General features: G+C 54.3%; 7 protein-coding genes across 11 annotated transcripts; 2 read left to right on the top strand and 5 right to left on the bottom strand.

Moving 5' to 3' along the window:
• The first annotated feature begins 13,435 nt into the window (after window positions 1–13,435).
• PHF24 (PHD finger protein 24) lies at window positions 13,436–23,862 on the top strand. The gene is made up of 8 exons (XM_059493170.1): window positions 13,436–13,833; window positions 18,768–19,140; window positions 20,226–20,411; window positions 20,869–20,947; window positions 21,054–21,256; window positions 21,550–21,716; window positions 21,938–22,039; window positions 22,145–23,862. Exons 2-8 carry the CDS (start codon window positions 18,772–18,774, stop codon window positions 22,239–22,241), a joined length of 1,203 nt encoding a protein of 400 aa, XP_059349153.1. The 5' UTR covers window positions 13,436–13,833; window positions 18,768–18,771; the 3' UTR covers window positions 22,242–23,862.
• A 17,524-nt stretch (window positions 23,863–41,386) lies between these two features.
• DNAJB5 (DnaJ heat shock protein family (Hsp40) member B5) lies at window positions 41,387–57,097 on the top strand. 4 transcript variants are annotated; one of them, XM_059493033.1, is made up of 4 exons: window positions 41,387–41,395; window positions 47,949–48,193; window positions 50,370–50,968; window positions 55,089–57,097. In XM_059493033.1, exons 2-4 carry the CDS (start codon window positions 47,983–47,985, stop codon window positions 55,320–55,322), a joined length of 1,044 nt encoding a protein of 347 aa, XP_059349016.1. In that variant the 5' UTR covers window positions 41,387–41,395; window positions 47,949–47,982; the 3' UTR covers window positions 55,323–57,097. The 4 variants fall into 4 exon arrangements, with proteins under 4 accessions (XP_059349016.1, XP_059349014.1, XP_059349013.1 ...); XM_059493031.1 differs by lacking the exon at window positions 41,387–41,395 and adding an exon at window positions 43,577–43,754; XM_059493030.1 differs by lacking the exon at window positions 41,387–41,395 and adding an exon at window positions 44,447–44,936.
• Window positions 57,098–63,532: 6,435 nt separating this feature from the next.
• VCP (valosin containing protein) lies at window positions 63,533–86,241 on the bottom strand. The gene is made up of 17 exons (XM_059491821.1): window positions 86,074–86,241; window positions 81,091–81,202; window positions 80,539–80,711; window positions 78,623–78,765; window positions 75,429–75,559; window positions 73,623–73,754; window positions 73,106–73,208; window positions 71,273–71,406; window positions 70,881–71,016; window positions 69,773–69,885; window positions 69,019–69,183; window positions 68,789–68,911; window positions 67,491–67,703; window positions 65,888–66,196; window positions 64,874–65,029; window positions 64,393–64,547; window positions 63,533–63,992 (listed from the first exon to the last, which is right to left on the bottom strand). Exons 1-17 carry the CDS (start codon window positions 86,088–86,090, stop codon window positions 63,887–63,889), a joined length of 2,421 nt encoding a protein of 806 aa, XP_059347804.1. The 5' UTR covers window positions 86,091–86,241; the 3' UTR covers window positions 63,533–63,886.
• A 1,638-nt stretch (window positions 86,242–87,879) lies between these two features.
• FANCG (FA complementation group G) lies at window positions 87,880–97,774 on the bottom strand. Its single transcript, XM_059492809.1, has 14 exons — window positions 97,652–97,774; window positions 97,461–97,542; window positions 95,842–95,973; window positions 94,901–95,094; window positions 94,147–94,300; window positions 92,948–93,078; window positions 92,445–92,591; window positions 91,503–91,663; window positions 91,208–91,274; window positions 90,367–90,704; window positions 90,153–90,208; window positions 89,426–89,563; window positions 88,396–88,528; window positions 87,880–88,123 (listed from the first exon to the last, which is right to left on the bottom strand). Exons 1-14 carry the CDS (start codon window positions 97,772–97,774, stop codon window positions 88,006–88,008), a joined length of 1,974 nt encoding a protein of 657 aa, XP_059348792.1. The 3' UTR covers window positions 87,880–88,005.
• Window positions 97,775–102,150: 4,376 nt separating this feature from the next.
• Window positions 102,151–114,840, bottom strand: PIGO (phosphatidylinositol glycan anchor biosynthesis class O). 2 transcript variants are annotated; one of them, XM_059492723.1, is made up of 10 exons: window positions 114,348–114,840; window positions 112,241–112,384; window positions 111,032–111,155; window positions 109,889–110,048; window positions 108,565–108,738; window positions 105,212–106,796; window positions 104,518–104,721; window positions 104,044–104,246; window positions 103,213–103,283; window positions 102,151–102,615 (listed from the first exon to the last, which is right to left on the bottom strand). In XM_059492723.1, the coding sequence occupies exons 1-10, from the start codon at window positions 114,838–114,840 to the stop codon at window positions 102,495–102,497; spliced, it is 3,279 nt and encodes a 1,092-aa protein (XP_059348706.1). In that variant the 3' UTR covers window positions 102,151–102,494. The 2 variants fall into 2 exon arrangements, with proteins under 2 accessions (XP_059348706.1, XP_059348705.1); XM_059492722.1 differs by having other exon boundaries at window positions 105,227–106,796.
• A 1,257-nt stretch (window positions 114,841–116,097) lies between these two features.
• STOML2 (stomatin like 2) lies at window positions 116,098–123,450 on the bottom strand. Its single transcript, XM_059492982.1, has 10 exons — window positions 123,326–123,450; window positions 121,475–121,627; window positions 121,099–121,198; window positions 120,073–120,131; window positions 119,718–119,819; window positions 118,993–119,127; window positions 117,725–117,869; window positions 117,349–117,428; window positions 117,010–117,138; window positions 116,098–116,367 (listed from the first exon to the last, which is right to left on the bottom strand). Exons 1-10 carry the CDS (start codon window positions 123,374–123,376, stop codon window positions 116,236–116,238), a joined length of 1,086 nt encoding a protein of 361 aa, XP_059348965.1. The 5' UTR covers window positions 123,377–123,450; the 3' UTR covers window positions 116,098–116,235.
• Window positions 123,451–124,146: 696 nt separating this feature from the next.
• On the bottom strand, window positions 124,147–137,089 carry ATOSB (atos homolog B). Its single transcript, XM_059492981.1, has 11 exons — window positions 136,991–137,089; window positions 135,442–135,590; window positions 133,196–133,288; window positions 132,411–132,597; window positions 129,588–130,839; window positions 127,774–127,832; window positions 127,362–127,458; window positions 126,775–126,933; window positions 126,342–126,410; window positions 125,674–125,879; window positions 124,147–125,378 (listed from the first exon to the last, which is right to left on the bottom strand). Exons 5-11 carry the CDS (start codon window positions 130,671–130,673, stop codon window positions 125,225–125,227), a joined length of 1,830 nt encoding a protein of 609 aa, XP_059348964.1. The 5' UTR covers window positions 130,674–130,839; window positions 132,411–132,597; window positions 133,196–133,288; window positions 135,442–135,590; window positions 136,991–137,089; the 3' UTR covers window positions 124,147–125,224.
• Window positions 137,090–138,206: the final 1,117 nt, after the last annotated feature.

The following is a 138,206-nucleotide window of genomic DNA, read 5'->3' as shown; positions in this document are numbered from 1 at the left end:
GGCCACCATCCTCCCAGCCACCCTCGGAAAGTTGCTGCCTCACCGTGCCCTAAACCCCTCCTTAAGCAGGACTTAAGAGGAGGCAGGAGCAGATCAGCACACTGACACCCATGGAACAGATGGATAGACGTGGTCTTAACCTGCAGACCAGGCCTGGCCTCAGGGTTTTCCCGTAGTGTCCCACCCTCCCTGAAATCCCACAGACCCAGTGAGGGCACAGAGTCTCAGGAATATGCTGCCAGCCCTACCAGAGCTTGCTATGGGACAGAAATAGGTTACTTTCTGCCACGCATAGAGATGATGTGATGCATATTCATCAGTTACAGTTGTGCCGAGATTACAACAGTCGCATAAATTGCAGGTTTAGGGATCATCAGCTGCACTCCATGACTTTTTCAGGGCTTCCTCCCTTGAAAAAGAGATGGAAATTGGAGTCATCTCATGAAAAATAAAGGTCAGAGCTTTAAGTGATGTCTTAGAAAAATACCGTTTACTGTGCAAGCTTTGCATCCCTCAGGTGAACAATTCAATGATCATAAGCCTCATCTTATATTTAAAATTATATTTATCAGCTATAATCACTGTCAATACATTTTTATTCTCAAAAATCAATTTACCAAACTATTCAGAGATATGATGGAAACAAATTGAATTTGAAGCCCTGCCTCACAGGATCGATGCTAAGCAGGTCGCTGCATCTGTTTACAAAGGGAAAATATTCTTTCATGCAGCTGCCTTTGAGCATAGTAAAGCCCGGGGAGCTTAAAAGCTTTGAAAAGTGGAGCGGATTTGAGGACTGATGCTCTGCAATCACCCATGAAGGCAGGAGCTTGGGGCAAAGCTGTCCCAGGGCATCCACTACTGCCCTCGATTCCCTGTTGAAGGAGGCTTGCCACCTCCAGAGCCACTTGTCACAAGCCTGCCTATGCCACTGGCTCGAAAGTCTGCCCCAGCCACTTGTCACCAGCCCACCCACGTCACTGTCTCTCTAGTGTGTGCCTCCCTGCCAGCCTCGCCACGTGATGCTGGATCACTCTGAAGTGTTGACAGCGTGGTAATGGCATCACCCAGCAGAGAAACCACTCCCACAAAACACAGCACCCAGTGCAGAGACACCTGTGATAACCCCCAAAATTATTCGGGTTCCTCTCGACCACAGGGTATTAAGTTGATCCCGTGGGGCAAATGTACCGATCCATGACAGATGGGTCTCATCTGAAACACGGAATTTTTGACACAGTCTGAAAGGAAAAAGGATTGAGAAAACACTGATGTGAGCACTCGCCGTGCAACACACTCTGGGCAGTCAGCCCCTGGCAAGTACTGATTCCTCAAAGAGGAATCTGCTGCCTGCTTCCTCAAAGAGCTCCAGCACTGTCAGCTGCATATAGCAATGGTCAGCCAAGCTGCTGACCACTCACTTTTTCACACTTTCAACTACAGCTGAAGCAGTTTTCAATCCTGAATGCAGTACAGCAGATGATGTATTGCTGTCTTTCAGCTGGAGAGTGCACAGCGACTCAGAGAGACTGGAAGCATTTCAGTATTCCTATGTTTTGAGGTATCTCTTATCACAGAAAAAACCTCCAGGTTCTTCACAGCCAAAATTTTCAATAATTTTTCATCCAAAAGACAAGTTAATATCCTAGCGTAAAGATCCTGTTTCCCCAAATGTGTCATTTGAACTATATGGAACTTAGGAAATTCCATGTATTTCCCAAGCGGGTGCTCCAAGTGCCTTGGGATAACACTGCAGCTTCTTTATTGCTCCTGCAGTAACCCCTATCTCATCGTCTGTATTTTCACCTCCTGATATCAACATAAGAAGCTGGGGGAGAGCCGCTGTTAGCAGCAATTGAAGAATAGCTTCTGACATCTGTGCATCCCCCCAGGGCCAAGGAGCAGGGATAATAACTTCCCTCAGTCTGCTGGACACTCTCCTCCTAATGTAGTCCAGGATGTGGTTTCCCTTTTCCACGACAAGAGTGCTCTCTTGGCTCTCGTTCAGCCCAGTGTCCACGATAACACACAGGTCCTTCCACCACCGCTGCCTCTCCATGCTCTGCTCCCTGACTGGGCTCACTGCACCTCAGGGCATCTTTGCATCCCCCTTGATGAATTTCAGGGTCTTGGTGGTCACATTTATCTAATCCCTTCGCACTGAGGCTGTGTCAGGTGTCAGCCCCCCTTGTCCAGTGGCACCTGGGGTTTGGCTGAAGGTTGATCCCTGTGGGTACCCCCTGATGGAAAGGCCTGTGTCAGCCTCCAGGTGCTTCAGTCATTACTGGCCACCCACCAGCCTTCGAGCAGTTGGTGGTGACCCTTGGAGGCCAGCACAGCTTTCCCTGGGGAAATCCTTGCTTGCCCTTTGCACACTGAGAAATGGTTTCTGAGATTTCTGCCCCACAATGGGTTTGCAGCAATTCCCACTTCCTGTACTGATCCTCATCAAGCCACATCTCTCTCTCCCCCAGAGAGCACAGAGCCCTTTTACTCCTGCATGGATAATCCCCAGCCCCCAGCCCTCCCCCTGCACCCATATTGCAGCAGAAATCACAGAAAGTGCGGGTCAGGGACCACACAATGTCTCTGTGCACCCTCTGCTCTGGCTGAGCCCAGGCAGCATGTCCCGGCAGACATCAACACCCTAAAATCTCCTTCAGGATGATCCATCTCCAGAACAGAATAAAGATTTGGGTGATCCAGCTGCGACATTTCCGCACAGGCTGGAGCTTTGCATCCCAAAAGCAGCCTCAGCTAGTTTTATACAAAGACGTTAACGAAATTCAGGATATCTTGGTTTTGAAAGCACTGCATAATTGCAAGCTGTTATTGTCTGAAACCGCATTTGCAAGATGCAGTCTCAACAGCCAGGCAGCTTGGGGAAAAGAAGCACTTGTTCAGTGTGGGAGAAGCTCCTGCAGAGGATACAATACCCTTGCCAAGCATTCACAGGCCTTCAGCTGCCCAAGCACCACAATTTTCAAGCAGAAACTTGTGGACAACATCCTACTCAAATTACCCCCAGCTCCTGCCCTAAACTCAGCTAACAGATTTTCTGTTCCATTCCACTGTGTGCTGTACAGAAGCCTTCATCACACCCTCAGCATCAGGTAGCAAAGCCAGTGTTTTTTTTGCAAAGGGGCAGGACCACAGGGCCCCCACTCTGAATCACAACACCAGAAAGCTCTGGCAGAGCCTTCGTGCACACATTTCAAACCCACCCATAGCACTGCTGCAGACTGAGCCACGCAAGAACTTGTGACTCCTTCTTGACTCCTTTCCCTCATCTGCCTTGAAAAGCAAAGACAAGACTGGGAAATGCTGGGTTTGATGGGCACTGGCAAAGCCACAAGGGTGAGCATTGCTTCAGGCATAGGATTCGGTGAGGGACTAGAGCACCCCAGGAAGAGTACGGCTGGGTTTTGGTTTTAGCTTTGTTGTTACATTTCATCCAGAAAGCTCAGCTACTTCAGGCAGGATCCTGAATCTGCTCAAGCTCTGATCAATGCCTCAGCAAAGGTTCAAGTGACAAGTTCAGTCTTTCCCTGCAGGACATCCTTCCGTCAGGAGAGGTGGCCACATGCACTCCCCATCACTGTCCTGTCAGAAATAGAAAATCCATGCATATCCCTTCCCTCATCCCAACTCTGGAGCACTTGTTAGGTCATACAAAACAGACTGTGCCCTCTTGATAGCACTTGGACTTGGGAGCCAGATTTTGCAGAGCATCCATTTTTTGCGATGCACAGGACAGTCCTGTTTGAAACCTGGCCACAGACAGATGGTCAGGTATTTGTGGCCAAAGAGCCTGACTTCAGTTGGGACATTCCTCCTGCAGCCTGTGGGTGAGTGTGGGCAGGACTTCCTGGAATGTCCCAGGCCCTCCAGGATCCCTGGGGGATGAGGATGGCTCAGAGTCAGACAAGATCCCTGCCAAATGAGGCAGTGGATGCTGTAAGTCCACTCGAGTTCAATGGGAGATCAGAGTATGGGGGAGAGACCCTCTGCTAAACACAGACAGCTGAAAATTCACACAGGGGCCAGCATCCCCTGACCCTGGCCAGCAATAACCACAGAGAAGGGTGTGTGTGCTGGTGGCCAGGTACAGCTTTGCATGGCCTGGCAGCATCAGTGTTAACTGGGCTCTGCCCTGGCCTGCTGAGAGCGCACATTTGCCTGCAGAGCTGTGTTTCCAGAACACTCCTTGCAATTACATGCCCTGCCACGGTTATTAATATTTATTAGGTTCAATTATTCATGGCCTCTTTAGGATCCTGTTGTTTAAGTCCAGCTTGAGATCTCCAGGCTAGCAATCACAAAAGTTGCTTTCCAGAGCAATCACAGTAAATCAAACTGTTGGAAATGTTGCAAGCAGATGTAAAACTCACAGGCAGAGCTGCCCAGAAAAGAACATCATGTCCAGCACTCAGAGGCCCATATGTGCTACATATGAGCTTCCTGGGGTGGGATGCAGGGTCGTGGGACACCACATTCCTTCTCCCTGCCACCTGCACATCGGTCACACTGACCAGCTCCTTCTGAGTCTGCAGGGGATTACAGCCCAAGAATAATGGCTTGGAGCCCTTCCCCTGTCAAAAGGGCACATGGTGAGGATGGAGAAAGCAGGATGTTTGTGACAAAGCAGGCAGCAGCTAGGAGGCTGCAGCCTGTCCTGGTGGCTGTGGCACAGCTGTGACCAGGGAAGTCCTTGTCCCAATTCCTGACTGGGCCATGGGTAGGGTGCAGGATCCAGGAGGGATTCACCAGGGTATCCTGCCCAGCAAGCATAATCCTTGGCATTATGGGCCAGGGCATCCCACTGAGATCTCCCAGACTGCTCCGTCCATGGAGCCAGCAGCACCCACACAGCCTGAGAGGGAGGATTTGCCCTGTTGATGTCCAGATTTGCCCTGTGGCCAGGCCTGGGTGAGCCCCAGCACCCAGCACTGAGCTCACCAGCCCCTGAGGGTATACGGGAGGAGGCAGGGGTCTGCCCACACAGCATCTCCAGCAGATGAGAGCTTCCAGGGCTGCACTCTGCCAGCAGAAAGCCATCTGGGGCACTCAGAGGTGCTCAGCAAGGCTGATAAGCTGACTGTGATGGCCGAGCTGTCTCAGGCTCTTGCAAAGCCCGAGGCAGCGCGGGCAATCCCAGAGCTTGCCCTGCAAAGCCTGGGCTGCACTCCTGCTGCTGACCTCTGCATCTGCTCCAGCCTCAGGCTCACAGGAGCCATCCACAAACCATGGCCACTTCAGTGGCTCTTCCTATCACAGAAATAACAGGTGGGACAGGGAATTTGCAGGGGATCCACAGGCCACAGGCAGGGTCCTCCAGGCCATTGGGCATGGCACAGGTCCCTGAAACCCTTGTGACCAGCATGAGGAGGCAGTTTCTGGTGGTGCTGTCTGTTGGGGCATGTGAAGATTGCATAAATGCCTGGGAGAGGAGGGAGAGAGCTCATTCCAGAGAAACAGACTTCTTCCTCACAGCTCCCTCCCTCCACAAGCACCGGTCTCTGGAGAGCTGGGGCCTCTGAGGAGCAAAGCATGGCAGGGAGGAGGTGCATGGCCAGGAGGGAGCAGGGGGCATGGGGTATGCTCCAGAGACCAAGAAACTCCTGAGGAGCAGCCTTGCCCACAGTGATTCACAGCTGAGCCACATGGCCAGCGTGAGGGGATGGAGTGACTTGCTCAGCAGAGAGGGGGAGGAACACAGGGGCTTCAAGGGAAGCAGTGCTATGTGTCAAAGCCTCAGCAATGAAAAGGGAAAGGGGACTGTCTGCCTCAGCTCCAGGCAGCCAGGGCCATAGCCCCATGCCACCAGACTCACATGACGCTCAGGGGGTGTCAGAGTCCAGCCAGGGGATGCTGGGGGGGAGAGGAACAGGACAGAGGCAACCAGATGCCAGAGCAAGGCCCATCCCGAGGAACAGGATGCCAAAAGAGCCACATGTCACCCTCAAAACCTTGGTTTCCTTTGGTCATCCTTTCTCTGACCTGCCCTGCCTCCTTACCATCTCCCCTGTGTACCTGCAGCAGATGATGTCTCCTGTTCATGCCATGCCTCTCCCCGGCCCAAGATCTGCAAGCAACTAAAATCTGCTCTGCTCTGGGCTCTAGCACGGCTCAGAGTATAAAATTTTGATCTGTTAAATGGGTTTTGAGAGGAAGCTGGATGTGTGAAGGAGCACACATCCGCCTCCATTTCCCCTCCTGGGGCAGTTCCCTTGCCTGCATCATGCAGGCCACTGCTGAGACACTGCAGCAGGGCTGGCAGGCAAACAAGGGCTCATGCCATACCAGTGCTGGCAGGGAAAAGCAGCCCAGAGCCTGCTTTGCAGGGATGGAGAAGCTGAAAGGGCTGATCCAGCTCACAGACAGATCAAGCAGGGCAAAGTTGTGGATTTGGAAGAAGAGAGGAGGGACAGGGTCACAGCCAGAGAGCAGGGGAGACAATCAACCCAGCTCCAGAAAGCAGGGCAGGCACATGCTAGCTGCTCCTGCTCTTTACCCTGGGATGAAAGGCTGGGGACAAAGAGGGCACAGACCCTCTGAGCTGTAAGATCTGCCCCACATCACAGCCCAAGCCACCTTTTTTAACCTCCTCCATCGAGCCATCCAACCAGCTGCCTGCACCCCCAGCCCAGCCGGCTTTGGGGGTGACAGGTCCCCAGAACCAGCGCCCACCACTCATACCCCCTTCTGCTCAGGGTCCTGGGCATCCTCATCTCCCAGCCCTCCCCTCACCCTGCTGAAGGAATCAATATGATCCCATCCCCAGTAGTGCCCCAGACAGTCTCCAGCAGGCTGGGGCATTTTTTGTTCCCCAAAAAGCCTCCGAGTCCCAGCAAGAGCTGTTTTAATCAGAGCTTTCTGCCCTGCAGGACTCAGCGTGGGGTAGTGGAAAAGGCACAGGCACAGCCCTTTTACTCTCTCCCTTCCCTTCAACCCTCTGTTTGGCTTCCTCTCCTCTTTTAATTCACACCCCCCACTCCCCCCTCCACATTTCAAGCCTGCTTGGTAAATGTTTGAAAGTGAAGCTGATGTGGTTGGTATGGCAACACCAGGCTGGGGCCCTTGCCTGAAACCCCAAACACACAATTAGCTGATTAAGAGGAGAGGCAGTGGCGTGCTGGGGCTCTGGTGCTCTGCAGGGCTGTTCCAAATTACCCCATCAGGGGTGCTTGGAGGTTCCCAAGAGGGAAGACAGGGAGCGTGCACAGCCCCTCACATGGGTAAAGGTTTTCCAGGCTTGGAGAGGGAGCTTTTTCAGGAAGCCAGTCTGTAGCATGCTGCAGTATGGGAACAGGGCTGACAGAGATGCCAAAAGCAATGTGGAGCCTACTGGACCAACTTGCAAGCACCATGTCCCTGCCCAGATTGCAGCATCCAGAAGTTTGGGATCACTGCAGGTCACACCAGGTCCCATCTGTGTGTTAGAACAGCACCCAGCTGTGCCCCAGGGGGAGTCAATGGCCAGATCCAGCACTCACAGCTCTCAGCTAAGAGGAGAACATAGGAAAGGAGCTGTGTGAGAGGAGAGGGAAAAAGAGAGGGAGAATCACTCTCCTCTGGAGCCAGATGGGCTCTGCCTCCAGCCCTGAGGGCTGCCTGCTTGTCCCCAGCTCCCTAAACATATCATGGTGCCCTTGCCAGCAGGGCAGAGGTATTTGGATTTACTCCTCTCCTCTCCTCTCCTCTCCTCTCCTCTCCTCTCCTCTCCTCTCCTCTCCTCTCCTCTCCTCTCCTCTCCTCTCCTCTCCTCTCCTCTCCTCTCCTCTCCTCTCCTCTCCTCTCCTCTCCTCTCCTCTCCTCTCCTCTCCTCTCCTCTCCTCTCCTCTCCTCTCCTCTCCTCTCCTCTCCTCTCCTCTCCTCTCCTCTCCTCTCCTCTCCTCTCCTCTCCTCTCCTCTCCTCTCCTCTCCTCTCCTCTCCTCTGACACAGCTTCATTGCTCACAGAGTGGCTCAGGAAGGCAGCAATCATCCCCCTGACAGCCCTGGTTAATGAAGTCGGCCTTCATTAGGCGTTTCCGTTCCACTTGAGAGCTCCTCTGTGAGGATGCTGCACAGGCCGTGGCAGAGATGGAGGATGTGGGGACGGCTGACGCTGCATGGTGACAGCCAGGGGGGCAGCAGGAAGGGCTGGCGTTCCCGTGGGGCTTGTGCACATCCTGCAGGGTGCTGTGGGGTTACAAACCCACACTCTGCACCAACCCACAGTCCAAACCCAGCACTCCCCCCACCAGTACAGCCTAGATCCTCCTCCCCATTCCTGGGGGCCATCCTGCTCTCCAGAGCCCATCAGTGTCCTGGGGGACAAGTCCCTGCACCAGTCTCCACTATTTGACTACACCCATGTCTCTGCTTAGGAAAGGAGGGTCCCTGGAGACTTGTGGGGCCAGACCCACATTTTCTGGGATTTACAGGTGGAGCAGAGGGATGAGCTGTGAGGGATGCCCAGTGTCTGGAGCTGGCTGGAGTGGTCCTGTGAAGAGGGTCATTTAGCTGATGCCTGCAAGAGTGCTCCTAGATGAGAGAGCTCTAAATTGCTCAGCTATTATCTGTCCAGCAGGAGCACCCTCATCTCATCAGGGCCATGCTTGGCGAGCCTCCAGCTGCAGAAGCAGGATCGAAAGACCAATGACTCCCTGCCCCAGCTGCTCTGCAGGGACCTGCCACTCCAAGGAAGGGCATCCCAGGATAAGCACAAGCTTGGGGAACACCTCCCTGCAGATCCAAGTCCTGGAATATGTCCTCTGGGCAAGATGGGCTGCTGCCTTTTTCCCCCAGCTTCCCCCACCCCTGAACCTTCTTCCCAGCTCTTCATGGGGCATTTTAGCACTCAGACATTGTCAGACCACATCTTTTCTCTCTACTCCCTCCCGAGGTCTGAACAGTTGCTTCCATCAGCTTTTCTCCCTTACTGTGGGGATGAAGGCAGCTTATGGAGGAGCAATGTGGGCAAGTGACTGCACAAGAGAACAGGGTACTTAGCACCTCATACTCTTCCTAAGGCTCCTCAGAGGCCTGTTCTATAGGGATAAGGGAACAGCCAAACTGTGACTGCAAGACTACCACATGGAGTAGAGAGTAGCATGTAGCTGTGGAAGAGGACAAGTGAAAAGATGGATGGGCTGGATCTAGGCTGGATCTTCTCCTTCCAGCAGCTGGAGAAGCTGGTAGGGTGCATTGCCTGCTCAGAGATGCATGTCCAGCAGACCTGGGGCTGCTGTGCCTCAGCCCAGCAGATGTGGAGATGTGGCAGTGAGGTAGGAATGGCAGCAGACACAGATGAGGATGAGATGGATGTAGCACTGAACTCTGTAACAGGTCAGGGCCCTGGAAGGAGCTAAAACCACCCTGGGAAGCACACTGTGCTCACGCTCCATGAGAGGTTGTTGGATTAGGCAGGAATAGGACCTCAGACAAAATCTGTGGCTGGACAAAGGAGGGGTTCCTCCTATCCACACAAAGTGGTGCCTGGCCATGACACAGCTGGAATTCTGCCATGAATCCAGACAAACCTCGACTGCAAACTCTCCTTCCCTGCTCCTGTGTGACTGACAATAGACAGGTTCTACTCCAGGGTTTTGTGCTGGGGGATTTTTGAGTACCACAAAAGCTGTTGGGAGCACTGGGGGGAGGCACAGCAAAACCAGCCCTTGCACCCTGCCCTGTAAACAGAGCTGCTCAGTGATGATGTCCAACAAGAGTTCTGCCTTGTGGGACGGGAGGGAAAAGCTCAGAGCACAAAAGCTCGGTGCCACAGCCACCAGGCACACAGCCAGCATCCACGGTGTCTTAACCTACTTTGGGTTTGCTACTGCCTGGTTGCTGATGGGGACCAAAGGAGGGGCTGCACCCATGGTGGGCACCATCTGGCAGCTCCTGCTTAGGGCACTCTGGCTACTGAGGGAGGGGACAAGCCAGGATGATTCCTGTCCCCATCACCATCCCAAAAACACAGCAGGATGAATGCAGGGAGCAGGGGCCATGGAGCAGTCCCCACCCCATCACCAATTTGGAGTGGCAATGGCACTGCAGCCTCACACACACACCTGGAAAGGGGGGACATTGGTGGGGACAGGTCTGGGAGAGGGAATGTATCAGAGCAGCCTAGGATTCTCCAGGATCAGTCTCCCCAAGGGAAGCAGGTTTAAACTTTCGGGGTAGGTGGCACAGGGCTACAGCTCCCCTCCACCCGCGGGTTTGAGCTGCAGGGAGCTGGAGGCTGTGGGGATGGATGGCTGAGCTGTCAGGGTGTGGCACCACCGAGGACAGCTGCATCAATGCACCGAGTGAAAGGCATGTCAGGGATCTGGCCTTGATGTGGGAACATGATGGCTGACAGCCATCAGCCTCCTGCACAGCCCCTGAGTGATGAACAGGAGAGTGACGGACGGCCATCAAGGAGCCTTTGTGTGAATGTCCAGGGGCAGGGATGGACAACTGTCAGTGGATGTGAAGGACAGCCATCAGCAGGTGGCCTTGAGAGGCGCTGTCTGCAGCCAGCACCAGGAGGTTTCCTGTTTGTTTGCCAGTGGAGAGCAGGATCATGTGTGCAACTGGGACCAGCTCCATGGGTAAAATCCTGAGCTCCTTTCCCTGCATGGACCCCACACACATGGGGGGCACAGGCTGTGCAGGGAGCCAGGCATGGTCTACCTTGCGCACCGTTTATTCCAGGTGATGGGCGATGCACTGCCTTTCTCTGCCTGCAGTCTGACACGGCAGCCCTTCAGGCAGCCAGTTTTTATCCAATTTCACGCTGATTTTGGTATCATCCTTCCCTCCTGAAACAGCTGCCATGAGGGGAGTCGATGCCTCTCCGAACCCTCCCCGCAGTGCATCAACACTATTATCTCCATCAGCCAAACTTGCAATCTCCTGAAAAAAGATATCTCGCTATTTTGACAAGTTCTCTCCTCCATCACCCCCCGCTGGCTGGCAGGAACGCCGGCTCGCGCAGGCGCGCCAAGGCTGCCGCTCCTGCCAAAACTTGGGGACCCCATCATTCCCTCCATCCATCCCTCCATCCCTCCATCCCTCCCCACGGCAGGGCGGACCCCGGCCCGTGTCCCCCGGGGGCCGGGGCAGCTGCGGGGCCGCGCTGGGCGCTCCGAGCCGCCGCAGATGGCGAGCCCACACGCCGCAGCAGCCAGTGACCTACACGCGGGCGTCATGCGAGATTCGGGAGCGGGGAGAGGAGCTGACGAAAATGCACATTCCCGCTGCAGCTCAGCTCTCACCTCCGCCCCTGCAGCCCTCCTCCGGCAGACCGGCGCTGCCGGCTCCCTCTCAGGAGCTTCCCCAGCCTGTTGCCGGCTGTGCCGCTCCTGCGAGCAGCCAACCAACCGCGCCGTGGCTTTTCGGAGAGGACAGGGGACGGTGTCCTCCTCCTCCTCCTCCCCAAAGGGTGCGAGACGATCCTTAATCTGGCACAGGGTGTCCTTGCAGAAGCGGATCTGGGCTGCAGCTCTCATTTTGGGGGGCAGCGCACCCGCGCGGGGCTGGAGCTCCTCCTTGCCTCTGCTTTTCCGGAACCACCGCACTCGGCCCCGGGACTGCCCTCCCCACAGAGACACTAAAAGCTTTTACAGCCTGCCCGCACACTCCTCTCCTGTCCTCTGGGGCCAAGGTTCGCCTGTGAAGATGTTTCTCGCTGGCCTCCCTGACAGCTGGCATCCACTTTCTCCACCCCACAGCCATCCCAACACCTTTCCACCATGCTCCCCGGGCTAAATAATGCAAAATGTGATTCACCATAAAGGAAAGCATTCCTGAGGAAGGATGAAGCACAGGGAGGCACCTTGGGCCAGGGCAGGGCACCCAGAGGCTGCATTAAGGATCCTACATTTTATGAAGTGAAGCAAGACAGGACCTGACAGCCACAAGCAGAAAACAGATAATAGTGTGTCCAGCCTGGCTCTGCGCATCCCCAGCCATGGGAAAGACAGCCATGGACTGGCTCAGATTGCAGCACAGCACCCAGATGCTGCCTTTCCCAGCCTCTGGATCTGTTTGCAGGTGACATGAGCTCAGCCAACTCCCAGGTGAGCCATGGGAAGGGTCCATATTGACAATATGGGTATTGTGGGGTCACTGTCCATGCCCATAAGTCTATAGAGGGCTGGCACAGGGTGTGGAATAGCAGCCAAGGGTCAAGAACCATTCTGGCACCAGCATGTGGCACAAGCATGTGGAACCTGGTCCCCCCAGGGCTGCCCTGTCCCAGCGACCTGCACCTGGGCATGCAGAGCACTCCAGGGGTGTTGCATACTGCATCCACCACAGTATGTTTTGGGGTGTAGAAGACCTCCGGGATGGTTCTTCCCATCTTCCAGAAGCCAGGAATCTTCAGTCATCAAATGGTTCTTAATGCCAGGTCTCCCACTCCACACTCCCCATGCTCTCTGTATGGGAGAGGTGACATCCCTTCCTGTCCCCTGCTGCTCACTGCTGTCCACTGTTCTGTGGGGCTGGCAGGGCTAGGATGCCAGGGAGGGATGAGGGCTCCCCCCAGGCAGTATCCTGGGAACAGGAACAGTGTAGTGGGGCTGAGCAAAGCTTCCCCATGTCCCAGTCAGAACAGCACCTGCTGTGCCCAGACTGGCCAAGGAGCTGGGCAGCCCTGCAGCATCCACATTGCCCAGAGCCCTCTGCTCTCACCTTCAGCATGCACCTCAAGCCTGGATGGAAGCTGCTCCTAGGAAGCTCAGAGTCTGTTTCACCCTAAATCATCCCCATGTAAACCTGTCTATTCCTGAAGGGGAAAGTGCAGCCCCTTACCAGCAGCACCCCCTTCCAGTGAGGTGTAAGGGGGCTGAGTGACCATCCCCAACAAGCTGATGTGGGGCAGCTGGGGATGCATGTGGACCAAATACTCTGCCTTCAAAGGTGCTGCATTGGAGCTGTGCCTTTTTCTCCCCACCAGCATCCTCTCCCCTGCCCCATCACCCCTTCCAGCCCCCTGTATGCCCCCAGCACTGCTGCAGCCCTGTGGTGTCCACCCAGGTGATATAACAAGTCCTGGGGACTAGAAGAACAAAAAAACCCTTGTTTTGCATTGAACTGGGCACACAGGGCTGCATATAGCCAGCAGCCACCGTGCCCCTGCTGCACCATAGTGTGGGAAGGACAGACTGCCTGCAGCACTGACCAGCAGACATTGGGTTAAAGCAGGTGCAGGTAGCCCGTGACTGAGGCACTGGTCTGGGGAAGACCCCGCAGCAGGGGCAGATGAGACCTTTTCTCATCCTTGGATGCAGTCCCACCTCTGTAATCCTTGAGGTTTTTTCTGAGAAAGGCGGTTCAACCCAGGGGGCCAAAGGAGATGCAGGGAAAGCTTTTATTGGTATCTTCCAGCACACGTCAGCCTGGTTAAAAAAAATCTCCGTTTCTCGGAGAGCTTTTTAACACGGCTCGGGCAGCAATTGGTACAGGGACAGCAAACCAGGCTGCATCTGCTCAGCCCCAGTCACAAGCTCCCTGCTTCCTCTGAGAGAGAGAGTGTGTGTGCGTGTGTGTGTGTGTGTGTGTGTGTGTGGTGTGTGTGTGATAGACACAGGCATCCGCTCCCAGCATCGCGCTGCCTCCTGCATCCTCCGGCAGCAAGTGCAGGGCTCTGGCTTCCCGGGTACCACCCTCGCTGCTCCATCCATCCCTCCATCCCTCCATCCCTCCATCCATCCCCTGACAGGGATTTGCACGCGGGGCACGGCATGCGGTGAGCACCCGCGGGCGCAGAGGGGCTCGTGGCCAGAGGCAGCGGCGATGGACATGGTGTGGACTGCTGTCTAGGGCTCCTGTTCCCAGAGCGACCCCGATCCTGGTAAGTGGGTTGGTTTTTTTTGCATTATAGGTGCTTTGCTGGGTGCGTAGCATGGGCTGTCCACACATTGTGTCACCCTTCGGTGGGTTCCCCCACTGCCCCCGGGATCCTGGGTCCAGAGCTCCTGGGACGGGATCCCTGGGAGTGGGGATGAGGATGGGGTGAGAGGGTCCTGCCCAGGCATCGGAGTCCTCATGTGGGTACTGGGGAGGGAGAAGAGAAGGAGAAGTGCAGAGCTGGGCAGGAGCTGTGTATGCTGCAGAGGAAGGGACTCTGCTGTCACGGCATTTTCATCCCCCTCTGGGAGATGAAAGAGTGCGACACACCTATAAAATCTGTCATAGCGCGGCAAGATGGGCAACCTGATCCGGCAGGGAGAACAGCCACTGGCTTGGTGTCCCCCAGGACTGGGACACAGCACCCCCCCACCCAACATCCCCGCTGGACTCCCACAGCCCTGCAGAGGGTGGGAGGGACCATCAGACCATCAGCCACGGACCTCTCTGCCCCATGGCAAATAGATCATCTCACAGCAGCAGTTCCAGCAGTGCCACAGTTCTGGCATGTGCTGTCTGTCCGGGAGAGGGGACAAGAGGATGCTGGCAGACCCCTGTGGCCATCTGCAGCCAGCTCAAGGAGCTGGAATGCAATGTCCCCTAAGCAGAGCCTTCTGCCTTCGCAGCCTGGTCCCCCTCACCCCAGGCAGGCGCCAATTGGCAGGGTGTGCAGAGATGTGCAAGAGCCATGGTAGAGCCGTGGCAGCTCCTCCCAGCCCTGTTACATGCCCTTCAGACCGAGACCTGGGACCAGGCTGCCATGGGCTCTGAGGTCCTAGGGTTCTCCTCCCTGTTGGTACCCCACCCCTCTGCCCCCAGGTTCCGTAATGCTGCTCTAAGTAAAGCACAGCACTGCAGGGCAAAAGACCCAGCAGCCTGGGGAGGGCAGGGAGGAGGCCTGGCCCCCTGGCAGCCTGTGGGGACCAGGCACATCCTTCCCCCTGGATCAGGGAGCCAGATCCTGCAACATGAGGGGGTTCTGGTCCACACACACCCCTGATGCATCCCCCTGGGAGTGGGTGCCTGCTCAAGGGTGCACCACCCCAAACACCCACTGACCCTTCATTTGCTGGGAGGGTCTTTCACCAAGGACACACTGTGGGGCAGGTAACAGTCAGTCCTACAGACCCTGTGGCCCCACACCCCCATGACCCTAGGCCATCACTGCACACCACAACAGCTTGCCCTGCACCCACAGCCCCTGAGAAGCACCCATCCCACACCCCCCAGCTACCACAGACACCACCCCTCTCCCACAGCTGCTGCAACACCCCTGCATCCAAAGCTACCACCCACCCCAGCAGCACCTCCGTGGGCCGTAACACTCGCCCCGCACTGCCAGCCACGCCGTGGCACGTTCACCCCAAAGCAGCACATCCACCCCTCGCACCTCATCCCCCTGTGACACATCCAGCCCTAACAAACACAGCCCCCCTGCGCTGCTCCTGACGCGTCCCTGCTGCGTTCCCAGCCGCCACACCGCCCCAGCTGCGCCGCACACCCACCCATGTGTCACCCCCACCCTGTGTCACCCCCACCCTGTGTCACCCGTGCCCCTGTGTCACCCCCACCCTGTGTCACCCACCGCCACCACCACTAACCGGGCACCCCCTAACCCCAGCACAAGCCACATGTGCTCTGCCATGGACAGAGATTTTGCAGCCATGCAGGCACTGCTGGCTCTGTTTGCATCTGGATGCTCTGCCCTGTTTCCTTCTCCCAGGGTGCCTCCGTGCTAGCCACCAGCTCTCTCCCCATTCGTACCTAACACAGGCTTAATTCTCACTCCAGCTGCACCAGCCTTGCTTCCATGCCTCAGTTTCCCCCATGTAGAGAGGAGCATGAAGCTGGGAAAGATGTGTCCATGGGCACTAAGAGGATGAAGTGCTTTCTGGCTCAGTGTTTTGCTGCAGGAATGAAGCAGTACAGAGCAAATCCAAAAGAGAAGAGTGAGGGGAACGGATGTCGCCCAAGGATCAGGGCAGGGGTGCAGGGGGAAGGGGTCAAGGGAATGGGTTGGGAAGTTTCCCACCACCCACTGTGACAGCCCCCGGTGCTGGCAGGGCTCTGTGGAGCCGGGTGTTTGCAGGCAGCTCCTGCCTGTGCCCAGATTTAGCTCCTCTGTGGGGGCGACCTAAAAATAGCCCCATGGTGCAGCCTGGCAGCAAGGTCGAGGCCCCCGCACCTCTTAGGTCACCGTGAGACAGGTGGTGGTTCTGTTTGCCTCGGGGGGTGGACACAAATAGCACCGGAGACACCTTCCCCCAAGGACAAGTGGGGACACAGGGGCTGCTCAGGTTTCTGGGCTGCTATGAGGCGAGACTGCCCCTGGTCCTCCCTCCCCAGGAGAAGGGGGACCCCCAAAGTCTGGCAGGGCCCCAAGTCATCCGAGGTTCTATGTGAAGGTGAAGTCCCACCCCACAAAGCCAGGTCAGGCAGGGCATGGGGCACAGGCAAAAAGGGGTCAGGACAATGCAGAACAAGTTTGGGGTATCTGGGGAGCAATGGGGCCTGTGGAAAGGGAGCAGAGTCTGGAGACTGAGTTCAGGGTGAAGCCATTCAGCCCTGGATGTGCAGGCAGGATCCAGCTGTGCAGCACTGACAGGGGCAGGGAGGCAAGCAGAGCTGAGAAGAGACACAAGTTGTGACAGAAGTGACACTGTCCATGCTCCAGGCACACAGTTGGCAGTGGGAGAAGGCACTCGGGGAAGGCTTGGGAGAGGACAGGGAACAGGGAGGCAGGCTGGGATCTTGCAGCAGCAGCGCAGTGCAGGTGGGTGACTATGAACGCACAGGAGAGACAGATTTGGGGAGGAATACAGCAAGTCCACACACCAGCCACCCTTCTATTGCACTGCAGGGTGGCTGGGGTTGGGGCACCCAGAGCTCAGCAGCATCGTGGGGAGAAGCTGCCAGCACGCTGAGATGAGGAACATGGGTGTGGGTACCAGGGAGACTGGGGGGCTGTGGGCCACACACCTCTTTTCACTCTGTGAGCCTAGCCCCTCTGGACTCTCTCCTCCCCACTTCTATCCAAACCTTGGGCAGGAGTAGGTCAGGATCTGCTCAACACTCGGTGCTGCAGGGACCGACAAAGGCAGATCTTGGGGGGATTTCCCTGTGACTTCTTCGACTCTCTCGCTCGCAGGCAGAGCTGCAATGCTGCCCAGCAGCAGAGCTGATCCTGACCACGGCAGACGTGATCCTGAGCCAGCCAGGCAGAGGGTGGTGGCACGGCGAGGAGGTAGAAAGACCCAGGTGTTTTCCTTCCCACTGGCACAGCCGCAGAGACGCTGTTGCTGTGGCTCGGACACGTGCCTCCAGCTCTGCCCCGCTCCCACCCTTGCAAAGCCCTGGGAGCCGAAGAAGGCCGGGCACCAGCTCCGAGCCAGGCACTGCGGCCAACAGGTGCCAACACCCCAGCCCACACCCATGCCCACTGCTGGGACCCCCACGCGCAGGACGGGGCCCACAGCACACGTGTTGCACCCCCGGCTCAGCGCGTGGGAATCTGCAGGCAGATGGTCCCGCGGCGGTGGCGAGAGGCTGGGGAATCACATGCGTGCGCACGCAGTGGTGTTTGCCGCCTGCCAGCATGCTCTGCTCCGCTCCGCTCGGCCCTGCTGCTGCGGGGTACCTGTAATTACCCTGACCAGGCTCCCTGCCACAGCAGTGCCCACGGAGTCGAGTCCTCCCGCAGGCAGCGAGATCCCGGCGACGTGCACGCGTGCTGCTAATTATCCCGCTACCTAGGGACTTCCCTGCCGGGGCTGGCGGGGAGGGAGATTGCTGCTCCAATCTCCCTGCTCTGCCTCCCGGTCCCTGGGCACCAGCTGGAAGTGCCTCTTTGCTGCAGCAAAGAATTAGAGAATAATTAAGGCTGGAAAAGACCTCCAAGATCATCGGCTCCAACCATTAACCCAACACTGCCAAGGCCACTACTAAACCACATCCCTAAGTGCCATGTCTACATGGTTTTTAAACACTTCCAGAGACGGTGATTCCACCACTGCTCCCAGGGCAGCCTCTTCCATGGTGGAACCTCAGGATGGCACAAGGGAAGCCCTTGGACCCATGTGAGATGATGCTGTGCCCCACAATGCTGGAGGCCAAATTCTGCTTCTCCCCAGCTTCAGCTCACACCCAGTGAGACAGAGTCCAACTTGTTATTGCTACTGCTGTTGGCCTCCCCATTTTATCCTGAGGTGATCTTCCCCTGGCACTGAAGCCAAACATCCTTCTTGGGTTCCATGTGCCCCTGTCCCATACATTGCTCTCCTTCCCTCTTGCACCCTCACAGTCCTCCTACGGCTGGCCCAGCCTCCCCACATGGCTCCTTGCAGGATGCCCAGTGATCACAGCAGCAGCACACACACAAACATGTGAGTGCAAGAAGAGGCAGCTGAGTGAAGAGGAATTTAAGAAGGTGAGGGGTCAGCACCAGACCTGCCATGACCTAGTCCTGGGCAGAGCTGCAGAGAGGATGTCTTTCACCCTTGAGTGGCCACAGAAATTGTCTTTAAGTCAGAAAGGAGATGCACGCTAGGAGAAGGGTTACAGCTGGTTCTAGTCCCTCTGGGTTTTACTGATCTGGCATGGAAAAGGCCTGGATGTGTTTCTTGTGAAGCTGGAGTCTATAGAGCAAGGTGGGGAGGCACCCCCAAACCATCTCCCTGCCTTCTGTCCCACTCCCCCACCCACTCAGACCCTCCATGGCCAGGAATCCACCTCCCCATGGCCACCACCATGATCCCACTGTCAATTTGTCACAAAGACCCCACTTTTCCCTGCCCTGAGCTGCTCCTCAGACAGCTGGGGGAAAACCACCAGGAGACCCTTTTGGGGGTCAGGGACATAGCACCTTCCTTCCCACCGCAGAGCCATGGGGGTGCTGATGTCCAGGAGGCAGACGGTGGAGAGGGTGCAGAAGGTCAGCTTGGCCGTGTCAGCCTTCAAGGACGGGCTGCGGGAGCAGCCATCGACACGGCGCCGGGCGGAGGCGGGGACCGCACGCCAGGGGACGCTGGAGCAGGAGGTGCAAGAGGGAGATGAGGAAGCGGTGGCAGGACCTTCCCAGCCGGAGGAGAGCAGTGCCGGCAAGGCGGCCTGGGAGCGGCTGCGGGATGGCCGCGGCGTGGAGCCAGAGGAGTTCGACCGGGCCAACAGGTTCACGCCACCAGCCTTCATCCGGCCCAAGAGGGAGCTCCACGATGATGAGCCCCCGGACATCAGTCTGGAGCAGAGGGAGCAGGTGAGCGGATGGAACCACAGAGACGGTGTGGAGGGATGGGGACAGGGCTGGAGGTGCACAAGCATCTGAGTGTCTGCCAGGCAGTGACAATCTCGCAAAGCCCTACGGGGTGGCTCGGTGGGGTACAGGGCCAGCAGCCAGGCTGGGCAGGTGGAGGTGCCACACTGGGAGGGGGTGCAACTGCTCAGATGTGCCCTGGAGGCACCCTGGGGTGTCTGGAAAAGGAGAAGTCACTGCTGGGCACAGGCAGTTCTAGGTATGGGGAAGAGAGGACAATTTGGTCTACATGTTCATCCACCTACAGTCAACCAGCTTGCAACTCACGCCATCCCTCCATACCTTCAGTCGCAACATTCCTGCCCATCTACAACCCAACAGCTTATCCACCCTCTCCTACAACCCACCCATCCACACCCACAACCCTACACATACAGCCACCCACCCAACAAGCCTACCCCCCAGCCCACCTACACCCTTATATGGCACCATAAACACATGGAATATCCTGAATTGAAAGGGACCCACAAGGAATATTGAAGTCCAACTCCTGGTCATGCACAGGACACCCCACAAATCACACCATGTGCCTGAGAGTATTATCCAGGCTTGGAGCTGTGACCACTACCCTGGGGGGCCCTATTCCAGTGTCTAACCACACCCTGAGCTAAATTACACAGGGTACCTAGATAATATACCCAGGTTAGCATCTGTTTGGAAGTGGAAATGGAAATGTGTGGAAAACCTTACAGCTTATCCATCGATAATTACAACCCTAAAGACTAGCCAATGTACAACCCTACAGTCCAGCTACCCACATGTAACACACTGCAAAGAACCTACGGCTTCACAGCCCCATCAACCCTATAGCCAGACCCATCCACCCACCAGTCTTCCCCACAAACACACCCACCCTCCTCTAACTTGACCAGCCAGGTTCTGTTACAACAACCTCTTCCCTATACCAGCCCCACACATTCCCATCTTCCCCTCTCAGCATCCACCCCCACCTGCAAAGCACCGCCCAGATGGAGAAGCCAAGCCCGTGCCCACACTGCTCTCCTGAGCCTGTGCCCATCCCTCCCCAGATCCTGAATGACGAGATGTGTGAGATCTGCGAGGTGTGGACAGCCGAGAGCCTCTTCCCCTGCCGCATCTGCCACCGGGTGTACCACGACGGCTGCCTGCGCCGCATGGGCTACCTGCAGAAGGACAGCGCCGTGGAGGTGACAGAGACCGCGCACACCGAGACCGGCTGGAGCTGCTACTACTGCGTGAGTGCCCAGACAGGGGGACACCAGGCTGCTGCTGGGTGGTGGGTGCTCCCCAGGGAACTGTGCCCCACATGGACACAATGAGGGTCCCACCTCACAGCCTGCTCTGGGGCAATAGGGTATGTGCTGCTCTCCAGTTCCCACCACCCACCGTGGCCTGATGGGGTCACCAGATGCAGGGGACAGTGGCCTTTTGCCACCTCCTCACCTCTGCAGGCAGCTCCTCAGAACCTTGGTGCAGGATGTGACACTGTGGGCACATGAGATGCTGTAGCAGAGCTGGAATGGCCAAAGCCCAGGGGCATGGAGCCATCCCACTGCAGCACCCTTGGGTGACACAGCACATCTCTCTGGTGTCCTCACCCACTCACCTTCAAGGGATCCCAGTGCTGGCATACAGAGCGGTGCTCCCTCACCCATGTCTTTTCCTCATGGCTCCTCTCTGCCCCCCACCCAGGACAACCTCAATCTGTTGCTGACAGAGGAAGAGATGTACAGCCTGATGGAGACCCTGAAGAACTGCAAGATCATTCCAGGTGTGTACCCTCCATGCGGTGGGTCCCAGATGGCTGCGGGAAGCAGGTGGGGACGTGGGTCCCCCCCTCCTTCCTGAGCACAGCACAGCCAATCTGTCCCCTGCAGAGAGCTGCCTGACCCTGGATGACTTCCTGCACTACAAACACCAAGTGCACAAGCAGCAGTTTGAGCGGACCATGCCCGAGGCACAGGAGGAGCAGGCAGCCCTGCAGTTCAACGCCTTGGACCCTGACAAGAAGGGGCACATTGAGTGGCAGGACTTCCTCTCCCACGAGTCCATCCAGCTGCTGCAGAAAATACGGCCACAGGTATGGTTGTGGCACCCAGGGCTTGCTCCCATGGCTGTCACACATGGTCACAGCACCCAGGGCTGGCTACCATGGCCAGCAGCTGTGGCACCTGGGTCCGGCATCCACAGTCACAGTATCCATGGTCACAGCTCCCAAAGCTGGCTCCTACAGCTGATACCCCTGGCTGTGGCACCTGAGGCTGACTCCCATGACCATGGCATTAGGGTGTAGACCCTTACAGCTTTGGGGATATAAGGAGGGAGGTTCCCACAGGATGAGTGCTCCACCTTCGCTTCTCTGACCCCCCCTAGAATGCCCTTCTGCGGCTGCTGACACCCAAGGAGCGGGAGCGGGCACGGACAGCCTTCCTGGCCCTGGACCAGGACAACGACGGCTTCATCGGGGAGGCTGAGTGCCGCCAGGCCCGGCACAGCTGGTTCCGCAAGCACCAGAAGGAGATGCTGTCCTGCAATGTCAGGTGAGGGGATGCCCACCCTGGTGTAGGGGTAATATCCCAGCTGGGGACTCCCAACACAGTCCCAACACCTATCAAAGGGGCTCAGCACACAAATGGTTGCCCTGCTTCCCGCCATCTCTCTCTGCATGGCCCCCCAGCCCTGTGCATCCTTTTCCCCCACCACCACCACCATTTGGGGTTCAATGGAGTGGGGATGAAGAGCATCTTCCTCCACGCCACAGCATCAGCCATGTGGGGCCCATATCAGAGGGCAGCCCCGCCAGCAGCAGGAACGGCAAGAGCCCGGAGAAGATCCTGCCAGCCACAAAGCAGGAGGAGACCAGGTGAGGCAGGGATGGTTGGGGGGGTGGTGGACACCCCCATTTTTTGGGAAGACCCTGGGGGAGCAGTGTTGCCCGGGTGTCCAGTGAGCCCACATGTGCCCGCAGGAGCATCGACTGGCCCGGATTCCTGCGGGAGAACGTCGCCTACATCCTGGCCGCGCGCCCCAACAGCGCCGCCCTGCACCTGCAGCCCCTCGCCTAGAGCCGGCCGCGCCTCGAGGGCGCGGTGCCACGCCGGCATGGGGACCTGCCACGCCCTCCCCGCGGGCACAGCCAGGCGCCCATTGGCTGGTGGGGAAGCGGCCATGCTGCCCTATGCCCCGCCTCCCCCTTGGATTGGCTGTGAAGGGGCGCCGGGCTCTGATTGGATGAGGGAGTGGGAGAGGCTCTTGGGTCTCTGATTGGTGGGGGGAAGCAGGGCGGGGCAGGGCGTGTCCCCACTGTTCCCTGCGCCCTGCAGGGACCACGGTGGGCAAGGGTCCTGTGCCCGGGGTCACCATGGGGCACAAGGGGCAGAGAACAGCCTACCCCCATAATCCCTGTCCCCACAGCACCCAGGGACCCGCAGAGAGATCAGGGGCTGCCCTGGGTGCTTGTGGGGTGACAGCAGAACCCAGAGTTTCCGTGTGTCCCCAGCCTCCCACAGCATCATGGGGCAGCACAGCTGAGCCTCTGCGTGCCACAGGCAGCACCCACGGGTCTGCGGCAAGCAGTGTCTCAGCTCATCAGCGTGGTGGATCCTCAGGGGATGTGGCTGACTCCCTTTGGGGTCTCTCACATCCCTGCCCTACTCCAACAGGGGTTGGAGCGCAGTAGGTCCATTTTTGCATGCACACCTAGTGGCTGGAAGAGACGGTTTCCTGGCATGGCTCAACCCTTCCCTGCTGGCAACCAACTATTTAATGCCAACAGCAATGGTGTAGGAAGGAGCACTGGTAACAGAAAGCATCAGAGGATAGGAAAGCAAGGTCAGATGTAGGGGACCCCCCTGTGCCTCTGATCTTGCCAGCAGCACTCCCCTGCATCCCTCATCCCCTCCTGTCCCCCTGGTTCCAAGGGATGCTCTTCATTTGCTTGCCATTCCAGTCCCACCCTAGCCCTGTTCAGTCTCGCTCTCTACCCTCCGCATCAAGTGGGCAGCCTTGCCTCGCTGGGAGCATTAGTGCTAGTGGTAAGGAGGAGGAGGAGGCAGAGCCCAGAGTCCCCCCAGGTGCCAGCTGCAGGGATGAGGCATTCACTGGGCCCCTTTGGCAGCCCACAGTGATAGATGCACTCAGCCCACAGATGAAGGAGCAGGGAGCCCGGAAGCCTTGCCCCAGACACACCAGGGTTGGGATGCCCAGGTCCTATGGCAGTCCCAGCAGCTGCTCCTGCCCCTCTAATCCCTTTCCCGCAGTGCCCTCAGCCTCTCCCTGCTGGTGTTCTGTGGCTCAGCCAGGAGGCCCTGGGGTGTACACAGGCCAGGGATGCACTTGCAGCAGCCTGGTCACTCCCTCACCTCCATCCCTGATGCCCTGTGGGCATCATCCCAGTCAGCCCCCTTCCCCCAGCCAGGGCACAGTTCCCCTCTCCAGGGTCTCCCCCACTGCAAGACCAGGAGGCGCACCAGTGCCACGACATCTTCCTCTACCACCCTGGCATGCCAGGCCAATGGGGATATTTTGGATGCCAGGTCCGAGATGTGGCCAGAGCGCCAATGGGGATATTTCGGATGCCAGGTCCGAGATGTGGCCAGAGCCATGGCGAGGAGGCGGCCGTGGGTGCGTGGGTTGCAACTCCCTATCCGTACTGAGATACATTCATTAAACAGCTGTGTCCAGCTAGCCTCTGTCTGGTGTGCTTACAGGGCTTCTGGCTTCTCTGCAGGCATTTCTGGGCACCCACAGCTTGCTGCTGTTTAAAATCCCACCCCAAACTCAGGTCACTGTCCCATCAGGCAAGCTGGGCCTCCTGTCCCCAGAGTGTCCCACAGCAGTGACAGGAGGCACTGCACGTGCACCCAGGACCCAGCAGACTCGGGGTGCTGCATGTCTCCCCAGGAAAGCATAGAGTAAGGAGAGTGCCTGGCTGATTGTGGAACCACCCCAAACACTGCAGTGAAAGGGACACACCTCCACTGGGATGAGTGTGCTCTCCACCCTTAGAGGCACTGGATGATGAGAACAGAGCGCTGGAGACAGCTGGATGCTGGGAACAGGCTGTCTGCAGCAAAATAACCCCGCAGAGACATCAAAATTCCCCAGGAGAGTGGTCCCCATGGCTGGAATGCTCCAGCTGATCACATCCACAGAGCTCCCAGGAAAAGCTGCAGCTATTGCTGGCAGCACATGGCCTGTGGGAACCCGGCTGCCACTAAAGGGGACCCTCCATCCTGTGGGGGACTTTCCTTGCAGTGCCCATGCAGCAGCTGGGAGGAGAATGGGATTTGAGAAGAGGATCTAGGAGGGAACTGGGAGGGGGTATGCTGCCCTGACAGCATCAGTTCAGTCTCTGGGGCCACAGAGCTTGCTGCTAAAAGCTTGACTTGGATCTTTGCGCTCACTCCCACGGTCACAGTGGATACCATTGCGTACAAACCACAGCAGGGGTATCCAGCTCACCCACAGAGAAAACCCAGCAAGCATTTCAGGCTCTGAGAGCCAGATAAGCCTTTAAATTATCTTTGTCACCTGGGAGACACACTCATCACCTTGGGGAAGAGGATGGACATCTGCAGGAAGAGGGAGGGACATTTTGTGCCTGGTCACGGATTGGTGATGATGTGGGCTCTGCCAGTGGAGGGAAGCCCTCGCATGGCGAGAGGGTGTTAAATCACTGTGTTACTGCTCCGTCTGCTGGAGATGAAGAGCAACCAAGCACAGAGCACATAGCACAGGCTTAACAACCCTGGGAATGGGGCACCCACTGCCAGCACCCCAAAGCTCTTCACCCAGGGAACAAGACACAACAGTTCTCCCAGGCCCAGCCCACCCTGTCGTGCCCTGCAGCAGCCTGGAACCCCTGCCAAGACACACAGCTGGCTGGTGTCCCCGGGAAGCTGGATAATAAGGGCCACAGGGTAGCCTGTGTTCTGCAGGGCTGTGCTGTCACCACTGCAGCACCAGCTTCACAGCTCTTCAGAGCTACAGATCCCCAGGGGTGACCACCATGCAGCACACTGTGCCCCAGCCACGTCTCCACAGAGGCAGCATTGAGGTCTGGGCAGAGGCAGGAGGATGTAGTGGCGGAATGGGCAAGGTGTTGCTGTGGTTCCTCTTTGATGTGACCTGGTCGTTCAAGGCTGCTGACCTCTGAGACACTGTCCCAAGAAAGAATCTGTTGCCTACAGACCACTCTCCCTAATGCTGGGGCAAGCCTGTCTGCAAATACTGGAGGACACCTTCTGCTGCATTTGGTACCAAAGCTCCCGAACACCCGAAAACTGGCACAAAGCTCTCTCTGGACACTTGTGCAATCTGCTCACCTCACATTGGTGCAAACCTCTCTCCAGATCTCACTGAATGCTGGTGCAAACTGAGTGCCATTGCAAACCTTTCCCTTAACAGCAGTGCAAACATCCCCATGGTGATCCCAGGCCCTAAACCAAAGGATGAGGATGCTCATGTGGGATTTTAGGCTGGGGCAAGAACCAGCTGTCCAGCCCAACCCTCCCAAGCCCTGCTGAAGTTACAGTGTGCAGCTCACACGCCTGTGGTCCCACATCTGTCACCCACCACAAAGTGCCATGCAGTGGATGCACCCCACTGATGGTTCCCAGCCCCAGGGCTCCAGTCCAGCATCATTCTGCTTGGAGCCAGGAACAGAGTCCCAGGGTCCTGGGGGGCAGCTCTGCCTCCTGTTTACAGCGGGCAGTGGTAAACGTATTGTCCACCCGTTACCCCAGTGGTCCTGCTGTCTGGGAGGGGACTGGCAAATCCTGCCTGGCTCAGGAGCAGCCCACAGATGATGGGTTACTGCCCCACAGGAGACCCAGGAGGTGGGGGATAGTAGTGCCTCACTCTGTATAGAGGTTGCCCCCTCTGCCAGGCTGCAGGGCTGTTGGACAGGGCTGCCACCCCCTAAAAAAAACTCTGTTAGTGGGGAGGACTTGGGTTTGCACCCCAGGGGGCAGGATAGCACCCTCCTCTGAGCCTGGACATCTCTGCACATCCCTGCAGCTCCCCTGGACTCAGCCAGATGCCCCCAGGTCTGGTGTGTCCCAGAGCAGGAGTGACCACGATGAGCCCAAGCCAGACAATCATCAGGAGAGCTGTGCTGGCATAGAGGGGAGAAAGATGACCAGAGGGACTCACTGGACAGCATCACTATGAGCCCTGGCACTGACTATCACCAGGGCAAGAGGTCAGAGCCTCATCCCACCACTGGACCAGTCAGAGACCACTGGCAAGAAAAGAGGATTCTCTGGGCAGCATGTGACAGCGACAGCAAAGCCACAGCCCGTGGAGGCAGTGACACCGTGGTGGCCCCAAATATCCTTCCCCTCCCAGGCCAGAGCAGGAGTGACCATGCAGAACAGGGATAAATGATGTCCCCATTTAGCAACATCACTGCAGATGCGAGCCAGAAAACAACATGGGGAAGCTGAGAGGATTTGGGAGAACAGAATTGTGATGAGGAAATTGGATTACCCATAAGTGATCCCCTTACCCCAAAACGGGGTCCCTAGGGACACCAGGGCCCTCTGGGGACAATTGAAGGAGGGCTGGGAGTGGGTGGGCTGCGGAGAGGTGCAAGGAGGGGCCGTAAGAAGCGTGCTTGTCCCCCCCCGCAGAGCGGTGACCACGCGGTGTCGCCCCTGCTCCACGCCGGGAGCCGGCGGTGCCACTTGGGAACCCGCAGGAAGCACACAGGGAGCAGGGATGCGGGGATGGAGGGAGGGGGGACGCAGGGACTCGTTTCAATACCCCGAAATAATTGTGTAGGCTGGCTTGTGACCCCCTTCCCCTCCTGCGCCAAACGCAGCTCTGACTCCTGCCTCTGCCTCATAGCACCTTACTCCTCCCTGGTTATGTGCCCGTGCTGGTGAATGGAGGGCCACACCTGCTTCCCGGGGAGCTGGGACGGAGCCAGGGCAGCCCCACGGTCCTGCAGGGACGGTCTCCATTCTCCGCAGCCCCCTGGAGCTCGGAGACCCTGGGCCTTGGAGAAGAGGGATTGACTCAGGGCTCCCTCGGGTCTAACAGCCCTTCCCCATGAATTGCACCACCTCCTTTGCACAGAGCCACTGCACTCCCCAAATAGCCAAATAGCACCCCCCAAATAGCCACTGCATCCCCCAAATAGCACCCCCCAAATAGCCACTGCACCCCCCAAATAGCCAAATAGCACCCCCTAAATAGCCACTGCATCCCCCAAATAGCACCCCCCAAATAGCCACTGCACCCCCCAAATAGCCAAATAGCACCCCCTAAATAGCCACTGCACCCCCCAAATAGCCAAATAGCATCCCCCAAATAGCCACTGCACCCCCCAAATAGCCAAATAGCACCCCCTAAATAGCTACCGCACCCACGAAATAGCCAAATAGCACCCCCTAAATAGCTACCGCACCCACGAAGCAGCCAAATAGCCGCAGGGCACTGCACCCGGCACTGCAACCTGGCTGGGAAGGCTGTTCAAGTGACGGAAATAAAGCCTAGCACTAGGTGTGGTGGCACGGGTAAGGACGGTGACACCCACCAGCGCCAGCTGGGACCAGTCACATCCTGCTCAGATCCACAGGGCAGTCTGGAGGGAGCCACAGGGCACCTGAGTGGGGAAATTACATCCCCTCCCCAGCACCTACCCATGTACCCAGCCCACTGCCAGCTGTTGGATGAGCTGCCCCAACAGGACACAACCCCACAGGCACTCCGACATGGGAACGGTGTGCTCCTCTCCGAGGAAATGCACATGACCTATCCCAGCCACAGGAGCCCACACAGGGCCTGTGCATGGTTTCCAAGCTGCACACTGTGCCACCAGCTCCCGCCACCCCCACACTGCTGGCTTGGTGGCCCTGGCAGAGTGCAGGGCTGCCAGACACTCCCTCCTGTTCCCCAGCATAGTCTCTCTCACTTTCCCCTGCACAGCGCGGCTGCGCGGGGGGGACAGGGGGGTCTGCGTGGTGCAAAGGGTTCAGAGGAGGCCCTGGGATGGGGGGGCACAGCGCAGAGCCGGGCATGGCAAGCATCTTGTTCCCACAGCAGCATTGCTGTGACTCATCCTGGCAACCCACACAGCACTCAGGCAGAGTGTCCAGGTCCTCTCCTGCCTCGGAGCAAGGCCATGCCGGAGCAATGCACTAACAGCACTGGCTGCCTGACTCCTCATCTCCCTGATCCTACTGCCCTGGCATTGCAGTGGCACTGGGAGTTGGCCCCAGCCCTGGGTTCCCATGTTCCTCTCTGTATCCCATAGTCCCCTAAACAGCTGCTACCAAACAACAGGGCTGGTGTGGTCGGGGCCATTGTGTACCAAATAAAGCAGACAGTGAAATTATTTGGGGTTCAGTGAAGGGCAGGACCTGCCTTCTCACAGTGCTGCACTTGACACTGGAGCAGCTGCTGATGGCCCCTCTGGATAGCACAGCAGGCAGTGCCATGCCTGTCCCTGTGTGCCCCAGCACTCCTCCTCACACCTTATGTGTGCTGTGCACCCCACTATCCCCTCTTCATGTAGGATGTGCCCCTGGACACATGAGACAGCACACATAGTTGTCTCAGCTTACCCTCAAGTCATGGAACACTGACATGAAAGCATCTAATGTGGGAGCTCAATGGGGCCAAGACATACCCTGCTGGCCAGGGAAAGAGGAAGTCAGCCAGAGTACCTGGAAAGCAGGGATTTGGATCTGAGCCACTCCAGAAAATGAGCACTGTGCTTGGCACTGGCAGAGGCACCCAGCCCTCAGACGACTGGGGACACAGAATTCCATCTGGGGTATCTGCCAACCTACACAGCATCAATTGGGCCATTCACTCTCCAGGAGTGGGGCCTGGGGCTCTGGCAGTAAGGATGGGAGTAATAAAGGGGGAGGTACCTTGTGTTCACCATGGAGAACCCCGTGACCCAGTGGGAAAATGATCCGGGGGCCGGAGTGACTGATCCGCGAGGAGCCGCACAAAACTATATCTGTCTTTCTTGGCAGAGTGATGACTAAGGGAAGGACAGGAGAGCAGTCTGCACACCGCCAGGCAGAGGAGGAATTATTTAGGCTGGAGCATGGGGGTGGAGGGATGGGGGCTGGGAGATGGGTGGAGGGAAGGTGGAAGCTAGGTGGGATGCTCTGGCAGTGCTCCCCCTCCCTGCCTGAGGGACACCAAGTACTGGTGAGAAACAGCACAAGAGCTGGGGAACGGGAAGCTGCTGGCTCACTTTTGTGGTGGAAATACTTTCAGCCAAGGGAGTGTCCTGCCCTGGCTCCAGCCCCGCAGCCAGGCCTGGAGACCAAGCATCAGCACTGCAGGACAGACAGCATCTCCCACACACAGGATAACATGCAGCTGCTGCCTGCACAGGGTGGGTCCCACAGGGTGGAGACATGGTCCCACTCCATGGCATCTGTTCTGAGCCCCAGCCCACAGCTGTGCTCTCATGTAACCACCTGGCACACAACAAAAATCAAAGGAAGGAGAAGAGGATGCAAAAAAAAGGGGGCTCATCATCCTCTGGGACCAATCCCTTCTCCCAGGAAGGAAGGGACCTCACCAAATAAGCTATTCCCAAAGCCAAAAGGTACCAAATCTATTTTGTGGGGTCATCTAGTGCTTGAGAGCTGGCATCAGGACCAAGAGCAACAACTAAAGCTGATACTTTGATTGGACCACCCTGCCTCATTCACCAGAAGGTTCCACCCTGCTACCCACTTGGAAAAGATTTTTGCAGCATAACTGTCATACAAACATCCCAACCTAGCTGGGACGTGAAGCTGTGGGAGCCTGCAGGCTGTGCCGTGCGTGGGGAACACACTCAAATGACATTTGTGCCCTCCAGACCATGCAGCCCAGGAGGATTTGCTAGGGAACATTATTTTTAGGTCAGAAAGTCCCCAACACAAGGAGTCCCATCAGCTGACCATAACAGGCTACAAGAGCGGGACCACACCCCAGAAATGGCACGGGAAATGAAATTAAGGAAGAGGCTATAACCCAGCATGACTTCATGTCCGTGTATTCAACAGGGCTTGTCAAATAATCCTTGCTTCTTTATTTGATGACTTTATAAATTTGGTGGCTAAAATACCATCATGCACATACCAGGCTGCTGTCAGGTCATGCCATCATGCCAGAGGGAGCACTGGGCAATGCCAGGGCAATGGGGCTCAGAACACTGGGCAATGCTGTGGGAGCACCAGGCAATACCAGGGAAGAAGCAGGCAATATCAAGGAGCAGAGAGCAATGCCAGGTTAGCAGAGAGCAATGCCAGGGGAGCACCAGGCAATGTCAGGTGAGCATCACAAGGTCAGTGACCTGTCAGAATCCAGCCCTAGGGACCTTCACCCATCACTCTAACTTCCACTGGCAGCAACAACTCTGTCACTGCCCAGCACCCTCTGAGATGGTCTATGTCCCTAGGCGGGCAGCAAGGTGGGATTCAGAAGCCATGGTATCACCCTGGTTTCATCTCTCATCTTCTCATCTTCAAAGCAACCTGATGTCCTCTTCCAACACCCTCGCTGTAGCCTGGCAACAGCAGTACCAGCATAGAAACAGCTGTACTGGCATGGAAATGATAGTACTGGCATGGCAACGCTGTGGTAGAGAGATAAAAATGTCAGGCAGATCCCCTTTTCTGCTTCCCAGAGCAACAAAGCCGCCCCGTTTCCCTTGGATACCTCAAAAGGGCTCTGGGCACCAGACATGAGGAGCCCTGCCAGCCTCATTTCCCTTGTCCATGTCCCCTCCCCGTTGCCCAGCACTGTATGAGATGAGTTGCTGGGTCTCAGCCGAGGTCTCACAGTCCCGGCACACAGGGAGCCACGGCAGCAGGCAGATGCCCTTCGTGGGTCCCTACGGGGGTAGAACCATGCCCCCCCCCCTTCTCACTTCCAGAGCAAACACTGGGTTTGAGGGGCACAAATCTGTAAGACCTGAGAAGAGGGCTCCCGTCTTTTGGCATTTCCCCTACAGACAGTCCCTCTTGCTGTTCAGGGACACCCCTGCGGTGGGGAGGAGAGGCGCATGGGACATTAGGACTGCCCTCCTCATCCCATTTGGATGAGGGGAAGTCTCCGCGGCGGCAGGCAGGGGGGGCAGCCCAAGCATCCCACTCTGCCGGGTAAGGAGATCCGGTGGGGCATCGGAAGTTACACAACCCTGCGCTATGCAGACAAGGCAGCGAGAGCTGCGGGGGCGCACGGCAGCCCCCGCCGTGAATTCCCTGACGTGGCAAACATCTCCCGAAGCCCCCTCCATGCCCACCTGCACACGCAGGCAGGAACCCACGCACATACGCAGGCAGGAGCCCACACGCCGGCACACGCCTGCCTCTAAAGGAAAAGCCTCGCCAGAGCCAGAGCTGAAATAGTGAATTGCCTCATTCATTCACCCTCTCCGGAAGCTTTGCCCGTACATGCAAACATACGCGCAGGCAGACATGTGTGGCAGACACGTGCGGCCATCCCTAAGCCCTCCAGGAATTCCGGCAACCCCCCCCCCCCCCCCCCCCCCGCCCCACCCCATCCCCACCCCCCGAGCCAACTTCTTCACCCCCCTCTCCAAACTGAAGTATATTCTGCACCTGTGCATGTCCTGCCAGAACCCCAGCTCTGCAGGAGGTCAACCCTTAGTGGGGCAGATTCATGGCATGATGGGGAGGGTCTCATATTCCCTGAAGGGGGGAAATGCCCCATATCAATATCATCAGTTTTTGGTCCCAAATCCAGAAACTCTCACACAGTACCTACCTACTTAGCACACATAAAAGCATTCCCAGCCACATTTGTCCCAACAGTTCAAGGGAGACAGGGATGCTACTGTAGCAAAAACCCTCACCATGGCCACACAGGTCACTCTACCCCAAAAAGCCTGAGATGGACCCAGCAGAAGCTGTACAGAGCCTGGCACATGCATGACATGGATGTTATACACGTGCAAGGTGGGTGTGTGAATGCCCACTGACACATCCACATAGGATGGGCATGGACAGAAACCTCCATTACTGAGCTGAAAGGTCAGACCTGGGGTTGTTCACACAGCACGCACTCCCCAGGATGCACAGGCTCACAGGTGCCACAGGAGTCACAGCACACACCAGTGTGCAACCCCTGGCACACGCAGTCTGTGCCCACACAAGTGTGCACACGCCTGACACACTCCATGATGCTCTGCTGACCCAGCACACACAGGGCACACACACAGGCCAGGCAGCAGTGGGGCACAGCCATGCCTGCCTGTGCCTCAGCACAACCCTGCTCTGCTGGCATGTCCTCACGTAACTCCAGATGAGTGTGGGACAAGCCACCGCACCAAGCTGGGAGTTGGAGCAGATTCAGCTCATTACTTTTCCTAGAATAACTTCGAGTTCCCTGAGGTGCCCAAGAAAACATCCCATCTCCACCTCCCTCGCACTCGCTCAGCAGCACCAACCTGCAGTGCAGCGGTGGCAGCCACCACAGTCTGTGTGGCTTCCGTAAGCACGTCACCATGCCCTGGAATGAGACCCTTTCCCACCCCAGAGCCAGGTCACAGATCCTGATGCTCAGTTGTCATGACACATCCCCAGTCCCCTTCTCCCTCTCACATACAGGAGTGATGGACACTTATGCACCCACAGGTGCCTCAGGACCTGCAGGACAGGTACCCAGCTCAGTTCCCCCCTCTAATTGCACAGACGTGTGCCAACATCTGTCCTGGACAGGGAACATTTCCTGCAGTGGGTACTGCTGCCCAACTCAGAGAGACACAGGGATTCAGACCCTGCATGCCCCAAGGAAGCACAAGCACCAGCACCTACTGCATGCCCTGTCCCTGCCCACTCCCTCAATGACTGCTCTTCCCATTTAACTTTGAGTATTCATATTTTTCCTCAAACTTATCTAGAATTTGAGACCAGACACAGGGACTTGTATGTGCTCAGACTGCTGGTTTGTCCTAACTTAGCCTGCTATGTCCCTTATTGAACCCTCCTCCTGCACAAACGCAGGTCATTCAGTGCCATGCCAGCTTCAGTGACACTTTATAAGAAGGTGGTTTGCCAAAGAAGAAACCTGCCACCATCACTGTATGGCAGCAATCCCGGCTCCCCTTGGTGCAGCTCAGCCCCTCTCCCCGGGCCAGTACATTGAACCTTCTGTGGTTTTGTTCCTTTCCAGCAGCAGCAATTTCTCCTCTCCACCTCCCTCCCACTCCCCATCCTCTGGGCTGTACTTTCAGTGCCACTGCCCTTACTGAAAGTTGAAACAAAGCAGGCAATCAGTTTGGGACTGATTTTCTGAAGCATTAATTCTTCTATCCTGTTCTCATGTGGAGACGCTGCTGCTCTCCTCATTTACTCCGTAATTACACAGCACTGTAACTTTTCCCTCTCCATTATTTCTCTCCCAGCAAATCAGAAATGAGGGGCTGCAAAGTCTCCCTTTCACTCACCACCATCCCTGGCCAGGCCTGGATGTATTTTCTCTGAATGTACTTGATTTTTGGATGCATTGGCTTTATCTTGGGGTCTGGCACCATGTGCCAGGCTGAATCCTCTCTGCAGTTCTCACCATGGGAAATAGGATATGGCATTGGGAAGAGAGCCCCAGTGTTTCACATGTGGGCCACGCACCTGGTCAGCTGTGCAGGGCTTCCAGACACCTTTGCATCCCCAGGGATTTGGCCTCCCTGGACTCTCTGGAGTCCCACTTCACAGGGCTTCTGGGAAGCACTGGTGGGTGCCGGGGAAGGGCCAAACCCCTGTCCTGTCCTTTGGCCTGGGCTGAGAGCAGAATGCAGGGCTTGCTCTGTTCTCAGGATGTCCTCTCACGTCTGTGTTCCAAAGGGGGACAAGCACAGCTCCAGGCTCTGCCACAAAACCTGAGTGATGGAGGTGATGAGCAGGAGCCCCATTCCAAGTTGGAGAAAGTGTAGAAGTTAGTGGACAGCTTCAAGGCCACCTGGACAGGACCAATCTCCTTTCCCCATGGGGCAGAGCAATGCATCGAGGAAAAATGCATGCAGAGAGCAGCAACTGCAGACATGTCTGCCAGGCAGGAGAGGATGACTGTGCTCAGATACCTCATGACAGGCACCCAGGGAGACCAGATCCAACTGAAACCCCAAAAGACTACCCTCTGAATCAGAGGGACATGAGAAAGCTACTTGACTTGCAGATGGTGACCTATAGCACATTGTTAACCACTCCCCACTTCATACACTGCCTCCACACCTTGCCCCACCTGCCCATCCTCTGTCTCCAAGCAAGAAACAGGCAGAGAGGAAAAGCCTCCTTAGTACAGCCTCCAGCCAGACCATTAGATGCTCAGCCAGCCCCTGCCAGGAGCATCAGCTCACTCACTACGGCATCCCCTCCCATTTCAGCATCAAGACTGGCTGCTGTATTGGGTTCCTGATGCAAAGCTCTAGGCAAGACTGTTCCTGCCAGGAGCAGACAGCGACCTGGAGATCTGCAGAGCCATCACATGACAAGCAAAATGCCACACAGGAAACCCAAGGACTGAGAGGCACAAAATCCCATGAGACCAAGTCAAGATGCCCAGAGTCAGGCAGCTCCACGTCTGCTTTTACTTTTGAAGATAAGACGGGGCCACCTCAGCATCCTCTAGCACTCCTAAATGTGGGGGGGTGCTTGGATATCTTAACCCTGTCCTTTCTCCTCTGCACAGGGTTAGAACTTGACCTGCCCACTATTGATAAGAAGATGGGATACTAAGGAAGCAGCAAAATCAGAGATTGTAGTTACGGGCCATGGGTAGACAGGGAACCAAACCACTTCAGCACCAGCAGAATCTTCTGCCCTCAAAAAACATTACCTGCATCCCTCTGAGCATCACCTGCCATGGGGCCAGGGCAGACACTCGGAAGGAGGTTTGGTGGGAAATGGAGAACAGCCAAGACCAAAATAAAGGCAACCTAGCTTGTTCTTTCAGGAAACTCTCCTTGCAGACAATCCCTGTTATATTTTTATTTTTATTCTGGAGGTCACACATTTGGTAGCCCCACAGAGATATGAAGATTGCTACAGCAGTCAGCGGGGCACCACTTGCTGTCCCAATGAACTCCTCACAGCTCATCTGGCATGTCACGAATTAGATGCCAGGCAGATCTGCAATGGGAAGGCATCAGATGGACACACTTCCAGTAGATGGAGCAGGGTTTGTCTCCAACCTGTGCTTCAGGCTGGAGAAGCTACCCACCTCCAGCTGTGACTTTCAGGGACAGCATCTCTGCTGGAAGCACCTGGGGACACCCCTGTCCTAGAAAGAATGTTTCAGGGCCAAAATTTCCAAAATGACAGAGTGGCTGAACAGATTAGAGCAGCTCAGTGCGCTTGACACCCAAACACAGCAGAAACAATTTGGTCAAAATGTAACTTGGAGAGAGAAAGACATTCCCAGGAGAAACCAAGTAAATAGCTGGGCCAAAATGTAACTTGGGAGAGACATGCCCAGGAGGAACAGAGCGCTGCAGGACAACTTTGCTGACGAAAGCAGGGCAAAGGCTGGAAGCTGAAACAGAGCCAACCCAAACTTCAGCAGGCGTCCTCCACGTGCAGATGGGTCCCCAGGGGTGACTGACGCTATTTGGGTTCCCTGGCACAGCTGGCCTTCCTCCCAGGGAGATGTGGAGGTCAGGGGTGAGTGGCAAGAAGGATGACGGGGCTGTGGGGCTGCTGCTGGCTCTCATTTACTATCATCCTGCCTTGCTGGGTAGCATCACAACCAGAGTCAGGACACTCCAGATTCTAGTCCCATGCCTGCTGATGATTCCCACAGCAACTTGGGACAAATTGCCACATTCCAGCATGCCAAGCTAGGGTGGGGACACTGCCTTCCCTCTTCCAACTGCTTGGATACATGGCTGGCAGGAACGGCTCCAGGGGGGGCTTTCCCTGCCCACACAATCTGCATGCCCAGTTTAGACCTTTGCGTTGGTGGTTCAGTGAGGGGGACAACAGGTTTGGTCAGGACAAACCAAGGTGTCCAAAGGCAGGATCTGCTGAGTGGAATCTTCCTTATTCCCAGGCTCGACCACAGAAAAAGCACTGCAGCATCCCCCATGCTGCCCTTTCCTCCCACTCACTCCTGCCTTCAGGATCTGGCCCCTCCAGCAGAGCATGAGCACAGGTGGGGACAGCAAGCGACTGGAGAAGACCCAGTCCTCCCACACGCTGCCACTCAGAGCCGCTCGCATCTCCCCCGCGCACCTAACGGGGGCGGCAGGAGAGCCCCGCTGCGCTCATGCGAGGGGGCTGGCAAAGGTCAGCCCGGGAGATGGTCTCCAGCAAGGGCTGCCTGCCAACCACCGGCTGGGAACCACTCAAGAATAGCGGTGGGAAGGCAAAAAAGAAAGGAGAAAAAAAGAAGAAGAAGAAAAAAAATTATGAAAAAGAAAAAATAACCCAGCTGGCAGCACAGACGCTGCCGGGAGAGGAAGCGGCAGGTTGAGACAAGGACATGGCTCATTATGCCGCCCCCGCAGGTGCGGAGTGCCGAGCGGAGCGGCCGGCTCGGCTGCCGCCGGCGGCGCTGGCAGGGGAGAGACAGCGGCCACCATCCTCATCCTCAGCCCAGCCGGGGAGGACGAACCGAACACCATCATTATGGCTGAGAGCAGCTCCCACCCCCTTCCTCTGCACGCCCTGGGAGGCCAGTCAGGCTCTGACACACAGCAGCACAAGGACATGGAAGGTGCCGCTGGAACAAGCTCTTCTAGTGCTGTAATGACTGTCCTTGGTGGTTTGCAATGTGAGCCTGGATAACGCCCCAAGCAGCACACGCTGACCTTGTGGCTGATCCTGCTTGCAGCACGAGACTGCTGGGGACCATTCCCATCTGTTTTACCCCATGCTCAGAGCTGGGCAGACACGAGCCCCACCACATGCTGAGGCTACCAACACAACCAGAGTGACTGGGAGCTGGTGAGAGCTGGTGGTTTCCTCAGAGGACAAGCCAGAGGCTGGATGAATCCCAAGGATGCCAGTTACCAGGTCTCCTGGACAGGGTTCCCCTGTATGGACAGCAGCTTCTGTAGGACATAAGAGCCCAGCCTGTCCTGGAGGGTGACCCACCAGCATCTCCTTAGAGATGCACCAAGCTCAGACCACAGCCAGAACAGCAGCAGGCACGGTATGGAGCATTAATCCCACCATTAAAAAAAAAAAAAAAAACATAAAACTGAGCATGGATTTTTTTCCCTAGCAGCCTTTTCCTCCTGCTGCAGCTCAGGGTGCTGGAAAAGGCGGGTGACACCTCTGAGGATGGGAACAGGCAAGAAGGAGAGACAGCACCAAATGCGTGGGCGCTGCTCTTGCCGAGGAGAACAGAGCGCAAACTCTGCTGCTGCCAAGCCCAGTGTCCTCAGATGCATCTCCCCAGCTCACCCAACCACAGACACTGGAGACTTCCCTGCGCTGCACTGAGCAGGGGATTCTGAGCAGGACAAGGGAGCAGTGCAGCAAGGAGCCAGTGCCTTGCTCCTGCCCCATCTGCTCAGCCATGGGGAGATCCAGATCCAGAAGGAGGTGGAAGCACCCTGGGAAAGGTCTTTCTTGCAGTGGCACGGCACTCGGATAGGCGGTTGCAGAGGTAAGTGGCCTTCTGCTCTGCTCCAACCTTCAGACATCAGGTAATGATGTTTTAACAGGTAAACAGCCCAGAGTGTGGTTTCCCACCTCCCCATCACCTCTGGAAGTGAGGCACAAAGTACCAGGAACAGCTGAAGCTCCAGGTGAACACAGCATGCTGCTCACGCCTCTAGGCTGGGGATTTCCTGTACCAGAACCAACATCAGTGGGCTCATCAGCCCTCGTGGATTTCTCTTTCCAGGAATTTGCTCAACTGCCTTTTCATCCCAAACAATTTTCCTACATCTTCCCTCTACCACTTCACCTAAGGCCACCATTTCCACAGGTTAATCCCAAACTGCTTCAGGAAATGTCTTCATGTCCTGAAATGTCACTGCATAATTTGACACAAGATGCCCAATTACAGGAACTCGAGCAACCCTTCCCTGCTCACCTTCCTTCCCCCCACCACACAGGATTTTATTATTCCCCATCATGCCTCCCTCAGTCATCTCTTCCCCCAGACGGAAGAGAGCCAGTTTATGTAATTGTTCCATCTATGGAAACGGCTTCGTACCTTTAATTATTCCTGCCACCCCTCCCTGCACTTTTCCCGGCGTGTCTTTAAAAGGGTGCGGATGCGCCAGCAAGGGAGACGGGCTGCGAAGGAGGCGCAGTTTTGGTTAAAACACCCTCTGCCCCCCAAGGAGGGGAGGCTGCGCTCTGCCCTGACCCCGCTCCTGCCCAGCGGGGCCGCAGCCAGCCCCTGGCCCGGAGCCCTTGTTTGTCCCCGGGCAGGCTGCACACCAAGCAGATCATTTGTGAGCACGGGGACGGCCAGCACCAGCTCCCCCAGCCCGGGGCCTCCAGCGCTGCCGGCGATGAAAAGCCAGAACAAAAAGCATTTGCAAGGCCAGGGCATGGGCACGGCGCGGGACACGCAGCCCCCCCGGCACGGGGACGGGGCCACCGAAGAGCACAGAGCGGAACAGGCGGGCCGCAGTAAGTGCTGGGTCAGTACCGCGATGACTCAGCCGCTCCACGGGCAGAGCGGAGCGAACTCCGGCTCTCCCAGCTCAGAGGGGCTCCACGGACAGGCCATGGTGGGAAATAGGAGCCCAGGGGGCTGCACACACTCTGCCAGGGACTCAGCAGAGCCAAGGAGCCCAGGCAGGACAGAGAGACCAATGCTGCGATCAAACCACAAGGACGAGATGAACTGAGCGCCTGTGAAGTGAGAGCGCCCATTCCAAACGCTCCATCAGTAAGGAGGCACACAGAGGTTACAAAAGGACAAACATCTTTACAGCCTCAGCCCTTCACAGCAGCGCTCAGCTCCACCCACGAGCTGCAGCACCTGCACAACCAGATGCTTCCCCCCTCAGTCTATGGACAGGTGTGCAGCCAGGATGCTGTCCCCATGTTCTGCACTAATTTGACAGCATCAAGATGTGGGTTTTCTCCTCAAGACAGGCAGATTTCTCAGGACAAGATCCAGGTCACTGGGTCCAGACAGCTCCTCCAACCAGGAGCCACCTTGTTACCAGTCTAACCCATACAGGGATGCTGGAAAGATCAAGGGGGAGACTCACAAGGCAAAAGCCCAAAGGCACCCCCACTTTGGAAGGAGACATGTGATAGCTGAGCCACACAGGGCATGTGTGGCTCAGCTATCCAGCTTCCCAGCTGGCTGGCCACAGACTCTGCGGAGGTGGGATGAACCGATGTCAGAGCAGAAGCTGTTTTAAACACAGACACTGAGCCTCCCAGTGGACCAGAGCTTTGGAGCCCAGTGGCTTTTCCATGACGAAAAGGCATAGCACAATGTCAGCCCTCACCATCTAAAGAGTCACAGCCACCCTTTGTTCCATAAGGACCCTGGCCCCATCGCACTGAGTGTTTGATCTGGCTATGGCATTGTTCCTGGGGAGGGGATGCTCACCCACCATCCTGTCAGACACCTCAGAGTGCCCCACAGAATCACAGAACCAATTAGGGAAAGACTTTTGAGCTAATTGAGTCCAGCCTATGACCAAACACCGCCCTGTAAAGCAGATCATGGACAAACTGCCACGTCCAATCTCTCCTTGAACACCTCCAGGGCAGTTGACTCCATCACCTGGAGTCCAGGAATGGAGAGTCCATTCCAATGTCTAATTACCTCTTCTACGAGGAAATGCTTCCTAATGTCCAACCTAAACCTCCTCTGGCACAGCTTGAGGCTTTGTCCTCCTCTCCAGTCCCTGGCTGCCTGGGAGAAGAGATCAACCCCCATCTGGCTATACCTCCTGGGAGTTGCAGAGAGTGATAAGGTGCCCCCTGAGCCTCCTTTTTCTCCAAACAGCCCCAGCTCCCTCAGCCAATTCTCACAGGACTTGTGCTCCAGACCCTTCACCTGCTCCACTGCCCTTCTCTGGACTCACTCCAGCACAGTAGTGTCCTTTTTAAGCTCCTCAGGGACTTGCTGTCCCTCCTGCCCCCACCAGTCCCACATGCAGCAGGGCACACCTCATGCAGGCAGGGCTCTTGAGATGCCTGCACTGCCCTGCATTCCCACTGCATGGCCCTGCTCCTCCAGTACCTTCCTGACACCTTCTCCTCACAATTCCCACCCTGGATTCAGCCCTCCCGGCCCTGCCAAGTGCTTGCAGGACCTTGAACCTCCTTCAGCAGAGAAGGGCAATGGAGCTGGGGATGAGAACCTGAGGGAGCTCAGGGTGTTCAGCCTGGAGGAGGCTCAAAGGGAGCCTTATCTTCTGTGACAGGAGGGTGTAGCCAGGTGGGAGGTCAGTCTCTCTTCCCTGGAAAAAAGTGACAGGACAAGAGGACAAAACCTCAACCTGCGCCAGGAGAGGTTTTCGTTGGACATTAGGAAGATTTTTGTCACAGAGTGACTGGGCTTTGGAATGGCTGCCCAGGGAGGTGTGGAGTGACCATCCCTGAAGGTGCTTCTAAGACAGGACCTGGCACTCAGTGCCCATGGTCTGGTTGATGGCGTGACGTCCACTCACAGGCTGGACTTGAGCTCAGGGGTCTTTTCCAACCTCATTCCCTCAGGGATCCTGCACCACCACAGCCCTCCTGCGCCGGGGTCCTGGGGCCCGTCAGGCCTGGGGGATGGGGCACGGGCCCTGCGCAGCCCCAGCCCCCGACAGCGTGCTGGGTGCCCCGGTGCCCTCAGAACCACCCACGGCCGCCGCGCAGCCCCGGCCGGGGTCACGACCCCCGCTCCCCGAGCCCCCGGAGCCGCGGGCGGCGGGGGAGGGGGCGCGCCCACGGACGGCCTGAGGCGCGGCTCCTCGGTGACGTAACGCCTTTCCAGAAGATTCCCCCCGGGGATCCCGCCGCTGCGAGCGAGCGCCTGGCCAATCAGAGAGCGCCGAAAGGGCGGTGCTGGCTTGAACTGACCAATGGAAGGCGGCGACTGCGCGGCAAGGGGGGGAGAGACGGGCAGGGGAGCGGCGGGGACCCGCCTTCGCCCCGCCTCCCTTTCAGAGAAGACCAATCAGCGCGGCGCGGTGCGGCGATGGACAGCCCCCCGGGCCAACGGGGGCGTGGCGCGCGCGGGCGGGACTCCCCTGACGTGGCGGCCGGGGGGCGGGGGCGGGGGCGGCCCAGCGAGCGCGCGGCGCCCCGGGACAGCGGGAGCGGTGAGTGCCGGGGGGGCTCCCCCGACCGCCCCCGCACCCCCACAGCGACCCCCGCAGCCCGGCCCGGCCCGGGGCCAGCCCGCCTGCCTGCGGGGTGCCAGGGCGGCACTGCGGGACTGCCAAGGGGTGACAAGTTGTTGCCGAGGGGCAGGGAGGGGTCAGCTCCAGTGCCCCACAGAGCGAAGCGGCTCGCTGTGGGTGGGGGGGATCATGTCACCCCGGTGTCACTGTGGGGTGGGGCCGTGGGGTGACAGGGTGTTGCCGTGGGGCTGGGCGGGGGTCAGTCTCCCTCAGCCCGGGTGACAGGGTGCCCCTGTGGGACCGGCGGGGGGTAACAAAGGGTCACCCTGGGGTGGGGGGCAGTGCCCCTGTCTGGGGTTAGCAGCGTGTCGCTGTGGGGTCAGTCCCCCTGCCCTGGGGGTGACAGGGGTTGCTGTGGGACTCAGCCGTCAGTGTCCTGCGCCGTGCGTGACAAGTTGTTGCCATGAAATTGGGGGGTCATCAGTCCCCCTGGCCTGTGGGGATGGTGGAATGTCACTGTGGGGCTGGGGAGGGTCAGTTCCCCCGCCCCGAGGAGTGGCAGGGTATCACTGCGGGGCTGATTGGCCCCTCTGCCCATGGGGTGACAGCATGTCCCTGTAGGGCTGGGAGGGGGTGCTTGCCCCACTCCACCCATGGGGTGACAGTCTGTCCTGCTCTGGGGGCCAAACCTCTGCTTTATGAAGTGGCAGGGTGTCCCCAGGGCCTGGCAGGATCAGCCTCTGCCCGAAGGGTTGATAGGGTTTGGCAGTGGGTCTGAGAGCTTAGCCCCTTTGCCCCTTCGTGGGTGGGGAGCAGAGGGTAGCCAGCCTGTTCTGCCACCATGGGGTGACACGGAGTCTCTATGGGGCTGAAGGTGGGGGAGGAAGGAGTTGGCATCTCTGGCTCCTGTGGGCTGTCAGGGTTTCTTGGTGGGGCTGTGGGTCAGGGTCAACTGGGTTAACTGCCCTACCTGGTGACCATGTGTCCCTGTGGGCCTGAAGAGTGTGTCAGGAAGGGGTTAATCCCCGTGCCCCCTAACAGAGATAGTGCATCCAAGTGGGGCAGGGAGAGAGAGGGTGACACCCCCTGCCACGGGGCTGCAGTACAGCCCTGTGGAGCTGGAGAGGCTGGTGAGGTTAGGGTTAATCCCTCTCTCCTGTTTCACTTTGGAGGGAATAATGTGCTCTGTTTGAGCTATGTGGTGTGGCCTGGAAGGGGTCAGCAGCCCTCCACCACCGCCCTGGGGGTACCTGTGTATCCCAGTGGGGCTGAACTGGCTGGTGAGAGAGTTGGTAACCTCCCACCCAGGTGACAGTAACACGGTGAGAGGGACCAGCATGGAAGGGGTTAACCCCTGTCCTCAGTCGAGGTGACAGTGTCTCCTGGGAGGGCTGACCAGGAGGAAAGGGTTAACCTGCTTTCCTCTTGAGGCAGACAGTGGGTCCCAGTGGGGCTTGATCATGACAGGGGGTCACCCCTGGACCCTGTGGGTCTGTGCTCTGGGGCACAAAGCATGAGTGAACCCCTGTGTGTGTGACAGCCCCTAAAAAGGATAGCGCCTCTGGGCTCGGGAGGGGGACAAACCCGATCCCCCTGAAGTTCTTAGCCCCACAGTGGGGCTGGGTGGGGGGCATGGGGTGGTGGTCCGTGCACTGGGGGGGTTCAAACCCATCCCCATGCCATTGTGAACATCCTGGTGACTCTGGAATTGGGGTGCCCTACACGGGGAGGCAGCATGGGGGGCTTGACCCTATCTCCACACAGCTGTGAGCAGCCGAGTGTGGCTGCAAAGAGAGGAACCTACTTGGGGAGACACTGTGAGGGGCTTGACCCCATCTCCAGCCAAGAGCCAGCACCAGATAGGTCTGGAAAATGGGGGACCTTGTCGGGGGTGATCTCAGGTGGTACTTGACACCATCCCCACGCAGGAGACAGCACTTGGTGGCTGTGGGGATCTGGGACCCTCTCTGGGGACATTCTGGGCGGGGGTCCTGCTCCGTGCCCATGCAGGAGGCGGCCGCCGGCGGGGCTGGCAGCGGGGGCTGTGCTGGCAGAGGCAGCGAGGGGAGGGTTAACCCCGTCCCCACGCAGGTGCCGGCACCCCAGTGGGGCTGTCGGTGGGGAGGGGGAGGCGGGCGGTGCGTGTGGGGGCTCGGGGAGGGGATGATTCATTGCGGGTAGTCATGACATTGCTGCCTGGTTGCCTGAGACTGCCATCCAGCACGGGCACGGGTGCCTCTGCTTGCCCCGGCGCGACAAGATCCCCAGCAGCTCTCTGACTGAGCCCGGGATACGCTACCATGCCGGCAATCCTGCTCTTCTGGAGCCGCGCCGAGAGGTATGCGCTGCCTCGGCACCCGCGCCGGGCCGGACCCCGCCGGCTCAGAGCCCGGCGGGACTGCAGCCCCTGGGGACACGGCGGGATGGGGCTGTCGCCCGCCCGGCTGCTTCGCTTGCCGCGGGTGGGATGCAGGAGCTGCCCTGGCGGTACCCCCGGTACGGCTGCCTAGTTTCGGTGTAGAGCTTCTGGAGAGGATGCTCTCCGTGGCCTGCGAGTGACGGTGACAGACGAGGGGACGCGGTGGCATTAGCTTTCTTTGGCGTGCCTGAAGGTGACTTCTCAGAAGTAGGTTTTGCGCCGTGGGCTCGGGGGACGCACCGTCCCCTTCCCGCTGCCCTGCCGCCACGGGGAGCCCGGGACGCCGGGCGGGAATGCGGCACTCAAATCCCTTCTGCCGGGGGACCGGTGCCGGCGGCCGGTGCGGGGGACACAGGGACCCCCATGCATCCGAACGGGAAAAGCTGGGGAGGTGCACATTGGTTAACGTGACTTTTTTCCATATCAACGCCGCCCTACTTTTCTCCCTACCCGATTCGCCTGGCGGGTGCTCAGCCCTGGGCGTCAGCAGAGTCGTTTCTGGGGACACCGGGGGGCTCCTGGCTGCGCTCCCTGCGCTCCTTGGAGGGGGCTGCGTGGGGGACGTGACGGTACCAGGCGGCCGGGTGCCTTGTGGCAGCGGAGAAGAGGAATGCTGCAACTGACGGATTAAGCAGAAGTGTCTTAATCTGTCCGTTTAACGAGAAAGCGTCAAGAAACCAATTAAAAGGAAAATCACGGCGCGGCGAGTGACTCCATTGAAGGGTCTCTCCGTGCGCGGCTGGGAAGCACACAAAGGACGGCAGCTCCCCGGCGGCACCGCGTCCACCGGAGGAGCCCTTTCAGAGCCATCCTGGGAGCGAGGTCAGAGCCAACCACGGCTGCCGGGCTGGCGAAGAGCTGCCCTTTGGGTGTGCCGGAGGAGCTGGAGGGGGGGACTCGCCAGCAGAGCATCCCTTGGCGGCGGCGGCATCCCCGGCACGAGCCAGCGCCTTTTGCCCCGCCACCCTCCTCCCGCCCTCCAGTGCCTCCCGGCCGGGCACACAGCACCTGCCGCCGCCTGCGGACAGCCGCGATGTTTAAAATAAAGCTAGAGCCTTTAAAAATGACAGCTTGGACTATGAATGTGTTCGTAAAGTTTCGGTAAGTGGGTTTCCGCCTCTCGACCTTGTGTCCTCGTTAAACCATCAGTGCCTGTCCCTGGCATCCCGCGGTGACCTTGCACCCCGAGATGAGGCAAAAAAAAAATCTTGTGCCGTTGCCAGGGTGGGTTAGTTCCCTTAGATGACTGCCGAGCAGAGGGATTATGTCAAACGATCGCTATTCAGCTGGCGCGCTAGCCCAGCGGTTGCTCGGGCTGATGTCATGTGCGGGGCCGGAACAAAGATTTATTCTTTATTTAATTTTTTTTTTTTTCTTTTGGTGTGGTTGCAAGAGGAGGATGGAGGTTAGGCTGGCTCGGCAGGGCAGGGGAATGCCTGTGGTTTTCACCAAGGCAGGGTGGCCGTGAATTATCTGGGGACATCTGATTTGCAAGGGTGGTACAGGAATGCCTTTGCCTGCCTGAAACCCCCCCCCAACCGCTCCCGAGGGGGTTAAATGGGAAGTCAGGAGAGGATGACTGAGCAGAAGGGGGAGAAGATCGGTGGCAAGGCGCAGCTGATCCCAGAGAGGTGGGAGGGAAGGAGGGAGGCTCTGCGGGGACAGAGTCGTGTTTTACCACAATTGTGCATGTGAGCTGAGCCTCGGGAGTGTGCCTTAACCCACCGGGTCACCCTCCGGCACCTGGTCCTCTCTGGCACGGTAAACGCGGCACCGGGATGCATTTCGGTACAGAAATTCCCTTCCCCATGCCCAGCCAGACGAAGGGGTCCTTGGTCAGGTCAGAGATCCTATCAGGCATCCCCACCCTGGCCAAAGACCTCTCGGTGGGCAAGACCAGAGATCTTGTGGGTAGCGACAGAATTTTGCATTTTTGGGATGTCTTTTCATGGGAAACACTTTGGGGTTTTGGCTGGATGAGGGTGTCCCAGTGGTGCTGTCAGGTTGGGCTCTGTGGGGTCAGAGCCAGACACTGAGATCCCTGGGCAGTGAGAGCTGAAGGTTTGTCTGCTCTGTGTTGCTGGAGCTAGGGTGTGATGGGTTATCTTTAGCGCTGCTTGGTTTGCTCTCGCTGTGGGAGGGTCAGCAACAGGGCGAGACAGGGCCAAATCATCATCCCAGTACCAGCCTCAGGGAGCCCGTGCCCTCCACTGGAGGTTGCTGTGGGGATGTGGGGTATTGGAGTGACCTTTGGTGTGGAGAATGGACAGGATAGCTCTTGGTTCTCCTGCTGGTTGCTCACACCAGGTCTCCTGCAGCTTCCCCAGCACTTAGGGAGGGTAAATGGGGAGGTGGATGTGGGCTGGGGGCAGAGCATCCCCCAGCACCTGTGTGGGCTGGGTGCTGCTGGCATCTCTGCATGCAGGAGCTGGTATAGAAATGTGCTGGCATCCGGGAGCTGCCACAGGAGACGCTGTCAGATGCTCTTTATGCCCCCAGGGACCTCCTCCCACCTCTTCTGTGCTGCCTGAGCTGTTGTACAGTGTTTGCAGATGCCCCCATCTCCCTTCACTGTGTCCTTCAGGGGTGCCTTAGCCCCCCTCCCCATCTGCAGCAAAGCTTCTCCTCCACAGCTGGAGCAAAAAAGAGCAGAAGTTGGTGGTTTGGATGGAGGTGGCCAAATGTGGGGCCAATTTCCAAGCTCCTGTAGGGGGTCATTACCCAGGGCATGGCCCAAGGCAAGTGTTGGATGCTTGATGTGGCTGCCCGATGCTTAGAGCAGCACCCAAGCATGGATCCTTGGGGAGCATGGCCACCCTTGATCGAGCTGTGGTGATTGGAAGATCCCTCTGTGACCTCCAATGGGACCTCATGGACAGAGAGTAAGGGTGGGGAGAACATCTGGTAGCTTGTATGATGGTGAAGGAAAGGGCCAAAACTCACACCCCATTCCATAATCCCTCTGCTGGAGGGGCACAGTGGATTGGGGTGGCTCAGGTGTCTTTGGAGCAAGTATAGGGTGAAACTGGACTGTAGCAGGGAGCAGGATGTGAGCAGTGGGAGTGCAAGGGCAGCACCTGGGAGAAGCAGGGTCAGCACTGAGTGTGAGAGGGGCCAGGCCAGACCCTGCAGTTCGGGGTGTCAAGTGTTTGCTGTCAGATAACCAAAAGTCGAGGAGCAGTGGGAAACATCTGGGGAGAGGCATGGGACCTGTTAGCTTCTGCCTGGAGGAGCAGCCCTGCCGTCCCCCTGGCTGCTCCCTGGGTGGCTGTGGCTCCAGTGGTGACTGGGGGATGAATTACGGCCACCGGGTTTTCCATGCCTTAGTATAGGCATGGGCACAGCCTCAGCCCCCGCGCGATGCAGCAAGTGAGCCCTGAGCTCCTGCCTTACTGCAAGATCCAGCTGGGGAGTGCAAGTCAGGCTAGAAAGTGTTGGGTTTTTTTTTAAAACAGAAAAAGAAAAAAGCCCTCCCACCATCACAAGATGTTTCTGTCTAACGGCTCCGTTCCCTCTCCGCTAAATACAAATTATGGCTCTGACAGCTGGAGGCGCTTATCTCCAGCTGAATGCCAATTGCTTTCAGGAACAAAATGTTTGAAGTTCCTCTAAGGTGAAGGCACAACATGGTCCCTGCCACTGCTTTCAGCCTCCAAAACCTGCTGTCATCACCCTGACTTGGGTCTCAGGTCCCCAGCTGGGAGAGAACCAGGCAAGGGGGTGGACACAGGCCGGCAGCTACATTTGGACATAGCTCAGCCCTCCTGACTCAGCCGGGGGGGATGGACAGGGACGTGGTCCTGGCCTGACGTTAGCAGTGGCGTGGCCCCTATAATAGCACCGTGCCCCGACTTGAGCTCTCTCTCCCTGTCAGCCTCAGAGATGAGTCTGCCCGTCCCGGCCAAGGGGCTCAGCAGGATAAAACCACAGCTGGGATACATTCTGGCACCGGGGCTCTGACCTCTGTTGGGAAGCGTGGACTTGATCCGGCTTTGGTGCTGCTGGCCCGTGGGACACAGGGAGCATCGTCTCCGCAATAAGTGTGTGCCAGTCCCGTCCCCAGCTGCCCCTATGTGATTTTCACCTCACGAAGAGCTGTCTTTCTCCTTTCAGGAATAAGTACTCGGCTCCCAGCAGCGTTGCCATCATGGGGAAGGACTACTACAAGATTTTGGGCATCCAGAGCGGTGCCAACGAAGATGAAATCAAGAAGGCCTATCGGAAAATGGCCCTCAAATATCACCCTGATAAGAATAAAGACCCCAACGCTGAGGAGAAGTTCAAGGAGATTGCGGAGGCTTATGACGTCCTGAGTGACCCCAAGAAACGAGCTGTGTACGACCAGTATGGGGAGGAAGGTAAGGGGATAGGCACTACCCACTGGGAGGCAGGGATGTGGGGTCCAAATCTGTTTTAGAGGTGAGGGAGGGTTTTCACAGAGAGATGTTTCAGTATTTCATGCCTGCTCCTAAAATGGGACTGGTTGCCAAAGAATCAGAGAGAGTGAAGGCTCCACAGGTGGCAGAAATCACCTCTCATCCCACTCTTCCCCAGGCTACTTTTACAGCAATTTGTCAGCTTGCTTCCTGGGGTGGCTGGGCTCCTCCTGCCCTCTGCCCCAGAACGTTGGGTGCCAGCTGAGAAATTGAAGGAGCTCACCTCCTGGGTTGTACCTAAGGTAATTTGTTAGCAGCTCTTTAAATGACCTAAATAACACAGCAGAGACGTACTGCTTCTGCCCACACTCCCCCTGCACTTGGGCACTGGTCCCACTGTCCTCCCTGGTACAGGCTGACCTAGAGGATTCAAAGCTTTTCCCAATTTAAGTAATAGGCCCTTGTTTTGAAACCAAGCGGCTGCTGTTGTCTGGTGGTTGGCATGGAGGAGGAGGAGGAGGAGGAGAGCCGCTCCAAGGCAGGCGGCCTTATTAGTCGATGATGGAAGAGTGCAGCCCCATTCGAGGAGAGTGCCGAATAGCATCTGCATTAATCAGCCCAGGGCCTGGGTGCTTAAAAGAGCAGGAGGTCTGGCAGGAGCAGGCTGCTGGGTGGAAGAGGCAGCTCCTCTCTCGGGCAGGTGCATCCCCTCACAAGCCACCGGCGGGATTAAGCAGCAGTGGGTTAATTGTTGACCCATTAGTTATGTCAGGGCTGTGATGGATGCACAGAGCACAGTGATTTGCTGCCCTGTAAAATGAGAAGAGACTCTCTCAAGTGGGAAACCAGCTTTTCCCGGGAGGCCTCAATGAAATCGGACCCCGCTCAGGCTGGCGTCATGGGATTAAAGGTGAAACCTCCTGGCTGTACAGTCTATTAGGAGTGGGGCTCACTGGAGATTTGGCAAATCCCTGTCGCCTGCAGGCATCTAAAATAAGAGTGAATTAAGGAAGAGGGTAAGAGCTCCCTTGCTGCCCCATCAAGTTAAAGACCAAGTTCCCCCATGTCCCATCTTTGTTTAACCTCTCATGTTCTATGACCTTCCCCACCTGTTTTGTTTCCCTTTTTTTTGGGCAATGAAGGTCAGCATTTTGAGGAGCTTCAGGGTCATACATGCTTTGTGGGCAAGGTGAAGTGGGAAAGCCCCTTCAGCCCAGCCAGAATACTTCAGCACTCAGAAGAGACCCCGAAACTTGTCCTGCTGTGGACAGAGCATGGGGGGTTGGGACAAAGGACTGCCTGTCAGAAATAGTCCTTCACTGTCACTGGTGTGCCCTGAAAATAGTCCCTGAGCTAGGCTTGGCTTAACCCTTCCCAACCCTGCTGATCAAAAATAGCCTTGCAGAGCATGTGTGACCTCTTTGGGGGGCATTTGTCATGTGCCTTGACTCTTTGGGACTTGGGATGAGTTGCTCTCACGTCAGGCTCAGCCTGGGACCTGGCAGTGGAGTTTCCCATGGGAAAGGTTGCTAAATGATTCAAACCTGGAGCTTACCTGGCATTTTATACAGCCAGTGTGCAGGGAGTTGCATGCCCACCTGGAGGTCTGCTCACCTGCACCTGCCTGTAGAGTCACTGAGCGTGGAGAAGATCTCTAAGATCATTTAATGAAGCAGTGCCATGTTCATCACTAAGCCACATCACACACCTTTTGAACACTTCCAAGAATGGTGGCTCTATCACTTCCCTAGGCAGCCTGTTCCTGACCAACTTTTCTGTGAAGCAATTTTTCCTAATATCCAGTCTCAGAGATAAGACAATTAAGGTAGGAAGGAGCCTGCTCATGGGGAACAATGGAGATGGACTGATCAGGATATTTTTTAAATTAAAATTAGATGAATAAGGTGGAGAGAATCAAAGAAGTTTCTTCAGTAGGGATAGAGGGAATGAAACCTGAATGGATTGTGAGTTTGTAGAGTGTAGGAATGAGACTGTGTGAGATGGTGCCTTCACAGTGGTTGGGCTGGAGGTGGTCTGCACACTCAGGAGAGGGTGGAAGGAGGTGGCAGAGGCCATTCTCCCACCTGGGCAGTGCAGTCCCTGCAGAGCATTTTCCCACAGGGAGCGTTCATGTCTCCTCTTCCCCCTTGTCTTCCAGGTCTCAAAACTGGAGGTGGCTCTTCAGGTGGCTCAGGGAACACCTTCCACTACACCTTCCATGGAGACCCCCATGCCACCTTCGCATCCTTCTTCGGAGGCTCCAACCCTTTCGACATCTTCTTCGCCAGCAGCCGCTCCCGGATGTTCAATGGCTTTGACCAGGAAGACATGGATATGGATGATGACGATGACCCTTTCAGTGCCTTTGGCCGGTTCGGCTTCAACGGCATTAATGGGGTTCACCGGCGGCACCAGGAGTCCCTGCACACGCGGAGGAAGGTCCAGGACCCACCTGTCATCCACGAACTCAAGGTGTCCCTGGAAGAGATCTACCACGGATCCACCAAGAGGATGAAGATCACTCGCAGAAGGCTCAACGCTGATGGCCGGACCATGCGGACTGAGGACAAGATCCTAAACATTGTCATCAAACGAGGTTGGAAGGAGGGAACCAAAATCACCTTCCCCAAAGAAGGGGATGCCACTCCAGACAACATCCCTGCAGACATCGTCTTCATCCTCAAGGACAAGCCTCACTCGCACTTCAAGAGGGACGGGACAAACGTGATCTACACGGCAAACATCAGTCTTAAAGAGGTGGGTACAGGTGGTAAATCCCATGGGATGTGGGGTGGCACTGGTTCATGGCCTTTGGGGCCAAGATGGGAGGCAGTCCTTCTCCTGCTCTGGATAGGAAAGACCAGGTAGGTCGCAAGACAAGAGCTGCAGAGGCCAACTTGGTCTTGGCTTTGGAGGTGTTTGACTTCCATGCCAGGGGTGGGACGCTGATGCTGCAGTCCCTGCGGAATACACCTCACTTCTTGAGCCAATTCAGGTGGCTCATTTTATCCATTTCCTCCCTTCTTCATATGTCTTGTTCTTCTGTTTTAGCATAGGATATTCACATGTGGAACAAAGGGCACATCCTCTGTAGGAGTAAGAGAAAACCCCGGTTGGGTGGCATCAGTGTGATTCCTGCTTTTCCTGTAGCTGAGCCTGCTGTGGCTTAGTTACTGCCTAGGGTTGCACCAGGTGCTTCTTCCCATGTGCAGAGAGCAGGGTGACATGGAGGAAAGTAATCTTTTGCCCTCCCTGAGCAGTGCTTTAGCTGTTTTCTTTGATTCTGGCTTTCCTAGATGAGCAACCAAACAAATTAAAAACCCAGGCAATGAGTAAAACTCAACACTTCCAGGCTGCCAGTCCTGGAGGTCACGGCAGGGCTACATGGATGCAACAGATCATCCAGCAATCTGCACGAAGGTGGGAGAGGAAAGGGAAGATTACCTCAGTACAAGATGTGCTGTTCGCCACTGCTGCTGTAAAACTACCTTTTAATAAATCCCAGCTGGCAGCTGCATTTAACGTTGACATTTTTGGCAGCTGCCATTTGCTGTTCCTTTCAGACGGTAGACGCTGTCTGTCTTCTTAATGAGCTGATTTTTTTTTTCCTTCCCAAAGGCAGATTTATGTTCTCAAATGCATTGAATAGAAATAAGCTCAATGGGCCAGACCTGAGGCAGGAAAACATGATCTTGTGAAGTGTGCCAGGAAGTCAGGAGGGCTCTGTGATGGCTCTGCATCCCAGCTCAGGCTGTGACCTGAGTGTACTGGGGGCAAAAAGCACATGGGCAAGGCAGAGCTGGGCACTCCTGAGGCAACCTCAGCTCCACTGATACTGCAGACTCAGGAGTTTCCCTCACAGTGCAAAGTGCAGAGGTTTATTCCTGCAGTAGCTGGTTCTCCTGGATCTCCAGTCCAGAAATACTCGGGAGAGACTGCCTTATTTATGGAGCAGTGCATGCCTTATCTCAGATATTTCCTTCTGATCATTCCTTTTATCTGACCTGGCTGTGCTGATGCCCAGACCATGTTAGCCCAAGTCTGTGCACTGGCCGGGGTGGAGGGACTCCTGCCTGGAGTTGACTTTTTGAGCAGTAACTGGAGAAATGTGCTCGAGAAGTGCACCAGAAGTGTTGGACACCTGTGACCTCCATGAGCAAGGCCTGCATGCTGGCAGTAGATTTGCACAATGTAGACACAAAGCAGAAAATTAATGGTCCAGGCAATTCCTTATCTCTCTCAGCTGGAATTTCTGGTCTCTGACCTCCCCCAGCACAAACCCATCCTCATGGGGCTGCTGGTCTGGCTGACTGTCATCCCCAGCCTGCTGCTTGCCAGGACAGTGTGATACTCTGCTGCGTTTGTCTTCCAGGAAAAGAAGTTCCTTAAGTGCTCTGGAGCACGAGCACATACTGGGAGCTCTCCAATTCTGTATGCTACCACCTCAGTATGTGACAGAGCACAACTTCTCCATCTCCTCAGCCTCTGGCTGTAGCCTTAGGTGTCTTCTTGCACCTTCTGCCTTGAAAGGCTGCCTCTTCTAGCCTGAGTTTTAGTCTCTGCCACTGCCATGAGAGAACATAGTGCCATCAGGAGAGCTGGCAGGTGATGGGTACTGGAGGGCCTTCCCAGCCCTTGAGTCCTGGCCCTGCTGGGTGCTTGGCTGGGGCAGTGCAGGCATTTTGCCACCTGTCTGCTGCAGAATCACAGATGTAGGAGTGCTTTTCCGGGGACTCATTGTCTTCCTTCCTAAAATCAGAGGCGCGTGCTGCAGCGGGGAGCTGTGGGAGGGCGGAGATGCACAGCTCCACCAGCAGCTGCCTGTCTTGGAGGCAGTGCTGCCGGCAGGGCGTCCTGCCCTCCTGGCTGCTGCCTAATGCCTGCCCTGGGCACCATCCCGCTTTCCATCCTTTACCTGGCGTCACCTTCCTCGAAGCATCCGCGCCCCGGCTCATCCCGACTGGGACGCGGCCGGTGCCGACGCCCGCCCCAGCGGCTTCGCCACGAGCGGAGGAGGACCCAGTGTTGACCTAGATAAAGCTCTGCTCGCACAGCACGGTGCTCAAACCCAGGGTGATTTCATCCCCAGGGATAAACCAAGCCTCTTTCTAGGATGCGGGGTAGCTCCCGCGGTTACTGGTGTTACTTCAGCAACTGTTTTCCCAAATGCCAGCAAAGTTGAGCAAGAAGAATGAAAAACAGGGACATACGGCGGAGGAGCGATCGCCTCGGATTCTTGCGTCTTGGCTCTGGGAAGGAAACATTAAGATCCTGTCTGCCTTCGCTGTTACCGCCCGCTTCTGCTCACATCTCTGCCTGCTTTCCCCATCCACGTGTTCCCACAGGGACTTCTTGTCCTCCTTTCTGTTTTGTGGCTGGAGATGTCCTTTCTTGGCACACATGGGTGCTTGCAGCCATGGCACACTGCACTGGGCACCAGCGAGCAGGAGGGCTTTGGCATCCGTGCCTGAATGCACAGCACAAACTCCTTAATGTGGGGAGGTTGTGCTTTGTTTTCCCCTCAACCTGCTGGAGATCAGCCAAGCACCTACTGCTCACACAGAGCTGGTGATGGCATCCTCCTGCAGGCTGAAGACTTCATCCCTGGAGGACACCCTCTCCAGGAGGAGGCCTGTGCAGATGAGCCATGCAAAGGAGATAGGACCTTCTCCCCTGTTCTCCACTCAACAAAGACCCTGAACCAGCTCTGGCACAGATCCCAGTGCAAGCCCTCTGGTTCAAAGCCTTGGTTCTGCTGCAGAAGCCCCATCCATCATCTCAGAGCCAGTGGCCAGCATGAGGTGTTTCTCCTGGTGCCTGTTGCTGCTCTGCCTTTGGAGGCTTTTCCTGGCAGAGGGGGGGAATGCAGAACATTCCCCCACCTACCCCAGAAACAGCAATTGCATCTTTCTCCACTCACCTTGCAGGGTGTTTTGGGAGGGCTGGGACTCCCAGGACCCAGTTCAGAGGGACAGACCTGTGCTGTTCCCCACATGGAAGCTCGAGGCTGTAGCTCAGCAAGCCCCCAGCCCCCACCCCCTTCCAGAAGCATCGTTCCGCAGTCCTCTCGCTCAGCCCTTGCTGAAAGCCTGGAGACGATCCTGCCCACATGTACGACAGAGCTGTCTGAGTTATTTAAGGACACAAGGATTTTCTTGCTGCATTCCTGCATCACGTGGCTTGCCAATGCAGGCCGGTGTGCGGCTGCTGCTGGGGGCTGGGGTGCACAGGGGTGGCACCCCCACACTGGCTCCTGGCTGTGCGAGGGGACAGGAGATGGGAACCAGCCCCTCCAGCCCCCCAGCTGCCAGGGAAGCCCAGTGCCACAGCCACGCCATTGTGCCATGCTGGCGTAGCCCTGTGGGGGCTGTAGGTGACAGGGATGGGACAGGGGACATGGGCTGTTGTGCTATAGATAACCCCGAGCACCGGGCAAAGCTGCCATGCTCCGGAGGGTGACAGCTGATGGGCTGTGGCAGCATCCCATGATCTCCGCTGGATTTTCGGCTGCCTGAGGCTGGCCGACAGGGCTGGAAAGGAGCTAAATTTAGCCTGCGTTGTTGCTGTGGGTGGCTGGGTGCTGGTGGTGCCTTCTGGGCAGCCCAGCAGGTGGGGAGGGGAGTCCTTCCCCCCCATGAGAGTTGGGGCACCCCTCTCCTGCACGGCTCCTGCAGCCCAGTTCATGGTGGTTGGGCCAGGCTGGTGCCAATAGAGAGCTGTGCTTGCACCGGTGAGCATCATCCAATGCTCTTGGGCGGCACCCACAGGAGCAGGGCAGTTCAACTGGGGGAGCAGCCAGTGGGGTACAGGGTGTGGCTGTCAGGATGCTTTGGGGAGTCAGCCCCATCTGATGGCCTGTTCCCTCTTCCTTTCTCAGGCCTTGTGCGGCTGCACTGTGAACATTCCCACCATCGATGGACGGGTGATCCCACTCCCCTGCAACGACATCATCAAGCCAGGGACAGTGAAGAGACTACGTGGGGAGGGGCTGCCCTTCCCCAAGGCCCCCAGCCAGCGAGGAGACTTGATCGTGGAGTTCAAAATCCGCTTCCCGGACAGAATAGCTCCCCAGACGAGACAGATCCTCAAGCAGCACCTCCCATGCTCCTAGAGCCCAGGGACTCTCCTCTAAAGCAGCAATACTCCAAACGCGTGTGCCACAGCACCTGGCCTGCACAGAGCCAAGGTGTCACAGCACTTTTAAATGCAAAAAAAGAGAAAAAAACAACCCCTCACACTACTTTTCTCCCCCAAAAAACCCATCCGACCCACCCCCTATCCATCCTTCTTGGCCGGTTTTTTACTCCAACAACGGGGAGACTCCTGTCTGCCACAGCTCCCCCAACTGCCAAACCTTTTCTTTCTCCCCAGAGATCCATTTTTTCTGCCTCGCAAGAGCGAGAGCCGTGGGCCCTTTGCCTGGGGAGGTGCGTCGTGTCGTGGGTTTTTTATGTCACCTGCTTTTCAGGCCACTCTTCCCACAAGAAGCTGGACTTGCCGGGGTCCGGCGCTGTGTAAATAGGACTCCGCAGGATCTGGCATCCCCGCTGCTGGTTTTTCTCTTCCCCTCTTTGATACTTGCTGCTGTTTGGGGTCCCGGCTGCACCGCGGTGCCGGTCACTCCTGCCTGTGGCCCCCCCAGTAGCTGGACAATCTCTCACCTTGGGGCCACGGTACCAATCCAGCCGTGGTCCGCTCTCCTGTGCCAAGCCTACACCGAGCCTCGGCCGTGCCAAACAACGGAGCACGTGGGGATGGCCCATCCAGCCTCCTGCCCCTGCCCGGGGATGTCCCCAGTGCCCGTGGGCAGCACTTGCCTGCACCTGCTGCCCACAGGGCCCAGCCAGCAGGAGGAGGGGGGAAAGCCCAGGGTGGAGCTTTCTTTTTTCAGATGTGTTGAGTTTGCATTGCTGCTTTTATTTTTTAAATACATATATATAGAGCTCATTAGATAAACTTCGTAAGGGTTTTTCTCTGCCTGTATTGGGGATACTGGCCTGACGCACCCAGGCTTTTTTTGAAAGGGGGATGATTCAGCCACACGAACAGCAAACCCCCAGAGTGGGGTTGTGTGTGCGTGTAGCACTAATCTGGGTGCAAAAGCAGAGCCAAGCGTGAGCAGAGCTGTGGGTTTCACTAGTGTTTCAGGTCAAATTAGGGATTCTAATAAGAAGAGAGAGTCATGTGTATATATTTTTCTACAGGGACAATTCATTCAGGAGGTGTTTCTGGACATCAGGGTGGATCTGGGAGGTGCATGAGGCAGTCTGTTTAGTGGCTCCATTTTCAAATACTGTATTTTTTTAAAACCTTTGGATTTCCATCAGGAGAATTTTTATATTTCCTACCTTTCTCAGCCCACTCTGCCTCATGCCATTTTTTTTCCCAGGAAAGGGCTGGTGTGGAGCTGGAGGCACATTTGACCTGGCTTTGTACAGCTCCTCTTTCACTGCAGCACTGCCAAGAAAACCCCTGCCAAAATATCCCCCTCCCCCTGCCTGGGAATCTTTTTTTTTAATTCCTAAAAAAAAAAAAAATTTTTACTAACTTGAAGCAGGGGGTCCCTTGGGGTGGGGGGGCTGTGTGTGGGGTGTCCCTGGGGCTGGGGGCGCAGCTGTACAGTGTTACCTGTGGGGCGAGACCTGTGAGGCACTGCTGAATCAATCACCTGCTTTGGCCAGCCAGGGGTGACCACTGGTTCCCTCCACTGGTCCCTGTGGAGTTCAATGTGGAGAAATGTGGTGGACAAGGTGAGCGAGAAGACAGGCCAGCACGCAAATGCAAGCTGATTTGTTTTTCTCGGTTTCAACGAGACCTGAATGTTTTATAGTGGGGTTTTTTGTAATTTTCTTTTTTTTCTTTTCTTCTTTTTTTTTTTTTTTTTTTTTTTTTGTAATGTCAGTATTGAGAGAAATAAAGAAGTATTTTGAAAAATACACTTTCTCAGTGTGTGTTGTGATGGGAGGTGCCAGGCTGGGCTCCAGCAGACAGCCGGGAGAGTGTACCAGGGTCACTGCCACCACCACCCTGGCCAGGTGCCCTTGGGGCTGGCAGGGAGAGGAAGAAGAAATCTGTTTGTTTTGGTACTTGTTGCACAGGACCTTCAGGGCCTGATAAGGAGGGGAAGGGAGTGAATACACGACTCCTTGGGTCACAGAATGGCTGCTCCCACCTGCATGGCCTCAGCAGTGCTGACCACATTGCCAAGGATTGGCAGCAGTGCTGGTGAGGGCTCTGTCCCCTCAGGCCTCTGGGATGTGGCTGACATGGGCAGTGGGACAGTCAGTGAAGGGCTGAGAGAGCAGTGCCCATCTCTTCTCAGAAGGGCCTTGGAGGGGCAGGGTGAGAGCCAGAGGCATTACTGGCACCCATGGAAAATCCTGCTGATGCCAGGGAATATTTGCACAGTGCTCCCATCAGGAGCTGTGCACAGGGACAGGAGGTGACAGCAAAACCCATGGGCCTTGTGCCCGTTGCTCAAGTCCAGTGTGTGGCTCAAGAGGGTTTGATTTTGGGTGAGAGCAGCCAATAAATTAAACTGGGTGATGTTAATTGCTACATAGTACTGCATATAGTTTCCATGGCCACTGATATGCCCATCACCATCACAGGGTACCTTGCCTCTCTGAATTTGGGGATGTGAGCCCAGCTCTCCTTTGATTGCCATGTTAAGGAAGGATGAGCTTTGGTGAAACCAGCCAAGCCCTGCACAGAATCAGAGCTGGTTTCTACATGTGACACCACCACACACCATCCTTCCTGCCCTGAAAGACTCTTAGGACAGATAAAGCCCAAGGTCAAGAACTAAACAACTTCAAGGGACTTTTATAGGGGTGGTCCATAGACAGAGGCAATGATGCCATTGCAGAATCAAAGCATGATTTGGGCTGGAAGGGACCTTAAAGCTCACCTCATTCCTGCCCCATGGCATGGGCAGGGACACCTTCCCCTTGACCAGGTTGCTCAAAGCCTCGTCAAACCTGGCCTGGAACACTTTCAGTGATGGGGCATCCACAGATTTTCTGAGCAACCTCTGCCAGTGCTTCCCACCCTGACAGTAAATAATTTCTTCCTGATATCCAATCTAAAACCCCCCACTTTCACTTTAAAGGCGTTACTCCTGGTCCTGTCACTACATGCTTTCATCAAAAACCTCTCCCCATCCTTCTTACAGGCTCTCTTTTAGGCAGTGGAAGGGTTCAAAAGACTGATATCAAAAGACAGTAAGGCCAATGGGGCATTGGGAAGCAGGGGACCTGGCATGGTGAAAGGTATGTAATAAGTGGTGGTTTGATCTGGGATAGAGTTCATTTTCTCCCCAGTAGCTAGTTCAGTGCTGATTTGGATTCAGTTGAGAATAATGCTGATAGCACACTGATGTTCCAGCTGTTGCTCAGCACTGTTTACCCTAACTCAAGCCCTGCTCAGTTTCCCAGGCTCTGGCAGGGAGCAGGTGCACAAGAAAGCAGGAGGGGGCAGGGCCAGGAGAGCTGACCCAAACTGCCCAGAGGGATATTCCATGCCATAGAACACCATGCCCAGTGCATGAACTGTGGGGAGAATGTGAGTGGCTGCATGGCACTTAGTGAAAGCTCACCAGCCCTTTTCAGTGCCAGTGTGGGCCCAGAGGATGAAGTAACAAGAGATCTGAGCAGACCTTGTTAGGCTAGGTTTATTATAAGCATTAGTTTAATAGTTTCTAGTCACAGAGTTGTTCTGCCTACACTCAAGTTCCTGTGTGTGTGCTTGAGGGAGCACCTTGCTTGGTGTGTCCCCTCTGGTGGGTTTGGTCCTCTGTGGGGCCTGGCTGAGCTGCTCTCTGCAGTAGTGGTTTATAGGTGTCTCCACATGCCCCATCTACACCATTCCTGAAAGTTTCCAAGAAGATGCACAGAGCTGGTGCCTAGGAACATGGTTTAGGGTGGACTTGGGAGTGCTGGTTAAATTTTTGGACTTAATGACCTTAGAGGTCTTTTCCAGCCTAAACATTCTGTGATTTGATGATACACATCTTTTAAATACCCCCCGGCATGCACCACGCCATGGCAGCCGGCTTCAATGCTTGACAACACCTTCAATGAAGAAATTTATCCTAATATCCAACTTGAACCTCCACTGGCACGACTTGAGGCCATTTCTCTTGTCCTGTCACTTGCTGTTTGGGAGAAGAGACTGACTACACCTTCCTTTCAGGTCACTGTAGAGAGTGATCAGGTCCCCTCTGAGCCTGTTTTTCTCCAGACTAAACACCCTCAGTTCACTCAGCTGCTCCTCACAGCACTCGTGCTCCAGACCCTTCTCCAGCTCCACTGCCCTTCTCTGGACTCGCTCCAGCACCTCAGTGTCTCTCCTGCAGTGAAGGGCTCAAAACTGGACATGGCATTTGAGGTGTGGCCTCACCAGCGCCCGGCACAGAGGGGCAGTCACTGCCCTGCTCCTGCTGCCCACACCATTGCTGATACTTTCAGGATGTCCTTGGCCTCCTTGGCCCCCTGGGCACCCCCAGCTCATGTTCAGCCACTGCTGACCAGCACCCCCAGGGCCTTTCCCACTCAGCAGCTTTCCAGCCACTGTCCCAGCTGGAGCTGCAGGGGCTGCTGTGACCCAGGGACAGGAGCCAGCACTTGGCCTGGTTGAACCTCACACAACTGGCCCTGGCCCGTGGATCCATTGGTACAGCAGAATCTCCATTTGTGAGACAAATCTGATACAAGCACTCAGCACTGTCATTCCCTCTGTATTTCGGGAGCCATCTGTTGGGAAATGTTCATAACTGCACCTTTGGCCTTTTTCCTTGGAGAGCCAAACTACGGCAGAAACATTTTATTACATCTGCCTTCTTCCACAGAACCGGTCATAAAAAGGTTTGGGTTGGGAGGGTATTAAAGCTCACCTCATTCCAAATCCCCTGCCAGGGACTGGGACATCTTTCACTAGACCAGGTTGCTCAAAGTCCCATTCAGCCTGGCCGTGAACATTCCTAGGGATGAGGCAGCCACATCTGTAATTCCTTCCTGTCTTCCATCTTTGGAAGCCCTCCATTCCCCAGGGCCGGTAACTGTAGGCATCCTTTGCGGGAAGAGGGAGGAGATTTGGGTACCTGGTGGTTCTACCTGAGACAACATGGAGCGGACACAAGAATGTGGGAAGGAAAACCTACCTTGACCATAGAGAGACAGGAATGGGAATTGCAAAGGAAAACAATCACACATGAGGGTTCTTTCAGAGTATTTGCTGCCCAGTCTCCAGTGGGTAGTTCCCCAGGCATGGTCAGAGGGTATAATATTCCTGATCCTATGGCAAGCATGAAGCTGTGTCAGGGGATATTTAGGTTGAAAAGGTTTTTCACCCAGAGGGGTTGAAGGGCTCTGGAACAGCTCCCCAGGAAAGTGGTTACAGCATGAAGCCTGACAGAGTGCAAGAAGTGTTTGGACAATGCTCCAGGCCCGTGGTGTGTCCCTAGGGGTGTCCTGTGCAGGGCCAGGAGCTGGACTCAGTGATGGGTCAGGATGGGTCCATTCCAGCTCAGGGTATTCTGTGATTCCATTTCTACAAGAAGTGGCAAATCCAATGACCAGGACTAGAAGGGCCCTGCCTCTATCCTCTATCCCACACTGTGCACCCTAAAGTCATGGAGCTACACAGGGCAGAAAACATCCATATTTCAGGAGGGACAAAGGAGATTTTGATGTCCTTTGCTCTGCCATGGAGCAGGTGCACAAACTGCTGGCTGGGGGCATGGCCAGGAGAGCTGACCCAGACTGGCAAAGGGATATTCCATGCCATGGAACGCCATGCCCAGTGTACCAGCCAGGGGGCCGAGGCAGGTGGGGTGTGAATGAGCAGCTGAGTGGGACTGATTTGCCAGCTGGGTTCAAACGTCCACAGGTGGAGAAGTCCCTGGAGTGGGAACATCCATAGGGGTAGGAAATGTCAGTGAGGAGGGCACAGCCATAGGGCAGGGGATGCCCATGGAAGAGGGGCAAGGATAGCCATGGGCACACATGGCTGGGGGGCTCAGGGGGAAGGGATGTCCCGGGGGTCAGTGCTGCCAATGGAGCAGGGATGCCCATAGCACATCCATGCCTGCCTGGAGCAGGATGGGGACCTGCTGAGAGCAGTCATTTGTGACTCCCTGGTGATTGGAGCACCTGCTGGGCCCAGAGGGCTTTGGGGTGGTGCAGCAGGGTGCCAATCACTTGGATCAGGGACCAGCCTCTAACACCAACACCGTGGCCTGAGACAGGTCTCCCACCCTGCATCAAGCATGGCTGGACTGTGGCTCCCATCAAGTCCAGTGGTCCTGATGGGGCCTGGCTTTAGGGGCTGTAGGAGGTGAAAGGGCTCTGGGGACAGATGGAACCCAGGGGGGCACAGGGAGGTGCTGATCATGTCAGCAAAGGAAGGGGATGCCCTCAGCTTCCCCCTCATTAATCCCACACCGTGCAGGGCACACCTGAGCCAACAGCATCTTCTCTCCAGCACCTTTGGGAGCTGCCCAGTCCCCCCAGCAAGGATCTGGGCAGGGGAGGAGGTGCTACAGAAAGGCTCTGGCCCTGTCAGTGACTGACCAGGGTCTCTGCTGGAGAGGCCTGAAAGGGGCAGGGCTGGGGCCAAACCCAGTTGATACCAACAGCTCACCTGGGGCTGCTGAGGTTCACAGCGAGGGGGCTGTGAGTGCTGGTCTGGGGCACACCCTCAGCCCTCCCACCAGGTCCACACAGCCTCAGAGCAAGGGTCGATGCTCTTGGAAATCCTGTGGGTGCTGTCCCCTCACTGGGAGCTGTGTACCACAGATGGCAGGGAAGAAAGGAGAAGCTTTTCCAGTCCCTCTGCTGGATTCAATTAGCATTTGCAATTTGGAGAGGCGGTGGGGAAGATTTGGGCTGCCAGGAGCTGGGCCACACACACCCCGCCATGCCATGCCCTCCTTGCCCCAGTCTCCACAGCAGACAAAGATGCCAGGATGGATCTGTCCCTCGATTTGCTGGATGGTGATATTCTCCCGCTGGGAGAGAGGAAGAAGCCCCTGTCCAAGCTGTGGAAGGCTTTGAGGAGTCCTGGAGAGCTCCTTAGCACCTGGCTCTAGTTCCCTGTGGCCAAAGCAAAGCTGGTATCTGTCCCTGCAGAGCTCAGGGAGGAGAATCAACCCTAGAGCAGAAAGGTGATGTTTAACCCACAAATGGGATGGAGCGAGGCAGGGGGAGCACCAGAGCTCCCAGCCTCACCCCTGCTGCCACGAGTGTCCCCCCGGCGCCGGCAGGAGCGATTTGCCAGCAGAGGTGGTGTGAACACAGGGACAGCGGGGGCCGGCACCGCCTCCTCCCCGCAGGGGCTGCGCCATTCACACGCAGCGCTCCCTTATCTCACTGCGCTTATCGCACAAGCCCCTTCCCACCACGCCCAGTCCCGTCCCTCTGCCATTAAATCCTGTCCTCTTAAATACAGACGGCTTGAGGGAGCCCTTCAAGATGTGCCAGGCTCTGGGACAGAACCCCACAGCCCAGCCCCACAGCTCCTGCCCTCTCCCTCGTGGCTCGGCCCAGAGGCCCAGGGAAACATTCTGCCACACAAACGGCGTTTTACCCTCCTTGCAGAAACCCTCCGTTCCTGCAGTCCTTACGAGCAGCTCGGTGCATTCCACAGCCACTGCCCCCCTCGGGCTGAGGGCTCAGCCATACCCAGCCTCTTGTCCTGCTCCTGCCCCCTAGGACCCACGGCTTCCCTGACATAAAACAACCAAGTACAGCAGTAGTAGCACCTTTTTCAGTACACAGAAGGGAAAATAAAGGAAGTGGAAAGGCAGGGAGGTAGAACAGGTGAAAAGGAAGAAAAACCATGATCAGAACCCAACTACTGTATCTGACACAAGGCCAGCTTTCCAACAGAGATCCAAGACAAGCATCAAAAACTGGGACACATGGAATGTGTTGAAGGTCCTCTCTCCCCAGCCACAGTGGTGTCACTGTGCCACAACCCGAGACACCCCAAATGCCCCTCCTGCCTGGGTGAGACAGGGATTCTTGGAGAGATCCTTTGCTGCAGAGCCACAGCAGCAAGAGACCTGAGAGCTCACGGCCAGCCTCGGAAGAGCAATAGCAGGTACCTGCTGCCAGGCTTTTTCCTGCCAGGGCAGAGACACTGCCAAACCCATTTCTTCCATTAACAGAGCTAAGAGGTGTTAAGCATGAAGAGCAGCCCTGTCCACAGCAGGGGAACATTCACACAGATGGGCTCCACTGGAGCACAGAGAGCTCACACAGCACCAGACACGGGTTTAGACAGAGCCAGCACCACACAAAGGAACTGCTACGACCTTGCTAGAGTTTTGTGGGATTTTTATTAATTTTTTTTTATTATTTTTTGTGGGGTTTTATTTTTTTTTTAATACAGGCTAGCGTTGTACCCTTGCTAAAGCTGCTGATTCTGCCACATAAACTAGAACAGAAATTTCTCAGAAATTAAGTCAGTTCCCCTCCTTGTTAATTCATTGTCTGCCTCCCAACTGAACACCGCTCTGGATTTGTGTTTGCAGAAAACATCCCCTGTACAAAGTCTGACGTGCAGCTACACTGTTCTGACTGAGGAATGAAGAAGCCAAGAGTCCACTGAACACTGGATTTTTCCCTGTACAACGTGGCCTGGTGTGGAGTTTGGTCCACTGAGGGCAGCGAGTTAACCGTAGAGATCGTCGTCATTGTCCTCGCTGTACACGTTGCCCCCGCTGCCACCTCCTGTGCCTTGGCTCGGGCCGGCGCCGCCCTGGTTGCCTGAGGGGAACCTGCATGCAGCAGCGCAGGACAGGAGAGAAGAGAAGCTGTTCAAAAGCCTCCTTGCAGTTCAGTGCCATACCCTCCCCTCTGTGCCAAACCCCAGTGACAACTAAGAAGGAATGGGATGAAGCCTTAGGGAAGGTCAGAGGGCTCATGGCTGCTGGCTGTAAAACCTCGCTTGAGGTAAAGGAAAAAAGGGACTTTGGGGGCACCAACAGAGCAGCTACAATCAACCTGCAGCACAGCCTACATTCGCCACGCTGTGTTGTGGTGCTCCATGCTCAAGGTTGAATGGGAATGCACAGTGCAAAAGAGGCTTGCTGCCCAGAACCCATCAGAAAGCTGCCCCAGTGCTGTGCTCGAGAGCTGGCTGAGCCACACTGCACAGCCCTCACACCCCACAGGTACCTGAAGCTGCCGAAGCCACGGCTCTGCTGTAGGGTCTGTGCAAACATCTCGTATTTCCTGATGTCGTTGTCACTGACAGAGCGGCGGGCAAAGCGCATGGCCTCCTCAAAGTGATCCCTGCGGATCTCAGGAACAGGATCGTCCTCCTCCACCTCCTGCAGCAGGACAGAGGGACCAGGTGAGCTGTGTGCCCAAGCTCCATGGGCCCAAGAGCTGCTCACAGCTTCCCCCCAGGTTAGGAGACTCCCAACACCCTCCACGGCGGGGGCTGGAAAGGTGTGCATGAGTCAGGGCTGCAGAAGGCACCTCCTCAGCAATGCTGACCATGAGGCATCCCAGGAGGGTCCTCAACCTCCCACAAGAAGAGAACAAAGTGCTCCAGCTCCACGCTCTGCACAAGAGCCCACTCATCCCTGAGGATGACAGAGGAACACATCACACCTCAGGCATGTGGGCAGGGAGAGCTCGGTGTACCACTCACCATGGCAGAAGGGTTGGTTTGCCTCTCACGCTCTCGCCTGATCTCGCTCTCGATGGATTCGCGGATGGCCAGTTTGCAGGCACGCTGGCAAATTTCTGTCAGGTCAGCCCCTGAGAAGCCGTTGGTCATCTTCGCCAGGAAATCCAGGTCAACATCCTAGGGAAAAATAAAAAAGAAAGAGGGGCCGTTCCTTTACACCTCATATCCTCAAGTGACAGAAAGGTATCTTTAGATCCCAGGGTATCAAGGTACTGTCTTAACTATGGCCAATTTTGGAAAGATCAGCTGTTGAGATTCTCATTTTCAGGAAAAGTTAACCACATACGAAAGCAGGCTACACTCCTCACACCCACCAAGAATCCACAAAGTGGCTGTAAGTGCCTCTGCACTTACAGATTTAGGGTATGACTTGCTCAGGTCTCAGCACGAGGAGTCAAGCAAAACACCATCAGACTGGAAATAGAGATGGGGCACAAGCAGACCAAGACAGCCGACCTCCTCCTCTCCTCCCCCTCAGTCGAGAGGGTATTATTGCAACCTCCTTTGAAACTAAGTAGGTAAGCTTGGCATAGAAAAGCCTGGGCTCCCACCTCATGTCTGTTTTTCTTTGATCAACTCTCAGCTGCCTTATTGCCTCTTCCCAGGCAAGGGACACAGCTCTTGCCTATGACAGGGCTCAGCAGCAACTCACTGCAATTGCTCCTCTTCAATTTGTATTTGACACCTGTGTGTTCTACACTTCTTTTTTTCCCAGAGTGCAAGAATCTTTTCCACCTCACCGTAATAGGCTTTTCTGATCCTGCACCATGAGCAGAACCCCATTGTGTGACAAAGAGCTGCTCTGCCTGCGGACCAATACCTGGCTTTGCTGAAACCTAACCTCAGAGCTCCAGCTTCCTCTCCCATTCTACTACATGGATGAGCCTCCAGACCTCGGTGCTGTCCACAGCTTGTGAGGAACATAAGCAGCACACAGCAAACCCACGCCAGAAGCAGTGAGGGTGCAGATTCTACCTTCGCAACTGGTGATTTCCTCAGATTGGCCTTAAGGATTGCAACCCTGGACTTCTCATCAGGCAGGGGGATGTAGATGAGCTGATCCAGGCGGCCGGGGCGCAGGATGGCTGGGTCAATGATGTCTGGCCTGTTGGTGGCACCGATGATGAAGACGTTCTTCTTGGTGGACATGCCGTCCATCTCGGTCAGGATCTGGTTGATGACACGATCTGCAGCACCGCCGCCGTCACCAATATTCCCGCCTCGGGCCTTGGCGATGGAGTCCAGCTCATCAAAGAAGAGCACACATGGGGCTGCCTGGCGAGCCTGCAAAAAGCAGTCGGCACCATTATTCCATGCTAATACTGCCCAACAAGGAGCATGCTGACTCCACACCAAGCCTTCCTCACCATTAACACAGCTCAAGAGTACCAGAAGCTCTTCACAAGGAGAGCTTGGAAGAGCTGCTCCGGAGCAGTCTCTTGCCACACAACCCCTCCATTAAATTCTCCTGAAGAACAAGTTGGATTTCCCTGAAGTGGGAACATTGTGAACCAGGCAGAAAAGCAGTAACTCCAATGCCTAAAGTGAAAAACGGAGCCATTTTGCTGGACTATAACTCTCCCTGCAAAACCTGAAGATGTCAGCTGGTTATTCAGGCACTGAAGCAGCTGAGATATATCCAATGGAAAGGAGAAATCCAATTGCTGTCTTCAGCTACCTAATGTGTAGTTATGGGAAGCTGGATCTTTCTTCACAGTGTGCAGTGAGAGGAGGAAAGACCACAGGCACAAGGAGGTGCCTGCTACAGCCCTCACGCCTGCACACCTCTCCAGCCCCTAGCCTGGAGGGTGTTGGGAGTGTCATGACCTGGAGACACAGCTGTGAGCAGGGGAGAAAATCCCAGTAAGAAATAAGGAAGAAATTGGTCACAATAAGAGTGCTCCAACACCAGCACACAGGCCCAGAGAGGTCAGGGATTCTCCAGCCTTCACATATGTCCAGAACTCAATTCCCTGAGCTGATGAAATTTCAAAGTTACCTCCCTGGACAAACACCTGAACAAACAGTCTCTGAGATTCCCTTCCACCTTGATTTTTCTCCATTCTCCTGCCAATTTTTTTTCTAATAGTGCTGTCCCTCACCACAAGAGCAAGGATTCACAGGATAATCCATGCAGACACCTTCTGGGACAGGAGATGACACTATGAAACAAGTGAACAGGAGTGAGTTTCTTTCTAAACTGTGTATACTGCAGCACAAGAACCCATAGGACTGAAAATCTGTAGATGATGACAGTTAATGAGGTGCTAATCGAAGTTTCCAGGGATGAGGAACATACATGTATGTATGAGCCCTCCTAACCATAGTGTCTGCCAAAGGCACTGGGGAATTTATCACCCTCTACTGACAGATGCCAACTGCAGTCAGGGAAAAGAGTTTTAAGAGCTATGTTGCTGAAAAGGATTAATTCCAATAACAGAAAAGAGCTCCTGCTCTCAGTGCAAGTGGGGAAAACACAGAAGACACAAAGAAGAAGCAGTAAGACAGATGCAGTGGAGACAAAGTTCTGGGGATACCTCAGCACCAAGACAGCACAGAGAGCAGGAGAAACACTTACCTTGTCAAAGATCTCGCGCACGTTGGCTTCAGACTCACCAAACCACATGGTGAGCAATTCCGGCCCCTTGATGGAAATGAAGTTTGCCTGGCACTCGTTGGCAATGGCTTTGGCCAGCAGTGTCTTACCACAGCCTGGTGGCCCATAGAACAGAACCCCTTTTGATGGGGTCATGCCAAATTTGAGGAACTTGTCTGGGTGCTCCACAGGATACTGAAAGAGAGCAAAACAAAAATCTCCCATGATGAGCCACAAAAGGTTACCTTGGAAGTATAGAATGGTTTGCATGTCAAGGGACCTTCAAAAGACCATCAATCCAAGTCCCCCGCCACAGGACGGGACATATTTCTCTGAGTCAGTTTTGGTTCTACCAGAAGCACTACCTGAGATTTCTGGTGGATTAAACACAAGATCCTGCCAGGTGCCACTGCAGTTTTTAAGCGGACACTGCCTTGGAAAGGTGCCCAAAACAACCTATTTATCTTTAGGAACTAAGTACAGCAAAGTACTTTCCCAAGTACCAGTTCAGTACTTTCCAGCACACTTAACCTCAGCTTCCCTCTGCCCTGCAGAAGCAAAACGGAACAGCTCATTACCTAACCTATTTGCTCTGCTCTCCAGAGACAGCAAGGTGTCTGATGTGAGCCTTTATCCTCAGCAACGAGGTCATATACAAGACAGGTGATGATTTTAACATCAGAAAGTTAGACTGAAAATTTAGATTCTTTTATTCACAGACAGGATGTTTCTACAGCACCAGCTGAAAGCAGGAATGTATCCAATCCAAACTGCCAGTGCAGACACCTGGAGTTTCCACAGATAATTTGCAACATTTTGTTCTGTTCTTTCCTTTTGTAGAGGGCTTCACAATTACTTCTCACCTGTCCCTGTGCTAAGGCTGACGGGGAGCCCTTCAGAAGGGCTCTGTATGAGCTCTCTGTATGAGCACTTTCATCCACTGCCTGGCAGATACAGCTACCATGTAAGACGATTCTCAGCAGTGGTCCCACTGCTGGTCTCCACTTAAGAGGCAGAACTATGGTTGTTTATGCATGTTGCACAACACCCACATAAAATGCCACTGCAGACTCAGCTCAGGAAAACATAATGCTGCTTCCCAGCGCCTTCCTCAAGTTCACTAAGATGGAACAGCATGGTATTTACAGTCCATTAGAATAAATGCCATAAACCCTCTACATTTACTCTGTTTGCAGCCCAAACAAGAAACTAAAGATATTCTATACTTTATTATAGTATTTTTAAACTGGCTAAGCAAAAAATCTGTTGTAATGCCTTACCTGTACAAGCTCCTGGAGTTCCCTCTTTACATCTTCTAGGCCACCAATATCTTCCCAGGTAACTTGTGGCACCTCCACCACAGTCTCCCGAAGAGCAGAAGGGTTGCTCTGGCTCAGAGCCCACTGTTGTTAGAAGAAAGGGTATTATATGAATTCTAACATGTTACATTCTTTTGCTTCAGAGAGACAATTAATTGCACCCATAAGAATATGAGGCACTCCTGCATTACCCTGAAGTCATCCATGGTCACTGCCAGAGAGTTCATCACTTCAGCATCGATGGTTTCATCTTCTAGGTCTATGAGATCCATCTTCTTTCTGATTGCCTGAAGAGCAGCTTCTGAGCAAAGAGCAGCCAAGTCAGCACCAACATGGCCATGGGTCTCGTTTGCCACCTGAAAGCAGAGCACTGACCATGACTCACAGGGACACAAGCAAGGGCAACACATGCACTGGTCCCTCACTGGGAAGGGAGGAGAACAACATCAGGGCTTTGCTGCACATTCAAGACAAGTCAACACTCAGGCAAAGACACTGTGCCTTCTACTGCCTACTAGAGATCCAATCTGCATCTGGAATTTAGAAAGGTAACCCTGAGAACTGCAGTTCTTCATTCAGGACAGAGATGACAGGAACCATCCAGCATACAGGTGGTGCAGTGACACCACAATGCTCACCCAGCTGTGTGTGAGCTTTTTCAGGGGGACTGTACTTTTAAAGGCAATGACATAGCAAACAAATCCAGGATGACAGTGGCAAGGCACTTCTAGATTGGAATGATACACATTTGTTTCACTTAGCCATGCCATTCCTAACTAGTGAGTGATAAACTGGTCAGAAGGAATCCCAGGGATCACACACTCATGCAGTTCCAGGTTGTCCTAATTGAGCCACTCCACTTGTGCAATCAAGCCTTAACAATACTTCCATTATGAAAGGGAGCACTGGAAATGAGACAAGCTTTCCTAATGGCACACTACTCACCTGCTCCAGATCCACATCATCAGCCAGTTTCATATTTTTTGTGTGGATCTGCAGGATCTCCAGGCGCCCAGTGGCATCAGGGATACCAATATCTACCTCTCTGTCAAAACGACCTGGGGAGCACAAGCACACATTGAGCTGCTGATTCTGCGCACCACAGGAGCTGCTGCCTTCCTCTGACTGAGCAAGGTGATGTTTTCCACAAAATATCAGAAAATGACAGAGTTTTAGGTTTGCCTGCAACATCTATCAGCACATTAGAAGAGACAGAGAAGAGGAGGAGGAAAGGTATTAGGCATTTAGGGAAAGTGAGACTACTGTGAGACTAACAGTAAGACCTTGGGATTATACAGCACAGAGGATTGCAGATTTAGTAACTTCTTCTGAGCTGCATATTTGGGAAATAGGCTTCACTGAACCAACATACCATGAGACATTTTTATTTCTACCTTTGTGTCCTTGTTACAAGAGTAAAAAAATACTGAGAGATTTAATTTTTTAGAACCTTCACAGCATTACCCAAGTGGTGAAACACATGAGGAAAACAGGGTCTCACTGCAATGTTCACTAAGATGTGTACACCTCTATTTTTCGTCCAGCCACAACTGTGCTTTCAAATGGCTCACTACACACTTAAGAGGCCAGTTCCCTCTGCATAGTTGATAGGTTTGCTATTACAGACTCTACCAACTGGTCACACACCAGATATTCATGTTTTGAAGACCTGAGTCTCAGAAACTACTGTAGTGTTCATTAATAAAAGTAACCCAAATCAGGTAATTCACAGCCCTCTGCTATCTAATGCATGAACGTCCCCTTAGGCATTTCCTCCTTAAGTGTGTCCTGAAATAGCTTCACCTAATACAGGCTAGCACACTTTTCCCACTCCTAAGTATTATTTCTACACATTCTCACCTAACATGGCACAGAAAACAACATCAAAGGCTGCAAGCCCGGAAAATAATTTCTAGCAAGAAGCTGGAGACAAGTCAGTAGTTTATGTAACACATGTTCAGCACGACTTTCTGCTCAATCCTTAAGGGGCCCCAGAAGCATGGCCTGTCACAAAGTGTGCGACACACAGGGAAGAGGGGGCAGGGGTGGTTACCGAATCGCCGGAGCGCTGGGTCGATGCTGTTGGGTCTGTTGGTGGCTGCCATCACGATCACGTGCGCCCTCTGCTTCAGCCCGTCCATGAGGGTCAGCAGCTGAGACACGATGCGACGTTCCACCTCCCCATGGGTCTGTGGGGACACAGAGCAGCACTGGCACCAACAGCTCTACAAGGAGCACGGCAGCCAGCACTGCATGGGAGGCAGCAGATACAGCAGCCACAGAATGGTAACAAATGTCCTGAATTGCATCTAACTCTCCTGGTGTCCAACTGAATTCAGGTGTTAAAGAAATGCTGCTTTACTCTGTAGTGAAACGCAGAGACTCATGCCAGCTGCTACCAAAAAAAAGGGACATGCTAATTTACCTCCTACAGGCTCTCTTTACCTTCTCTCTCTTAGGAGCAATGGCATCCAATTCATCAATGAAGATGATGGCAGGAGCATTCTTCTCTGCTTCTTCAAAGGCTTTCCTCAGGTTGCTCTCAGACTCACCAGCCAGCTTGCTCATGATCTCAGGACCTAAAAAACAGCAATGCTGTGCCATTCAGAAGAAAGGCAGCTAGCCCCAAAAACATGCAGCTGAATATTTTTAGTACAACATCCACATGGGACAAGCTATACTTCAAGCCAAAGCAAATACTATCAATCAAATTCACTAAATCTGCAGCTGAAAGACAAGACCAGCATGCAGAATTAGTTTCTATCGTTATTTTGGTGTTTCCAGTTTACTCTAAGAGAATGCAGCACTAGACAATGAGCTACCTTTAGCTGCCTCTTTCCTTACCCTATTTCACACCTGGTGAGCTTCTCTGTAATGTGCCACCACACACAGTTAATGCCAGTCCTAGCTTGCAAGAGAAGCAATCAAATTATAAGGTGATGAATTACCAGGATAGGGAAGGAAAAAGCTCTATGAAGCCATCTTTAGCTTACATTACACACGTATACATTTACCTTTGTATGATCCTATAAACTAGTTTAAAAAGTCAAAACAACCAACCACAAATGAACAAAAACACAATCCCCATCTCCTCGTAAAGGTTAAATATAAAATTGAAGTGTGTAACCACATTGATCCCAAATGGATGGACAGCATTTCCCTAACATCTACAACTGCTGAACACTAGTGGAGGTTTAGAGATTTATCCTGTTTTTACAGATTTTGCTGTCATGCTGATGGCAGTGGTAATGGAGAGAAAATATGCTTCTGAAGGAACCAAGAAAAATAAACCTGACCCTCAGGCAAAGAGAGCTGCCAGCTGCAGAGACACAGGTGTGGGCAGGTGTTCTGAGTATTTCATTATAAGTAACTCACCAGTTCTTATCAGCTCTGTCTGCAGCACTGCCTGCAGCTCCAGATTGGGGCCAGCAGGCAGCGAATCCATGGCTTACTCTGACAGTGTTATTTTCATTATGCAATAGATGTACAAGCATCTGAAGAAACGGCTGGTGCATTAGCATTCAGTGACAGCTTCCACACACTTGAGGAAGTATATGACAGGGTGACATGTGGCTAAAATCCAATCTCTTGAGATAAAAGCAAGTCCCTAATCTTACTGCCGGTCACTGCTGTGCTGTCACATGATTGAAATTGGAGAAGAAAAGCTGCATTCCTTCAGTAAAAACGCTCTTATTCCAGCACTGACTAAAATGGGACAGAAAAGCAGTGTGGAAAATTGAGAATCTAGTCCTTACTAGGTATCAACTAGTATCCATCTCAAGTGCTACAGGTGACGCTTTTAAATAGGAGTTATGCCACTTTTGTAGCTAAGTTCAAAGGATCTCATTATAGTTTTCAGGGAAGCTCCCTCCAAATAATGTACTGTGAAACAAAAGAGGTCTTTGTGCTTTACTTGAGGGCAAAGAGGAATCCAGAGCAGCAGCTTCTTTTCTGAACAGAACATGGTGGGAGCAAAGCCAGAAGCCCTGCCAGTTCTGCCTTCACCAACACAAATGGAAAGATGGACAGCAAATCCCTGTGTCTCAGCACGATCTTCCAAGCACTCTGCTACAACACAATCAAGCTTCAGGGAAGCGCCACTACACATTCTTCCACACAAAGGACTTCCAAGTGTCCCCAGAGACACACTTGAAAGAGGTAAGGAAAGATGTCAGGAAGACAATGTGGCCCTACAAGCTCTCTTAACACCATTCCTTACCATAAGACGAACAAGTGAGCACAGAGCAGACCTGGACCCAATGCAGCCACAAAACTTACCATTGATCAGGAAGAAGAAAGCCCCTGTTTCATTGGCCACCGCTCGGGCAATCAGTGTTTTACCAGTGCCAGGAGGACCATACAGCAGGATCCCACGTGGAGGCTGAGGACAAAGGTAAGGGACTTAGGCTGTGAGTATCTGACTGCTTAAGCAGCTTCACAGTGAATTTGTAAGCATTTGATAATGCCAGTCTGAAATTGTGATGCAAACTCATGCAACAGCTGCCATGTCAGCACTGCTATCAACACCCTTTACTACTTCCCACAACACACAACAAAAACCTTGCCAGTAACTGGCAGCGCTGATTCAAAGCATCACTCTGTTTTACAAGCTGCCAGTGTTCCAGTCTGTCTCCAGAACACGTACGCAAATACCTTCCAAAGACTAGCATTAAAAAAAATCCAAAAACCCACACCACAAATTGCTTACTCCCCTCTCCAGTATCTCCTAAATCTCTGTTGTGAAGAGACATCTCCCAGGGCAAGCCCACTTATCCCCCTGCACGTGAGGACATACCTTCACACCTATGGCCTTGAAGAGAGCAGGGTGTCGGAGCGGAAGCTCCACCATCTCCTTGATTTGAGCCAGCTGCTTCCGGCAGCCACCAATGTCATCATAGCCCACCTCATTCAGTGACTCCTCTTCATCCTGCCCAGGAGGAAACACATCAAACATCTGAGTGAAAACAATAGCTCAACAACCCCTCCCAGTCTACAGAAGCCAGAAGTATGGCTTTTTAGACATTTCTTGCCTGTCTTGAGATTCTCCCTTTCAAGTCTTCCTGATGTCTTCTATAATTGTTTCTTAGCTCTGTCTTCCCAGACATATAAAGAGAATTGCCTGCACGTACTCAGCCTTCACTGAAGCCCACCCTCTGGAATGACAGCCTCTGCTGCCAGGTTCCCTACAGACTCTAACACAAAACAAGCTCTGTGACTCTTTGATGGGGCTAATGGAAGTAACAAGAGACAATGTCAGTATAAAATATACTTACTCCATAGAGTAAATGCTATCTATTTGGCATATTCTAGCTGCCAGATACTCAGGTCCAGTGTTACCCTTTGAGATTGACTCCAATTAGCAGAGAATGTTAAGGTCCAGACATACAGATAAGATCATACCAACTCTTCCCTCACGATATCCATCCATTCTCCTGTCCAAACCTTTACTGGCCTCAGTTATTTAGGCAACGCTAAAATAATAACATAGCCTAGAATCTCAGAGAGGCTTAGTTCAAGTCCCACCTGTTTCAAGCAGGGGCTGGACCTAACAAGCACTGAAAGTCTCAATATTGGAGATTTCTGCCCCTCTCTGGGCTCTGCTCCAAGATTGGGGGAAACATTTTTCCAAGGATCTACTGGGAATTTCCCTTGATCCAGCTTATATTAGTGTATCCAGTCATGTCCCTGGGCACAGCTCTCAGAAGAAGCCCGGTCATCTATCCCTTCCCATCAGGCAGTCACCAGTAGGCCTTCACCTTCCCTTCTCCAGGCTGCATTATCCCATGATCCCAGTCCCTCCTCCTTCATTCTTGACCACCAGCTCCTCATAATTTTTGTGGCCTAGGCTGAACTTACTCCTGTCTATCTCTGCTGTTGCTGAAGAGGCCAAGTGGAATGCATGGAGTGCCCAGGTGCAGTCTCACAAGGGTCACAGATGTGTTTTTCAGAAGGCAGCTTACAACAAACCAGCACTCACACTATTTACAGGCAGAAAAAGGTACTTATTCTATGAAGTACACACCCACCTCAGCTCATTTTCCCCACATTTCCTACTGTGTACAGTAAGGTTGCCAAAACCTGTCAGACAAGGCCCTCAGGCTGCCACAAGGTTGCAACACTCAAGGCTTGACACCTTAATGAACTGGGGAATTTTTATTTTTTTAACGTATACCATTTGAGGATTTCAAATTTCTCTTGGAAAAAGTGCTCATCACTTTCTTTTCACATGGCATGAAATGTAGCACCATTGTAAGCTCTCTCTGCTATGGATCAAGGGAACACTGGAATCAAAAGATGCATCCATCCAAGCACAGTGTGAAATATCTGGAAGCAGATGCAGAACAGCTGCTGCCAAAGCACGGCATCTCATCAGCAAACCTACCCCCTGGTGCTTTCAGCATATGAGGAAGACACTGGGAGTACCTTTCTCTGACTACCTTCAGCAGCAGCACATCTCCTGAAACCAAAGTTTCTATTACATTCAGTAGATAAAATGTCAAAACAGGAACTGCAAACACTGCTGCCCTCCAGCACTGTCCCAGAAACAGGCTTTAGACAGAGGAGATCCAGCAGGAGCACCACGTGGCAGGGTTCTGCTCACCTCTCTTTTGATGGGCTCTCCCTCACAATGGATCACTGTGTCTGGAGCCACTATGCAGTACGGGCTTGGATCTGTCTCCACCACTTTGAACTCCACTGCACGCATCCCTCCACGCACCAGGAAGATGTCACCTGTAAAACCCCACATGTCAGTGGCCTGCTGCAACCCACATCTGCAAAATACCAACCCCAGTACAAACAGCAGCCCCAGAGTTTAAGGAAGTTGGTCACACAGGCAGACACTATGGCATTTATAACACCGCTTTGCATGTTAAATTTAAGATCTGCATCCACTGCAACAGCCTGAGCACTGTTTCAGTTCTCAAATTTCATCCAGTAAAAAACAGCAAACAATGGAAAAGAATACCCTGCCCAAATACAAACCACAAAGGCAAGAAATCACTTTTTTTTTTCCCATTCAGTTTCAATTTAACATTTTCAGGACAGGCAAAAAGCCCTAACCCAATAACAATTAATTCTGAATTTATTGTAACTAGTTGATACTAGTTATAACTGTTTGTCTCCAGAAGCAGAATAATAGGTAACACTGCACTGTGACTTCTTGTTGACAGACGCTGGATAACTTCGACTTGTGTCTATAGTGTACTTTCATCAAAGGTACATCAAAAGTGTTATGAACACAACCCCAAAAGTCTGCTTGGTTTTCTACTCACTTCCCAATTATTCCTTAAATTACTCCAAATAATGAATTTACTCAGGGTGCCAGCTGGTATACATGTCTCGGTTTGATCTGGGATAGAGTTCATTTTCTCCCCAGTAGTAGTTCAGTGCTGATTTGGATTCAGTTGAGAATAATGCTGATAGCACACTGATGTTCCAGCTGTTGCTCAGCACTGTTTACCCTAATTCAAGCACTGCTCAGTTTCCCAGGCTCTGGCAGGGAGCAGGTGCACAAGAAAGCAGGAAGGGGCAGGGCCAGGAGAGCTGACCCAAACTGCCCAGAGGGATATTCCATGCCATAGAACACCATGCCCAGTGCATGAACTGTGGGGACTTCACTGGGAGACATCACACACCGATGAGGGACAGGCTGGGCATCATTCAGCAGGCGGTGAGCAACTATCTCAGGTGTCGTGTAACACCAGTCTTTTTTATCCCCCATGTTTCATCCCCTATCTATTCCATTATTATTATTATTATATTTTACTTTGTTTCAATTACAAAAATGTTCTTAACTCCAAGGTTTCTCCTTTTTCCTGATCTGCTCCCCATCCCATGGCTGGGTGGGGAATGAGTAGCTATCTGATATTTAGTCACATGCTGGAATCAAAGGACAACAGTCCTTGGCAGCCAGCACAGGGAAAAAGGGTTGGCATAACAACAGATCCGAGTAGAAGGTGTTAAGACAAATTTGTTATATGCATTCAATATATAATAGTAGCTGGTGATGGTGTTTATTTGTGCTTGTTCTCAGGCTATGTTTTTAACACCTCACTCGGTGGGAGTGCCCCCTGTGGTGAGGTTTATTGTCCTTGCTACCTGGGCTAACATGATCTTTCTGCTGTTCTTTGCAGTAATGGCTTATGATGAGATGGAGGCGCTGGTCCTGAGAGGAATCTGAGGAGTGAACTGAGCACTGCCATCGGCCCTGTACTTCGGGAGCCATCCACTGGGAACCACTGGTAACTGCACTTCTCCTATATCTCCTGATGTCTTCCTTCCCGACCTCTTTCAATGCCAGGCTGATTACAGTAGCATTTGAACATTTTAAAGATTTTTAACATCCTTTTAATACACCTGAATCCAGACTGGTTCTTGTCACAGAATTTCCCGAGTTGGAAAGGACCCATGGGGATCACTGAGTTCAACTCTTGGTCCTGCACAGGACAGGCCCAAGGATCACACCACGTGCCTGAGGGTATTGTCCAAATGCTTCTGGAATTCTGGCAGCACGTCACTGAATGTGATTCAGGTCATGTTTACAGTTAACATATTTAAGAACATCACCCAGAGGGGAAAGTGTCCACGCCAGTGACTAACTAAAACATTCTGAACTCCTGAACAAGTGTGGAATCCTGAAAAACTAGTAAATATGTGGAAAAAGGTGTGCCATCAGGCTGGCAGTTCCAGAGAGACACAAATCACTGCAATGTGCTGGGACCTGGCCCAGCACATTGGAAGCCCGTTCCATATTATTCCATACTCTAAGAGGAAAAAAAGGTCTTTGGATCTGATGACAAAACATCAGGCACTGAGGCTACTCTATCCCAGGGACAGGCAAAGCATGGTTTTCAGAGGGAGTATTGCATTCCTTATTGTGCAACAGCCTCTGGAAAACAAAATGATGCAATGGACTGCTCATGATGACATGGAGAGCAAAGGCTGGTGGGACCAGCAAACTTTGGGACAAACATTCAGCAAAAGCTGCCTGGACTGCCCCTGTCCAGCCAACACTTTTACACGCTGTAGAAGGAGACAAAGTTCCTGTAGTGCACATAAAAAATATGCTGGGATAAACAGTCTGGGTCACTGCTGCCTCAGGCAAAGGCATGCCCACACATGGTTCTGCTTTTCTACACATTGTTCTGCTTTTTCTCAAGGACCTGGGTGGACTCTGTGGGTGATGTGGGAGGATGGAAAAGCCCAGTGTATGGGTCAAGGTGATTAGATTTCAGGTGAGAGTAGGAAATTCACTAAATTGCATGATGGTAATTGTTACATGACACTCATGTGATCACTTCTATAGCAGCTATATGCACATCACCACATTCAGCACCTCACAGCAGCTGACTCCACCACTCCACATGTGGTGATCTGAACCTGAGTCCCCTTCAATTACCACATTAATGAAGGATGGACTCTGATGAAATTGGATAAGCACAACATAAACCAAATCAATTGATTAATATGCGGGCAACTCACCAATTATATCACATGGTAGCAACTTAGTTTAATGAGATTTTCTCCCAAGTACCACCTGAGCCTTTCTTATGCTCTTCCATCTCATACAGCTAAAAAAAAATGCAAGAGAACTACCAAATTGCAGCCAGCAGCAGCAATTACTCCTTCTGAAGATTAAGGAAAATTTATATCATCACTAGCAAAATCTCTCCCTACAGATGCTGGTCTAATGCCTCATGGAGATCTGTGCAAGCTTCTAGAAATTCTCTGTATTTAGTCTCAGGACTAGCTCACACTTGCGGCCATGAGGACTTGAATGACAGGCATTGTTACCTTTCCTGATAGGTCTGTAAGCTTCCAAGAAGTAGGGCTTGAGATAGACCTCAAACAGATTCCCTGTGATCCCTTCTACCGTGTCATCAATTGGCAGCACGTGGATACGCTTGCCATATTTCACATCTGGGCAAGGCTGGATGCTGCAGAAGAAGAAAACTCCAGTTAGCGCTGGACTTACACCTCAGTGTTACACCTGGACAAGAAAAGACATGCCCCTTCCCAGGAAAGAACATCCAAAAACCATCAAAAGCCTTGGTGAGACTTCCTACCCACACAGAAATATTTCAGTACTGACAAGGCAAAAATCATACCCACCAAGAGCTAGTCTTCACAGCACACACTGGCTGTTACTCCTTTCAGCCCTGTCCAAGACCACTGGAGAATTTAATAGTTTTCTCCTACCCTTCTGCTCTTCTGCAGACCCCCTCTCCACATTCACACATCTCTAATATAGCCTAAAGACCTGTGAGAGTCATGAGGAAGTTTTTATATCAACAAGCTACTGGAGAACCAGCTGCAAGGAAAAGTGAGTTGGGGAAAACACTTTCTTCCCTCCTCTCTCTCACTGCAGTGCTCAGTCCCTGATGCTGGCTACATTAATTCCAAGCAAAGGCTCACACAGTACCAACCAGAGGTAAGTACCTTTGCAGCCATGTGTAGGTCAGTCCCACTTCCTGAGGGCTCATGAGTAGGTTGAAGGCTGAAAGCCCTTTTCCCTTTTAAATACATTTATTATTTTGTTACAGTAATTATTTTGTAATGTAGCCCAACAGCCTACTGTAGCAACAGCTCAAAGTATCCAGCTGCAGCAGAAACTGGCTTCACCAGCTAAGAAAAGCCAAGGAACTGCAGCTGAGTACACAGCTTCTCGTATGTGATATGTGACTTTTATTAGACTCCTAATGGATTCTTTTTCTTTTACCACGTGCATCACAGAGAGGACACAGCAAGAGGGTAAAAGACAAGAGAGACCGTCCCAGAAGGAAAATATTTGATGCACCACAATCAGGAAGTGTTAGCATAATTATCTGGATTTTGGCAGAAACCAGGGCACTGTAACACTATAAGCAGCTAAATATTGGCAATAAAAACTGAGGGCAAGTGAGTGAAAATTCCCTGACCTTGCAAGGAATCAAGACAATTGGTAACACATTTGGGAGACTGAGAACGACTACAGACACAGTGCTAACAGAGAAGACAAGAGACTCCAACAGAAATCTCACATCAGGTTAAAGTAAGAATTCACCTCTACTTTAAATCCAAAGACACAAAGCACCATTTTTAACCAATTACAGTGGTGTTTAAAACTTGCATTTTTAGAGGTAAAGGGATGGGTGGAACAGCATAATTTCTCTCATCTACTAAGTTTGTATAAAAAACGTTTTGCATTTAAAAATTAACACAGATATCACTTCAGAAAGTCTGGTGTCATAACCAGGCTCTCATTTTCTCAGAGACAATTCTTAAGAGGACAAGAAGCTGTTAGCCCTCCCTTATTTAAACCTGCAAATTACCACTTATTATGTTCAGGAAATGCTCATGTGCTACCATTCTACCCACTCCCATCACAGAATGGGACCTATTAAAGCAGAGATACGTATTTCCAAGTTTTACTACTACTTTTAACGTCCCCCCAATTCAAATAATTTTATGATTCTACTTCCCACAAGTGCTGCACAACAAAATCCCTGGAACATTTTTTAAGCATTCCTAATTTAATAATGACTTTAAAACAAAAACTGGAATATAAATATCATTGGGGCATTTTTAATCTTGTTATTTGTCTGCTCCACCTTTTTTCTGGCATTCATTTTTAACAGGTTTTAACTTGTTTTTGCAAGAGGGCAGCTCAGATACTATGAGATAATGTGTGATGCTGCTAATGTTTTCCACAGGAAACACTGTGCCCTCACCTGATCACATCACCCAGGCGCACTCTCAGGTTGTTGCGAACAACCCTATTCATGCGAATCTTCTCATCTGAGCAGGTATCATCTGACAGAACAATGCACACTGCTTCTCTCCTCTTCTTTCCTTTGAGCAGAACAGTGTCTCCTCTGAACAGCTGCAGTTCATCCATCTTTGCCTGTAACCAGCAAAGTGTTAGAACAAGCTTTTGAAAAAACAGGAATTCAAGTATTTGAAGGAGTTATTTGACTTTGGAAATTACAACTTGGAAGTGATATACTAAACCCAGAGAACAGAGACTCTTACTACAGTAGTATAGAGCTAATCCTGAAACCAGAGGAAGGGCACAAGTCCAACTGAATCCTACAAACTGAGGCTCAAAAAGCATTTTGTTAAGGAGGAGTGTCAGGAAACAAGACAACCCTCCCTCAGTGGTAACAGCTGTAGTTTCTGACATAAACACTTGTACTCATGTTGCAAAGTTACATTTCAAGTTAACAGACAGCAACAGCTTGCAAATTAGCAGATTAAATGCTTTGCCTCTACGGATGACGCACCTGGGACAGTGACACAACACTGTTGTCTTCATTGATGGCTTCGTCAACAATTAACCGATTGGGCCTGTTCTTCTGCTTCAGAATCGCAGTCGACAAGTCATCGGCTTTAGAGCTGGGAGAGAAAACACAGCTTATGAGCCTGCATGATACCGGCCCTGCCCAGCCACCTCATTTTCATCTTCACTTTCTAAAAGTTTCTTTGTTGTCTTGTCTTTTAGACACTTTATGTGTTTGTAGCACAAAGGAGAACATTACTTCCCAGGGACCAGTTGCAGGAGTTCAAGGAAGGATGTCTTCTGCCAGTAAATGTAACTATGAGCTTCCAATGGATACAGCTATGAAGCTATCCACGAAAAGAAGTGGTCAGTGAGATCTTGCTGACTGTAAGATGTTTCGCCTCAATGAATTAGTCAGACTCATCTGAAATCACATGTAACTGCTGCCAACAAAACAAAAGTTCAAGTCTATTTGGTGTCAAATCCCAGATAAATAGCAGCATTAAAGGACAATGCTGGGGCAACCCTGTCAGGAAGAGCTGTAAGAGTTAAGCCTGTAGATGCCTGTTTGTTAAACCTAGCAAGCTGTAGAAATATTCAAGTGCTCACAAAAAATTATTTTGTGTTGGGGGTTTTTAGCTGTTTTCCATAACGTCACAAAAGTCACTGCAGCTCTGGCCTATAATGCCACCAAGAAATACAAGAGATAATTCACTTCCCTTGACAAAATGGAGCAAGTAAAAGATCAAGGAAATGGAAGAAGGGCAGATTAACTGTTCTCCTTCAAAATCTAATACAGCAAATAATTCACTCTATGACAGATTATGAACTGAAACCAACTTATTCTAGAGGAGCTCTTGAAAGCTGTACATTAGCCCACACAACAGGGGTGGAGTGCTGTAGCTTCCCCCAGTGGGCTGACTACTTTCTCCAAGTGTGTGGCTGTGCCAAGGTCAGAAGAGAAAACCTTGCATAGTATGACTTGATTCTGAAAGAAAATAAATTAAAATAAACTAAAATAAAGTCTTCCCCTGACCTAAGGAAGCAGCAAGCACTGGCAAAAAGCAGGGAGCTTCATGGACAATGGCAGCAGCCATAACTTTGGCTCCATCTCACCCTTTTTGAGACAGAATGATCAGAAGAAACCAATCCTTGAGTGGAAAGGGCAGTGCTTGGCATGTTCACTGCATTTTTAAGAGTCCATCAGAGAGGGGTGACATACCTATGGTGTGATGTTACCCAGGTCCCTCCCCACCTCAAGGCAGAGGCTTTTCCAAGACAGGCTATGCAGTGTTGGCTCCCTTCTCTGCCACGTAAAAGGGGAAACAATACCAAGCAAGCCCGTGAGAGCAGCCAGCTTGCTTTCAAAAGGGTTTCAAGCTTCCCTTAAACACTAGTATCACAGGAAACATGTTGCAAACCACAGGCAACATTATTTTAAGTGAACAAAAGTTGTAAAAGATTTTCTTTCCCGGACTGCCAGCACTATTGAAAGTTACCTTTTTCCTCTTTATTAAAGAGTGCAAGAGGTAAAAAGAACACAATAAAAGCTGCTGGATACATCCTAGACAGGGCTCATGAATTCCACAACGAATCTAAAAATGTGAGTCCTAAAAAGCCTGCAATTTCCAGGAAAACTGAGAGAATAGTAAGTAAACTGAACAAATACATTATCAGGGCAGATTATGGTTAAACAGTGCATAAAAACCAAATACCTACTTCTAAGGACTTTGCCTCCTCTTTAGCTCATGGCCACTGGAAACTGACCCAGCAAACAGATTTCAGAATTTCAGCTAGGGGACACCAGGGAGACACAATACTCCTTATGCGGGTTACCCAGAGTGTGACTGTAACTCCTCCCTCTGCACACAAGACGTGGGTCCCAAAGCCTTTTGATAAGAAACCACTGCCAGACTTCGGCTATGTGAAATGCTGCTGAAACTATGTGTCTGTCCCTTGGGATGCAGGGACTGCCATTACAGCCAAAAAACCAGCCGGGAACACCAGATCAAAAACTAACAGTAGACAGACCGGGTAACAACCGGAGGCTTTTCAAGCAACACTCTAGACAAAACAAAAGCTGCAAAAAACTGGAGAGGAAGTTTGGATAGCACCTGACATGCAGCAGTGCAGAAGAACACAGCAAGAATCCACTTGGTTCTGCTAAATAAGAGAAAAAAGTTTTAGTATGGAAGAACTGAACCTACATTTCCCTAAGAACTGAGGGCTGGATCAATATCAGATGCACTCAGAGTGATCAAAAAGGATTGGAGGCATTAAAAATGGAATAAAAGTGTACAAGAAAGCGCACCCAGGGAGCTAAATGTGCAGGGTCAGCTTCAGCGCTCTGACCCCATAGGTCTGCAGAGGAAAAAACAAAGCTGCTACAAAATTACATGTCAGCTAGGCACGGAAATGATGTCATTTCTCCTGCAGACAAGGCTAAGGTTTAGACAGACAAGCATTACCCATCTTTCAGCAGCAATTTATAATATTGTTATCATCACCATTTGCCCCCACTGCATCTCTCCAGGGGTTCCTCATGCTGCAGCTGAAATAACAGGGCAAAAGAGATCTGTGCACCTCAACCATGATCAGACAAACCCCAACAACAGTGGGAAGGAGAGCACAAACACAAAACACCAAGCAGGAAAGCCTAAGGCATGAGCTGGGACTCTCTCCTGCCAGGAAACTTTGGGAAAGGACAAGGACAGAAAGCTAACCCAGGTAATAGTTGAAGTTCTTTGATGAGCCTGGTCAGAGACAGCCTGGTGGAAACCTTCCAAATCACCTCCCTGACCTACCCAGTTCGTCAGCTCGCTCACACGCTTTCCCTCTCACCCCTTTCTTTCCCTGACTTAACAAAGAGACGAACTGAACACAAAACATAGCTTTAGAGCTGTTTTGGAATTAAAAAGTAATTCAAGGTCTTAAGTAATTCAAGGTATTAAGCTGCCCTTAGACAGAAGCCAGAAGTGAGGACACAATCAACTGCACAGCAAATGGCCAAGCTTGCACATAAAGTGCAAGACATCTACAAAACTGAAGCAAAGATGCATTGGCCTTAAAGGCCAACCATGAGCAGGCTCCCTCAGCCTCCTTTTCTCTCGCAGTAATGCAGTTCAACAGCTTTACTTCACATATGGGACGACCAGAGGCACTTCCTACAACTTACAGACTCACAGAATAACCTGAGTTGAAGGGACCCATCAGGATTATCAAGCCTAACTCCTGGCCCTGCATAGGACAGCCCCAACAATCCCACCATGTACCTGAGATCATTGTCCAAATGCTTCCTGACCTCTGCCAGGCTTGGTGCTGTGACAACAACTGGAACAGCTCCCTGGGGAGCCTGTTCCAGTGACTGACCACCTTCAGGATAAATCTCTTCCTGGTATCCAACCTCAGGCTCCCCTGACACAGCCTCATGGACTTAATTACACCAGTGGTGGTTTCTCTCCATGTCAGAGCTCCCCTTGTTCAACAACTGATAATGCCCAGAGCCATCACAGGGCAGGGTATGAAGAACAAGAGCAGAAAGTGGTTACCAATTAGTGATTCTTCTGAAAATGATAACCAACCTCCAAAGCCCTGCTTAAAGTAAGGAAACAAGCTGTTTCCTTTCCTTCAAGCCCGTGCTAAAAACAAGGGAGAAGGCAGATTGAATGATTCCAGAATGCAGTAACGAAAGTGAAATCAGCCATGTCTTCTGCACACTGACGTGATTTTTTTACCACCATCGTTGTGAAATCACTTCCCAGATAAAACCTGTGAGCAATTCCTTACCAATCTGAACATATGATTTACAGACTGAACTGCTTTTCCCAAGTAGGTATTAAAGAAAATAGTCATAAAGCATTTTTATCCCCAAGTGAAGTATCTGAAGTATGTGGTGACTACAGACACTGAGGTAAGACAACAAAGGGGGCAGTTTAGACACACTGTGGAGAAACCAAGTTTTCAACACTGTTTCAGACAGGCTGGGAGAGGAAAACAGGGATACCTCAGAAATCACACTCTCTTAGCTTTTGGAATGCTACTTGCCATGCCGAGGCTCGGTTCAGCAAGATGGCTGCCAGCAGCTGTGACAAAAAATGGCATCTAAAAAGTAACCGTGATCCAGCTGCAAACAAACTTTTTCTGGTCCCTGCGTGGGTGAGAAAAACTTTGCTGAAGTAGAAATACCTTTTTAAAAACACTGTTAACCTCACCCAGTTCCACAACAGGGGTCTGGGAATGTCACTTCCACTACAGACACGGAATGCCTGGCACACTTCGCTTGAACTGACCCCGCAGGGCCAAGCAGTTTTAGATTCCAGAAGTTGTTTAAAAGAGGGAAAACCTACTCAAAGAACACCAAAATACACTAAATGGGACCAAAAGTGCCTCTAGCGAAGTCAAAAAGTCACTTTCAGAATTTCTAGATTGGGAAAATTTATTTTTTGGGTTCTATTTCACGCCGCTCAAAATGCACGTGGGCTGCGTGCGGAGACTGTTACTCACTGCTGGGGAGCACGGAAGACGATCCTCAGCCTGCAACTGAGCACAGCCGACAAGAGTGAGGCAAGACACCCGAGACGGAAACACCGCCGACCGCCTCGGCCCTGCCCGGCACAACATGTCGGCCTCGGCTAGCGCCAAATCACTCGCCAGCCCCGGCTCCCGGGCCGCTGCGAGCAGAAGGAGCCCGGGACGGGGCTGGAAAACAAAGCTCTCCGTAGTTATGGCCCGGCGGGCGGGCGGCCCTAGGCCCGGCGGAGGCCCGGCGGGAGGCCCGGCGCGGCCTCGCCCCCCCGCCATGACTCGACACTTCCCGGCCAGGCCCGGCCGTGGCGGGGCGGGCGGCGGGAAGCGGTTCATCCTCGTTCCGGCGCCGCTTTCGCCCGCCTGGGGCCCGCGGACCGCCCCGGGTGAAGCGGGCAGGCCGGAGCGGGCCCAGGCCGCAGCGGGGCCTAGGCCGCGGGGAGGCGGTGGAGCCCGCACTTACTCGGATCCCGAGGCCATGGCGCTGCGGGGAGGGGGAGAGGGGCGGCGGACGGCGGCTCCTCGGGGCGGGCGGGGAGTCCGGAGGGTCGCGGGGGTCGCGGGCGGCGGGCGGAGGGTTCGGGGCGTCCGCGCTGGTTGAGCCTCAGCGCCGACTCATCGGCGAGGGGAGCCCCGCCCACGCCGCCTCGCCTGCCTAGCAACAGCGTATGCCCGCCAATCGGAAATTCCGGTCGGCCGCCGTCTCGGCCAATGGGCGAGAGCGAAAAAGAAAGACGGAGGGCTCCGCCCGAGCCACGCCCCTCTGTGTGCCCTGGCCAATCGTCACCAGCCAGACGCCACTATGCGCAGCCAATCGCAGTGCCGCTCACCCTTCGAGCGACAGCTGCGAGGCCAATGGCGAAGAGCCACCGACGGGAACATGCGGGAGGGAAGTCCCGCCTTCACAGCCACTGCTGATTGAGCAGCTCCCGAGGGCAGAGCCAATCGGAACGGGCGTGGTGCGCACGCGCGCCTCTTCCCGCCACTCAGGGCCGCCTCGTTCCTGCTCGTGGTCGGGAATGGCCGCCGCCTCAGGGTGTGGGGGGGGGCTGGGCCCGCCCTGACACGGCACCGGCACCGGCACCGGCCGCCAGGCCAGGCGGCTCAGGCCACATCCAGCCCGCCCTCGAACGCTCACAGCGAGCCAGGGGCAGCCACAGCTTCTGTGGGCAGCCTCTGCAGGGCCTCAGCACCCTCAGAGGGTAAAATATCTTCCCAATACCGCATCTAACCGTGTCCTCTGTTAGTTTGAAACAGTTATCCCTCATCCAGTCGCTCTATGTCATTGTCAAAAGTCCCTCTCCAGCGCTGCTGGGGCCCCTTGAAGGCGTGGGAATCCCGGGGCCTTTCCCAGTCTGAACAATCCCAGCTCTCAGTCACAGCAGAGCTGCTTCATCCTTCTGATCACCTTGGTGGCCCCTCTGTGCTGGCTCCAGCAGGTCCCTGTGGTTCCTGTGCTGGGAGCCCAGGGCTGGATGCAGGGCTCCAGGTGGGTCTCAGCAGAGCAGAGCAGAGGGGCAGAATCCCCTCCCTGCCCTGCTGCCCACGGGGCTCTGGGTGCAGCCCAGGATATGCCAAGGTGTTTTTCTGAAAGAATTGCAGGTCAGAGCCCACCCACAGCCCCTCTCTATCTCTCCAGCGTTCACAGGAGGCTGCACCAGCTCCTACCTTGCTGTCATGCCCTCTTTCCCCTCACTCCTTGGCCTTGCAGATCCCAAGCACTCCTTCCCTCTTGTGGGAGGCAAGGCTTTCCAAAGGCTTGGGCAACGGGGTAAGGGCACCTTCCTCATCCAAAAAACTCTCCACCAGACACGGGGCAGGGACATGTGCTCCTTCACCCCTGAGGGAGAGGGGCCTGGAGCTGTGGCATTGGCACAGACCCTCAGGACCACAGGGGACACGCAGGTGTGGGTCTGGACTGGAGCAGCACTGTGAATTTCAGACCTCTGAGCTGCACACTTCAGAGAGAACCCATTCTCTGGGCTCAAACCACAGTAACCAAGCAAAAAGCAGGCACACAAATCACAGACAAGACAGACCACCAGCTCGCTGGAGCCCGAGTGCAGAGCCAGCCCCACCATGCATCGGGCACAGAGGATGAAGGTATCTCTGCCCTTCATCTCTCACACATCCAGGCACACAGCCCATGGGCTCGCAGTAGCTGGAGGCAGTGTCAAGGCCATGACTGCAACATTTCTCTGGAAAAAGAGCATGGAAAAACCCAAAGCTAAACAGAGCTGAGTTGTTTATTAGAAAAGGAGATGCATTCTGTTTCAGTCCTTTGGGAATCTAGCTTCATCACAGAGTAATTCTGAGTCTTGAAGGAGTTCTTAAAGGCCTTGTGCCAGCCAAGTGCAGGGAGACCTCAGCAGATGGGTATGGGGGCATGACCAGGTCACCTTGGGGTGTCCTGGGCTGCTGCCCTGAGGTAATCCTGTATGCTTCTGGCAAGAGTTTCACTGTGAGGGAACACTGCCTGCTGCTGACATGAAACCAGGTACAAAGGGAGGGGCCTGAAAGAGAGAGGACCGTGGCAGCAGTGAGGACTCCAGCATTTCTTTGCCATGCCCTAAGACATTTGTTCTGCAGGTCCCCTTGCTCCACCTGCAGTTCTGTCCTCCCCATTTGCTCCATGTCAGCTCTTCTGTGCCCCAGGGAGTCCCAGCAGAGCCACAGCCTGTGGCCCCTTGGAGCAGTCACCAGGGGAAGCTCCTCGGACACCTAAACTGCCCTCATGGCCTGAGAGAATTTGCACTGCTGAGACCTCACCCACCCCTCTACACACCTTCCCTGCCCTTGCTGCTGCCCATCCTCTGCAGGGCAGCTCTGGGAGAACTTCTGCCACTGAGCAGCCGCCTCCTGCTTCCGGTTCAGCTCCCACAAGGCCTGCACCAGGTAGGAGGCAGCAGCTGGGTCACCTGCAAGACAGGAAGCAGGATCAGCCCTTAGCAGAGGAGGAGCAGGTCCCCAGCACTGCTGTGGGTTGCAGGGCATTACAAAAGCAGCTCAGCAGCCAGACGAGGTCAGTGAGTGTAAGGGGAGGTGGTGTAATGGGGAGGAGGCTGTCCTGGCTGTGTCACAGGCTCTGGTTAACGCCAGGCTGGCAGATGGCATCAGCCCTGGGGCATAGCCTGCCACACCTCTCTTGGGACACAGAGTGGGGTTCTCCTTGCAGGCACGTCCGCAGCCCCAGAGGGAGCAGCCAGGGGCAAGACTGGGACCAGCAGGTCTGACAGATCCTGGTGGAGCTCACACCTCCTTCAGCATGTCAGAGCACTCAGCAGGAGAGAGTGGCCCTGTCAGCAGCACTAGCTGTGCCTCGGCTGAGCTCAAGACAGGAATGTTGCCTTTGCAGGCCTCTGTACTGCCAGGCATGGACTTGCTGCTTCCTCGGGTAAAGCACAGCTCCACTCCTCTGTTCTGGGAAGGCTGACCTGACTGGGAGAAAGCTGGCTGTACCTGGGACAACTGCCTCTTGCCAGAGTGATGCTGTGCCCACCACCATGCCCCTGTACCTGCTGCTGCCAAGCTGGGGTTGAGAAAGAAATTTCCAAGCTATCTGAGGGCACAGGTTGTTGTCAGGGTTCTGATATACTCCTCTGATAATTGTTTTGGGGTGTTTCTCCATGCCAGTGAGCTGACCAGGCCCCACAGAAGTATCTCCAGTATGTAACATTGCTAGTGGCCCTACTGTTGACCTTGACACCGGAATAAATGTGGTATAAAGCATAGGAACTTCCTGCTGAATACAGCAAAGCAGCCCAGGACAAATTTGTGGAAATCCCTTGTGTTCCTCACCAAAATGAGCCTGTTACCTGGTGAGATCTGCAAACTGTGCTGGAAATCCAACAGGGCTTCTTTGTTCCTCCCCAGCTCCAGGAACTGTGTACCTCGCCCGAGGAGAGAGAGCAACCTGATCTTCTGGAGCACCTCCACTTCTGGCTGGAGATTCTCTGCCACAGGAAGACACACACACATGAAGACAGCATCCTCCAGATGTTCTAGAACTCCCCTGTTCCCAGCAGGCTGAGCCAGGTTAGCAGTCAGGACAGGCCAAGCATTTCCTTGGGGTGCTCATCCTCCAGCTCTGGAGACAGAGGCAAAGCTCAGCCTCTCTGCTGGGCTGGAAGAGGTCGGGAGGCAGCAGAGGGGGACAGTGAAGAATGTCAAAAGCCCAGAATGTTACACGGCTGTGCTGAACAGTGACCTCAGCAGCAACCTGGTCTTTAGCTGTCCCTCTGCACCACTGGCATGTATCTTTCCCCCAAAAACTGAATTGGAGAAGCTTTCCAGTTCACAGCCCCTTTATAACTGCTGCCTAGGCAGTGAAGGAGGCAGAGCAAAGGCCAAACTCTGCTCCAAAAAAACCCAGCCAGTCTCTTCAGAGGCTTCAGCGTGGCCCAGAGCTTTGCACCCTGGGACAACTGCCTCTTGCCAGAGTGGTGCTGTGCCCACCACCTTGCCCTGCACCTGCTTCTGCCAAGCATACAGATCCTAACCCAGGCAAGGCCCCACACAGGTCCTGCTTGTGTGGTGTCCTACCTGTGTGTCTGATGCCAGACCTGTGAAGCTGGACACGTAGGAGGTCACTGAGACACCTGTGGGTGGGAGGCCAGAGGAGCTTTGGAGCCACTTCTGGGCTCTCAGGAGTGCCAGGTTGTCAGGGCAGCCTCAGTGCCATGCTGCATCCTGCCCTGGCCCCACCATCCATGGCTGCCTGCTGGGGAGGCCCCTTCTCCCAGCAGGGCTTTATCACCTGCTGAACTGTGTCACAGCCTCCTTGCTCTCGCCCAGCTTGGCCCATGCCCAGCCCTGGTGCAGGTATCCAGCTGCTCTCCAGGCAAGGCAGCACAGGCTCTCCTTCTTCTGGGACAGGAGCCCACCTGCCAGTTCTGCCCCTGGCAATGAGGACTCCAGCTGCTCCTGCCTCTCCTCCACTCGTAACACCCGTGGAATGAGGTCAGTTGTCCGGCTGATGACCTCCTCACACACAGTTATGGCATCCTGGTGCCTCCCAGCCTGCTCCAAGGCAGATGCTGCTTCCAGGAACACCTCTGGGATCCTGGGCAGAGCTGAGCTGCCATCCAGGGGCACCTGGGGAGCAAAAGTGACATCAGTGCTGCAGAACTGCAGATTTCTCTGCCAAGCAGCATGACTCTGTTCATACTGGGAACGTGGAGCTGCTGCCCAGCAAAGCTCAAGCCCTCTCCCACAGTCCCTGGAGCCTGGTGGAGCAGGCAGAAGATGGAAAGCACTCACAGCTCAGCAGAGTCAAGGCATCAAATCCCTACTCTGGAAGTGAAGGACATCCAAAATCAGGCTGACAGCTGCTCCCCAGAGGGAAGGGGAAGCTGTCTCTCCAAACAGCAATGGGGAGTGCTCTCTGGTGTGAATCCAAAGGCAGACATGCCACAGGTGCTAGCCCCCACTTAATTTCCTTTACATCAGCCCCTACCTCATTTCCTTCACATCCCAAACTAGACACTGAAGCCTGGAGTCCAGGGCTGATGCCTGGGCCCAGCCCTTGGGACTGGGTTTGGATGCCTCCAACCTTCATCCTCCAAGTCACCAAGGGAGCTCTGTACCAGGACACCCACCTGCTGCTGCAGCCCCTCCTGAAGGAGAGACAGAAAATCCAGGTAATGTTCCACTGCATCAGCCACCCTGCAACAGAACAGGACATGTGGTGGAAGGAGAAGTGCCATCAGCCAGGTGAAACCTGGATTGCCAGCCCACAGTCCCTCCCCCTGCACCACACTGCCCTGTTCACAATCTCTGTGCTTTGAGCAAGCCTACAACAGCAGCACTAAACTGGACCATTTCCAGGAGCACAGGGAAAACTGCAGAGCCCAAACAAGCAGCATGCTGCAAGCAGAGCAGAGGCACTGTTACCTCCCATCCTGGAGACACCGCTGTGCCAGAAGGTATTTCACTTCCGAGGGGTGGCAAGGCCGGAGGAGGGAAGTGAGTACTGGTGTGTGGACAAGCAGCTCTGTTCGCATTAGGAAATAGGGACTAGAGGAAGCAGCTGCTGGAGGGCTTTTTCCCAGAGCCTGTGAAAGAGGAACAGAAAATATTATCAACACTAGACTGGTCAAGTCTCAGGCAGCTGCAATCTTTTGTCACTTCTGACATCTGGAGATGCACTCAGGCAAGCAGCAGTGCTGCACTTCACAAGCACAACTACATTGTTCTCACAGTGGCTTCCAGCAAGAGCCATGAGGATCACAAGGGGCAGGCCATCTTCTGATCTCCATATGGCACTGGGAGATTTGCAAGATCACCCAGACCATTTCAGATTTTTAGTTCACGGTACTTTAAGCTGCCTGGAACACCATCTCCCATTGCAGCCACAGACCTAGTTAGACCTAAGGAGAGAGCACCCTCTCCTCTCTGTATGTATCTGACAGTTTTCCAACAGCTGAAGAGATAATTCAGGGTCTACTGCTATGACCTCTCCCAGGCAGGTTCACACAGCTAATGCACTCTGCCTCACTGCAGCCAAAATCTGCCCTTAAAAGTCTCCTTGCTATTATATACTTTACTAAGAGATTGATACTTTCTGACCTGAGACTATAACCTCCCAAGCCACCACAAACATGAACTGGGACCCAAAGTCTTGCCACATCCAAACGCGGTGCTGAGCAGGAATTTCAGATCTTGCTGGACTCCTTCCTGCCCACTTGCTGAAGGCAGAACCATGATATTTTGGGGACTCCTTCCAGGGTCAAAGAGCCTGGAAGGAGTCCAGGAGAAGGAAGAAGCCTACTTTGGAAGCTCTGTGCAGGCTCTGCTGGGCAGAACTCATCCCAGAATGACAGGAACCAGACAAACCTCGTAGAGCAGGGTCAGGGCCTGCAGCTCTGTATCAATCTCTCCCAGGTCATGGTACACTGCTGCCACGTGGGACAGGGCAGGAAGGCACTGGAAATCTACCTGGAGGGCCCGTTTCAGGTGCTGAAGGGCTGTCTGAGGCTTGCCCTATGTGGATGGGAAGACATGCATGTTGAAAGCACATCCTGCAGAAGTCTTCACAGTTTGGTAGGATCCAGATCCTTGCTCTGCTTCCCCAAGAGATCCCCACTAAGCAGGGCAGCAATTTAGACAAAGGCAGCCCTCCTCAGGTTGGTTTCTGAGCTTTTCTCTCTGCAGCAACACTTTGCAATCAGCCGAAATCTTGGCATGGATTTTGCAGCCTGTCCAAGAGGCTGGGGCCACAAGGGCAATTTCTGCAATTTCTTACCTCCCTGAGAGGCCTTGGACCACACAGAGGCATCGTGGACATGAGCCTGAGCCCACCCTCCCCACAGCTGCCTTTCCCCTTTTGCTGTCATTACCATTCGCTGAGAGCAGCAGCCAAGGCAGGTGTGGATCTGGGCCAGGATATTCTTGGAGCAGAATCCTCCTGCAGCTTCCTGAAGGAGGGAAATGGCGGTGGGGAAGTTCCCAGCCTCCAGCTCTTGCAGCCCTAGGACAGACCCAACATATTGGCTCTGTGGCTCACTTTTGTGTCCCACCTGGCCCCAAACAAGTGTGGTGCCCTTTCCTTCCCAGAGCCATAGGGACTTGCCTGATCCCCTCCAAACCCAGCGATGCACAGCCCAATAGTGCCAAGCTGCCATCTTGGCTTGAGTGGTTTTGCAAGAGAACAAGTCATCAATGGAAATGTTCAGCAGGAATAACAGCACTGCCAAGCCCAGGATGCTTCCTTTGGCCCAGAGCAAGGACAGGGGATGTGCTGGGCAGGTTCACCTCCACATTCATCCACAATGATAGCAGTGCAGATAGGGAAGGCACACACAGAACTTCAGAATTTTTTCAGTGCATCTGGGTCATTTCCCAGCAGGATGCTTTGGGATATCAATTAATTAATATTTATTACAACTCCTTATTTGCCTTTTCTTCAGTCTTCAGGTTTCCCTCTGAGGCTGCTCTCACATAGCAGCACCACACTCACATCTCCTACAGGACAGGAAGGCCCTGTAGGAGCCCAAGCACAGCGAGGCAGTGCTGGCTGTCCCTGGAGCTGCTGGGATTGTCAAAACAGTAAAGGAGAGAAAACAGGCAGGACAGAACACAGCAGCCAGAGGAGATCCATTGTTTGCTGTGACACCAGGCTACAGAGCCTCACAACAGCTTTGTGTAGCTCTTGCAGCACCATGGTGTGACAGGAACAAGGTGCTTGCAACAATGCAAGTTCCAGAAGAAAGGAAAATCTTCATAAATCCCCTGCCAGCCATCTGCTTTAAGGTCACTGCAGGGCCCAGACACTTCCCCTACAGCCACAGACAGGCAGAGGAACCCTGTGATAGTGCAGAGAAGGGATGAGCTGGGGAAAAGCAGGGAAGCTTTTTGAATATGGAATGTAAAGGCTGAGTCTCAGAGGCTCAGCCCAGACCCACTTCCAAAGGAACAGCCCGAAAAACCCCAAGGGCCAGTTGGCTTGGGAAAAGGAACCAGGACAAGGGCAAGGAAAGTGTTCCTGGGACAGAGCAGCAGGAGACTGTGCTGGCCTGAGTTCCTGCCATCCATAAACCTTGCAGGAAGGCTGCTGCAGTGCGGAGGATTTCCTTCAAGTCCTTGGCGCTTTGTACAAGGGGCAGGGAGGCCCCCTCAGGAGGGACCCGCCATGCCTTGATCAGGGAGAGGAGCTTGTTCTGCCCCTCACTGCAGTGAGCTCTTCCTGGGTCCTGTGAAGGCACAGAGGAGAGAGAGCAGGGAATGCTGAAGGGAAGCAGGAAATATAGGTCCAAGTGCACAGAGAAACAGGTCCCACCCAACCAGTCAACACTGCTCCCTGCAGTGGGAGCAATGTCCCACCATCTGTTCCCTTTGGCTACAACCCCCCTACTGCAGTGATTCCTGCCTGGCCTGGGGCAGCACCTCCCCACCTCAGCGTGGGGTACACCTCCAGGGCCTCCTGGCATGCAACAGGCAGCTGTTGGAGTTCATTCAGAAAGACAGGACCCATCAGCAGGGAAGGTTCTGCATCCCACTGCTGTTCCCTGCAGAGTCTGCAAGTCCATGTGCAGCACTCTTCCAGCCTGCCCAAGTCTCCTGTCCGACACACAGAGGTCCAAGGCCCACAAAGGCAGAATATTCTGGGATCCATTAACACTCTCAGGGCCATTAGGCAATGCTGGGATGCCACGGGGTGGATTAGTCATGCTGACTGGGCAGCACTAATTGGTTCAGCTGTCCAAGTGCCACAACAACATTTTGCAGAGTGAGTTTTATGACAAACATGGTATTTATGCCAGCTCTGCCAGCATCTGCCTGTGCCCAGTTACCTCAGCGGTGCTCAGGAGCTGGAAGAGGCCAGCAACACTTCCCAGCTGGCTGGCTGCCAGCCACCAGGCTGCTTGCAGGGCCCCCAGGCGGTGCAGAGGTGCCTGCAGCTCCTCCAGGGTTACCTCCTGCAGCACCTTTTCCCACAGCTCCTCCATGCCAAGATCCTGTCCGCAGGCCCCACAAGCCTCCAGAACTGAAAAAAAAAAAAAAAAACCCAAGCAAAAAGACCTAGAGCTGTGAGACAACGTGTTGGTGCCCTGTAACAGACACCCTGGATGCAAGAGGGAGAGAGAGCCTCAAGCAAGCACATCCCTGTAGCAATGGAAGGAATGGGGTTGCAGAGCTGGCCTGGTCCCAGCAGAATGGAAAACAAGCAGCACATTCAAGAGACAACACACAGCACAACTCAGAGCTGGACTCCAGTGCTGCTGAAGTCATCTGCCGTCAGGTAAGCATGTGCCAACACTGCAGATCCACCTCTGCAGCCTGTTTCAGTGAGCTTTCTTTGAAGCCAGCACACCATAATTAAAGAAAACACTCATTTTCTACTGTCACTAGAACTTTGCTCGAGACTTGGCATCTTATACATTAAAAACCCTTGTTTCCCTTGAAACCTCCAGCCCATCCCTGCAGGCAGCAGCAGGCAGGCAGCTGCACATTGTCCCTGGCCACATGCCACTCTACCTCCATCCCTTACACACAGAGCCTGGATGTAGTTCCCCCCATCTCCAGCCTCTCCAAGCACAGCCAGGGGTGCCTGCCCACAGTTTCCAGGTGGAGCCAGGCATGTCTGCTCAGTTTCCCCCATCTCTGGCCTTCCCCGGCAGAGCCAGGAGTGTCTGCTCACAGTTCCTGCACCTCAAGCCAGTCACAAAGTATCCCCAGAGCACAGAGAATGCTCTCTTCACCCCAAGAACTCCCCAAACAACCACATCCTTACCCCTGAGGAGCCCCTGGTGTATTCCTTCTGCTTCTCCTTTGATGACAGAGTCAGATGCTCCCACAGTGAAAAGCAGGGAGTTGTAGAGGACAGTGAGTTCCAGAGGCAGGGCAGGGAGGGCAGCTGGTAGCCCTGTGGGCACAGCAACCCAGCAAGAAATGTAGCTGGCTAAGAATAAACAGCTATCCATGCTCAACACCTGGCTTGTCGACAAGAGAAGTGGCTTGGCAAGAAGTTTTTAGTGATTGTGGTGTGATTTAGCCACCTGGGAGCTGCAGTGCCAGACAGACAGCATGTGTCAGCACTCCAGGTGCCAACACTCCTCTAGACATCCATTCCCCAGCTACCAAAATGCTGCAGTCCTCTAGGACATTCAGTTCTCCCAGAGGAGCATCAACAGCCTACTCTGTTCCAGTACACATCCACCATTTCACACACTGTGTCTCTCTCCTTATCAGAGTCACACAATGGGTAGGGCTGGAAGGGACCAGAGTGGCTCATCTGGTCCAATCTCCCTGCTCAAGCAGGGCCATCTTAGAGCACACAGGATTGCATCCAGATGGTTTTTGAGTATCTCCAGCAAGGGAGACTCCACAACCTTTTAGGGAAATTTGTGCAGTCACCAGGGTAAAGTTATTCCTCATGTCCAGGTGGAGCTTCCTGTGCATCAGTTCCTGCCCATTCCTTGTGCTACTGCTTGGCACCACTGAGCAGAACCTGGTCCCTGCTCTGACCCCTCCATGCAGACACTGACAGACATTAATGAGGTCCCACTCAGTCTCCTCTGCTCCAGACTGAACATGTCCAGATTGCTCAGGCTTTTCTTGTACGAAAGATGTTCCAGTCCCCTGGTTATCCTCATTTCCCTCTGCTGGACCCTTGCAAGGAGTTCTGTGTCTCTCTTGCACTGAGGAGCTGAGAAAACTGAAAGTAAAGCTGCCTCACGTTGGGCTTTCTCTGCACCACACCTGTGTCAGAGAGCCTCTTCCCTGGCTTCCTACAGAAAAGGCTGTCTCACTTTTGTTTTACAGAAACCCCAAAGCTCTGCCCAGTTAAGGTGGAGTCTGGGGTTGGACAGTAACTCCTTTTCTGGCCCAGGTCAGCATAGGGCAGCAGAGATCATTTCAGCTTGGCTGGTTTCCAGCACTGGGATACTGTAGCTGAAACTGGAGGAGCAATATCCATAAACTAAAACACAAGAGCCTCCACCTCAGCTTGAGGAAGAACTTCTTTACACTGAGGGTGGCAGAACACTGGAACAGCTGTGCAGGGAGGTTGTAGAGTTTCCCTCTCTGGAGACATCCAAACCCCACCTGGATGTGTTCCTATGTCACCCGCTCCAGGTGGCGCTGCCTTGGCAGGGGGGTTGGACTGGGTGATCAGAGATTCCTTCCAGCCCTGATGATTCTGGGATTAACTCTTTTGCAGCAGGCCCCGTTCAGCACTGGGCAGCGGGAACCCTTTCACCCCGCCGCCTTCAGCGCTCGTTTCCAGCATCGGAACACCGGAGCTGCATCCCGGTAAGCACAGGTGTCAGGGACCCGGTGCTTCCACGGCACACGCTTCCGGCCCGGGACAGCACCGGCAGGTGAAGGCGGGGCAGGGCGGCCGCTACTCACCGCGGATGCTCCGGAGCAGCTCCCGGAGCTCGTCTCGCAGCTGCCGGCACACGCGCCGCGTCTCTCCGCCGCACCGCGCCGTCTGCAAAGGACGCACTTACCGCCGGCCCGGCTGCGGAGCGGCACCGGCGGCAGCCCCGCACCTCGGGGAAGGGGGGCGGGGGAGTGGGAAGGAAGAGGACGTGCCGCACCGTCCATCGCCCGACCACCGCCCGGCTCTGGGCAGCCCAGGCCCGCAGGTAGCCCCGCTCTGGCTCCGGTTCCGGCTCCGGCCCCGGGTCCGTCCCGCGCCGCCGCTTCATGGCCGCCGCCATCGCCCGCCGCCGCCTTTCCCGCCCTCGCCGCCGATTGGCGGGAACGGCCGTCACCAAGGCAACAGGGAAGCGCGGGGCCGAGGGGGCGCGCGCTGGGAAGGGGGAGGCCGCGGAGGGACAAACCTCGGCGCAAAGCGAAGCCAGCAGTCCGACGGTCTGGGTATCAGATGAAAGGCGGCATTTGGGGCTCCGAGGGCTTGCAGGGTCTTAGTTGGTGGCAGCTTTAGATTAGGAGAAATCCAGCAAAGTCTGCCAATTTCTAGCTTGGCACAGCCCTGTCGGGCAGGGCGAGTGGCCTAAACGGAGGCCATTTTCCGTGACCCTGAGCTGGAAGGGTCCCGAGAGGTGAGCGATGCAACCCCTGGCTCCGTGCAGGCCCCACAAGAACCACACATGGGCAATGCCCAAAGATTTACTGAACTTTGTCAGGCCTGTAGCCAAGACCCCTATCCTGGGGAGCCTGTTCCAGGGCCCGACCACTCTCCTGGAAAAGTCTTTTCCTAAACCCCGAGAGTCTTGGACCCCAGCTCAACTTAAGCCGACACAGGTGCAGACCGTTCCCTCGGGTCCTGTTGTTCCTGCAGAGAAAAGATCGGTGCGTAACCCTCCATTTCCCCTCAGAAGGACAATATAGATGAAGGTCCCTCTCAAGGAGACCCCAGATGGGTTGGGGAGAGGGATGGAACAATGAGGTGCCTCTCATTGGCTTTCACCGTTTTATTTGCAGACATCATTTTCACAGCTGCCCGGAGCCCCCGTGCCACCCTCGGACAGCAAATCACGCTTCCCCTCTACTCCCGATTAACTAATTATGCAATTTAACACCGGAGCAACCCGTTCCTGGCTGCCTCATGGGGTCGGTCGTGCCGTGCCCAGGACGCCAGGCGAACAAACACAGCCTACTTGCCTGTTTTGTAGGGTTTTTTGAAAAGAAAAAGGCTCTGCTTCCCAGCAGAGACTTGAGCATGGCTTCCACCTTCCAGGTGTAGCTGCTGGATGTGAATGAAAGCATTGACAGCCAGATATGTAGATACCCAGGAAAGTGTAGCACCATGCTGCATGCAGAGCTCCCAGGTTGCTTTCCACAACTGGGTCCATCCCCTTTTTTTTTCCCCCAAATGAGGGATTGAGGTACAAAGAGGTTAATAAAAAATAAAACAACAATCTTGCTCCAAGCCACGTGGTGCACTGAGTCAGGGTTCAGAGGAGAGAGCAGGGCTCCCCAGCACTGCTGCTTCCTGAGGGGAAGGGGGGACATGCACACTGGGACTGGGACTGTGCCTTGGCATAAAAAAGCAGCCTGAAGAGTTGAGGGAAAACCAGAGAGAGATGGGACAGAGGAATGGCTGTGGGAACAGAGCTGGAACGAGCCCTGGGCTCCCCAAAACAGTGCCATCCCTTGGGGTCCGTGTTAGCCCCACGGACCAGAGCTGCAGGTGCTCCCAACACTCACAACTCTTCACAGTGGCCACAGCTTTTGGTCACTATTTTCTAGGCAGCAAAAGAGACACAATTGAATTTTTGTTCTGTGCCAAGTCCATGGGACACACCATGGGCCTGAGCCAGGGAAGTTTCCCAATGGCTCTCCCATGCCAAGAAATACATGCACAGCATTTGCAAAGCCCAAAGTGCAGAAAGATTGTGGAGTGCAGGATGAAAACTGCTCAGCTGAGCACCCTGTCCCCTGTCACACTCAGCCCAGGGACACAGGGATCAGAAGTTATCTGTCTGGATAACTCATCTAGAGCCAAGTGGGGCCCTATGGCCTCTTTGGAGGCATGTGGGGCAAAACCTCCTCCCCAGCACTCCACATTTCCCAAAGAGCCTTGGTTTGGACTAGGAGGCAACCCCCTCCAGGGGTTTTAAATCAGCAAACACAGCCCTGTCTGCTGTAGCATCAGCAGCATGATCTGCTTCCAAGGTCGCCAGGCCCTAGACTGGCATTAACTCTGTAATCCCCAGCATGCTCAGAAGAATGGCAGCCAAACAATCAGCTTGAGGGCAGCTGAGGAAGGCTGACAAAGACTGAAACAGTCAATGAAATGAAGCAAGAGCATCTCCAGCCCTTGGAAAATTCATCTTCGTGAATCTGAAATCTTTGGTGTAGCAGCCAGCCTGCCGTGTCCGAGCAGCCAGCACTCCATGGCATCTCTGCAGTGACAAGGATGCACTTGCAGCTCTTCCACTGCAAGTTTTCTTCAGTCTCTGGTGAGATAAGCATGTCCTTTGATGAGGCTACAGCTCTGCTGTTCCCTCTGCTCTCCCTGGCCTCTTGGGACCACAAGCCCACACATGGCAGAGGGGTGGCACAGAGGGGTGAGGAGAAGATTCCCAAGCCCTGTGTGAGTGCTCCAGCCATGAACAGTGGGCATGGGAAGGCTCAGCTGCACTGGAGTGACCAGTGAAAAGAGAAACAAGTCCCAGAGATGGAAGCCAAGGGGCCTGGGTGGCAGCTGTGGGGACATCAGGAGCCAGTCCTACACTATCAGCAGCCACACGGACTTCTGCCAGCACAAATACAGGCAGGCAGAAACCTCCCGACCAGGTTATGAGGTTACAACAAGACCAATTTGAGCTCCAGCCTTGAGGTTTAGCAATGTGTGTTATCCAGATTAACCTCACATTAAGTGAAAATTTACTGGGTAACTGCTACCTCTACACCCTTCCTCCTCCCCATATTGATGCACCCCTTGTTCCTTCAGAAGCTTATGGCCACCAGGCAGTCAGATTTCAGCAAATAACCTGTTTTTAAGGGTGCCTAAGCCCATTTTAATTGTGAGCTGATGCATTCCTGCAGATTTCAGCTTCCCTCACTATTTGCCACTAGCCCTTCCTTGTGCTAGCACTGGTGTTGTGCATCCAGGCAGTGAGGCAGGCCAGGGTGTGATGCCAGCTACAAACCAGTCCCTTCTTGTGACAGGTGAAATTGAGCAGGACCACAGAGCAGAGGACATGAGAGGCTGAGGTAGCAGGGCACAGCCAGCAGATCAGAAGCAGGCCAGGCAATGGAAACCTATTACAAGAACAGTTTAAGCCTTACTGGAATTGCATCTGAACAACTGAGTAGGCATTTTGCAGGGGTAAAATACAAAATTCCACCTGCCCTCAAGAGCCACAGCAACTGGGCACTTGGGAAAAATGGCAAGAAATGAAATAATGAGAGAGATATTCCCTGGGACTCTGCAGAGCAGAAGAGAAGAAAAGCCTGGAGTTATGCTAACAGTCTGCAGTAAGGAACTCTAACAGGGGCAGTCATGGTGCATGAGTTAAAAATTAATGGGATTGGGCAAATATCATTGCAGAAATCCCAGGCAAGCAGTCCTTGTCTCTTTCCAAAGAGGAAGGAGACAAAAAGTTTTATAGCACCAAGTAATGCCACACAGTGGTTCAGGGCAGTAAGGAATCCCAGTTCCAATGGAAACTGCAGGAGGAATTGAGTTCGGATGTGACCAGGCACCATGGTCACCACCCTCCACCTGTGCCTATAAAGAAAGAAATGCCATGCCTCCTGACTGTGAGCAGTCAAGGGCATGTTGGCATAGCTTACTTGTGACATGAAGTCTCACAGAGAATGGCAAGGCCAAGGGGGAGACAAGCCCCAAACATGGGATGATGGATGTGATTGACTGCATCTGGTCCACAGCACTCAGCACACACACACAGACACCAGAAAGTTAATCCACTTCCCAAAAGAACTGGTGCCTGCTCCAGGCTTTCAAGTAGCTGCTCTCAGGCTCTGTATCTCACACCAAGGCTACTCCTGTAGCTGGGACAGCTACTCCAGCTATTTCCTATTTCCTATTTACAGCTACTTCCTATTTCCTGCTGGCCAGGCCCAGCATGGGTGTGAGCCCATATTCTGTCACTACATCCTCTTGCGTCTTAACTGTTCACAGTAAACAGCCAGCATCCAGCAGCACACAGGCAGGAAGAGATCAAGAGCCTTGGCTGCAACCACCCAGCCCACAGGGACATGGACAGGTTGAGAAGTGGAGAATTTCTACGTCATCCACACAGCTGCCCCTGCTACCACTGGCCCAAGCTAAGCCTGCTGTAGAAGGCAGCCCAGAGCGCTCCCCACTGCACTTCACAAGGCTGAGGGAACCAGGAAAGTGGGACTGAGTGCAGGGCAAGAGAGGCCTCACCACAGAGCAACTGTCTGACTTTACAGAGGAGTAGCTGCCACCGAGGCTCCAGGAACCATCTGCATGGAACCATGTGCAGTGTGATTCCAGCGTGAAAACCGAGCATGTGGAAACAAGTGGGGGCTGTGGGACATTCCCTCCACTTCCAACCTCCTCTCCCCTCCTCAGCTGGCTCCATCCCGTGAGTCTTTGCACAGTCAAGGTGACACCTTGCTGGCCACTGAAGCCTACCAGCTGCACATCGTGGCATGCATCAGGGAAGTACCGGCAAGATCCCCATTGGTGTTTCTCCAGAGGAGCACTTCAGGACTCTTGCTTCTTGGGCTCCTGCAGCAGAGTCCTCCTGCTGCCAGCAAAGCCCAGAGTGAGAGCTCTGACCTCCCCTGCTGAGAAACACCATCCCCATGTGGCAGGAGCAGTTGGCTCCAGTCCTTTTGTTCAGCACAGCAGCAGGGAGCTGGGCAGAATCCCTGGCTGCTGTGGGCAGGCACTCGTTTGCTGGCGGCTCGTGTACCCCTGCCAGCCCCAGGGAGGCAAGGAGACAAGCGCAGCCTGGGCTCCCCACGCCTCCAGGGCTACCTCAGCCGGAGCTGGCTGAACCAGGTGCTGACGGCACAGTCCACACGCATCACCAGGGAGATCCCCAGCAAGAGGCAGATGCTGCTCACCACAAAGCCCAGCGACTCAAAGAGGAACCTGCAGGCACAACAGATGCAGTTAAGGACACAACAGCCAGCATGACTGCAGAGACAGGCTGCTACCCTCCAGCTGATTGATTTCCCTGACAATGAGAGGCTGGTAGCATCCCACATCCTAAAACCTGAATTACATCCACGCCCCAGCAGTTGCTGCCTGAAACTTGTAAACCAAGCACTCATCTGATTTAGAGGCTACTCGGGACCCACTGACTCAGGTGGGATTATGAATCCCCCAGAGGCTGAGGCCACCCTTCACACTGACTAGTTCAAAGGTTTGCCAGTTCAGCATTTCTGGGTATTTCACTTCTGGTCTGGTATCCTTACCTTCGGCTCTCTGACTACAACATTCTCAGCTTCCAGGTGGGCTCTGTGTATCCTTGGAAATTCAGATGAAGAGAAACTTCTAGGCTCTAGCTCAAGTCTAGCTTCTGAATTTCAAGCAGTAGTTAGTTAGGGATATTTCTACAACCAGTACTAGGCAATGAGTCAGAAGATCAATCACAGGGTCTCTTCCAAAATTACTGTCTGTGAACTCTAGTCAAGGTGTCAGGGACATGAGTCTTAATCCAGCATCAGAGCAATTTCTGCGACTTACTTTGGGGCAAAGACCTTCCAAACCATGAGGTGTCTCCTGAGGATCATAGCTGCACAAACACAGGCCAGAAGCTGTGGGGAAGATCATGAAAAACAAGTTATAGGTGATTCTGGAGAGTCTTCCTGGGCACTATGTTCATATCTGAAGGTGGAACTAAACTGCACGTGCTTGAGAGGCTGGCACAGCACATATCAGGAATGAGCATCCTAAAGAGGACTCCCTTCCATGATGTCCTCAAGTCAGGAAACACAAGCAGCTTGGGGTACATGAAGGCTCTTGTGGGGCCAGGCTGAGGCAGCACAGGGGAGGGCTCACACTGTGGCTAACCTGACCTACTATTTCACTGAGAGGGTCCCTGCTTCTCTCTTCCCTTGCACTGTCTCTGGTCTCACAACACAGGAGAATGATTTGAAGAGATAAATCCCAGAAAACTATTCACTTCTTTCACAGGACTAAAATTTCTGGTGTTTAGCTTCCTAAATCATCACAGCACATATGAAAACCAGAGCTGGCGTGGGACAGGAATGCTAAGGAAGACAGGGAGTAGGATTACAACCCTGCAGCTCCTGAGCAGAGATTACCACTCCGGGCATATGGATATGAAAAGCATCCTAATCCATATGGCAGTTTCCATGCTGGAGCCCTTCCCAAAGCACAGAGCAAATGGCATGGCATGACCTGCTCTTCCACCCGCAACCAGACACTCCACCCCAGGGCCTGTCTGTGTCCTGGCTGACCCCTTTCTCTCATCAGAGAGCCCCACAGTTATCACAGCACACCAATTTCCTCCTAGACAACCCTTCCCACAGCCACCCCTGCCTCTGCCCGTACCTGTGCCCCAAGGACAAAGAGGTACTTCAACCCCAGCCGCAGCAGAGCAGTGGAGAACAACTCTGGAGACTCCCGCAGCCTCATTTCCATCATGTGTTCCTCCACCTCCTGCAGCTCCTCCCGGGACTCCTTCTTGGGCTTCTTCCTCTGTGAGGTGGACACCTCACACACAAAGGGCCACAGCAGGAGCAGCGGGCAGCCAACTACCTCAAAGACAAAGGCACATGAAGTTATCAGAGCCCAGGAGGTGAGGAGCAGTCCAGGCTCTGCCATCCTGCCCTGGATGTGCAGGAAGCACATACCCCAGCTCCAGGCCAGGCTGCTGTGGCCCCACAAGGGGAACAGCAAGGATGCTGTTTCTCAGCTGGTGCTGGAGCCTTTATTGCCTCGTGGTCAACCTGCAGAGCCCCAGGTAAGGCACTGCAGTGAGCTGTGTCTGCTCAGGCTCCACAGCCCAGGAAGAAATTTATTTACCTGCAAAGAGGATATGGGAGGCAAAAGTGTTGGCTCCCACCAGGACAGCAGGCAGAAGGTTCGTGCTGTGGTCAAGGTGGAAGCCAACAAAGGCTGCATTCCAGTGGATGGCTGGGAAGATAGGCTGGTGGCCTGTGGAATAGAAGAACTGTGAAGCAGCAAGGAGCCAGGAGATCACTGCATACCACGGCACTGAAAACAGCTCTGAGGGAATAAAAAACAAAAACAGAGGCAGGGGGTTGGGATATCAGCATCAAGGAACAAACCAGATCCATGGTCAAAAAAAGCCTAGTGATCTTTTTTTCTCCAAGTTCCCCTTCCATGCTGGCTCTTTTAAGAAACAGGAAACAGTCCAGCTCCCCCCACAGATACAGCAAGGGGCCAGCATTCCCTCTGCTGGTGCCAGCAGCTTTGCTACTGCACTCTGTCAGCACCAGTGGGGTTAGGTGACTATTCACACCCTGGGAAGAGAGCTCCTCTCCCTGAAACTCCTCCCCCTCCCATGTTCACATCCCTGCTGCACGCAGCTTTCTTCTGCTAGAGGATTTAAGCAGCTCTAAAAAAGCTAAGAGTGTCCTGAGGATCAGTGCACCACTCTTTCCCAAGACTATAAACTAGATCCTGCTTCTCCCACTGGAATTAAGGCAAGGTCACCACAGGTTAGCCCAGGTAACACATCCAGTGGTTGCTCTACTGAGCCCAGACTCACCAGCATCTCCAGCAAGGCCTCTGGCACATGTGTGGATGTGCAGCAGCACAAAGGCCTCCACGAAGAGGAGCAGGAAGGCAAAGCTCAGCCGCTCGCTGTGCAGAAGCATCAAGAGGAAGCCCAGCAGGGTGAGGGCTATAACCAGGGCTGCTGAGTACACGCTGCCCAGCCCGTATGCTGCAACAGTGGCCCTGCAGCTGCCCCGCTCCAGCCGGCTCTTCTGAGACTCCTGCATCCTCTTGTAGATCTGAGGGATGACGTGGAGGAAGTCGACTTCGGAGCCAGGGACCCCCAGGTAGGGAGTGACAATGGACCCTGCCGACTCCCGCGTGTCCTTTGCAAACACCGTCATGGGATTGCACAGCAGGAGCAGCAGGCCCATGGATGCTAGTCCATAGACAGCCCTGGGAAACACAACAACTGCAACCTGCACCAGCTCCTGCAGCTTGCCAAGAGAGTCATCAGCGCTGGAGGCAACGGCCCAGTAGCAGGCAATGCAAAGGACCACCAGTGGGAAACCCCAGCGCACGAAGAGCACGAGGGGGTCCGAGCTGTTCAGGTTGCCATAGTGCCTCAGCCAGCTCTGCACTGCATACACCAGCCCAGCCAGCAAGGCCACGCACAGGAGGTAGAAGAGGTTCTTGGCCCGTGTGTTTTTCAGGCTGGCAAGTGGGGAGAGGAAAACAGAGGGCCGGCACTGAGGGATTTCTTCACGGCACTGGTGGAAGAAACTGGAGAGGCGGACGCAGACCAGGAGCATGGCCACGAGGCACAGCAGGTACCAGATCTCTCTCCGGTAAGAGGAAACGCCAAGGAGCTGCTGCTTGGGACCTTCTGGCACAGTCAGGTGACCATCCCAGTGGAGCTTCCCTACTAGCAACATCACCAGCGAGGCCAGCAGGAACGGGGCCACCCGTGCCTCGGCCACAACAAAGCTGTCGGAGAACATAGCTCCGCAGCGGAACACCAGAATGCCCATGGGGAAGGCCAGCCCTAGCCATGCATGCAGCCTCTGCCTGAGGCCACCACTGGCCAAGGGTGGCTGACTGCCTGTCAGACGGGCTCTCTTGAGATGCTGGCCCCACCAGTGCCAGAAAAAACCCAGCTGAGAAGCAGCAGCTGCCCATGATGACACCAGGAGCAGATCCAGCCCCTCCTGGGTGAAAACGTGGACCAGCCATAGCAGAGCAGCCCCCACAGGGCCCCAGAAGAGTGGGTACAGGAGGCAGCTGCAACAGAGAGATTGTGAGGATGCGGCCAGCTCTGAGGCCATGTAGCAGAGCAAGCAAGAGGAAGCAATAAGAATGCAGCCCCCCACCATACGCAGGGGGTGGAAGCGGGCCCAGGACTGGGTGCACACAGCCCGTGCCTCCCGCAAGTAGCGCTGGAAGCGACTGATGAGGCTTCCCAGCCTCGGCTTGAGCTCCGGAGGCACTGTCGTCCCCTGCACCTGGGTCAGGAGCTGCGTGTGCTCCTCCACAGCACTGGAGAAGAGCTCCTGCAGGTGCTGAAGCTGCTCTGCTGGGAGGTCCTGAGCCACCAGCGAGTAGGACTGCAGGAAGCGATCCACCTACAGGAGGGAAGACACAGGATCAGACAGCAGCACTGGGAAAACTGGGAATGGGATTCACTGTTTCACGCTGCCCCTTCATAATGGAAACAACCCTGGTTTACCAAACCTTGCCACCCAGGGATGTCACCATCAGGAAACTCAATCTCTCCTCCAAATTGACATCCCTCTCAAGACATACATCCTTAGCCACAGCCATGATGACTCCTGCAGCTACACCTCTGCTAATGCTGTGCAGAACCCCACAAGGGCTTTATGGAGTATTTGGCAGCAATAAGGCAAATGTTCTTCAGAAGGCCAAGTCATTGCTATTAAAGACTTGTTAATCTGCCCCATGTTGAGTTTTACAGCTTTGTCTGAGGAAAATCATCACATTAAATAACTTATAGTGGATGAAACCAAACTGCTTCCCTTTCTTCAATAACACACATTAACATACTGCATCATAGTTTTAAGAAAAACTAATTCTTTTTGCTTTCTACTTCAAGACAACATGAACAGAGGCAGCTATGATCCTGAAGTCATAAAAGAAGTATTACAGGGGCATTGGTAGGGCAGAGAACCTGCACAGATATACATCTCCTTAGATCTCTCCAGTCCTGAACTGCAACCGTAACTTCACACACCTTCCATTTGCCTCAGAGAACAGTCAGAATCAGTCTGCCCCTGCCCATGGATGGCACACACATGCACTGGCTCTCTCACAGGCCTCCCTGGAATGCCACAGCTTCTTCAACACCACCATTATCGAGCCAGAAACCTCCTCAAACAATGAGTGCGAATATTTACACAGGCACAACTTGATAATGCTAATTCCTAACAAACGATGATTGATATCCTCAGTGACTAATGGACGCTAACATACAGTATGATCTTTAAATGTCAGAGCACTCTGCTCCTCTCTAATTACAAAGCTGAGTATTTCTGTCTTCCCATCAGCAATCACTGTCTCCAGCTCCTCACTGGCTAGCACCAGCAGTGTCCAACTGGCTCTCCAAGGAGCTGGTTGGGCACTGGAGGAATTATTCCTGTGCTCCCAGCAATCCAGAGTCCCTCAAAGGCAGAGTGGCCCTTAACTGAGATGCATGCTTTGCCTGGGGCAAAGCTGGCTCTGTAGCATGACCAGAGCCACAACAGATGGCCCTCACAATATCCCTCACAATAGGGGAGCCTGTCCCACTGCCTAGGCTTCTTTCATACCTGATGTAGAGACTCTCATTCAAATTTTGTCAACTTGCTCCTGGGGTTCTGTATTTTGTTGCGCTTTGTGTAAATTGCTCCTTCAGTATCCTACTTCAGTATTAACTGTTGCATGGTTTTTTTTTAATTTGGTCTTTCATTACTGTTTTCATTCTTCCACTAATCTAGAATAGTTTTATTGTTAACACTGTTTCTCCTTCAGCATGAAAATCTTCACTTTTACTTTCCAATCTCCAACCACAACACTTGCCTCTGGTCATCTTCAGACTTGAGGAACCATCACCCCCTATAACTTAATCCACTTCTGACCATTTGGATCCAGCCACCCTCCACCTTCCCAGACAGTATTTTCCATACCACAGCACTAAACGGTGGCTCTCATTTCTCTTTAGGGATGATGGGGCTGTCTTTTACTGGAGCAAACACTGCAAGGATGCAATGTAAAGTAAGTTCCCCATGAAAATAACAGCATGTCACCATCTCACCTCCACCAAACAGAAGAGGTTTGTGCTTAAAAACCCATTCCTTCTCCTCTCTAGTTCAATGGGAGGCTTACCACAGGCCATACCTGCTTGGCATTGATGTGATAGACTGAGAGCTGCTGCAAGGCTGCAGACACAGCGTCACTGTCCCCAGCAAACAGCTCGGCCATCACCTCCCCAATATTACTGTAGGGGATGGGCACCCCCAGCAGCAGGGCCACAGTGGGCACCAGGTTCACTTGGGGAATGGTTTCAGGCTCCTGGAGAGACAGGGGAGGAATCAGAAATTCAGAGAGAAGACAGCAATGCAGCTTTTCACTCATTTGAGAGAACAGTGGGGAAGACATCCCTGTTCAAAGCTGAATCCAGGCAGAGGCACAGCTCTCCCCAAGGGTTCTCTGGTGAGAAGCATGCCTGCTGGGAGCTGCAGGTTCATGGGGAAGGCACTGGCTGTCCAACAGCTCACCTGGCCCCACACAAGCACCCCTCACATCTGTAGTGACCTGAACATGCATTCCAAACACTTCAGTCCTCTGTCTGCCGTGTCAGCCCTTTCACTGCCCACTAGAGACAAGGTGACAAACCTCCCACTCCTCTTAGTCAAGGTGAAAAGGCTGGAAAGCAGCACCATGGAAAGAGACCTGGAGGTCCTGGTTGATGGAAAGATGATTGTCAGCCAGCAGTGCCCTGGCAGCCAGGAGGGCCAACCCTGTCCTGGGGGCATCAGGCACAGCATCACCAGCTGGGCAAGGGAGGAGATTGTCGTGCTCTGCTCTGCACTGGGGTGGCCTCCAGTGCTGGGAGCAGTTTTAGACACCAGGATATAAGAAAGATGTTAAGCTATTAGGAAGCATCCAAATGACAGCCAGGAGCTGATGAATGGTCTGAAGGGTAAACTGTGTGAGGGGGGTTGAAGTAATTTGGTCTGTTCAGCTGGGAGAAGAGGAGGCTGAGGGGAGACCTCCTGGTGGTCTTCAACACCCTAACAAGGGGATGAAGAGGGCTAAGCACTGATCTCTTATCTGTGGTAACCAGTGACAGAACCTGAAGGAATGGCCTGAAGTTGTGTCAGGAGAAATTTAGGTTGGATAGTAGGAAAAGGGGGATGGCTGGGTACTGCAACAGGCTCCCCAAGGAAGTGGGCACAGCACCAAGCCCAACAGAGTTCAGGATGTGTTTGGACAAGCTCTTAGGAACACAGCATGATCCCTGGGGGTGTCCTGTGCATGGTCAGGAGTTAGACTTGATGATCCTGATGCGTCCCTTCCAACTCAGCTTATTCCATGATTCTATGACAGACTCCCCATCCCTCTCAGTCTAAAAAAATCCCAAACTGTTACTCTCTGTAATCCCAGGATGCAGTTTCCAGGCACCAAACTGGGCAGGGATACCTAAGGGTCAGCTCCTTACCTCTGGAGGGCCACTGCCAAACAGGGGTGTCCTGCTGTACACAAACAGTGCTGCATTGACTTCCTTCTCGCTGTCGCCACCATGGTCTCCAGTTTCTGTCATGCCGTGGTCCCCAGCCACCAGAAGAAGAGTGTCATTCCCCAGGTGATCCACCAAGGACCTGCCACCGAGATAAGGAAAGTCAACTCCTCCCCGGGCAAGGGCCCCAGTAGCCTAGGTGGAAGAGGATATCTCTCCAGGATATCCTGCCTGCACCACAGAGGTGAAGCTCACAAACAGATATAAGCAAAACGGTGATGCAGAACTGTAACAAGCCAGAGTCCAGGGTGTTTTAAATTGTTACTTTAAAGCCAAACTGAAAATTCAGAGCTCTAAGACAGAGTGGACTGATCTTGCTTGGATCCCCAGAAAACAGAGCTGTCAGGGATCGTGTCAAAATGCAATTCAGAAGAAAGGCTCCTGAAAAAAAAGAAATTTTAGGCTGCTTCTATTTGGGTCATGTATCATGTTATGTGGGACATCTCCCACTTCAAAGGAAAAAAGCAGGGATTAGTCTATGAAGGATGCAGTAGGTATGACACAGTATATGCTGCACTCTCAGATACAGCAGGGAAAGTTCCCAACTCCTTCTAGCAGCAAAACTTAAAAGCAGCCCTAAGAATCAAAAGCTGCAGCATTTTGGGCTGAGACACATCTGCACAACTGAAATTTCTGTATCCCATCCTGACCTCTATCTCAAAACTGCAGCTCATGGCTCTGTATGATAAATGCAGCAGCCCTCATCCCCAGGGTCCTCCACCTGCTTCTCAAACATTAGCCAGACCTCAGTGGGACAATGTCCGTGTTAAAGATGGGAAGAGAGAGGCTCAGTTACACTCCAGCTGCACTATCTCATGGTTTGTAGAGAAGCAAGACCTGAGTGCAGCCTTACTTAAGAAACCAAACCACTCAAGACTCATCTATGCAAGCAATACTGCCTGTATCTGGGGTTCCAGCTGCTGCTGGCCAAAGCTGTTTTCCACATTAACAGGCTCAGTAAGCATTCCCTGCTCCCCTCTGCATCTGCCAATTCCCTGGGAAGATCTCACCAGCCTGGCTGAAAGAAGAGGCCAGCTAGCAAAGCCTCAGTGCCACACTGATCACCTGAGCATCTCATTCATCTGGGTGAGCTTCTTTGCCATCTCAGGGTGGTCGGGTCCATGTTTGTGCCCACAGTGGTCCACGCCAAGGAAGTGAGCAATCAGCACATCCCATTCACCGCTGTCCACTGCAGAACAAAAGCAAACTTATCATGCACCAGCCTGGAATTCTGGATCCTCCTGCCAGAATTTCCCGGTTGCCTCAGGATATTGCTGTTCTTCACCTCCTGCCACTGTCACTGCCAGCTCTTGAGGATCCAGGTTTCAAGTCAGGCATACTATTGGCCAGAGGTTCCTGGGTGCAATGGCACAGGGACCTCAAAGCCTTGCAAACATCCCAGGATCCCTGGTTTTTTCTCCCCATCCCTCAGGAGGGGAACAGTATAATGTCACCCAAGTCATCTTGAACTTACCTCAAGACTAGGCTGAAACAAAGGAATGCTCAGACAAAGGAGAACCCAGAATTCCCATCCTTCCCTGGAGATATTTTAGGTTCAATCCACCAATGTGCCCCTCTGCATCCGAGGACATGGGCACGACACACCAACACAGTCCCTAGTTACAAAGTTACCCTGGGCTCTCCTCTCTGCTTCAGGGTCTTGACACATGAAAATCAACATATTTAAAGTTAAATGATAACCTGTAGCTCTCACACAAGGCACACAGGCTTTCCTGTGAAAGGCCATCGCACCCCTGATGTGCATATGTTCAGACACAGAAAAACGAAAGAGCATGTCCCTTGGTCCCAGCACCTCAGGGAGCTGGGAAACACCTACCTCAGGCTTCATCTTCTTCCTGTGACTAGGAAGCACCAATGCTTTGCTGAGAGCAGTGCTGTGTCTCAGGCCCCTAACTTGTCTTTTGCCCAGAGTATTGTGTGCCTGCCTAGGCAGCCACATGGCAAAGGTAAGGTGCTCCCCTGTCTCCATCCTGCCAGTGTATTTTGTAAGACAGATGTAGAAGTCTAACCTCATCCCAAAAAGCTGAATTCTGTCCCAGACAGAGGAAAGGCATCTACAGAAATGGTCTGTGGGCTCCAAGAACTGGCTTATCTGTGGAAATCCAGCTAGAGCACTGTAATCCTAGGGCAGCAGTGTGTAACTGCCCAGTGCTCCTTTGTAACAGAAAAAACCCTCCAACCCTACCTTGAATTTGCAGTAGGACTACACATTAGGCCAAGGTTTACCCATGACCTGGTGAAAGAGCTACTTACCAGTTGGGTAGAGATGCTGCAGGATCCCATCATCCACAGTGTGAAGATCCTTCACGTTAAAAGAAGGGAAGAAATAGGAACGGAAAAATTTCTTTGGGAAAAGTCCTTCCCACGTGTCATCACCCATGAAGACCACTCTCCTTCCTGAGACAGAGAGAAAGGAACCAGTGAGAGATGAAGCCCTCCTGGGTCGTGCTGTTACCACAACAATACAAAGATCCTGAGCAGACCCAGGTCAGGATATGGAGCAATTGCTCCTCTCCAACCCACACTCAAAACCAAAATTTTCACTAAAAAAAGACCATCTGTCTGTAAATTACTTTGAATACAGGGAGGGACCAGCCCATGAGTATCTGTAAGCCAGTAAATGCCCTCCACACCAAAGCCACTGCATAACCACAGGACTTATTGCTGACCTGACCCATCACCCCTGCAGAAAGACTCCTGGGCCACCACAACACAGCTGGGTGCACAGGGTGACCCCTGAACACATCTTAGTGCACAGGGTGCAGCCTGAAGGAGACAAAGCCTCACCCAAGGCCTGTGACGCCACTGCAAAATGCAAGGCAGCAGGTGATGGAGTAGAAGATGTAGTCCTGAGCTCTGGCTTTTAAACACAATGGTGATGGTGTTCCAGACATGAAAAAGAGAAGGCAAAAGCACTGATGCTTCCCACTGTGCTTGCTCTTGCCCTGCCTGCCATCAGCCAGCTCTGTTTCCACAGAGCGTCTTCAGCCTGGGAGCAAGGAACCTTTTTCTCTGAGACTGCTACTCTGCCACAGGATATGCTATGATCATCATTCTGCCTCAGATGATTCACTGCATTTGCCCACCTTGCTCACACAAAATCACATTGCCTTAGCCCACTCTGAGCCTTGGGAGGAAGTCTCTCCAGGTAACAAACCGCTGTGGCCTGTCCTCTCCCCTCTACTCCATTATCCCACCATAACAAGCCCTTTACAGCTGCACTGAGCACCCCCAGCAGCACCAAACCACGATGAAAATGGGATGAGGTTGCTGCCTCACGGCTGCAGGCAGCTGGCCTGGCAGGCTGGCTGCCTGAGGGACACCCCCACAGCACACCTGGCACCACCTGGCACACCTGGCTCCTCCCCTGTCACGTGCCCCACACAGCACAACCTTGGCCATCCTACAGGCATTCCTGGGGGTGACCTTGGGACAAACACCACCAGTGCAGCCACTTTCACCTGCTTTCTTGTCATCTTTGAAGATGATGAAGTCATGGTCACAGCTACTTCCCACTCCCAAAGCAAGCTGGCAATGCCCTGCCTTCCTGATTCTGCCTGAGGAAACTGTCATTAAGCAGGGAGAAAGAATCAGCTCACAGGGGGGATCTGTTGTAAGGAATGCCCTTCCCAGGGAGAAACTAATCAATGTTTGGAATACAAGTTAAACTGAACAGACGTTTGCACATGCCCTGTTCCAGAGGGCTGCTGCCTTGCCCACAAGTCATAGCATGTTAAGAGGTTGGAAAGGACCTTAAAGATCATCCAGTTTCAAGCCCCCTCCCATGGGCAGGAACACTTCCCACTAGATCAGGTTGTTCAAAGCTTTATTCAGTGTGGCCTTGAACACTGCAGGGATGGGCCATCCACAACTTTCCTGGGAATCCTGTTCCAGTGTGTCAACACCCTCACAGTAAACAAATACTTCTTAATATCTAACTTAAACTTTTCTGTCAATTTATACCCATTGTTCTTCATTCTATCACTACAATTCCTCTCTGTCAATTTGTACCCATTGTTCTTCATTCTATCACTACAGTTCCTGACAAAGAATTCATTTCTAGCTTCTCTGTAGGCCCCCTTCAGGGACTGGAAGCCTGCTATGAGGCTGCAATACAACCTTCTCTTCTCCCGGCCGAACAGCCCCAGTCACAGAATCACCAAGGTTGAAAGAGACCTTCAAAACCATTCAATCCGATCGTACACCCACCACTATAAACCCTAAACCACACCACCCAGCACAAGGTATAAAGCCTCTTAAGCACCTCCAGGGATGGTGACTCCACCATCTCCCTGGGCAACCTGTGCCTGTGAAAAAAAGTGCTTTAATATCCTGCCTGAGCTAAAGGCCAGGAACTCACCGTTCTGCACCAGCTGTGCCAGCAGGTTGTCCTCCTGGATGGCGTAGGAGGCAAAGTTGCTGCCCACGTCGATGAAGGTGGGCAGGGAGCCGGTGGTGAGGCCCTTGATGCGCTGCATGGTGGCCGTGGGGGGGTCGGCTCGGAAGCGGTAGAGCCGGGCATGGCGGGGCTGGGAGGTGGCCAGCTGGTGCAGCACACCCAGCTTGTTCTCGTAGGGCAGCGGGCTGGCCTTGGCAGGGTCAAAGCGGGCAAACTCAAAATGGAGGGCATCGATGATGACGAGCACGGCCTTGGAAAAGCGTTGGGGAGCCCAGCAGGAGCCTGGCGGGAGGCTCTGCCTCTCCCAAAGCGGAGGCACGAGTGGGTCTGAGCAGGAACTGCTGCTGGCAAGCTCGATCCGGGTGAGCAGGAAGCCGCTCATGAAGAGCCCAATACCAGCAAAAAAGAGAAAGCAAACCCAGGCCAGGAAAAGCACCACTGGCCACCGCTGCATCCTAGAGGGAACGACAAGCAGGCTCAATCCCCAGCGGCTCTACCTGAGCAGGCACCTACCAGCGCCCAAACCTGGCCCAGCACAGCTCCCTCCCTACCAGCACCCATCCCTGGCCCGGCACCGCTCCCTCCCTACCAGCACCCATCCCTGGCCCGGCACCGCTCCCTCCCTACCAGCACCGCTCCCTCCCTACGAGCACCCATCCCTCGCCCAGCACCTCCCACACCCGCCTGTCCCGTAGTAATGCCGATCAGCCTGCTTTGACTTTACTTGGTCCCACTCCGTGTCCGGGAACTGCCCCACGCACTTCTTTGTATCCCCTCCTGAATGGAGCCGCGTCCTGCTCCCTCCCGACTGCCCAGCGCCCTCTCGGCACCCCTTGCCCTTCGCCGGTATCCCCATCCCCTTCCCGACACTCCATTCCCCTTCACACACCCCCAGCCCCTCCCCTGCACCCCCGACTCCCGGTCCGCCACTTCACACTCGCGCCATCCTTGTGTCCCCCGCGCCCCAGACTCCCCTCCCGGCCCCCCAGCCCCTCACAGCCCCTTTTTGAGACCCCGGACCACGCTCCCGTCCCGTCCCACCTGCGGCTCCCGGCGCCCGTCGCTCCCGGAAGCGCCGCGTGTGGCACCGACCGCGCTGGAGTGGCACGGCGGGGAGCGGCATTGGGGCGGCAGCGCCCCCTGGCGGACAGGAGGTCCCAGCGCGCCTCCCCGCAGCCGAGGCACATTCAACGGCAAAGTGTTTTAATTAATCAAGTAATTAATTAATCGACAGAGGCGCTTCCCGCCCTGTGCTGTGAGGAGGTCGCTGTGGAGAACGCACAGTCACGCACTGTAGGACAGCTTCTGGGAGCTGACAGAGGAGGGGATGATGAGAGCAGCTCACACTCCCAGAGAGGCGATGCACTGGGAGGGAGATCCTTTGTAAGAGTGAGGTCCTCAAATTCACAGAATCATAAAATGGTTTGGGTTGGAAAGGTACCTTGAAGATCATCTAGTTCCAACCCCCCCTTCTGTGAACAGGGACACCCTCAACGTGACCAGGCTGCTCAGAGCCTGATCCACAACTTCCCAGAACAACCTGTGCCAGTGCCTCACCATCCTCACAGGAAGAATTTTTTCATTATATCTAATTTTTCACTCTTGTATGTTACTGCATGTCCATGGGAAATCCCAGCAGGAGCCTGTTGAGGAGGGATGATCCCCCTTTGGCATCGAATGCTGGGGTCAGGCACCCAAGCACAAGAGAACATGCAGCAGCACTGTTACCATTTATTACATGATTTAAATCCAATACAAAATAGGGACTAAGGGAACAAGGGCGGCTGCCTGCAGCAGAACAGGACTGCTGGCAGGCCTCAGGAGAGGGTATGAGATCCTTCCAGCCCTGTTAGCTGGAGCTGCCCTGTTCTGCCTTCAGCATCTCCGTGGCAGAAGAGCGGGAGTCCTCGTGGGCTGGAGGCATGTCATCTTGGGTCTTCACAGCTTGTGGCTTGGTCAGTGTGGTGTAGATCCCCAGGGCCTGGAGGGAATTACACAGTCATAAGGAGGGAAGGAGAAGAGGGGGCCAGGCCCCAGCAAGATTCACTTGGGTGACAGCAAGAACAGCTTGGGCTGGAAAGATCCTTTTTCACATCCCTCCACACCCCACACTGGAGGGATGTTGCTGAGAGCCCCATTCCACCTGACCTGGACACTTGCCAGGATGGGGCATCCACAGCTTCTCTGGGCAACCTTGCCAGGGCCTCACCATCCTCATAGGGAAGAATTTCTTTCTAAAATCTAATCTCAACCTACTAATTCAGTTTAAAGCCATTCCTCCTCATTCTATCATCATTGTAAAGCATCTCTCCACCTTCTTTGAGAGCCCCTTCTAGGTACTGGAAAGTATTACAATGTCTCTCTGGAGCCTTCTCTTCCCCAGGCTGAACAATCCAATTCCCTCAGCCTTTCTTCATAGCAGAGCTGCTCCATCCACCTTGGTGGCCTCCTCTGGGCTCACTCCAGCAGATCCCTGTGTTTCCTGTGCTGGGAGCCCAGGGCTGGATGCAGTGCTCCAGGTGGGTCTCAGCAGAGCAGAGCAGAGCAGAGGGGCAGAATTCCCTCCCTTCCCTGCTGCCCACGGGGCTCTGGGTGCAGCCCAGGACACGTGGGCTGCACTGACCTGTGCGACCATGTTGGTGACATCGCCGGTGTTGGCAGGCAGCAGAACGGTGTTGGAGTCTTTGGCAATCTTGGAGAAAGCGTTCACGTACTGCTCCGCCACAGACAGGGAGGCAGCAGCATTGCCGTGCTGGGGACACAGAGACAAGTCACGTGCCACCAACAGCTCATCCCTGCCTGTGTCCCCAGCCCACACCAGTCCAACAAAGCCCCTCACTCCCTGCTGCTGCCGAAGGTGCCAGGGAGTGTCCAGGAGAAAGCCAGGTGCCACCCTGCCTGCAGTTTGACCTCCCCCAGTGCCAGGACCAAAGCAGTGGCTGCTCCAGGTAGCCATACTCACCTGCTGTGCCAGAGCAGCTGCTAAGAGCTGAATTGCCTCTGCCTTGGCTCTGGCCTTGACCAGCATGGCATTGGCTTCTCCTGCAATGAACCACAGCAGGGTGCACATCAGGGTCACAAGAAAGCACTTGCAAGGACTGAATCCCAACCATTTCAGGGAGAGAATCAAGACAATTTCAGTGCATGCATGGTTGTCTTTTCGCCAACAGCTGCACTGCCAGGGCAGCAACATCAACTGGAGCTGAGCCTGAGGCCCCAGCAGGGAAGGATCAGAGAGCCTGAGGAAGCCTGGCTCGCAGTAACACATTCTCTCCCCTGTAGCACCACCCCTCAGTCCAGAGGGCTACAGAAAGCCATGCTTTAGCCCCAGGCAGTACCAGCAGCTTTGTTGATTTGTTCGGCCTTCTCAGCTTCTGATGCCAAGATCTGGGCCTGCTTCTGGCCTTCAGCCACGTTGATAGCTGATTCCCTTGTCCCCTCTGACTCCAGCACTGTTGCTCGCTTCCGTCGTTCTGCCTCCACCTGGGAACACAGGTCAGACACCAGCCTGCCATGGCTGTGCTGGGGAAATCCCATCTGTGGGGCAAGGATATGCTCCTCTATTCTGCTGGGGAAAGCATGGCTTAGCAAAGCATGAAAATACAGCTACAGAACACTGTGTGGTCTCGGTAAGGTTGGTTCTGCTCGTCATGCCACACAGCCCTTCCCAGCCCCATTCCCACCTAAGTTGCGTCCCCCTCCTCCTTTTCCAGCCCAAATATCTGGTGTCCAGCTTTTCTCAAGGGGAGAACTTCAGCTCTGAGATTTGCTTCTCCACAGAGCCCAGTAGGGATTTTAAAGGGACCTGGCAGGGCTTGTTATGTGGCAGGCAGGTGCCACTACTACAAAAATTATGACAGGAGTTACTTAATCAGCAGCTGTATGTCTGCAGCCAAAGTGCCCTCCTGATGTAAGGGCTGGGTGCTGCCAGCTCTGGACAGGTAACAATAATAAACCATAGCTTGTATCAGCAACAGTGTGGCCAGCAGGACCAGGAATGTGATAACGTCCTTGTACTCAGCACTGGTGAGGCCACGCTTTGAGTCCTGTGTCCAGTTCTAGGCACCTCAAGAGGGACATTGAGGTGCTGGAGCATCCACAGAAGAGCAATGGAGCTGGGGAAGATTTGGAGCACAAGTCTGATGAGGAGCCATTGAGAGAGCTGGGGTTGTTTAGTCTGGACAAGAGGAGACAAGGTCCTCAGAGGAGACCTTATCACTCTCTACAACTACCTGGAAGGAGGTTACAGTCACACAGGGGCTGGCCTCTTCTCCCAGAGAGTCAGCAACAGGATGAGAGGACACACTCTCAAGGAACACGAGGGGAGGTTTAGGTTGGACATTAGGAAGAACTTCTTCACAGAAAGGGTGATTAGACACTGGAATGGGCTACCAGAGAAGTGGCAGTGAAACTGTTCATGGAGATTTTTAAGCAGACTGGACATTGCACTTCATGCTATAGTCTGGTTGACAAGGTAGTGTTTGATCATAGGGTGGACTTGATGATCTGAAGTCTTTTCCAACATTACTGATTCTGTGATTCTGTAATGCAACATGGAAGAGGAGGCTTCTCTCTTGTTCCAGACCTCCCTCCCAGAGAGGCTCACCTGCATCTGCATGGACTCCTTCACACGTGGGGGCACGTGGATGTCCTTGATCTCGTAGCGCAGACACCGGATGCCCCAGCAGTCTGAAGCCTGGTTGATGGCATCCACAATGCTGGCATTGAGGGACTCCCGCTCCTGGATGGCACAAAAGAAATGGCAGAGAGCATGAGAGAGGTGTCAGGAGGGAAACAGACACCTCCCTCAGAGACCAAGCTCCACCAGAAAAAAAAATCTCCACAGGTTTCAGGAAGTGTTAGGCGCTTCCAGCAGCTGTGGAAGGGGGTCACATCCCTAGGGAGAGCAGGGCCCCACACTGAAGCTGCTGGGATACAACATCTGGTATACATCTGCATACACGAGAATGCCACCAACTCCAGTTTCTTCCCAGCAAGCGTAGTACAAGGATTACAGTACCCCATGACACAGGTCAGGGATATTCATCACTGGGGCTGAGTAAAGAGTCACTGACTCAAGAAAGGCAGCTGGACCAGCTGGGTCTGGACACATACCACCCATCATACCCTCCAAATAACCCAGGGCAGGGCAAAAAATAGCTCCTGTTAAAAAAACAACTGAAAGAAGACCCATCTCCAAGGATTCACCAATAGGTCAACTGAAACAGAAGCCATAAGCTCTCTAAGCAAAGGGCATTTTGATGTTAAGCACATCAGCTTGGCCATGCAGGCTGTCCTGGGATTTTGGGAGACACTGTCCCCCCAGCTCACCCGGAAGACTCTGTCAAGGGAAAGCTTGCCAAGTTCAGATCTCATGGTAGTCTGGGCCAGCTGGGTCACTGCGTACTCAGGATCTTCCACCCCATAGCTGGCCTGAAGAGCAGAAGCACAAAACAGAGTGGATAGGGATGCCAAGAGGGACCCTGAACAAGACAGGAGAGACAAACAGTGCTAAAGCGAGAAACCTGCCAGACACCCCTGCTGAAAACATGGAGTCTGGAGCCTTGGGAAGAGTCAGAGTGCTCAGCCCACCTGCCAGGCAGGACACAGAGGCTGGAGCACACATTTTGGGAAGCAGGGAGCGGGCAGAGCCAGGAGAAAGGTGCCCAAGGGGCAGGGATGGTACCTTGTAGGGATCCATAACCCGCAAGTAGAGCACACCATCGATCTGCAGGGTGACGTTATCTGTCAGGAGAGAACAACAGAACCTGTTGACTGAAGCAGCACAAACAAGACACAGAAACCCACTCTTCCACAGCACAGCTGGGCAGGCTCATCCTTTTTCACCCTGACATAGCTACATGGCACAGAAGAGGATTGGCTGAAATAGATCTTCTTATCTAAAGGCTTTGCAAAAAGGACCTTACGTTCCCTGGACAACACTGTGATGTTTTAATACACAACAGGTCTTGATTTTCCCAACAGAAGCATTTCACACTGTAGCTCTTGTAAAAAAAAGACTTAAGGAGGAAAAAACCAAAATAAACCACTTAAAACTGGAAATATAACAGAGCCGCCCATTAACATCACATCCATTAATCTGTTCTAAAATGGTTTTAACAGAAACAGAATTTTCTTTTGTGGTTCAATACAGAAAAACGCCTGAAAAATTTATTTCTGGCGAGGTGCATTCAACTCAGCAAGAAGGGGCAGCTGCAGCCCAGAGGGAGCAGATGGAACCTCCTAGGCTGCCCCCAGTCACAACAACAGCCTTCCAGTACCTAAAGAGAGCCGGAGAGGGCCTTTTCACATGGATATGGAGGAATGGGACACGGGGGAATGCCCTTAAGCTGATGGAGGAGAGGCTTAAATGTTAGGAAGAAGTTCTTTACTGTGAGGGTGGTGATGCACTGAAGTAAGTTGCCCAGAGAAGCTGTGGATGTCCCATCCCTGGAAGTGTTCAAGGCCAGGCTGGACAGGGCTTTGAGCAGCCCAGCCGAGTGGAATGTGTCCCCTGCCCATGGTATGGGGTTGGAACGAGACAAACTCTAAGGTCCTTTCTAACCCAAATCATTCAGTGATCTTGTGATTTTATGGCCAAGGGACAGGGCTGAGTGCAGGAGCTTGGGACAATTCCACTCATCCTCATTGTCCCTTGCTCACCCCAGATGCAGCAGAAGGAAAGGGGCAGGACACGGAAGCTGTTCCTCACCCAGTGTGACAGCTGACTGCTCTGGGACATTAATGACGATTTCTTTGAGACTCTGGACGTAACGAATCCGATCCAGGAGAGGAATGAGGAAGTTCAGACCCTGGGAAAAGGGTGGGATTAGATGGCTGATAGAGTAGAGAGAGTCATGCAAACAAAGCCCATGCCACACACTGCAAACATGTTTTACACACAAGGAGTTTCAGTTACTCAGTGCTTTTAACACCCCACCAAGGAAAATTACTCCACAGGCAGCCAAAAGGATTTCAGCCTGGGAAACTGAGCCCACCACCCCTCTTGGATCCTCGTGCAAAGGACGCGCCTCGCTACAGCTTTAGGAACCTGCTGAATCCAGAAGGGGAGAAAAGCTGCTCCTTACAGGCTCGAGGATTCGGTGGAACTTGCCCATCCTCTCCACCACCCAGGCCTCCTGCTGCGGCACAAAGAGCACCCCGATGTTCATGGGCAGCCCGGAGTTCCAGCGGCACGGAGCTGGGGCCAGCCGTGCCACACGCTTCAGCTGCTGGGAATGCTGAGGGAAGGACACGGAGCAGGGCTGAGACCAGCTGCTGGCACTTCAGAGCCCAGCTCCACACGTGATACCCCCTCTGGGCTCTGACCAGGAGACCAGGGCAGGAAACAATGCCTCAAACAAGCCCATGCTGTAAGGGCGCTCCCACAGGGATGAGGCCTGGTGCCAGGGACAGTCTTCTCCACTGGTGCAGGGACCTCACTCCCATGCCAGAGCTTTCTGCACGTCTCCACTCCTCTCTCATCCACCCTGGAGTGGGGAATAAAGCCTCCCTCCAACCATAAGGCCAATGAAGGTGTGTGCATGTGGGTCTCTTCTGCTCCACTCAGCCCCTATAACCCATTCAGGCCCACTCCCCCACCTCTGTCCCAGGCCACCCCTTCCCAACAACCTGTCCCTCCAAAGTTCTGGGTGCCTCCAGGGCTTCCCACAAAGGGCTGTTTTGTCCGAGCATTCCTCACCCTTCTCCCCATGGACCCTCACTCACACAGCTTCCCTCAACCTCCCCCCATCCCAACCCAGCTCACACCTCCACAGCCCCACACATACACTTCTCCTACAATCCAGACCCACTTCACCACTCCCCATGTTCAGCCACCCCCCTCTGGCCCTCCCCATAGCCGTTTGTCCACAGTCTCCTTCACAATGCCCTCCCTGTACCCCAATCCCTGCCCAGTTCACCCCCACCATCCCAGCACTTCTGCAGACCCCCAAAACCCCCCCAAAGACCCTTCTCTCTCAGTCCCCCTCATACCTCGACTTGTCCTCTGCACCCCTCCTCCTCACTCCTCCTTCTCTGCCCGGCTCCTCTCCATGCACAGCGTCCCCTAAACCCTCAACACCATCACCCCACTGAACCCCACCTCCTGAGTCACTTCTTCACTCATTTGTCCTCTGCACTACGCTCCTCTCCCTCCTTACTCTCTATCCCTGTGCATCCCCCTGCCCACACCCCAGCTCTTCCCAGCCCCAAACACTCCCCTACTGACCAGCCTCCCTCTCTGTACCCATCTGTTCTCTACATCACCTCCCCACCCTTCACCTCTATCCCTGCCCGGCTCTCCCCAGTCCCCCCGCTGTCCCTGCTCAATCCCCAAACGCAGTGCCCACTGCACCGTACCCCTTCCCCCGTCCCTGCCCAGCTCTCCCCACCGAGCCCCCACACTGCCAGCCCTTCACCCCAAACACCGACACCGAGCTCCCCCCGACTCCCTCTCAGCCGCCCGTACCCATTTATTTTTTTCACCCCGCCATGCCCACACAGCCCTATTCCTGCCCAGCTCCTCACCACCACTCCAGCGTCTTCCCGGAGCCCCAACACCACAGACCGCCTCTAACTCCTCAATCCCTCGAAACTCATTTGCCCACAGCCCCCTGTGACCCCGTACCCCCAGCCCCTACACAGCTCCTCCTCTCTTCCTTCTCCGACCCGCGAAACCACCATCGCCACTGAACCCCACCTGCGACCCCCGTGCCCGTCCGTCCTCTGTGTCCCCCCTCACCGCTTTACCCCATCCCCGCCCAGTTCCCCCTCAGCACTTCTCAGACCCCCAACACCATTCCCCTCATCCCGGTGCCCCCAGTCCAATCCCTTCTCCCGGCCCCTCCAGCATCCGCTACCCGGACCTTCTCCACGTGGGCACCCCTCGAACGAAGAGTTCTCCCCGTTCACTCCCCATCTGCCCTCGTTCCCCGCACCTGCAGCAGCCCGAGGCCGGGCCGAGCCCGGATCCCCGCCCGCGACAGCATCGCCCCCTCCGCCCGCCTCGCTCGGCGCCGCCGCTCCACACTCCCGGAAGGCCCCTGCGCCGCGCCGCTTCCGGCTGCGCCGCCCGGATCGGTCCCCCCGGCTCCTCTGGCCGCGGCCCCCGGTTCCGCCCGCCCGGCTGCCCGCGATTCTGCACCGCCCCCATCAGGGCGCGGCAACCCCGGTCTCGTTCTGGAGCTCCAAACGGATGTTTATTAAATTAGAAACGAACACGAAAAGTACCGGCACGGCCTTCGCGAGCTCGCAGGGCCCCGGCGAGAGGGCTAGCCCCGGTGACGTGGGGGCGAGGGGGACTCCGGTGTCATGGCAGTCCCCGAGAGCCGCTGGCCAGGGCAGTGGGGGAGCGGCCCCCGGTGTGAGGGGGGTTCAGATCCACGGCTTGGGGGATCCAGGGCTCCGGTGTGAGGGGAGTTTAGGCCCCCAGTGTGGTATATGGGCAGGTTCAGGCTTCTAACCCCAGTGCAGCAGGGCCGGAGCTGCTCGGCCGCCCCTGGGCAGGGCACGGCAGGACCTCGCCCCCACAGCCCCAGTCCCGGCCCATCCCCACACTGAGGCCCCCGCGCTCGGGTCTCAGCCCCAGCGGCGGGAGCTGATGTGCCTGTCCCTCTTTTGTTCTCTCTGACAGAGGGGCTGAGGATCCCTGGGGCCTGGGCTAGCAGGGGAGCCTTGCCGAGACCCTCAGAGGACAGAGAGATGATACAGACAGGGAATGTGCAAGCTTGTTTTACCCTTGGCCCTGTCCCTCTGACTGCCCCAGTCAGGATTCTTCCAGTCCTGCTCCTGAGGAACCAGCCCAAGTCCCAGAGTCTGATTTCCTCTGTTGCTTCCCCGTTTCCCCATTTTTCTAAGCTGGGGCTCCTGACCATCCTCCAGCTCCTGATCACCCTGCGGGCAGACCCTGCCCAAAGCTGGCTCCTGCATGGGATTCCATGGGATTCACTCCACACCCACAGACAGTGCAAAGTTCCTTTTTTTTTTTTTTTTTTTTGGCAATCTTCTCAGATTCACAGCTCACGTGCTCTGGAGGCTCTTGCCCAGAGGGCTATCCCCATATTCCTGCAAAGAGCTCCAGGTCCCCATCCACGTGGCAGCTGTGTCTCTTACCTTCAGGAACCTGGCAGTGGCCACTCCCTTGATAGCCATAGGTCTCTTGGGTTCTAGCTTACCCTACAAGACTCAGAAGATTAGCACAGGCCTCTCCAAGCTGCTTGAAGTTGGGCTGGCCCTGCAAAGCTGGTGCCAGCGAGTCTCAGCCTGTCAGTGGGCTTTTAATACACCTCTGATCTGGGAGCACTGGGTCACTCTCCCTTCCATCGGCTGAGGCTTCCCTGTCCCTAATCACAGTCCCCACAGCCCTGCCTGAACACAGGCAGCCTGGTACAGGCAGGACTGAGGGAAAACAAACACAGCACCTCTGATCCTCTGCACCAGCCTCCTCTGTGCTCCCAGCAACAATAAATACTAATAAATACAAACTCTTCCACACTTTCTGCTCCCAGACCCGAGACCAGTGTGGGAGGTCTCACTCACAGCTCCAGTCCATCTCTTCACTCCCACCCACCCACCTCAGCCAACAGCCAAGTCTCCAAGCTGGGAGCAGTGCCAGCAGAAGGCTTGGGCATGTTCCTGGAGTGCCAGGGCTGCTCCTCAGCCCCTGCCCCTCTTGGTGAAGCGCCCTGGGTGATCCCAGCCCTGCTGCAGAGTATGGTGTCCGTGCTGGTCGGGAGGGTGGGTGATATCTCAAAGCAGTGCTTGCTGGCCCTTTTCTCTCCCCTAAGTGCTGGGCTGGAGGCTCCCCAGTGGCCCTGGGGGGCAGGGAGTGAAGGAGGTCAGGCCCGGGGTGAGTAGCAGGGGTTCCGTGGCATCTCTGTGAAGGATTTCAGTTCGTAGGGGATCCCCGAATCCACCTCGATCGACTTGCGGGAGAAAAGCAGCCGAATGTCATCGTGAAGGTAGATCTTCCCTGACTTGGAGCTGTGAAACCTGCGTGGAGACAAGCAGGACAGAGGGACCTCAGGCTCCCCAGGTAAGGGCAGGGCATCCTCAGTGAGGGCACAACCCCCATGACTACTTTGGCCCCTGGCCAATGTGGCCACCCTCTGATTGCCTTCAGAGGGACAGAGGCAGCTGCCCTTGGGCAGGGTAGCAGCTCAAATCTCCTCAAAGGAGCAGCTGCTCCTCCCCAGTCTCTCCTCCTGTCTGGCAGGCTTGGGACAAGACAAGAGAGGAGCGCAGGGATGACCTTGGGGCAGGTGCCCATTGCCCCAGCATGCTTTACCTTAGATGCATCAGGTAGCAGAGGACCCTGCGGGGTGGGCTGGTGCCCAGTGGGTCACTGGGGGCCACTGTGGGCCCCTCTTCCTCCCCCACGGGCACCAGGAAGATGCGATGGCGTAGGAAGGTCATGTGGTTGGCCGGCATGTCCTGGAAGTCGTATGTCACCAAGAACATCTTCACCACAGTCTTGTTGGGGTTAAATAAGGTCTGGGGGCAGAGGGGTAGGGGGTGAGACTGAGAAGGATGCAGGGCAGAGATGGGGCATCTGGGAGCAGAAACTGCTGGACCAAGAATCCAGAAAGCCCCACACAAATCCTAGAGGGCTTAGCCTGAGTGCCATAGCTCTTTCCACTCACCTTCACACCTGTGCTCCACTTCTATCGCATTCCATTCCCACTGCACATACACACTTTTCTGCCAAAACCCTCACACACCCTTCCTTCTCTGATTCTCCCATCACCTTGTCTCCTTGACAGCACCCTAGGTACCCTCTGCTCCCCTTTGCTATGCTGTCCTCATGACCATGTAACCTCTCTGCAGGAGACACCCCTTCCAGCTGCTGCCCTGCCTACAACAGCATGGAGCATTTCCCCCCTACCCCCAGCAGGGCAACCAGAGCCCAACCAGCCCCATTCCCACAGTGCTAGTGCAGGCCAGGGAATGACTCACCACTTGGATGGTTCCAGCTTTGGGGACACTGTAACCCTTCTTTCCCAAGGCCTCCAAGTCAATCACTCCCTGGGGCAAAATAAACAGCATGTGAGAGAGGGGAAAGCCAAGGGAAAGCTGGGAACCAGCATGGGCCTGAGACTCCCTTGCTGGGAACACTTGGTACAAGTCAACAAGAAGACCCCCAGCTCAGCCCCTTTCCAAACCAGGAGAAGAAACAGATAGGTGGTGACAAAAGAGGTGATGACAATGGCAACCATGAAGCAGCAGAGCCTGTGTATGTTCCCTCTTCTTTCCCTTTTCTGGGTTAAAGACTGCTCCTGGCACAGGCAGCCATCTCCTTTAACAGGTGGTTACTGGAGCCACCCTCTACAGCCAGGGGTTGCCCCAGGGTGTCAGGGTACAGTCCCCCCAGCTCCCCACATCCATGTACCAGGAAAGGCGAGGGCACGCTGTGTTCAGAGATGTCGAAGTAGGTGACGTCGACAGGCAGGGTGACATGCTGGGGACAGTAGGAGCCACTGGCACCAATCTCTGCCGTGAAACCCTCGATCCTCCCCGATGGTGCAAAGCGCCCCTTCAGGATGGACTCCTGAGAGGGAGGGAAGCATTAGGGAATCTCAAACACCAGCCCTACCCCCTGCCTCAATGCTCCAGGTGAAGTCATCCCCATCTTCACTGCACCCAGCTGACTGCTTGCCCTTGTGTGCCCAGAGACCTCATTCTGAGACAGACGCACCCTGAACTGCTGGAATAACACCAACCATCTAACAAGGAGAAGCAGTAAGAGTGCCTTGGCTCAGCCCCCACAGCACCTATCTCAGCAGGTTCCACCCAAGGATCTGCTGGCTGAGCCATGCTGCTGGTGGGGCTGTGTGGTGGTGACTGCAGGCCAGGCCTTTTGGGGACAATCAGCCCAGTCTTACACCACAGCTCCCATCAGGTGCAGCCTCTCACTCATTGCTAGCCCTGCATGCAGTCCCCAGGACCCACCTTCCCCCAGCAGAAAGGCACCCTTACCTCAAAGTTGCCCAGCAGAGCATGGCTGACAGTGGTGGTGGCCCAGGGCACTGTGGGGGACCTGGTACCCCTCCGGAGGCTGGTCCGGAGATGTCGCCTTGGAGTGAGGAGAGAAGACTGGTGTTGGATCGAAGAGCACACAGCCCTGGGTTGTTCATGTCTCTGGGAATGTGGATCCCTCTCCAGGTCCCCCATACCTTTGCTATAGGTTGAACCCACTTTCCTACATCCCAGGGGAAGAATAAACACCACCCCCGCCCCATCTGCAGTCCTATGGAGGGGAGATATATGGGCCAGGGCAGGGCAGAGGACTCAACCCAAGGTGAACCTCCCATGGGGCTGCAGGGCACCGAGGTGGGCAGGTCCACACTGAGCCCCCAGGTCCATCTCACGGGGCTGCCAGCACACTCACGATTTGAGACGCAGCCCACTCTTCAGCCTCCTCCCGACCGCAGTGCAATCTGAAGAGCTCTGAGAGGACACGAAATAGAGAACCATGTTAGGGCAGCAACCCCTGGGAGGTGCCATCGTCCCTGCCCCATATTCCCATGAGAGTCCCAGAAGATGGAACAGGCTCCTGTCCTTGAGCAGCCATCAGCAGCCTCTGGATGAGTGGCCAACAGGGCAGCAAAAGAAGAGCTCTGTCCCGCTGTCTGTCCGCAGACAACACAGTCCAGGAGCAGGAATGTGAAGGAGTGAGAGCAGTGTCTGAAAACAAACTGCACCCTTCTTCTTTCCCCCCTTCACTCTCTGTAACACTCTTAAAGGTACAAAACTTATTATTATTCAACATAAACAGAACGAGACGATTGGGGATAAAAGCATCATATAGTCAACCCAGGACAGGTGTCTGGTGGGAACATGGGGCTGCCCAAAACCTGAAGTGGCTCAGCTGGGAAAGAGACTGTTGACACCCAAGAGTCACTGTTTCCTCTTTAGAAAGCAGGTCTCAGGAGCAGCCCCAGTGACAAGACACCTGTAGACAGAGCCATGCAACGATACCCCCTTGCACCTCCCAGGGACTGGTGACACCTACAAGGACACTTGCGGACCAGCCTCTGAAAAGTTCTGTCCCCTGGTGATTCATGCAAAGTCCTCAGCAGTGCCACCAGGCAGTGCCACCCCTACTCACAGCTAGGATCCTACAGCTATGGGGTGGGGGAGTTAAAGCCACAGTCACACTGCAGCCTCCTTTTAAAGATGTCCCTTTTTCAGGGGCTTTCCCTTCTGGAAGCCACACAAAGGGTAGCACAACACAAAGGGATGATGAAGCTGGCTGGCATGACCAGGCGGGAAAACCCAGGGAAGCTGCTGGAGGGCTTCACTCTGCAAGGACAGTGCTGGGGGCAGGTGGGACAGTCATGAAAAAGGCACACAGCAATGGAGCTGTGTGCCATGGATGGTGTGACCCAGCTCCAAGCAGCAAGAAGCCAGGGTAGCTCTGACATCAGTTCTTGTGTGTCCCCACACCAAGGGATGCCCTAGAGAAGAAGAAGGTGCCAGGTTTGGCCTGAGCCTCCTGCAGCCTCAGCTGGCAGGACAGGGTGAGGGCAGGGGGCTGATAAGAAGGGCAGGGTAACAAAGGGAGAATTTGAGGCAGCTCCTGAGCTGCTAGGGAGGGTTGCAAACCTCACACGTCTGCCCCATTGCTGAGAGCTTCTGGCACCTTGAGGACATGCCACAGGGACCCCAAAAGGGCAGAAAAGCCAGTGGCATCTCTGCACACAGCACTGGGCTCCTTGGTCAAAGCATGTCCAGTCACACTGCCTGCCACTGGTCACTTGCTCTAATGGGCATCATGGCCAGGAGTTCAAGCCATCCCACACATCTGCCTTCCTCGTCACCAGGCAGGCAGAGGCCAGCCCTCTTTCCAATCCTGCGGGTATATCATGGCATAACATGAAGCCATCAGACACCAAAAGTGGCTTCATGACATGTGCAGCTCTCACTGCCATGGGGAGGTTGTCTCCTGCCCAATCAAGGCTCTCCAGGAGAAAAAGCCAGTTGCATGCAGAGGATCTAGTGACTGCAAGATGTCAAGAGCTGGTTAAAGCAGACCATGTGTGTCAGGGCTGACTGTCAGCTGCGGCCTTGCTCACACCAGTACCGCAGCTCAGGGATAGCACAGGGCATGGTGCCACAGTGGACCACACTGCCCACAAGCACAGTAATGAGTTCTGGGCATCCCCAGGCCATTCCCTGCTTTCCCCTAGGAGCAATGCTTACCTTGGCTGCAGGAAGCAAGTGATTCCAGAACGGAGCTCCCTTGGCATCAGTGCTGCGGCAGGCTGTGGGCACAGGATGGCATGGCAGGACCCTCTTCTTCCTTGCTGGTGGGGACAGGCTCTCATCCTCAGAGCAGGAGTCGGCCATAACCTCGCCAGCGGGCAGCAACTTCCTTTTGGCTGGGCAGGTGCTGCTGAGCTGGCTGCTCCCACAGGGTGTCATTTCCTGGGAGCTCAGGTTGCTGGGCTCGGGGCTGAGCGCTGTCTGTGGAACTGGGGACTCCCTGCACCCATTGGCCACTGCTGGCCCTTCTGCTTCTCCACAAGCCCTGCTGGTGTGAGCTAGGCTGCTCCCTGGCTTCTCTCTCTTCCCACCAGGGTCCAACTGGGTTGTTTGTGCAATACTGTGCAAATCAAGGTGAAGCACATTGTGGCCACTTGACAGCTCCCCATTCTCTCCATAGTCTATGGGCTGATCCCCTGATGAGACAGGGCAACTGTCTCTCATGTGCAAAGTACTGCAAGCAATGTGCTGGGGCCAGGAGGAGGAGGAGGAGGAGGAGGAGGAGAAGGAGACATCCTGTGACTTGTCCTCTCTGCTGGCCTTGGGGCTGTGGCTAGGGCTGCCCTCACAGCGGTGCTCCACCACCCGCAGCCCACTGTGGGAGAAGTGTTGGGCAGAGCCGCAAAGGGAGAGCTCCTCCACCAGCAGACCATCTTCAAAAGTATCATCATCATCCAGGGAAGGCTGCCCAGGGCCTCCATCCACCCCCCTGTCACCCCAGTGAGTTCGTTTGGGATCTCGTCCCCCCTCCAGAGTTCGCTGCTCGGGGTATCCCCTCTTGACCACTGGCCGGGTGCCTGCCCGCTGCTCCGTGCTCTCAGAGGAGCTGGAGAGATGGGAGAAGATGGACACCTGGTAAACCTTCTGGCGCTTGATCTCTGTCTCATTGTAGCCCATGAGGATGCTGCGGTGCGTGCAGCACTGCGAGGAAGGCTCCAAGGGTGTCTCCCCCCTGGGCTGGGACAGGCTGGGCTCCGTGCTGCGCTCCGGGGGCAGAGGCGTCTCTGTGTGGATGTGCCGCATGGAGCCTCACTTGCTGGGACTCTGAGCGGAGCCCATGCAGCAGCAGGAAGGGGACTGTAAAGTGCCACAGGTCAGGGTGCCAAGGGCAGAGAGTGGAAGGTGGGCCTCCTCTCACTCAGGATTTCTGTGTGAGCCCTCTACTATGAGGTGCTCTGCAGCACAGCATCTGGAAAAAAAGAGAGCAGAGGGATGAGGATCAGCCCTGGATCTCCATCCTCATCCAGACTTCCAGCTGCAAGGGACCCACTGGGACATGGCTCCTCACACAGCCCACTTGAATCTCCCTCTCCAGGGACAGGAAGAGGAACTTAGCTGATGTGCCTTTCTGGGAAACCCTCAGGCATCACTCAGCTGCAGGTTCAGCACACACTTCCTGGCTTGGGCAACAAGAGAAGTCTCCAGACAGGCAGGAGACAACTGTGGACAAGTCTGGACAGGTGGGGAGGAAGAGGCCTGCCCTCTGCCAGGCACACGCTTGTGCTGTTGTGGAGCACAGAAGTCAGGCAGGTCAGACCAGTCCCAGGGGCTCAGGCCTGTAATCACCCCTTTGGGCAACAGCAGCAACATCTCCCAGTGCTGGCCAAGACGTCCTGCCCTGGCCACGTGCACTGAATGAGGCAGGGCTGGTGCCAGCCCCACAGCAGGGACAGGAACCTGTACAACATCCCTGTTACCTCTGCCAACTTGGACCAGCTTGGAGCTCAATCAGCAGCTGGGAGATAGCAGGGTCACCATCCACCCACTCCTGCCAGCTCCAAGGGCCTGCCATTCTCTGTGCAGCATGGTGACTCACTTCTGATTTTCAGTCCAGTTTGAGAGCTGTGAGAATCCTGTCTATATGTTGGTTGGTTTCAGGCATGAAAAATACTGAAATGGCTGCAAGAGCTGAGGAGATGCAGGAAAAGTCACCAGCAGACTGAGGACAAACTGCCTGTGCCTGGCAGGTCTGTCTTTTGCCTGTCTTTGCAGCTGTGCCTGATCTTGTGGAGTAAGGGCTTAGGGCCAAGTGAGCTATAGGGAAATTTGTTCTCCAAGTGCATCAAGGCTATGTGGAGAATGAGCCTGCATATGCTATTTTGACCCTGCTGGGATATGGATGTGAAAATGGCAGGCCAAGGTGCTTGAGACGAGGGACTCTCTGTAAAAGGGGTGATAAAAGGTATAACCATGCACCAGGATATGCTGGGGACTGACTGGCTGGAAAGCAGCACAATAAAAAAGGCCTTGGGGGTCCTGGTGGGTGCCATGTTGACCATGAGCCAGCAATGTACCATTGCAGCAAAGAAAAACAATAGTGCACCAGGCACAGGATTAACAGCAGGTTGAGCAAACTGATCCTCCCTCTTTGCTCAGTGCTGGTGAGGCCACATCTGAGAGAGTGCAAAACAGGGACACTAAAAAATTAAGGGAATAGAGCATCTGTCCCTATGAGACCTGGGACTGCTCAGGCTGGAGAACAAAAGGCTCAGTGAGATTTCATCTAGATATCTAGATAAGAGGTTCCCTCTGAATATCAGAAAACACGGTTTTGTTTAACCATGACCAAGCATAACCAGTTACCTAGAGACGTTGCGGAATCTTCATCCTTGGAGATAGCCACAAGCGATCAGGACAAAGTCCTGGGCAATGGCTCTAGGTGGGGCTGGTCCAGATAACCTGCACATGTTTCGGCCAACCTCAACCCCTCTGTGTAGCCCCAGCAGTGCAGCCCATCCTGGCTGCCCCCACAGTTCTCACCCCTGCTTGTCTCTGGATCAGCCTCCCTGCCCCGCAGCAGGCGGTCCTTGGCACAGCTGGCTGCAGACGCCTGCCAGTCAGGCTGCCCCCAGAAGCGGCGTGGCTGCCGTGGAATGGCTCCCACCATCACGGTGTGCCTCCGAACCTCTGCAACGTCCTCTCCAGCTCTTCAGGGTCCACAGTGGCTCTGAGGGGAAGGAAAGGGGGAGATGCAGGGCTGGGGTGATTCAGATGCTTCCTGGGAGAAGGGCAGGAGGGTGCTTCCTGTCTGCAGGGTCACGCAGGCAGGGAAGGCAGCATCTGGGCTCAGCCTTTCCCAGCCTCCCAAATCAAAGGCCACATACATCTCAGTCACCTCCAGGCAGTGCTAACACATTGATTTCCATTTAAACCACAAATATTTTAAGCTAAGCTGTGAACTCTCATACCTGGCTTGATTTTACATCCCTTTTGCATGCCTTCCTGTATGAAACCCTGTGCATAGGAACAGATTCCTCTTTCTTTCTGGCAACCATTTCATGCCTTGCTTTCCAAGACACTGCAGCAACCTCTGGGCCTCCAGCTAGCTCCTGGTCTCATGTTCACCTCCTCCCCCTTCCACCCACAGCACAGGACACTTTCTGGCCCTACAGATAAGGAGAAGAGCTTGGAATTGTTTTCTTCCAATATGAGATGCCTGTCAGGGAAGGCAGAAATGAGGTGCCTGACAGCCCTAAGCCATAATGGCCCCCCACCAGTTTTCCCCAGCACAAAGACAGCAATCCTTTCATGTGCACAGCACTCACCTGTTCAGATGTGCCCTTGATGCACAACAGAGATTTGCAGATGCAACACAGCTCCCCTGTGGTCATAATCCACGGGCACTGCAGCTTTGATGCCTGGAAGAGGGTGTGGAGAACAGTCAGCTGAAGCAGCAGCTCATGGTGCAACACCTTCAGAGTGTGCAGGAGCCCTTGAGCACCTCCACCCTCAGCACCTCTGTGGCAGACAGCTCATGGACTTCACCAGCCCAGGCACCTCCAGGTAAAGGAGGAAATCATCCCTATCCATAGGGACCATGCCCTCCCCACCTCCCTCCTATGCATCCCTCAAATGGGGACTCACTACGGCACCCATCCAGTGGGAAGTCACTGTCTGGGCAGTGAGTACTGCTCTGAAGGCTGGAAACAGCAGGACCAGGGGCCAGGCAGATGAACAAAAACCCCAAATGGATGCTCAGAGGCAGCAACACTCAAGTGCAATCCCCTTCTGGCATCCTGGTCTGGCAAAATCTGCATCCCTGCAACTTGCACGTGGGAAGCCAGCATCAGCTGTGCTCACTCCCTGACCTTACCTGCCTCAGAAAACAGGCTGTTCTTTCACTACATTTCCAATAAGATTTGTAATTACACGCTGTCATGACCAGTCTCTGAGAGCTGGACAGCTCAAAAGCCACCACCACTGCTGGGGAAGGGCACTGCCAGCAACCAGCCAGAACAGGACCTGTTGAGATACAGCTGCACCTAAGGAGCACTTGCAGCATAACAAACCACGGGTCTAAAACCTCGACAAAAGCTTTTTGCAAAGACCAGCTCCTCCTGGCACCCCATGAGGTCTGCACCAAAGCAGGTAGGAAAGCAAGTGAATGCCCTCAGTTGTGGGCAGATGCTGAAGTGGTAACATGCTGGGCTCTGCCTGCCTGGAAGGTTGCTGTGTCCCTCCTCCCTCCCTGAGGGAGCATTGTGCCATGACTTGTGTGGCACTATCAACCAATGGGAAGCAAAATCAGCAACCAACAGCAAGAATCAGCTTGGTGCAGCGGAAGAAAGAGTGTGTCCATGCCAGAACAAACACACAATTTCACCTGTGTCCTTTCATTCTCTTCCCCATGTCCCACTGAAGTCACAGCCATTTTCTCCCTGGCAACCGCTGCCTTTCAGGAGAATGGATGTATAAGGACAGACTGACCTGCTAGCACCACAAATCCCTCCCAGCTGAGCTCTCAACACCAGTCATCAGGTGCTGCCAGCACCAGCCACTAAAACAAGGAGCTGCACCACCTTTTGCCAAGCCCAGGTACTGTTGTTTGAAGCATCGTGCTAGAGAATGTCAGCCCCACGCCAGGAACAGGAAAGTATCACCCAAAGTGTCTCCAAGTACATCCTAAGATCTCCTTGAACATCCTCTGCGAGGAATGCCCAACAGCTTGGATGGGGCATAGCTCTGCCCATCAGCTGGGGCATAGCTCTGCTTCTCACCCTCCTTGAGGTGCAAGGGGCTGTATCCCAGGGAAGATCTCCCAGGGCAGTCCCTCCCTGCTGAGAGCCCATCCAGCTCACAGTAGAGTTCAGCCTCTGACAGCACCAGGGGAGCCCACCAGCTCCCCAGAGAACAGAACCTGGGACCATGGCCTCCTGCACTCCAAGCAGGCACACGGAGAAAGCACCTGGTCACCTCTGCCTTCTCCTGTCCTTGAGCCAGGCATTGCCGGAGCCCTGATTCTGGCCACATGGATGGGACAGAGCCAGGCCCAGGGTTTCACCAGCTCAGCTGAACAGCACAGGTACCATCTCTGTGGACATGGCACATGGGGCTCCATGTGCCCATACCAAGGGTTTGGCCCCTCCTAAGCCCACATGATGCTGATTTTTTTTTTTGACAGTGTTTCAGTCCATACTGCTGCTCTAAGATAGGACTCAAAGAGCTTTGGCTCTTAAGGGAAGCCCACTCTGAGCTCTTCCACTCTCTGCCCTGCTCCTGCCAAGCCCCCTCAGTGCTCAGAGAACAGGCAGGGCCTCATGCTTTTGCCAAGATCTCCAGCACCTGGATCTGGAGCTATGCCAGGCACAGCTTTCCTCTATTTCTTTGCCTGGGGAAGGGCAAGATGCTTCAACACCCAAGAACAACCCAGTGCCAAATGACCTGCAGAGAGACAGTGTGTCCCAGGCGCTGGGGCAGAAGCCCTGTGTTCCTTGGGGACACCAAGCCACCAGAGCCTGATGTGGAATAACACAGCCAGGACTGGTGGGTTTGGGTCAGGGACTTGGCTTACCTGCTGGTTCCATTCCTATTAGCACATCCAGGGGGAAACCAGGATTAACAGACCATGGTCTTAGTCTGGAGGCAACAGAGCAGGATGGCGAGTGAGGATGGGTTCCTGGCTCGGCAGTGCAGCAGTGGTACCACATGCCGGGCTGCAGCCTGCAAAAGGATCTGATGCTGTTCGAGCTGTACTGTGCAGCCAGAGAGGAAGCAGGATGAGTGTGGACAAGAAGCTTTGACCTGGGCACTGCTGCCTGGGACAGAACACCAGCCTGGTGGCTGGCAGGGTCAAGAGGGGTCTTTGCAGAATTTAGACCACAAAAAACCCCAAACCAATGCCCAAGTCACTTTTGCTGCCTTTCTCCTGTTTCCTCTCATGGGAAAAGAGACACTGGTAGCCTCACTCGGGGTGAAACAGGAACCACACAGCCAGGAAGGAGAAGGGCCACCATTAGAAGAGGGCAAATAATCATCCTCAGAACAAGCAGAGTACAAGGCAAGAGAAGAGGCAACAGAAATTGCTGGAAACAGACAGCCTGGAAGATAAATCATAACTCTATTGGTCCTATCTGAACCCAAGGAGAAGGAAGGAAATCTAAGCAGTGTGAGCACAAACCCAGGAGCTCCCTGGCACAGGCTAAGAGCAGTGCTTGTGACGTGCCAGCAGGCAGAAAGTTTCCGTCACAACCCTGAAGGATGGCAGCACTAACAGCAATGCTGCCACCAGAGAAGGGTTCCTGCACAGTCTGACAGACCAGGCATCTCACCATCAGGAGAGAGACAGACGTGTGAGTTGGGGACTACCTCCAGCACTGTAGCAGAGGTGGCAATCCCAGGGAGAAGCTAACAAGATGCTAGAGGAGCAAACTGTGCCTGAAGGGAAAAATGACCACTGGCCATGGCTCTGGCACTATCCTGAAATTCAGGCTGGGGAGGAAGGAGCTGGCACTTGGTGAAAACAAGAGAAAAAGAAGGAGAGGGAGGGGGAATGGCTTCAGAGGGAGGGAGCTTCCTTGCCCCACTGCAAGGGCAAGTGCTGCTCTTGAGGGTCCTCAGGAGGCCTCCTGCCATGCCAGATTTATGCAGCTGCAGAGCCTTGTTCAGTGTTAGCCCCTGCTAGGAATGGAGAGGAAGCCCGAGCACAGAGAAGAAGGATGGGGCAAGAGGTATTGCCCATGTCACAAGTGCAAGCTCCTAGAAACCACCAGACAGATCCTTTACAGAGACAGAGACCCAACACCTCCTTGTGCCCACAGCACCGTGTCCCTGAGGTGCTGCTGCTCCCTTCCATCCCTCGGGAGGTGGCACTGACAGGGTGCAGAAGCCCCCAGGAACAGAGCAGGCCTCTCTGCAATGCATCTTGCTGGGGCTCCAAGCTGCAGCAACCTCCTCAAGGGCTGAGCTCTGCCCAGCAACATGCAGTGCCTTCCCAGCCCCAGCCCCACACTCAGGTGCCGCAGGGACTGAGCCCTTCCGCTCGGCCAAGTCGGGATAACACAATGAAAGCTCTCCTGGGAGCCCGGGGGAGCCGGAGCAGAGCTCCCAGCCCAGGAACTTACCCCTTCCCTCTGGTGCCCCTCGTCCTGGCACGGATCACCTCGGCACACCTTTCCCAGGTGCCTGGCTTGCACACGGCGATGCTGACAATAGCCTGCGGCTGGGAAGGGGGGTTTACAGGGTCTGCAGGCAGATCCCACTATGCGACAGCCACCTGTGTAAAGCTTTCCCCCACATCCAACTCCCTCCCCGCCAACCTCCCCTCCACGCACGGCTGCCCCTCTTCCCAGGAAAGCGCAGTCAAAGAATGAAAAGCAGCTTAAAATCCGGCAGGACAATCGGGCAGCTCTCCAAGGCCGGCAGCACCCCCTGCCCACCCAGCCCAGCAGGTTCAAACCTCTGCGATACAGCCCACGGCCGCCCAGCTCCAGTGTTCGACCGGGAGCCCAGGAAACCTGCAGCAGGCAGGGCAGGGAAATCCCATGCAGCAGCCGCTTACGGGGAGGACAGCCCAGGTTGAGGACAGACCTTTGTCTCTGCCTGCCTGTCTCGCTCGCTCGCTGCCGGAGAAGGAAGAGGGGGGCGGTGGGGGACAGCGAGCAAAGATAACACCCCTAGGAGGGATGTCACAGCCACGTTAATCACTTGGAATTCCAGCCAGCGCGCCGCAAATATGGGCAGCAAATGGAGATGCTCAAAGCTCTAAAATAATTGGATCCTTTCACAAGAGCCGAGCCCAGAATCCAGCACAGGAATTCAGTCCCCGCTGGAAGTCGAGAGATCAAATACATGGAGAGGCAGGCGCAGCACAAGGCAATCCTCAGCCACCGCTGTATCCAGCTCCATAGCCTTTGGCGCTGCTTTAATCTCAGGTGCCTTCCCAGCGGGAGCGAGGGAGAACCACAGCGGAGAGCCCGAGTGCCCAGCTGAGGACCGGCCCCTTCCCATACAACTTACTCGACTTGTGGCAAGGTGCAGAAGCGCTGTCAATGCAAAAGAGGGTTTTGTGAGGGAGACCAGCTGCCTCGCAGCCTTGCTCGACCGGAGGAACGGTCCATGGGATGGAGACCTCTGAAGCTGCTGTTTGGCCTCCGCTGCCCTGCAGGGGATTTGCCCGGCCCGGCAGGATTCCCAGCCCGCATCACATTCCCGGCGAGACGCACACGCGGCACATGTAGGCTCCTGCTCGGCGCCTCAACGGCAATGAAAAGGCACAGAGGCTTCTGCCAGAAAACAAAGAGGCAGCGGCAGAGCTGGGGGTGGGGAAAACTCTCCGCT

Source organism: Ammospiza nelsoni, chromosome Z (assembly GCF_027579445.1).
Source record: "Ammospiza nelsoni isolate bAmmNel1 chromosome Z, bAmmNel1.pri, whole genome shotgun sequence".
Lineage (NCBI taxonomy): Eukaryota > Metazoa > Chordata > Aves > Passeriformes > Passerellidae > Ammospiza > Ammospiza nelsoni.
This window is presented reverse-complemented; position numbering and strand designations above follow the sequence as displayed.

What these genes read in the sequence shown, in the direction of transcription:
- FANCG (XM_059492809.1), bottom strand. Translation starts at nt 97,774, where the DNA reads ATGGCGGCGGCCATGAAGCGGCGGCGCGGGACGGACCCGGGGCCGGAG. An exon ending in CGGTGGTCGGGCGATGGACG is followed by an intron (nt 97,543 to 97,651) that starts GTGCGGCACGTC and finishes CGTCCTTTGCAG; the next exon opens with ACGGCGCGGTGCGGCGGAGA. An exon ending in CGGTGTCTCCAGGATGGGAG is followed by an intron (nt 91,275 to 91,502) that starts GTAACAGTGCCT and finishes GTTCTGTTGCAG; the next exon opens with GGTGGCTGATGCAGTGGAAC.
- PHF24 (XM_059493170.1), top strand. Translation starts at nt 18,772, where the DNA reads ATGGGGGTGCTGATGTCCAGGAGGCAGACGGTGGAGAGGGTGCAGAAG. An exon ending in GTCTGGAGCAGAGGGAGCAG is followed by an intron (nt 19,141 to 20,225) that starts GTGAGCGGATGG and finishes ATCCCTCCCCAG; the next exon opens with ATCCTGAATGACGAGATGTG. An exon ending in TGCAGAAAATACGGCCACAG is followed by an intron (nt 21,257 to 21,549) that starts GTATGGTTGTGG and finishes GACCCCCCCTAG; the next exon opens with AATGCCCTTCTGCGGCTGCT.
- DNAJB5 (XM_059493030.1), top strand. Translation starts at nt 44,869, where the DNA reads ATGTTTAAAATAAAGCTAGAGCCTTTAAAAATGACAGCTTGGACTATG. An exon ending in CGACCAGTATGGGGAGGAAG is followed by an intron (nt 48,194 to 50,369) that starts GTAAGGGGATAG and finishes CTTGTCTTCCAG; the next exon opens with GTCTCAAAACTGGAGGTGGC. An exon ending in CAAACATCAGTCTTAAAGAG is followed by an intron (nt 50,969 to 55,088) that starts GTGGGTACAGGT and finishes TTCCTTTCTCAG; the next exon opens with GCCTTGTGCGGCTGCACTGT.
- STOML2 (XM_059492982.1), bottom strand. Translation starts at nt 123,376, where the DNA reads ATGCTGTCGCGGGCGGGGATCCGGGCTCGGCCCGGCCTCGGGCTGCTG. An exon ending in CCCTTGACAGAGTCTTCCGG is followed by an intron (nt 119,128 to 119,717) that starts GTGAGCTGGGGG and finishes TGTGCCATCCAG; the next exon opens with GAGCGGGAGTCCCTCAATGC. An exon ending in TCACCAACATGGTCGCACAG is followed by an intron (nt 116,368 to 117,009) that starts GTCAGTGCAGCC and finishes AATTCCCTCCAG; the next exon opens with GCCCTGGGGATCTACACCAC.
- VCP (XM_059491821.1), bottom strand. An exon ending in CGCCTGGGTGATGTGATCAG is followed by an intron (nt 78,766 to 80,538) that starts GTGAGGGCACAG and finishes CTTCTTCTGCAG; the next exon opens with CATCCAGCCTTGCCCAGATG. An exon ending in ATGATGTGGATCTGGAGCAG is followed by an intron (nt 69,184 to 69,772) that starts GTGAGTAGTGTG and finishes CTCTGCTTTCAG; the next exon opens with GTGGCAAACGAGACCCATGG.
- PIGO (XM_059492723.1), bottom strand. Translation starts at nt 114,840, where the DNA reads ATGCAGCGGTGGCCAGTGGTGCTTTTCCTGGCCTGGGTTTGCTTTCTC. An exon ending in CAGATGAATGAGATGCTCAG is followed by an intron (nt 110,049 to 111,031) that starts GTGATCAGTGTG and finishes TCTCGGTGGCAG; the next exon opens with GTCCTTGGTGGATCACCTGG. An exon ending in TGGAAGGTCTTTGCCCCAAA is followed by an intron (nt 102,616 to 103,212) that starts GTAAGTCGCAGA and finishes TTGTGCCTGCAG; the next exon opens with GTTCCTCTTTGAGTCGCTGG.
- ATOSB (XM_059492981.1), bottom strand. Translation starts at nt 130,673, where the DNA reads ATGCGGCACATCCACACAGAGACGCCTCTGCCCCCGGAGCGCAGCACG. An exon ending in AGTGGGCTGCGTCTCAAATC is followed by an intron (nt 127,459 to 127,773) that starts GTGAGTGTGCTG and finishes CCTCACTCCAAG; the next exon opens with GCGACATCTCCGGACCAGCC. An exon ending in CTCTGCTGGGCAACTTTGAG is followed by an intron (nt 126,934 to 127,361) that starts GTAAGGGTGCCT and finishes CCTCCCTCTCAG; the next exon opens with GAGTCCATCCTGAAGGGGCG.